General features: G+C 46.9%; 1 protein-coding gene across 1 annotated transcript; it reads right to left on the bottom strand.

Annotated features, from left to right (window-relative positions):
- Positions 1 to 39,170: 39,170 nt before the first annotated feature.
- On the bottom strand, positions 39,171 to 141,226 carry LOC144785909 (leucine-rich repeat neuronal protein 1-like). Its single transcript, XM_078664779.1, has 2 exons — positions 141,186 to 141,226; positions 39,171 to 42,224 (listed from the first exon to the last, which is right to left on the bottom strand). Exon 2 carries the CDS (start codon positions 42,023 to 42,025, stop codon positions 39,869 to 39,871), a length of 2,157 nt encoding a protein of 718 aa, XP_078520905.1. The 5' UTR covers positions 42,026 to 42,224; positions 141,186 to 141,226; the 3' UTR covers positions 39,171 to 39,868.
- Positions 141,227 to 144,179: the final 2,953 nt, after the last annotated feature.

Genomic DNA, 144,179 nt, shown 5'->3' with positions numbered 1-144,179 from the left:
TAAGCTCGATGAAGACTAGAAGGCAATAATTACACAACCCGGAGTGGTAGAAAGCTCTATGAGACTCCATAATTAAATATATGCCTGAATAAAAAGAAAAAAGGAAGCGCCGTTTTTGTCAGGTGTAGTGGAAGCAGAAAGCCACGGAATGGAAAGAATAGGAAACGCTTGGCAGGGCTCGGATCAGTATTCATGCCAGGAACCTCCATGCGCACTCGAATGAAATGCACCCTATGTGAACTCAACTTGGCTCCTGCACACAGCGCTCGCGATTCCTGCTAGGAACATGCACCACAGAGCGCTCGCGCCGTCCCAGTCATGAAATGCGTTGTACAAAAGTGCAGCTACGAGTGCTTACCCCGGTTAAACGCCTTGGAAATGCTTTATGAATCCACACATGAGCCTACTCGCCCCCAGGGGTGGAATATCATATCTAGAGGGGGGGAGTTCGCAAAGAGAAATTCGCCCTCAACACGGTGCGTGGGACCGGCACCACATATAACAATGAACTCGATATGTGTGTGTATAAAAGGTTTCCGCATGGAGGGAGGGGTGTGACAGCTGGCACGAGCGCGCTGTGCATTCCGTTTCCGCTCCGTGCCGGGTGGAGCCCCCGGTGTAAACAGCGCCACACGCGCCCCGTGTCATCGATGCCTGTGCAGGGGCGCCGGTGGGCGGCAGGCCTTTGCGTGGAGCCGCGGCGAGCTGGGCCGGCTGCCATTGGTTAAGAGCCGAGCTCAACCTCTTCCTGGTACGCGCGGGTGCATGTTATTCATGAGGCAGTCCTCGGTGGGAGGGGCCTGCCGCCTCTCCGGGAAGGAGGCTCCGCCGGGCGATTGCCATGTCTGTCAGCGCCGATGACGAGAAGTACGATTAGGAGCAGGTGAGAGGCTGCCTCTTTGTCCCCGAGCTGTGCAGGAGGGTGAGAGACCGCGCTGCCGGCGGGTGTTACTAGAAAGCTCCCGGGACGTGCGGGGGGGGGGGGGGTGCCGGCGGGTGTTACTAGAAAGCTCCCGGGACGTGCGAGCGTGTGGAGGGGGGGGGATCGTAGGGACGCACAAGGGACCGTTGCAGGTCTCCATTACCTGTCCGTGCGGGATACTACCAGAGAACCAGCTGCCCGCATGGGCGAGGCGGCGTTCAACCAGCAGCTCTGGTAACCATGTGGGCGGAGCCTCGCTGGGCACGGCGCCGTGCGCGCCCACGAGGTACAATCTCGGCCAGAAAAAGCTCGTGACAGTCTGCTGTCCACATTCCCCCAAAAGTAACTACATAAGTTGTCTCGCATAGACAGCAAAAGCTTTGCTTTTGCTTTCGTCTAGCGAGACCTAAAAATGATAGAGGAGTCTTGTAGGCTGTGAAGTACCCCCATCAGTGCAATAATGCACTTTGAGTATTTGTATAAATAGCCACTTATAAGGTGGGTTGTGCGGGCACGACCTCATTTTCATGCTTTCATTGATGTAACCCAACATCCTACTGAATACAAATCGAATCACTCTGCCCCACAGGCCAACTCACACGTAGACCCAACGTGGGCTTGCCTGTGACAAGCTACTTTAAAAACGTTATTTCATATCGTATACCGAGAGAAGTCCCAGTCAAGCCGGATATTTACAACTGTTGCTGGAGACCGTGAATCCGATGGTTGGGAGTGGCGGAGAGGCAAAAGGCCACAGCTATCTCTGGTGCGAAGAATCCTATCGTGGCATGCCGCGGTCGGGGTGGGCGCGGCCTGCATCCGGCGCCCAGATGCTCTGCTAAGCCAGGCACGCGCGCTCCCTGCCCATTGTTCTCCCCGTGGTCCATGGGCGGCGGCGGGGATGGAAGATGCGCACTGCTCACAAGGCACGAGCCGAGCAAACCTCGGCACACGGGCACGGCAGCAGATTCCCGCACCGCGGGGAACCGCACCCTGGAAGGCGCGCAGACGGACACAAAAGCAGCGCGGAATGTAGACGACCGGCGAGAACCCATTAATGAACTATAGTGCACATGAATCGCAGGCTGCCCAAGAACGAATTGTTGAGTTTCCGGATTCCAATGCAAGGTCACCGGACCAATAATGTTACTCCAAACTATTGTCAAAAGCTAGCACGTCATTTCCTACGTTTAGGGTGGACTCCCCACTGGCGCTAGCCATCCCCCGCGCCTCTCCATGAAAGGCAATGTGTGCATGAAGGAACAGGCCTGTATCTACATCTGCTCGGAGTGCAGCGCCGTTAACTTTAAAGAGCCACGCCCTTTACCCATGTGCACATAATCGGATCTACTCCTTAATAAAAGAAGCACCCTCCCTTCCCCCAAACTCAACACCCACCATCCCATCCAAAAACCGCTCCATCCCTGGGAATCTGGCGACGCCTAGTCAGAGGTGATCCTTTGGCGGCAGTGCTCACAGGAGCCTCTGGCTGCGGCACGCAAAAGCCATACATAGACGCCCAGACCATGCAACAATTACCGCCGAGTTATGGCTCCCACCAATATTTTACAACCCAGCTGGAACGCGAGGCCTCGGGAAAGAGCGCGCGGCTCTTGACGTGAGAAACTCTCGACCAAAGAAGCAAGAGGTTTGGTCACGTGCTGATACCAGGCCTTCGCGTGCCCCGCAGAGTAACGCGCATCAAGGTACACGGGGCAGTAAGAACAAACATTGTGCACACCCAATAACCGGAAACCAACAACTATTGCCCCTGACCGGTGAGGTGCTGTATTGTGGCAGCAGACCAGACGGTCACCTGTGGATGAACAGTGAGCAATGAATGACCTGAGCCACTGATGGGGGACCAACATGGCCGAAGCCGGTCTGGGTCTGCTGCTTTCCCCCCTGTGGGCATATATGGCCTGCGCTTCCGGTGCACTGTTCCCACCGGCACTAGAACAAGGCTTATTTGCATGCGGTGGGGTCCGGCCTGTGGCTCACACTGAGAACAAGCTGCGAGCGTGCGCAGCCCGAAAACGGAAGTTCGGGAGCGTCACGCCTGTCGTGGGGCGGGACTTCCGTTTTTCGCGAAGCCCGCGCCCACGGAGTTGATGACCCGCAATGGCTGCAGAAGACAGGACGGAGTGGCGGCGATGCGGTGAGTAAGGCTTAATTTTAAGGGGGACGGTGTGGGGGGGGAAGAGGGGGCAGCGGGGGCGGAAGAGGGGGCGGCGGGGGCGGCAGGGGGGGTTGGAGGGCGCCGGCGTGTGTATGCGTGCAGAGGGGTGGGGGCTGGCTGTGTCTGTGTTGCATGCGAGGGGCTGGGACTTCGTCTGCGCAAGCGCGGCTCAGACACGCGCTCACGCGGTAAAAACTGCAAAGGGAAAGCGCGTGTCAGATTGGTGTCCCAAAACTACATACGGGCAGCATTAGGTCTGAAGCAGACACCTCAATGCTCACGCATTGAGCGTAGGTCTGCTCGACCTAAAAATGAGGAGTGTCCATCAAACTGAGCAAAGGTCAGTCTGGTAGACACTCTTCATGTTCAGGTCAGGCAGCCAGGGCGCTTCACATGCACTAAATGCACGGGAACCTGGCTGCATGAGCTGAACTTTATCGGGCAGAAGATTTCACAGTCTTGTGGACATGACCTCCTCAGCCCAGCAAAGCACTTGGAGGTCCTCCCATGCACGATGAGGGGGCACATCACTAATAGAATCGCCCCTGAGTGCTTCAGTTTTATGCCCTGATGTGCCGAGGCTGAGTGCCAATCAGTGGCGCTCATCACAGAGTGGGGGTCAACAGTTTCACTGAGCCCTCCCCACTCTGTGACGAGCGAGGGGCTGCTGACTCCTCTTCTTGGCTGACGAGGTCAGTCAGTGAGAGGAGGCAGCAGTCCCAATCCTCCAGGAACCACCAAGTCTTCCTTCCCACCTGAGAACACCGCGGACGCCTTTTAAGTTTTGTTTTTTCCAATGTTTGCTGCATGTTTGTGTATGAGTGAGTATGAATGTATGTGTATTTGTTTGTGTGTGTGTGCATGTGTATGTACTTGCAAATGGTGGGAATATGTGTGCGTGCTTGCGAAATGCATGGGTGTGTGTGCATTTATATGTGTGAGTATTTATGTGTGTGCAAGTGTGGCCCAAACGCCTCCCTGTCTGCTCAAATTACAGGCCGCCACTGTCACCTCCTTCAATCTACCTTTCACTTCTCTATAGATGCTCCTTTCATCTCCCCCTGATATCTTCCATTTCAGACTTCCTGGCTTCTCCAAGAACTTTCCTTTCATAGCCATATTTGCTTCCTTAATTTTGTTTTGAAATTTATCTAAGGTCTTGCTCCTCTCTTGTTTACTTGTAAGTTCTCTCCAACAAAACCTTTCTATTCCACTTCTTAGACCTCTTGCCCACGTTGCCCATGGTCCTGTCCCCATTTGTTCGCCCTCCAGTCCTACTAGCATTGGAATGCCTTGCTTCTTCCGATCCATTGTGCCTCAAACTCGTGCTCCGTCCTTCAACTTCTTAAGAATCATCTGCTTTGTTGCAGCTGTATTAGTTATCCTACTTACGATACTTATACCAGTTGTTAAAGGCCCTCTTCCAGAGTTATAGGCACAACCAGTGCCTGAAGCAGAAGGGCTATAATGCTATTAGAACATTCCACCAACTGAGGGTAGAATTCTAAAATATAGGGAGAAACAAAAAGACAGGCATCAAAACGCTGGAGCACAAGGTCCATACCAGCCATTATTGGCTCTTTGGTACAAGCATTGTCTTCAAAGGAGCTTGCAATATTCAAATACTTTACTACCTATTTTTGTTTCTGCATTTTACTATCTTCTTGTACCTGTTGTCTAATGTTTTTTTTTCTGCGACTCGGAAAAACTAAATCTAAATAAAACAAGCATTTGCAATGCAATAGGTCTCGCATTAGGAAAGTTTGAGCTATTGGTCTTGTAAATGACATTTTTTTTAATTTATGTGTTGGTTTTGAAAATAGCTAAATTAATAGCTTTGTCATTTACAATGCCAATAGTTATAACTTTCGCAAATGTGACACCTATAGCATTTGTAATGCAACATGTTTTGTATTTACATGACTTAGATGTATTGATATTACAAATTACAATGGCTTTTAATTTTTTTAAAATAATTAATACTTAAATAAAAGTGATTGTAATTTATAATGGCAATAGCTTAAACTTTTATAAATAACGTTTGTGAAGATTATGTTCAGTGTATTTTATTGTGACGAAAATCCAAGAACAGAAGTGAAATATTAACATCTTTTTGTGACATTTGCAATAAAGCTTGAAACATTGAGAGAACATATTTGAACAAGTTGTTGTTGAATGGTTGCGCAGATTGATGCTGGGGTGGCGCTGAGTGATGCTGTGGTGGTGCTGTAGTGGTGCTGAGTGGTGATGCTGAGTGATACTGGGGTGGTGCTGAGTGATGCTGGGGTGGTGCTGAGTGGTGCTGTGGTGGTGCTGAGTGGTGCTGTGGTGGTGCTGAGTGATGCTGTGGTGGTGGGGAGTGATGCTGTGGTGGTGCTGAGTGATGCTGTGGTGGTGCTGAGTGATAATGTGGTGGTGCTGAGTGATATTGTGGTGGTGGTGAGTGTTGCTGTGGTGGTGCTGAGTGATGCTGTGGTGGTGCTGAGTGATGCTGTGGTGGTGCTGAGTGATAATGTGGTGGTGCTGAGTGATAATGTGGTGGTGCTGAGTGATAATGTGGTGGTGCTGAGTGATGCTGGGGTAGTGCTGAGTGATGATGTGGTGATGCTGAGTGGTGCCGTGGTGGTGCTGAGTGATGCTGTGGTGGTGCTGAGTGATAATGTGGTGGTGCAGAGTGATAATGTGGTGGTGTTGAGTGATGCTGGGATAGCGCTGAGTGATGATGTGGTGATGCAGAGGGTAGAAAGGCACAATAAATATTGCAACACCAATTGCAACAAAAGTCTATAAATTGTAGGACAAAAATGTGTATTTATTTTTGTAGCAATGGTGGCATTCTGCACTTTAAATGTAAATGAATATATTTAAAAGTAAAGTGCACCATACTGCGATTGCTGTGTGGATGCGTTAACAATTGATGTGTGCACTGATGGCTGGTGGTGTGTGTGCCTGTGGAAATTGTGCACTGCCGGCTGGTGGTGTATGTGCCTGGTGGAAGCGTGCACTGACGGTTGGTGGTGTGTGTGCCTGGTGGAAGCATGCACTGACGGCTGGTGGTGAGTGTGTGCCTGGTGAAAGCGTGCACTGACGGCTGGTGGTGTGTGTGTGCCTGGTGAAAGCGTGCACTGACGTCTGGTGGTGTGTGCCTGGTGGAATCGTACACTGACGGATGGTGGTGTTTGAGCCTGGTGAAAGAGTGCACTGACGTATGGTGGTGTGTGCTGGTGAAAGAGTGCACTGACGTCTGGTGGTGTGTGCTGGTGAAAGCGTGCACTGACGACTGATGCTGCCTGTGCCTGGTGAAAGTGTGCACTGACGGTGTGGTTGTGTGTGTGTGGTTGTGTGTATGGGTGTGGTTAGGTGTGTGTGGTTGTGTGTGTGGTTGTGTGTATGGGTGTGGTTAGGTGTGTGTGGGTGTGTGTGTGGTTGCGTGTGTGGTTGTGTATGGGTGTGGTTGTGTGGTTGTGTGTGTGTGGCTTTGTTCGTGTGGTTGTGTGTGTGTGGTTTTGTGTGGCTGTGTGTGTGGTTGTGTGTGTTGTGCGTGTAGGGTTGTGTGTGTGTGGTTGTGTGGGGGTTGTGTGTGTGTGGTTGTGTGTAGGGTTGTGTGTGTGTGGGGTTGTGTGTGTGGAGGGTTGTGTGTGTGTGGGGTTGTGTGTGTGGTTGTGTGTGTGGTTGTTGTGTGTGGTTGGCTGTGGCTGTGTGTGTGGTTGTATGTGTGGTTGTGTATATGTGGGGTTGTATGTGTGGTGGTGTGTGTGTGTGGTTGGTTGTGTGTGTGGTTGTATGTGTGGTTGTGGTTTTGTGTGTGGTTTTGTGTGTGGTTGTGTGTGTGTGTGATTGTGTGTGTGTGTGGTTGTGGTTGTGTGTGGTTGTGGATGTGTGTGTGGCTGTGGGTGTGGTGTGGAGCAAGCAGCGCATGCACTGCCCTAGGCTCGACCTAAAAAGGGGAGCTTACTCATCCACACAGGTTATCTTAGAGAATGGCTCTGATTTTCTGATAATCAGACCAACTTGTAAAGCATATTATAATTATACGACCATGAGTAAAACCAACAAGACCTATTGGCTATGCCAATGCTTGTTTTAAATTGCTGGCCCTCTGGGTATGTTTGCAGAGGATGTCACAGACCCGTGCCTTTAGCCACAGTGTATTCTGCACATATGTCAATGCACCACTAAAAAGTGAAAGTTGTAGACTCGTGTAAGTCAGTGAATAAGTGTGAGTGACTAAACACACGTACAGTTTAAGAGCTCTTTAGCATCCTCGGAAGCTTCCATTGTGTAAGTGGGTCCCTCCCTCAGCACACTTAAGTTACAGGAGGTGCAGTCTTAACTCGGAAGAAGCCCCGATGTTATCATTCCCAGGGGTGGGGGGTCAGAGGAGTCTATGTGGTAACAAATGGCCAGGATGGGGGCAGGCTCACAGCGCACGTCACTACCCCAAGGTACCAGCTGATGTTTATTGCACACTGCTTTGTGACAATTGAGACAAGCATTGGCCGTGCGCACGCGAGCGGCCGCGATATGTGGTGGGGGAGGGCATACTACATAAAAAGAATTCGAAGATAATGAATGTTATTGTCATGCTCTATTTAGCTTAGTTTGTAGATTATTATATATTTAGGAATGATGTGGATGGTTACGTGATCTGCAGTCAAGTACTGACCGGCGCGAAAGTGAAGATCTGTGGTGGGGGAGGGGGAGGGAATTGAAGAGTGTATTTACACTGCCCGGCAAGAAGTAAACAAGCACCTCTCCGCATGATAGCGGCTTGAGGCACAATCCAGGCTCCAGAAGAGTTGTATCCAGTGGAGGTGAATGCACATCAGTTCGTAAAGCAAAACTGCAATTTCATTCTCCCGCGGGTAAGCGGAAGAGGCACCTCTTGCTCCACCTCGGCCTAGAGGCTCCGGGACAAGTTGGACAGACATTTTCAGTATTTGTTAACTTAAAATGCCATTTTTACGATTGAAATTGGCCACCTTTTGTGTGTGTGTGTGAAGTCGCAAACCGCGTGCTTTGCAGAACTGTCTATTTCATGAAAACTGTCAGCTTTGTAAATGTGGGCAGTTAGCAAAATACTTTGTCAGGCGTGGAGAAGCCAGAACACTTGGCAGGGCCAAGTTTGGAAAATTTGTGGATGCAACTGTTGTGTTACAGATACTGTGGCAATGGCTAGGGGAGGGAGAGGAGAACGTTGAAACGTAATAAGCACTTCCTCAATAAAAAGGCGAGACCTATTGGCTGTGCCAATGCTTGTTTCCTGTTTATATTCTGCTCGTTTCACTGAGATCGTATATTCCAACTTGGTCGGTTTCTTGTATAACTTGGTGAACTGTGTGTACAGTTACATTTAAAGCCATTCCCCATCACTGCGATTTTAAGGTGTTTGCTGCGCTCGCTCATTAATGTAAAATCCCACGGTTGCCCTGAGCAACGGCTAACAAAGGCGGACAGCTCCCTTCCACAGCGTGACGACGGCCCGCAAGACAAAGACGTGACAATTAGGCTGCAGAATGAGTAATGGGGGCTGTGGGGTGAAACGGGGTGAATGCGTGAGAACTTTTGAGACAATGTGGAAGGAGTTTGTGGTTCCTGGTTTGCGTGCTGTAACTCTGTAGAGTATAAGAATGCCCCCCGTGATTTAAAAATAACCCCTCATAATTTAGCCCTATATAAGCGCTCAGGAACATTGTGGACGGAAGAAGCAACGTCGTTAAGTGAAAGCATCCCCCCTCACTACCACACACACACACATCCTCGTGGTGAGATGATAACCAGATATGAAGGGGGTAGGGCCGCTTACCGTTGCCACGGGATTTGTACAAAGAATCGAGGCCATGAATATTTATCAGGTACATTCCTCTATCCTCATTACATGTGACAATCATCCGTCCAAAGATTTGACACAAAAAATGTAAACTTGAACACCATTCAGCATGTTTTACCACTGGAGATTTCCAACTTTAGGCCAGTGATAATGAAAATGATGTTTAAGAGGCATGCCGCATGGGTTGGTGTGATTGTGGTTGGAAAGTGGCCACACTGCACAAACCACCACATTTGGCTTTCACACTGGCGATCCCAGTGATGAAGCAACCTCTAGCCACCAGTGACTGCAGGAGTGCGGTTGCCAAGATACTCTTACTCTGGAAATGTGGGTTTTCAGAAAAGCAGCATAGGCAGTTTAGAAGCATAGTCTAGGTGGAATTGGATGTGGCGTGTATAAGAGTTCTTCCTTCTTTTTAAGTGTGTCAAATTTGCACTTTTCTCCCTATTCTACCGCTTCAGCTCTATCATGAGAAATAAACCGTGTTTGAATCGCTTTGCAGTGATATAGCACATTGTAAGTCTGAGGTCACTCGCTGCCCCCTTTATTTAGTGTGCTGGCTGGGGAGGGGGGGGAGAGAAATGTGAGACACGGTCTGGCAGCCGTGAAGTGTGAAGCAGTGGGCGGGGGAGCGGAGCCCTTTGAAGTGAAGCTGTGAAAGAAGTGTGAAGCGCGTTCACGAGACCACATGCACTTCTGGAAATCCGCATTTTTTTCAGAGCTTAGTTTAGCTCTTAGTTTAGCCCCAATAGTCTCGTTCTATTAATTCCTTGCAGAATGGAATAGGACGAGACCTAAAAAAAATAATTAAAGGAAATGAAAGAGTGACTGGAGAGGTTGAGGAACTCTAGGATCGTTTGCTGGAAACGTGGGGGGGGGGGGCAGATTTACAAGCCCCATGCGCCACATTTACGCCGCGTTTGAGTCACTTCTGTGATGCTGGTTAAGGTTGCCTGAATGATCTAGGACTTATAATTAAAGGCAACAAAGATTGAAACATCACATTACAAATGAATACATACTTTTTTATTTATGTAAAATGTAAGGAATAGGCAGAGTAGGGTCACAGGGAATACTGGAACCAGAAAACAACCAGCCTCTGTAATCAGTTTACAAAAGGTATGTAAATATGCACATGGTTTTTAACAGAAAAACAATATGGGCTCAAAGGGATTCAGCCCCCTCCCAGTTGTGTGTGTCAGCCAGGGCTGAGACAACTTCCCGGGCACACACGCAGACAGTTTTTGAGCTGCCAGCAGCACCCCGAGTACTTTACAGTTCTTTAAAAGACCATTTACGCGTTAACGAGGCTTTGCTGTTATGCCACCCCTTCTTAGAGCCCCTGCAGCTCCACTCTGCCTATTGCTGGAGGAATTAGCCCCACCCCCCCCAGGAAATTGTTGCACCTCTGACCTTTAAAGACCTGTGATTCCAGACACTCAGCCGAGCCCCCAGCTGCCGGAGTTACAGCAGCCCGGGCTGACATACATGACTCGCGCCTGGAAGCCACAATAGAAGGTGAAGTGCGTGCCCCCCCTTGAAGGGATGCTGCAGCCCCCCCAGGGGGGCGCGCCCCACAGTTTGAAGACCTAAGATATAGGATATGTAAGTGCCCTAAATTAGTGAAGGGCGAGAGAGAGATGGGATGCGAGGAGACATACTTCTTGAAGGCACAGATGTGTTTAAAGAGGCGCTATGTTGAAGATGGTAAGTTCTGTAGCAAGTACCCAGAGGGGTGGTCCGTGTTTCTGCTGCAAAACTTGGGGGCCATAGTTACATAAAAATGTTGAAGCGCGATACTACACCAAATTTTGCAATGCGCTACAACTTTTTTAAAACGCAGGGATGCTCTGTATTCACAAGAATACAGTGCACCCCTGTGTCTCCTCCAGTGCTGGCTCAAAAAGCTGCCTAGCGCAAGTGCAGCCCCCCTGCCGCCATGTTGCAAGGGTGTCTGCACTGCAGGGGCAAATGTTTAAATGCAGGAAGGGACACCTTCCTGCACATGAATAATCAATAATAGTGATTTGCTCTTTCTATCTGTGCTGCAGAATGCATCACACCTAGCGAGCAAAAAAATGAGGAGAAATTAATACATTCTCCTCGTATTGCCATCCTAAGACCAGGCATTCCATGGCATTCATTTTTGCCACTGCCTCAATCTTGTACATCTGGGGCAGCATCAAAAAGCAAAGGGTGCTGTGGTGGAACACCCACAGCAACACCCATTGCACGGCCCTTTGCCTTAGACGACATCGGAGGAAAGGGGCATATTTACACGTTAAGTGGCTTAGTACCACCTTGTATATATGGGGAATGCCGCTAAGCTACCGGATCGTCAACAAAAGTGATGCTTTGGTGGCGAATGGTGCTTGTAAATATGCCCCTCAGTTTGATGTTATAAGTGCTTTTGTCTTCAGGAGCTAAGAAAATCAAAAAATACTTAAATGTAATTGAATGTGAATGAACAGAATGATTCTTTGTCATGATTTTGTTTAAATGTCACTACTAAAAAAAAAATCTTGTTTTTATTACAGACACAGTTTTCAAAGCTGCAGGTATTTCAATAACATCCGGAGAGTGGGAGAACAAATATCTTGTACTTCGTAGAAGGTTCCGTGTCTTGAATACTAAAGTGCCTCATAGTTGAACATTTATATAATACTAGCTTACCTGTCGTGCGTTGCTGCGATTTCCGAAGAAAGGAAATTCAAGGAAACTAGTCATGATAACATTCAATTTACATTGTGTCATTTTTATTGAAACTTATTCATTTTAATATGGAAAACATTTCAAAGTGTTGTTTTAATTCTATTTATTTATGCGAGTGCTTGTGGATACACAATTTTTTGTTTTTCCGTCTGGTGCATACATCAGTATTCGAAAGATTATGAGGGCCCTGGGGGGCCGATATTTAAAAGAAATTTATGCCAGAAACCTTTGCGGGAGTGTAGTCAACAACTTCCCAAAGTTTCACGGCGATCGGATGAATGGTGTAGTAATGCATATGCCAGAAACCTTCGCGGGAGTGTAATCAACAACTTCCCAAAGTTTCACGGCGATCGGAAGAATGGTGTAGTAATGCGTAAAGGACAAACAGACAGACATACATTCGTTTTTATATATATATATATATATAGATGAAATGTGCTTTACAGTTCGGTAGATTTGTTTTTGAAACAAATAGCTGCCACATCATTTGGCTTTCCATGCCAAATAATTTAGTCAACGCTGTTGAAGATTTCGGTCTACACTGGCACATAATCCCAGGGGCCCAACCATTCCCCGTTAAAATGATGTCGACTTGCTAAAATAAAAAAAATAAAAAATGTGTTCAGACTACTCCAGTCAAAGTGTAAGTATAAATGTATTCCGTGTCACATGTAAATACAATAAATCCTACAATGTCATAAAAGTTGTTCGTGCCACATAAAAAATAGCAGGTAATACTTAGAAATTCCGTGACTTTTTAAATTGCCATGTTTCAAATTGCCACAAAAAGTCCCCTGTAGGCCCACTGTTACATAAATTAAATTCAAGGTCAGCCACCATCAAGTCATCAGGCCGCATTTAAGAGCAAGTTCAATGTGTCAGTAAGCCTTATTCCGCAGATTACATAATATACAATTGTTTTCTATTGTAGCTCTTGCGGCTATTTCCTCTTCAACCACGCGGTGACGCTGTTGTATTCTCTTTAGTCCCGAGGGCGTGCTGTGACCTGTTAGACAAAAACATGAAAGGTCACTCAGAGGCTAGGTCATAGCACACCGAGTAGACCCGGGCATAAACTTTAATCACGTTTGTGTAATTGATGTCATTTTGCGCTGCGCGATTTGCGTGTAACGCCCAAAGTAATTCCATTCCGCCACATCGCTTATTGAGATGACAATTTGCTTCAGGGGAAAATCTTAGGACGAGACGCATGGAAACAACGAGAGCTGCCCGGTTCAGGACCGTTCTCTGCCCAGTGTCACCAGATTGTGGGCAGCTTCCGCTCTGACGCCACTGCAGTGAAGGGCGCCCCCATTGTGACGTCACAGGAATGAACAGCCTCTCACTTTAGTGTGATTGCAGCGAGGAGAACTGTGGAGTGATGTCACAGCACCAGGGCCAGCTACCACTGTGATGTCATTGCAATGAAGTGACCTCCCATTGTGATGTTACAGCAATAAACACTGCTTCATTGAAGTGAAGAGGCTCGCTACGTGATGTCACAGAACTGTGGGCAGCCTCCAGTGTGATGTCACTACATCGAGGGGAAGTTCCATTGTGATGTCAGAGCGATGAGCACAGCTCCAATAGTGCCATTGAAGTGAAGGCGGCTCGCGGTGTGATGTCACAGCACTGTGGGCAGTCTCCTCTGTGATGTCACTTCAGAGCATCTCACAGTAGCTGCTGTGTGTGTACCAGGGCCGGTTCTATGATTTGCGAGGCCCTGGGCCTAAAGGGAATGTGCAAGGCCCCTCTAATTTACTTAATGGAATGCGCGAGGCCCTTCTAATGTACTTAAGTGACCCCTTGCAAGGGAACCATTCAGAGACACCGCGGGAGGCCCATTGTACAGGATTTTAGCGCACCCACAGTTTTAACTTTCAGCCCACAAGCAATTCTCGCACCTCCAGCCTGATAGGTTTAAGAATTGTTTGTGGGCTGAAAGTTAACACTGTGGGGGGCGCTAAAATCCTGTACAATGGGCCTCCTGCAGTGTCTGTGAATGGGTCTCCTTGCAATTGGGACAAGGGGAAGCGTCGCCCTCCCCAAGGCCTCCAGACACCATCCCTGAGAGGCCCAGGGAGGGGACCGCTCCCATAGACTGTAATTGCAAGTAGACAGGGAAACAACAGGGCACAGGATCGGTTTGGGGCCCCATCCATGCTGGTGGGCTGAGAGCGAGGCCCTGGGCAGCTGCCCATGCTGCCCATGCCTAGCGCCGGCCCTGGTGTGTACATATCATGTACCATCTCTTTGAACTGAGTCAGCAGATCCATGAATGGTGCTTTTACGCTTGGCTGCACCACCGTGCATCTATGTCAGCCCATACATGCATGGCTCAGTGCCCACTGTGCATCTATGCCAGTCTGTACATGCACGGCTCGGTGCCCATTCCCCAGTTATGCCAGTCCATACATCAATCGCTCGGTGCCCACTGTCCATCTATGCCAGTCCATACATTCATGGCTTGGTGCCTACTGTGCATTCATGCTAGTCCGCACATGGACAGCTCAGTACCCACTGTGCATCTATGCCAGTCTACATGGCTTAGTGCCCACTGTGCATCTATGCCAGTCCATACATGCATGGCTCGGTGCCCACTGCCAATTTATGCCAGTCCATACATCAATGGCTCAGTGCCCACTGTGCATCTATGCCAGTCCGTACATGCATGGCTCAGTGCCCACTGTGCATCTATGCCAGTCTGTACATGCACGGCTCGGTGCCCACTGCCCATTTATGCCAGTCCATACATCAATGGCTCAGTACCCACTGTCCATCTATGCCAGTCCTTACATGCATGGCTTGGTGCCTACTGTGCATTCCTGCTAGTCCGCACATGCACAGCTCAGTGCCCACTGTGCATCTATGCCAGTCTACATGGCTTCGTGCCCACTGTGCATCTATGCCAGTCCATACATGCATGGCTCGGTGCCCATTGTCCATCTATGCCAATCCATACATCCATGGCTCAGTGCCCACTGTGCATCTATGCCAGTCTGTACATGCATGTCTCAGTGCCGACTGTGCATTCATGCCAGTCCACACACACATGGCCGATGCCCACTGTCCATCTATGCCAGTCCGTACATGCATTGCTTGGTGCCCACTGTCCATCTATGCCAGTCCGTACATGCATTGCTTGGTGCCCATTGTCCATCTATGCCAGTCCATACATCCATGGCTCAGTGCCCACTGTGCATCTATGCCAGTCTGTACATGCATGTCTCGGTGCCGACTGTGCATTCATGCCAGTCCACACACACATGGCCGATGCCCACTGTCCATCTATGCCAGTCCATACATGCATGGATCACTGCCCATTGTCCATCTATGCCAGTCCGTACATGCATGGCTCGGTGCCCACTGTCCATCTATGCCAGTTCATACATTCTTGGCTCTGTGCCCGCTGTGAATCTATGCCAGTCCGTACATGCATTGCTTGGTGCCCACTGTCCATCTATGCCAGTCTGTACATGCATGTCTCGGAGCCGACTGTGCATTCATGCCAGTCCACACACGCATGGCTGATGCCCACTGTCCATCTATGCCAGTCCATACATGCATGGATCACTGCCCACTATCCATCTATGCCAGTCCATACATGCATGGCTCGGTGCCCACTGTCCATCTATGCCAGTTCATATATTCTTGGCTCTGTGCCCGCTGTGCATCTATGCCAGTCCGCAAATGCACAGTTCCGTGGCCACTGTCCATCTATGCCAGTCCGTACATGCATAGCTCGGTGCTCACTGTCCATCTATGCCAGTCCATACATGCATTGTTCGGTGCCCACTGCCCATCTATGCCAGACCGTACTCTACATATGAAGACGTTGACCTGAACGTTCTGTTTCCAAAATCTATTCACGTTCAGCCGGGGGCTGAAGTAACAGAAGCCCGAGCAGGACAGTGGGGGCTTCCCCAGTGCGATCTGTTATGAGCCGTCGGCTGTGTGGATTGGGAAGGGGGAATGCAGGGTGCAGCTGCTCTGTGTGTCATCGCCGCACCCTGTGGAGCTCCTCTGTAAGCATGCTTTTAGTGCTGCTTCGTGTCTGTGCATATACTGTGCACATCATTTTTGTGATTTGTGGCACTCAATGTAGGTTGAACTGAAATGATTGCTGGAGGTCGGTGAGCACTGGTGTGTGGTGGTGCAAGGGTTTCCGGAGTCCTAGAAAAGATGTTATTTTGCCACCCTTTACTAGCCACATTTGACACTTCTGGGCAGGGCCTCCCTTAGGTATGGAGGAGCTGGGCCCACGGGAGGGGCACCAACATTCAGAGAGGCACACGGAGCTGTCTGCATTAGGATCATGTAGGTAGTTATAGTTAGGACCTAGTTTCCATTGTAAAAGCATTTTTTGACTTGCCTGTAACTTTGGCGTAGTTTGACCAATCTTCATGAAAGTTTCCAAAAACAGTGTCAAGGTAGGATCTGGTTGTCATGGAAAGTTTGGGGGTGATCCGTGCAGTGGGGACTGAGAATTTGGGGCACGAAATAAGGGTACGTTTGTAATCTTAATTCTCATAGGAACCTTTAGCCACACCCACAGCCCAAACTGCTGAATGGACTTACACCAAAATTGGCACGGAGGTAGATGTTGGTTCAAGGAAGTGCCTTTTGCCTAGTTGGTCTAAATCTGTTCAGTAGTTTTTGAGAAATTGAAGCTGAAAATGATAGTGAAATCTCTGGTCACAGATATTTTGCGACGATTCTGCGATTTGTCGCGGATGCACGTGCTAACCGGAATGCTCTGATTGGCTGGATGAAACGTGAACAGAAAGTTGCGGCTGCCATTTTATTGATGTGGAAAGGGTTCCAGGGGCTGAAAATTTCTGAAAAAGCTAACATAAGGGGTCAGAGTACAGGGTCTCTTACCCCACGTTTGAGAAATGAGGGTGTCAGTGACAAAAGTTATGTGCCCTAAATGTATTTTTTTTTAATCGCGCACAATATTCTAGATGACGTTGTGACCACCAGCGTTGCCCCCGTGTACCATTGTGGGGATGTCGCGACTACCAACATCTTCATGAATCTTGGTGAAAATATTAAAATATATATATTTTTGTACGAACTAGCCGGTGACTGTCACACTTATGTACCTACTCATATATTCACTCAGACACTTGTACACCCATTCCCATTCCCACTCACATACCCACTCAGATACTGATGTACCCACGGTCATACCCATTCAGGTACTCATGCACGCACTTACAGACTCACTTGGAGAGTGATGCAGCCATGTACAGACCCACTCAGACACTCATACACTAACTTACAGACCCAATGTGAGCCTTTTGCTTCCACTGACACACTCACTGATAGACAGACCCACTCGGATACTTATGCACCAACTCATAGATCCAGTCACAGGCTAGTGTACCCATTCACATATGCAGTCAGAGACTCATACACCCACTCACAGACATACTCAGATGCTCTCACACCCAGTCAGAGACTCACTCAGACATTCATGCATCGACTCAGAGACCCACTCAGAGACTTAGAATTCCACTCACACACCCGCTGAGGCATGGATTGACTCAGTCACAGATCCAGTCTGACAACCACGTACTGACTCACAGAGCCACTGCGAGACTTCTACTTCCACTCATACATTCACTGATAATGAGATGCACTCAGAGACTTATGCAGCCAGTGGCACACTTCCTGAAAGACTCATGAGTCTACTCTAATATCCACTCGTAGACTTATATATGCAGTGACAGACACACTCAGGGACGTATGCATGCGAGTGAATCTTTAATACATACTGTTATAGAGATTTTGATAAATGTTTTTATAGAGTTAATTAGATAGTGATTTTTCTACTCTGAAGGTTAGAATTGGTAAGATAGTTATAATTGTTGAATGTGATGTTGGCTAGTGCTTTTGCTTTGTATTTTGCGAAGTAGGATCACGGGTAGCGACATCATCGCGATCTCCGGCATCAGTGCGAACACATACAATAGGTTTTAGGGATTGTTTTATAGAAACGGTGTAGAAAAACATGATTTTAGAGAATACTGTAACAAACCTCTAATGTGTATAATACTGTAATATGTGTGGATATATGTGTTTTAGACTTTATGGCAATTGCGTGATCGTTTTGAATGAGCATTTAAAAAGCCTTATAAATTCACAGAAAAAGTCGAAGGTTACAGGGACGTTATATTTAAGAATTAGCATTTAAAAAAATGTAGAAATTCACTGTAAAAACTAAAGGTCACAGGGACTTTATAGTTAGGCTGACATTTCACTCATACAAAACCAGAGAAATTTAGCAATTATAGTTAGCTGAGCTAACTATAACTTGCGCCCACGCAATGCACTGCTTATGACCTCACATGTTACATCACTCATGACATGGTCAGTGACAGTGACAGTGATTGGGACAGTGAGGCGCATGTAAGAGATAGCGAGAGTGGAGGTGAGAGGGAGGTCTGTGCATGTAAAAGCGAAGGGTGGTGTGCAGCCGCTGCAGGTAAGATCAGTGGGGCCGTCTGGGGAGAGGGGGATTTCAAGAGACGACCACAAGGGAAAATTAAATAAATAATTAATTTCCCCTTGTGGTCGTCTCTCGATATTCCCCCCGCCGGCCCCACCACTTTTACCTGCAGCGGCCATATCTGATGGTGTGTGCATTTGCATACTTGCCAACTCACAAGGTGAGTTGGCAAGTCTGGACCGTCTGGACCTGTTCCAAAGCGGTCGCTCCCCCACGCTCCCTGACCGGACCTCCATCTAGCGCCCACAGCTGAAGCGCATTGCTGTTCTCGCTGCTGTGACTGGTATCGTAGCCTCTCATAGCGCTTTCACCCGGATATAGCGCCTAGCAACCTAGAATCGCTCTTTCTGCTCTCCTAGTAGCGCGATTTTGCTGAGTCATTGAATTTGCGTGCTGGTACATTTGGTGATTTCTCTGTATTTATTGTACTGTTATTGCCTGTGCCCCTGTATCGCTTTCTCTTTTGACCTCCATTTTGGCGTTGTGCATTCCCCTGACCCGCCTCTCCTCCCCGCTACCGCCTCCCAGCTGACCCTCCCACGCCCCTACCTTCCACTATCCACATATGAGAGATGTCTTTGCGCGCAGCGTTCACGCGCAGCAATCGCGCCCTATGCGCGCCGAAGGTGCGCCAAAGGTAAGCCCGTCTACGCCAGTCCGCGCCTGGACCGCGCCCAGCGCCAGACCCCCTGGTCCCCACAAGACCCACCCCTCCCGCATTACATACGACGCCTCCACCCTCGTAGCACTTAACCACGGCCTACTCCCTACCTGCGCCCAAGCTGCACCAGGACACACCCATGGACCCTTCACCTGCCACTCCTGCAAATTCACCTGCGTCAAATCCCAAACCAAATCCACAAACACCAAACAGAGAGCCAACACCAACCACCTCAAATGCATCCTTCTCAACACCCGCTCGGTTCACACACACGCCATCGACCTTTGGAATCTACTCGACACCATTTCTCCGGACATCGCCTTCCTAACAGAAACCTGGATGAATGCCTCTTCAGCTCCAGACATCACCATAGCCATCCCGGACGGCTACAAGATCATCCGTAAGGACCGCCCCATCCAAACAGGAGGAGGCATCGCCATCGTCCACAAGAACACCATCCGCGTCTCAACCAGCTCAGATGACAACCTCGCTATCGCCGAACACCTTCACTTCCAGATCCACACCGACCCCAAGACAACACTTAGGGGCACCCTCCTCTACAGGCCACCAGGACCCCGCACTAGATTCAGCGAAGACATCACTGACTTCATCTCCCCACACGACCTCCCCTCGCAAGAATACATTCTACTGGGAGACCTCAATTTCCACCTGGAAAAGAGCAACGACAGTAACACTACCTCCCTTCTGGACAACCTCGCCAACCTCGGACTCAAACAACTTGTTAACACCCCCACACACTATGCAGGACACACACTCGACCCTATCTTCACTTCCAGCAAGCATATCTCCTTCACGCACACCACACCCCTCCACTGGACAGACCACAGTTGCATCCACTTCATTTACAATAAGACCACGACCCACAACCACCCTCAACCAACCCTGCGAAGAAATTGGAACAAAATCACTGTCGACCAAATCTCCACATCACTGCTTCAAAAAACCCCGGCCTACTCAACGAACCCTAACCAAGCCGCCATCAACCTCACACAATGGTTAACCCATACCGCCGACAAACTAGCTCCCTTGAAAAAACATCAAATGAAAGAAGGCAGCAAGAACGCCCCCTGATTCAACGATGACCTCAAAAAATCCAAGAAGCTCTGTCGTTCCCTTGAGAAAACGTGGAAAAAAGACCCAAATGCTACCACCCAAGCCGCCTTCAAAAACGCCACCCGCAAACACCACCAACTAATCCGATCAGCCAAGAAATCAGCACTCAAAGACCGACTAGACAACAACGCCCACAACAGCAAGGAACTTTTCAACATCATCAAAGAATTCACCAACCCCACCGCCAGCTCCAACGACATCACCCCCTCTCAAGTCCTCTGCGACTCTCTCGCCTCATTCTTCCATAACAAAATCGCCGACATTCATAACAGCTTCGACAACCAACCCGTAAACCAGTCAACCTCACCCACCTCCGAACCTGTAACTCCTCTGATTAACCTTTTCAACTGGAACCCTATCACCACAGAAGACACCATTCGCCTAATGAACTCCATCCACTCAGGATCCCCTACAGACCCATGCCCCCATCACATCTTCAAAAAAGCAAACTCCATTATCGCACCCCATCTCCGAGACGTCAGCAACTGCTCCCTCAACTCCGCCACATTCCCAGAAAGCTGGAAACACGCCGAACTTAGCGCCCTTCTGAAGAAACCCACAGCTGACCCCACCGAACTCAAAAATTACCGCCCCATCTCGCTCCTCCCATTCCCTGCCAAAGTCATTGAGAAAGCCGTCAACAATCAGCTCGCCGCCTTCCTCGAAACCAACAAATCACTCGACTCCTCACAGTCAGGATTCCGCGCCAAACACAGCACCGAGACCGCCCTCATCGCAGCAACAGATGACATTCGAACACTACTGGACAATGGAGACACAGTCGCCCTCATCCTCCTTGACCTCTCCGCAGCTTTCGACACAGTCTGCCATAGCACCCTGATACAACGCCTCAGAAACATCGGAATTCAAGGAAAAGCATTAGACTGGATCACCTCGTTCCTCGCTGGAAGAACTCAGAGAGTGCGCCTCCCCCCTTTTAAGTCAGAGCCCACTGAAGTCATCTGCGGCGTCCCGCAAGGATCATCACTCAGCCCCACCCTCTTCAACGTCTACATGAGCCCCCTCGCAGCCATCGCACGCCAACACAACCTCAACATCATCTAATACGCTGATGACACTCAGCTGATCCTCTCACTCACCAAAGACCCAATCTCCGCCAAAACCAACCTACATGATGGGATGAAAAAAGTAGCCGAATGGATGAAGCAAAGCCGTCTGAAACTGAACTCGGACAAAACGGAAGTCCTTATCTTAGGCTCACCCCCCTCCGCCTGGGACGACTCCTGGTGGCCAACGGCACTAGGAAAAGCCCCCATCCCGACGGACCACGCACGGAACCTGGGTATCATCTTGGACTCCTCACTCTCGATGACCAGACAAGTCAACGCCGTCTCTTCTTCATGCTTCAACATCCTACGCATGCCCAAAAAAACATTTCGCTGGATCCCCACCGAAACAAGAAAAACGGCCACCCACGCACTGGTTACTAGCCGTCTGGACTACGGAAACACCCTCTATGCCGGTACCACCGCGAAACTGCAGAAAAAACTCCAACGCATCCAAAATGCTTCTGCCAGACTCATTCTTGACATCCCCCGCACAGACCACATTTCCACTCACCTGAAAGACCTTCACTGGCTCCCTGTCAACAAGAGGATAACGTTCCGTCTCCTCACCCACGCACACAAAGCCCTATACGAACTTGGACCTGATTGTCTCAACACGCGCCTTTCCTTTTACACCCCCACCCGCCAGTTGCGTTCGTCCAACCAAGCCCTCGCCGCTGTACCGCGCATTCACAAAGCCACCATGGGGGGAAGATCCTTCTCTTACTTAGCGGCCAAAACCTGGAATTCCCTTCCCACCCACCTCCGCCTCACTCAAAACCACCTAGCCTTCAGAAAACAGCTCAAAACCTGGATATTCGATAAGTAAACCTCCCCCTTCCTCAAGCGCCTTGAGACCCTCTGGGTATGTAGTGCGCTATATAAATCTTGACTTGACTTGACTTGACAAGGTGCCACAGTGCGACGCAGGATATCGACTCCTTTCACAGGGTCACCGGGTGAGGAGCTGATATCACACGGTAGAAGGGAAAATGAGCTGGAAATCCACTGCCAGCTGGTCTTCGGAGGCTTTGAACTGCTGACATTCATTAAGCGGTGTGAATACACCCCATGACATCGGCACCAGCCTCAATAAGCTTTTTCTCGGGTTTCTTGGAGCGGGGGCAAAAGTGCATCTCAGGTGCTTTGGCGGCATGAGGCCATGCCCCTCCAAGGCCGCCCCCCTCCTTACACGGGGACATTTCTGTCTAAGTTGGCAGCTATGCATGTGGCAGTGAGGTGTATGTGTGTGGCAGTGATTGGGAGATTTGTTTGAGTAATAGTGAGGAGGAGCGTAGGTCTGTGGGGCAGTGGAGGAGGTTGGAGGTAACAGTGAGAGGATAGGTGTGTACATGTGAGAGGGAAGTCTGTGGATGCAGAAGGGAATGGTGGTGCATGCATGTGACAGTGAAGGATACGAGTGTGACAGTGAGAGTGAAATCTGTTCAGTTAACAGTGGGAAGGAACCAGCGTCAGATTGGTAACGCGGGCATTCGGGCAATGCCCGAGGGACCGGTGTCCGAGTTCTGCTGTGGGCTGCTTTTTTGAGCAATCTGGGGGGCCAGTTGGGCGCTGTCTCTATTGTTCGAACAGCCATCGGCCCAGTGGGTGTCTGAGTGGCCTTTCTAGAGGCAGATGGGCGCTCCTTACCTCCGTTTAGCAACAGGCAGAGGTGTCACCCCCTTTTGTCTCGCGAGCCGGCCCATTAATGTGTGCACATACTGAGTGGGGGGCGGGGGCCCGAGTAGAAGTGGCCTAACTTGTTTCACCACTGTAAACTAACGTGTGCATTTTTTTTACCCCTCCCTATAGTTTTTTTCTAAGATTACGCCAAAGCAGTGATTTGAGGAGTGATTATGCAAATGTCGGCCGATTTTTTTTTTTGCGTGCCCGGGCTGAATTTCAATCCCAATCCAACCCTGGAAGGAACATGTGAGTGGGACAGTGGGCGAGGTTGGAGGTGCGAGGAGAGGTGTCTACATGTGCGGGAGGTCTGTGGATGCTGCAGTGAAGAGTAGTGCCTGTATGTGACAGTGAGGAGCATGCAGGTGGCGGGGAGTGTGAGATTTGCACGAATAATATTAAGGTGCGGTGTACCTGTGTGGGACAGTGGGTGAGGGTGAAAGTGACGTGAGGGAGATCTGTGGATGCTGCAGTGAAGGGTGGTGCATGCATGTGACCGTGAGGAGAATGCATGCGCCGGTGAGAGGGAGATTTGTTCGATTAAAAGTGAGATGAGGTGTGTACATGTGAGAGGGGGGCCTGTGCATGCGAATGCAAAGGGGATTATATACAGAAAAGCCAAAAGCCAACTCAAAATCCTTTTCCTCGACCGCTCCCTATCGAACAGATAGGAACCGCTTGGAGTGTTCAAAGCGCCTTTATTCTCTTCTCGATGCGGATGGCCATCTCTACTCTGACTCATATCCTGAACGTCTCTCTGACTGTACTATATTTGCTATACAGCATCATAAATAAGCCCTCAAAAGACCATTCGCTTATCTCCTCCTACACTAATTGAGTGGATATACGTTGTCTGAAGCATATCAAATGCTCTCCAAACTACTGAAGTAGGACATCTTTTATAAAAATATCTTAATCTATCATGTAACCTCGTATCCCACTTTTTTCAATTCCCAAGTTAAGACAGATGTCTTTTTGGACTCAGAGAGAACATGTAAGGAAATGACAAGAATAAAACTGAACAATGGAAATTACTGTTGCTTCATAAATCTGTTAAACAGAAACTGGACTGAATGGCTGTATAGATTAAAATTGAAGATATTAATAAACTTGTCTAAATTGCATAAATTGTGTCATTATGTATATATAATCTATGTATATTTTCACTCTCTAGAAATTGTGTGGCTACTCCATGAAGAAGGCGCTGGCCGCCGAAACGCGCGTAGAGACTCATTTCTCGCCACTGATTTATCACTGATGAATATATATTTTTTACTTATGTCTTCATTTGTTTTTAGAATCTTGTATGAAATTTTAACTTTTATGATTGCGTTATAATAATGATTTATTAACTGTGTAACTGTTAAATAAAAACACTCAAGTCTTACAGTCAGTCTCAGCCAATTGTTTATTTAATTCACCATTAATGTGTTTGAGAAATTAGTTGCCTAGGTTGTTGCCTTTCAATTGTACTATATTTGCTGTCTTTTGCACTGCTCTATACTTGTTGTAAAGCGCTCCGATACCTTCCGGTCTGGCTAGCGCTATGTAAAACTTCTTAAATAAAAAATAGAATATACAGGTGACAGTGAGTGATATTTATGCAAGTTATAGAGCAAGGACGTATCTGTGTGGAACAGTGGGCCAGGTATATGTAAGGGACAGCGAGGGTGCACTATGATCAGAGAGGAGTTTATTTAGGGCAATGAGTGAGACGTGTGTTTCTCATGGTTTTCAGCGCCGGGACACCTTTTTGGGTAGTGAGACAAAATATCGAAATTAAAATATCGATATACATTAATATAGAAGTTTTAATATCGATGGTATAGAATATCGATGTATAAAATATCGACAGACAGAATATCGTTTTTTAAGGTATGTATGGTATAGAATATCGATGTGTAAAATATCGACAGACAGAATATCGTTTTTTAAGGTATGTGTGTTAATAATATCGAAATTTACTAATATCTAATTTTTGTTTAGTGTTATGTTTTATATTATGTTGTTTATATGTTAGTTAAATATGTTTTGTAATGTATGTTAGAAAATTAGTAATTTTGTTTACATTTTGCGTTTTAGTATCAGAGCGGGTTGTGGGTTTATAGGGGAATAGGGTGGGAAGTAATTTAATAATAATCAATTAATTAATATATTTTTTTAAATATTTTTAATTAATAATTAATTGGTGATTAATTAATATTAATTAGTTAATTAAATTAATTAGAGTGAATGTGCTAATATATTTAATTTAGTGTTATTGTTAATTTATAATAATCAGTAATTAAATAATATTATTTAGTTAATTAAATTAATTAGAGTTAATGTGCTAAAATATATAATTTTTTGTTACCAATTAATTAATTTGGTAATTAATTAATATTAATTAGTTAATTACATTAATTAGAGTTAATGTGTTAATATATTTAATTTTGTGTTATTGGTAATTAATAATTAATTGGTAATTAATAATTAATAAGTGATTAAATGATGTGATTTATTTATGTGTAGTGTGTTGTGTGTTTATAGGGGAATAGGGTGTGATATAATTAATTGTAATTAATTATAGAGATTGTATTTATTTATTGGTATTTATTGTTAATTGGTAATTAATATGTGTTAATTAGTTAATTTATAATTATATCAATTTAATAATATTAATTGATTAATTGAAATGAATATTAATTGGGTATTGTTTGTATGTGTAGCGTGTTGTGTGTTAAAGGGGGAGTAGTGTGGGAAGTAATTTTTACCCCCATGCTATCCAACGCTTTCCCTACTGTTGCACCATCTGGAGTGGGAATAGTAATTTAAACCCCTACGCTATCCAACGCTTTCCCTACTGTTGCACTCTCTGGAGTGGGAATAGTAATTTTTACCCCTATGCTATCCAATGCTTTCCCTACTGTTGCACCCTCTGGAGTGGGAATAGTAATTTTTACTCCTACGCTATCCAACGCTTTCCCTACTGTTGCACCATCTGGAGTGGGAATAGTAATTTAAACCCCTACGCTATCCAACGCTTTCCCTACTGTTGCACACTCTGGAGTGGGAATAGTAATTTAAACCCCTACGCTATCCAACGCTTTCCCACCTGTTGCACCCTCTGGAGTGGGAATAGTAATTTTTACCCCTACGCTATCCAACGCTTTTCATACTGTTGCACCCTCTGGAGTGTGAATAGTAATTTTTACTCCTACGCTATCCAACGCTTTCCCTACTGTTGCACCCTCCGGAGTGGGAATAGTCATTTTTACCCCTACGCTAGCCAACGCTTTCCCTACTGTTGCACCCTCTGGAGTGGGAATAGTAATTCTTACCCTTGCGCTATCCAACGCTTTCCCTACTGTTGCACCCTTTGGAGTGGGAATAGTAATTTTTACCCCTACGCTATCCAACGCTTTCCCTACTGTTGCACCCTCTGGAGTGGGAATAGTAATTTTTACCCCCACGCTATCCAACGCTTTCCCTACTGTTGCACCCTTTGGAGTGGGAATAGTAATTGTTACCCCTACGCTATCCAATGCTTTCACTACTGTTGTACCCTCTGGAGTGGGAATAGTAATTTTAAACCCCTACGCTATCCAACGCTTTCCCTAATGTTGCACCCTCTGGAGTGGGAATAGTAATTTTAACCCTACGCTATCTAACGCTTTCCCTACTGTTGCAATATGTGGAGTAAGTATATATAATAATTTATATGTAGAGTTATTAATTTGTTTTAAATGTATATGTATTAGTTATAATTTTTAAAATATGTTTTAATGTTTTTATTTAATATTTGTAAAATTATATGTATTTATAAATTATTTTTACATTATTATTAATACATTTAAAAAAACGATATTTTTAATTTCGATATTTTTGTACTACGATATTATATTTGATATTTTTGTACTTACCATTATGAAGATATAACTCCGATAATTTTGATGTCGATATTTGTGTGTCGATATTTTTGTATGTCAATTTTCTGTCTGTCGATATTATGGCATAGATTCGCCTTTTTGCTGAAGCAGCCGTCGCGCTTTACAAAATGTTATAACATAACATAAGAACGTGTGAATATGGGCAGTGAAGAGAGACCGGTGCATTAGCCGGGTAGTATGGTCTATTGGCAAGAGCAAATTATATAGAGACAATGAGGGTAGAGGTGTATGTAGGTTCCCTGTGGAGACTCAATGTGACACGTTTTAGTATTTAGGGCTACTTTCGGGGAAAGTGTAGGATGGGTGTTTTTAGTGCTTAGGCATGGCTAAAGATATAGGGCGGAAAGGATATTTTTAGGGTTTAGGACTGGGTAGAGTAATTTAAAAAAAACATTGGCAAAGCCAATAGGTCTTGGCATTCCGAGATGTATTGGCCTGGTCAGTGGCATGGTCTTTTAGCCATGTGTTATGGAGTGGCTATTTAGTCGTAGTTTAATAACAATCTCACGAGACACAACATACTACTTTTCTGAACATAAGTCAGAGGACTTAGTAGGACAGTTTGAGCTTTAAACTACACAGAAAGTAGCACTGGATATAAGAGTACAGCTAATGCGTGGAAATTTATCAAACTTTAAGTGCAGCATCCAGGGAAGGTAGATATTCTTGGAAAAACAGATACAGCTGAAGACATCATTGAAATGGTGAAACCAAACAATCTGTCGAAACAGCACATTTAAACCTTACTCGCACTTGAGAATTATATCTGGTTATGAATATAATTCCTTCCCATCAACTCTGAAAGGTATGTGTATTTTGAAGCAGATACTTGGGGGCATATTTACAAGCCCCTATCGCCATCATAACTTCACTTTTCACAACGTTGTGGTGGCAACAGGGGTTCGCATTATTCACAAGGCAGCATTAAGCCACTTAACGTGGCTTTACGCTGCCTTGTAAATAAGACACTATTTTATGCTTTACTAAGCGTGAAAGGGGAGGGCAATGGGTGTTGCGGTGGTCGTTTCACTGCAACACCCATTGATTTTGACGCCATATTCACAAGGGTGGCATAAACATGGGGCAGCTCCAAAATTAAGACCAGGGAAAACCTGGTCTTACCCTGGGTCAATGAGGATCAATGTTTAGTTTCTCCTCATTGATGCTCGTTCCAGGTGTGCTGCGTTGTGCAGCACACATGGAAAAAGCAAAACACCATTGATTGTTTATGTGCAGGGAGATGACCCTTCCTGCACATGAACAATCTTTAAAAAAAAAGATTGATTTTTTGCAATTTCTATGTGTGCTGCATTAAGCAGCACACATAGAAGTTGCAAAATGCCATTTAAAGATTGTTCATATGCAGGAAGGGGCACCTTCTTGCCAGGCGCGCAACACCCATTGGGCTCACGGGGCTTCAGTCCCCCCCCGTCGTGTGTGTCAGCCCGGGCTGACACAGCTTTGGGAGCTGGCGACCGTCTGATTGCAGCAGCACCCGAGTAGTTAACAGGTCTTTAATAGACCATTTACCTGTAAATTAGGCTTTTGTTATGTTTTTACCCCTTCTTACAGCCACTCTGTCTATGGTTGTTAGAATTAACCCCCCCCCCAAATATTTTTCAGCCCCCCCCCCCCCCGAAATTTGGCTCTAGTTACCCGCCTGCTTCTTGCACATAAACAATCTACCCCTGCAACGCAGACACCCTTGCACCATGACAGCACGGTCACCCATTTAAAAAAGTAGTCTGAAATAGATGTAATTGGGGCAGCCCGCTTGGGGAGGCCTAAACACTGGAAGAGGCATGACCCATGAATGCCCCGGACAAATGGGGGACATAACATGGAGTGATGATGTTGCCAGCCTATGGGAAGCCTAGGAGCGAGGCTCTAAGCCGAACAGTAGATACAGATTGTCTTGGTTCGAGACAGTGCATGTGTGCCATCTAGAGCCAAGACCTAAAAAGGGGGGCTTTAAGAAAAAAAATGTAAAGTTATAATAATTTTTTTTATTTTTAAAAGGTAGCAGGGTTTTCCCACGCAATAAAAAAAAAAATTAAAGTTATATTTATCTTTTTTAAAAAGGGGAGTTCCTCCCTAAATTAAAAAAAATGTAAAGTATATGTATTTTTTTCTTTTAAAAGGTGGTGGGCTTTGACGAGTGGAAGTTCCCCCCGCCCCCCAACAAAAAAAAGAATATATATATATATATATATATATGTATATATATATATATATATATATATATATATATTTAGTCCACCATGCACTCTGTTCTGCGAAATCATCTCATTTGAGATATCATAAGTGTTGTTATGAAAGCTATGATTTGACATGGTATAAGTGATGTTGTATACCCTGGTATATCTAGTGCATCAGAGGGCACGCGTTATTATAAATGTAGAATAGCGAGTTAGGTAAGAACACTGTATGGAGGTGCATAACTTATAGTAATTTGAAGGTGGTGTGTAAATTGTCGAATTTGAAGGTGGTGTGTTAATTCTAAATTTATGATATAACCATACATTTAGAATTTCTAATGTTTGTGTAGTTTAAGTATGGTTTGTTTGGAAAGAATACATAAAGTTTTCCCAACTAGAACTTGTACAAATCCAGTTTTCTTGTAATTTAATTTTTGTTAATATTTTTAGTGAAAATGTGTTTTGAAAACAGTATTGAGTGTTATTTATTAAGGTATCATTCATTGGAGTGTCGTACAGTAAAATGAAGGACTGGTGTCGTACAGTCAAGTGTCGTAGAGTGGAGTATTGTATAGTGGAATTGAGTGCAGGGTAGTAGTGTAGTAGATTGTGGACAGTGTCATAGAGCGAGGTCAAGTCTCATACAGTGGAGTGGAGTTATGTAATGTAATGTGGCGTAGAGTATAATATATTGAATTACTGTGTCATAGAGTAGCATGGAGTGGATTATAGTGTAGTTGCATAGTGTATAGTCGAGTAAAGTCCTATAAATTGGAGTGGTGTCTCGTAGAGTGGAGTACTGTATCGTAGAGTATTGAAAAGTGTTGTTTAGTGGAATAGTGTTTTGTACAATGGTTTGTATGGGCATAGATTGGACTGTAAAGTTAGACATTGAGAGAGTGAGAATAGAGTTAAGTATGGTCTCTTAGAGTGCCATAAAGTGCAGTATAGTTTTAAAGAGTGCAGATATAGAGATTAGAGGATAATGTTGTACAGTTTGAGCTGTGTAGAGTGCAGTGGCATACACTGTAGTGGCACGATGTGAAATACCATACGGTGGAGTAGTGTATAGTGGAATAACACACAGAGGAATCCCGTACAGTCTAATAGCATAAAGTGCAGTGTAGAAGAGTGAATTGCCATAAATGGATTATTATACACTTGGAGTGTCGTAGAGTGGAGTTCCATACAGTGTAATAGCATACTGTGTAGTGGGGTACAGTTGAATAGCGTAGACTGGAGTGATGTACAGTGCAGTGTGATAAACTGGAATACCATACTGTGGAGTGGCATAGAGTTGAGTGGTGTCCAATGGATTAGTATAGAATGGAGTGTCAGAGTGGTTTGGCGTAGATTTGAGTGGCGTACAGTGGAATACCAAAGAGTTGTCTAGGGTAGAGTGGTGGGCATACAACGGAGTGGCATACTGTGGAACAGTGCATAGTTGAGTAGTGTACAGTGGAGTTGCGTACAGTGGAGTGATGAAGACTGGACTGGTGTACAGTCTAGTGCGTACAGTGACGCTGCATACATTGGCGTGACAAATACTGCAGTGGCGTACAGTTCCATGAAGTAGAATGGAATACCATATAGGGGAGTGGTGCAACATGGTGTCATCCAAGGGAACAGAGTCAAATGGAATGACGTACAGTGGAGTAGCATACATTGGAATAGCATGCATTTGAGTGCCATACAGTGGAATAGCGTAGAGTGGAGAGGTATATGGTGAAATAGTGTATAGTGGAGTCGCGTGCAGTGTAGTGGTGTTCACTGGAGTGGCATACAGTGGATTAGCATGGAGTGGAATAGTTTATAGTGTAGTGCCATACAGTGTAGTGCGGTATGGATGTACTTGAAATTTTGGAGAACTGTAGATTGTGGTGTGCAGAGTGCGTCTTTGTAGATGTACTAAGCAAAGCTGGGGGACACATGGTGGCTATGCATTGTTAGGTAAATTTTATGTAAGTAGTGTGTTGCCCTTGCAACACGATGTGTAACGCAAGGAAAATTCAATAGGATCCAAAATGGATCCCATAGTGATATATTGTGCCACGGTATACCACAGTAAGTTAGCGGTATACCGTGGTACGTGGCGATGACAAGCCAGTGTATAATTGGCTAATGTCTGCCATTATAAATTAAAAAAGGCAGCCATAATCTTTTTACTAGGGGTGGGCGGCAAATTCTGTTCCCTCCGCGGAATTAGCAACATTTTGGCAATTCCGCGCGGATTTGCCAAACATTCTGCGATCCGGAACTCATGGGCAAATATGCAGGGCAGGATTCATTCTGGCACGATGCTCCTGTCCCAAAAATTAAACTTCAACAGGAAGCGCTTACAGATAGAAATAAAGCAGGTTCCCGAGTTGCAGCTCAAATTCAGTAACATTAAACTTCAACAGGAAGCACTTACAGATATAAATAAAGCAGGTTCCCGAGTTGCAGCTCAAATTCAGTAACGCATTAATCAGCCCAAAAAATTTGTGAGCTCGGTCGAGGCTGGCCAGGTGTGCTTTCTCCCCATATCTACCGTCAAACATTAGCTGTGATGCATGATGGAGGTCTTTGCATCCATGACTTTCTCGAGTGCAATTCCTGTGTAGTTCCTGTGACCAGGAGGTTCTTTCTCCTCATCTGCTGCTCTGATCGGTCTCTGACCTTTTATTAACAAAAGGCATGGAAGCCCTGCACGTTTGGCCCCGCCCCACACACACTAGTGGTATGCAAGTCTTCCCGCCCTTCACCCACTATGATGGATAGCTCACTCAAAGGACCCCGGCGCCTTTCGGCGCGGTGGCAAAGTTACAAGGGTACTAGGCAGAAGACAAGAAATAAATCTCTGCAAGCACGCGGAATTACGCGGGCTCGCAGAGACTTTTTTTTGTTTCGCAGAACTTTGCGTAGCGCGGCTACCCACCCCTGCTTTTTACAACACTTTTGGTTTGTTGTGGCTTACGACCTTAAACAGAGGTATATAGTAGATTTTGTTCCGAACCTATTATCATTTTGTTAAAGTGATAAATAGGTATGGGAACTTTAAAATAATTTTCTATATATTTATTTAACCAGTTTACGCAGTACCGCTGTAGTATCTGACACAAACCCTAGTTTGTTCAAAATGTACCTTCTTTGGAAATGTTTTCAAGTAATGTGGTAGTTAGTAGGTATTACCATGGTAATGCTTAGACTTTTTTGGACATAATAAAATATGTAGAAAATTGTCAAGACATTGTAGTACACAATATTTGTGAAATGTTGTGTTTGACACTGGTTTTTCAAATTTTTTACATTTTTTAAGGAATTTCCGAAATCCCAAATATATATTTTTAAAATAAATAGAAACTTATCATTAGATTTCCCTACCTATTATCAATTAAATTAAGTGGTAATAGGTAGGGAAACCATTTAAACCCTAATACTTACTTACCTATATTTAAAAAACTAAGCCAGAACACTATTAAAGTGGTCTTAAAACAACATGGTGGCCTTGAATGTTTGTTAAGGCAGTCATTATCCAATGAGATAATGACTTGTCATCGTTATGTCCCCGCAGTAATTTCCCAAAATTTTGAAAAAAATATGGTGACAACAGCTATCACCTAGCTAAAAATGCTAATAATTAAAAAAATACGTACCTTTTTTAGTCACAATCACATAATGCATCATCTGCACACCATATTCTCCAATCCTGCCAAAATTCATCATAATCCGACTGACCGATTTTGCGCTACGTCCAATAAAAAAAAGTCTTATGCAAAATGCATTTAGGTATACATCTGTTTTTAGACCCCCAATGTTTTCTTTGCACCCTCTTGATCAAAGACCTCAAAACGTTCACTCCTCTGACAATGTAAAGTGGGTGACTGGTCTGCAAAGTTTCACTGAGATTCGTCAAATGGGTGCAAAGTTATTAAGGAACAAAAATCAGAGGAGTTCCTATCTCTGGAAATCCTAACTATGACTACTGAGTGGCTACTGCAGAAGGCTGCTATCAGGAGGAGCATTGACACTGCACCACCTTTTAAATGGCGCACTGTCAGTGCGCTTCCTGAGAGCTTCTTTGACTCTGCGCTTGCGTCTGTAATATGGCGCAGACTCAAAGGAATTCCCTCATTTGCAAAGGGCACGCCCCTATGCAAATGAGAGAACACCCTCTGTTGATAGTGCTGGCGCTTGAAGTGTATTAAGAAGCAAAAGGAGAGGGAGGAAAGGTACTGGAGCCAGTTCACTTCCCCTGTTATATTTGTTTTATCAAAGAAAACTAGCTCTGGAGTGGGTGCTCCTAGCTTATGTTTGTTTTGGAAAGAAAACACATTAGGTTTATAATAAAGCCCTCACTCACCAACCTAGTTGGTGAAATGCTTCATCATCGGGCCCCACCCAAGGCACCGAGTGCACCTTGGGTGTGCTACAACGCCTGGATATAGCAGAGCTGTTATTGTGCCGTGAGAGTGCAGAAGGAAGGAGTGAGTGAATGTTAAAAAAGCTGTCCTAAGGGTCCCTGGGATGAAAAAGACTATTTGAATCAATAGGCCCTTGGCAGTTGATAAAAGCGAGAGGCGGATATTTAAGGAGATGTTCGGTAACTCCATGGCGGCTGAAGCAGGTATCGAGAAGGGTCCTAGACCTTGACAAATCACAAAGAGTGCTACTTCCCTCCAGACCCCCGCATTGATCTCATGGGACATTTTCCGGATATTGTCTGAGAAAGTGCCATTAGAGGAGATCCTCCTCTACCACATACCCCACCCTAGCGCTCGTGTCACATTTATGGTTTTCCAATAACACGTTTTTAGGCCATTCACTCTGCACTATACATAGGTCCTGAAGAAAGCCATACTACTAAGAGAGCATGGCTGAAACATGTTGACCGACTAGGATTTTGGATTGGAGTTACCTAACATCACCTTAAATATCCGCCTCTCGTTTTTATCAAATGCTATGGGCCCATTGATTAAGTGAGGGCTTTATTATAAACTTAATGTGTTTTCTTTCCAAAACAAACCTACACTAGTCGCTTTAGCTGTGCCAGTGCTATCGGTATTATAGAAGGGTACGCACAAGCATCTGCATCCCCTTCTATAATACCAAAGTGCCCCGGGGGCGCGCAAATGGGGCGCAAACGCCTGTTGTGCCCCCGGGGTACTTATTGTAATACGGCCCCTGGTAGGCATGCCGCAGGCATCTCACTATTCTGGAAGTGGTGGGCTTGTCATCATTCCAAATCCAATGTAAATAGTATGATTCTGTGTCTGGTAGGAATTTGGAGGATATGTCATCATTCTATATCAGGAGGGCATCTCATGATTATGGAGCTTGGGGATAAGCTGTGATTCTGACACGGGGAAGGGGCAGTCCCATTACCTGATCCTGGAGGACAGGCCATAGTTCCAAACCAAGAGGGCAATGCTACGACCTTGAAAGTGAGGAGGACATATCATCACTTTGATGCCGACGTAGTCATGCCATGATGATGAAACCAGTGGACGTACTACTATTCAGAGCTCTGGTTACGTTCTAATCAAATTGGCTCTGCAGCTGTAGGATGATGTTGTGATGTGAAATAGGATGACTGCAGTGCCAAATTTGTTAAAGAATAAGTTGCTGGCCCCAAACATTTGCTCAAATGCCCATGGCCGGTGCTATCAAAGACCTGGTGTTGAGTGCCAAGGAGGCGGTTTTGATTCGACCTCATGAAGGCACCCCCTAGACATAACATGCATATTTGTAAAGTGCATGTCCACGCAATGGGGCATCTTGGCACTGAATAGAAGATGCTTATTGTTACCCAACTTAATGGTATTCATTTTATTGACCTCAGAAGGTTGAAAGGCTTATTAGAACATTGGAATGTTGGGAGCTCCATTGCAGACAATGGAGTGCTCCCTGCTTCTACGGGCAGGTAAAGGCCCGCAGAGCAATATTCCAATGTTCTACAAAGGCTTCTCGAAGCTCGAGGGGATTTATATCCTCTCGAGCTTCGAGAACCCTTTGTTTAATTTATTAGAACATTCTGCCCTCTAGTGGCAGAATGTTCTAATAGTCTTGTAGCCCTTCGTAGCAGGGCTATACCGGCTATTAACCCCTTCCATGCTCATGACAAGGTCAGCTCGTCATGCAGTACACTGGAGCTGTGCTAATGACGAGCTGACCTTGTCATGAACAATGCATATCTGAAGAGTTCAGCACCCAGCGGGAATTGCCTTAGCACCAATGTGGTTAAAGTCCCATTGTCTCGTTAAAGTCCCTCGCCTTCGGCTCGGGCCTTTAACGATTCAGCGGGCCTTTAATAGCCGGTATAGCCCGCTACGGCGGGCAATAAGGCTATAGTGGACCTGCCGGGATTTGAACTCGTGACAGTGAGATCAAGCAAAGGCCTCTACCGGTGATGCTTTAGTCCACTGGGCCACCAGCCCGGCTGCGACACTCGCTGCCTCTTCACCTTGCTTTTGCAAGTTTCCTTTTCACCCCTGCCTTCTTTTTTCACCGTTTTACCTCTTTCTCTCCTCCCTTTTGTGTTCCTCTCTCTTACTCTGGATCAACGTCTGTTGGTGAAAAATAAGCCCCGGTCCCCAAAAATCAGTAGTGGCCCCCACCTGCACTGGCACTCATAAGTAAGCACTGGATGAGTGATAGGAAGGGTGTTTGTAGTAAAACAAAGTAATTTAACAATATTACACCAATTGTAAGAATTTGTGAAAAGGTTGCTGATTAGGCGATAGCGATTCATTATTTTATCAAGAAAAAATATAAATGCTAATTATTAAAAAAGATACTTTTTTAATATAAATCCCCTATTCCGGTAAAATGGTTAAAGGGCTAACTCAATCGTTTTGTCTGTGGGAACAATTTCAGTGGGACTTAGTGTGATTTTCTTGTGAGTCTTTGTCTGTTTATGTGAGATTTCGAAGTAGTTTTGTTAATTTTGAACTGGGTGTGGCTCTTATGAACTTCATGTGGTTTAACTTTACAAAATGAACTTCCGGAGATGTTGTGGGTTAAAAGGTTATGTGAGGACTCTTCTGCACTTTCTATGATTTTGGTGAATCACCTTCACTGGATGGCAAACCTTATGTAAACACCCGAGACTAGGTACCACGAAACTGAATATGCTGCATATTGTAATTACAGCAGGATGAATGTGCAGTGCTTAATTTGTAAAACAATAAATGACGGGGCCCTCATCAGGAGGCCTCTGCAGTTTGCACCACACATTGCCACTGTACTTACACAAATACTAACCATCACACTGCTACAAGGCCGCCAAAGCTTTAAGAATGGCTTGGGCCGGCTGGAATTTGTGGTTTTAATGTATATTGAATTAACAAACAACTGTTTTCCTGCTCATCTTTACATTACACAAAAAGTGCCATCATGTGGCAGCTGTGTGCAAAGAAGGTACGACGTTCCTCTGAAGAAAAAGACAAGGAGAGGAGATACTGCAAGGTGAGGGTGATCAAAGATAACCACACACCTGATCAAGTGAAAAGGGGAGGAATACCCTTTACGGAACTAGGACTCTCACACACCCAGCAAGATAGGTGTCATGCTTCATCATATGAGCCTGCCCCTCGTCAGGTCAGCGCTGCAATACCTGACGGGCTCCCAAACCGGGGCTCTTTAGCGGGGATCTTTTGTTCCTGCCGGTGGGTGCAGTGGGGGTGAGGGGCCTAGTGTGTGTAGATATCAGGAAAGGTGAATTAAAACAGGTCAGTTAGTCCTAACCATCATTTATTCATAAGGTAAACCACCTGATTAAAAAGGTAGAGAGTGGCAGTGCACTAGATGCAATGTGTCTAGTTATATGTGCCCTACTCTCAGTTTGATCGACATGTTTCGTGCCTCTAATGTCAGGGGGATCTGGGCACTTCCTCAGGATCAAAGTGAACACTATCTACACTACGCAGTCAAGTGAAATCTACATACCACGTTCTCAGGTCAATGACATGAAATACAAAGAATAGATGAAAACCATATGGTGAGAAGAATGTATGATTACCATTGTATCATTCATTTATGCCCGTGGTGGTGAAAGCAATGCATGACTACCGGGGTACCCTACATAATTGCTCTTGCTTTTTTTATTAGGGTTGATGAGATACGGTGCTAGTGCATTGGAGACACTTGTGGTTAACTTATTTTCATCTTTTGTTTGTATTTCAGGTGAGACCTGAGAACGTGGTATGTAGATTTCACTTGACCGCGTAGTGTAGATAGTGTTCACTTTGATCCTTTTCTTTTTCTTCAGAGGAACGTCGTACCTTCTCTGCACACAGTACTTCTGGGGCTAGTACGTTGGACCTCGTTAAACTAGTCCCCGTCCCTCTTTTTGGGAATCATCAAATGGCAGCTGTCATAATCATCATGCGGAAACTACCAGAACCCCCACTGATTCTAGTTTCCTCGACCAGACTAGCCCTCCTCCCTGCCCTAGTAGTCAGCTGTCCAAATTCCCTAGTCTTGACTCAGCTACTTTGGTATCACTAGCAAATCGTACCAAATCTGGCTCTCGAGCGGATCCCTGCTCTCTGAGGATTTTCCAAATGACCCTGCCTGGGCTGGAGAAGCAGGTCTTGGGACTGCCCAATAACTCTCTACATTTGGGTTATCTACCAACAAATCTGAAAGAAGCTAGGGTCACCCCACTGCTGAAAAAGCCTGGTGCGGACACCCTGAACTATAGGCCCATCTCTCAGCTCCCCTTTCTAGCTAAGATCTTGGAACAGCACGTACTAATGATACTCTCAAGGTATCTGGAAGATCATCAACTGCTCCATGCTAGACAGGCGGGCTTTAGAGCTCATCATAGCACAGAGCTAGTGATGGTGTCCGTCTTGAACGAGCTTAGAGTTAGGGCCGATAGTAAACAGCCGAGTGCCCAGATTTTATTAGATCTGTCAGCGGCATTCGATACAATCAGCCATAACATACTGTTGAACCGTCTCACGAACCTGGGTATAAACGGGCAAGTACATCAATGGCTAAAGTCTTTTCTGTCAGACCGCACTCTGAGAGTTCAGCTGGGTGAGCAGTTATCGGATCTGGGCTCCCTGTCCTGCGGAGTACACCAGGGCTCTGCATTATCTCCTCTCCTTTTTAACATCTATTTGCAACCCTTGGTGGAGACCCTGTCCCATATGGATTGTCAGGTCTTTAATTATGCCGATGACACTCAACTTCTTGTCCAGCTTAATAACTTCTGCCAGGCTCAGGAGTCGGCAAAAAACCTGCTCAGGTTCACTGTAAATTGGATGACAGCCAATACATTGAAAATAAATCTGGATAAAACCGAAGTGCTTGTCATTCCAACAAGTAATAGCCCATGGTGTGATCTTTTCTGGCCTCCAGAACTGGGAGTAGTCCCGGCACCTGTCCCGGTGGTAAAAAGCCTGGAGCTGAAAATTGATTCTGAACTGTCTATGTCTTGTCAGGTTTCCACTGTTGTGGGAACCTGTACGGGCTTACTTAGGCAGCGACGGAAACTTGCTCCTCTCTATCAACATCCTCTCCGCAGTCAATCGTCTCCGCCACTGTCCTCTCTATGCTGGATTATGGGAATGCCATTCATCTTGGCCTCTCCCAGAAGCTCCTCAGGAGACTGCAGGTCATACAGAACAATACGTCTAGGCTCATTTTTAGACTCCCTAGGAAGACACGAGCCACCCCTCTGTTACATAAATTGCATTGGCTACCTATTAAACAGAGAGCGCAGTTTAAGGGCCTCTGTATCGCCCACAAAGCAATTTATGGTGAGGCACCCAAATATATAAAAGATCGCTTGATGAAGTATGTTCCCGTCCGGGTTCTACGATCATCTGAGGCTTGCAGGTTAGCTCCCCCCAGGTACATTTATAAATCTAAAGGGGGTAGAGCGTTCTCCGTCTTCCTCCCGCAGGTCTGGAATGATCTGCCGGAGTACCTGCGCAAGGAACCGGCTTTGCTTATCTTTAGGAAGCTCTTAAAAACGTATCTATTCAGAGAGGCGCTAACAATTGCGTAACCCCTGCCTCCGTTGCTGTCTGACATTTCTGCTCCAGTGACTTGCTCACTTTTCTCTAGAAAGGCTTAGAGACTGGTTGATGATTTGCGCTATATAAAAATCATATAACAGAACATAACAATTGCAGGTTCTGGCAATTAAGCACCAGTGCCGAGCACCGGCAGCCACTAGCTCAAATTAAGCACTGGAATGTGGTGTATTTTATGGAAATATAGCTTGACTTCCATGTGACAGTCATGAGTTTTTACACAAGTGGTGCAAGCATTAACATTCCTAAGAATGATTTACATGTACATGTGGGTTGTGTGAGTCAGAACCATAGATGCCCAGGCACTTTTTTTTTCAACTTGACATTTTTATTAAAACAACGCCAACAACAAACTCTGCTAGTCTGCCAGTTCACAGTACATCAGCCACACCGTGGCAACGTGTCCAAAAATCCCTGTATAAACACACACACACACTTTCTATGCTACTAAATCCAACTGTTGTGTGCACATAAAAGCAAGGCCTAAATTGCAAGTTCCAAAGATGGCTTTTTTGGGTGTGGGTGTCACATTGCAAATATTGCGGACAGCCATCTCTTCCGCGCCTCCATTTTATACTCCTGGTCCCAAACAGTCTCTTCTAGGCACCTCAAAATGTCCTGTGAAGTCTTTGATTTTCTCTAGGAACAAGGGCAACTGGAGAACATGTTACAAGTCTACTCACTAATGGACAGCTGCGTGCTGTCTAGTGACCCTAAGACACTGCTGCCATCTGATCAGATGTGACGTAACTACCCTATAGAAACGTGCATGCCCCATCGAAGGAGCAGCCAACTGTGTTTTCAACTTCTGATCAACACACCACTTTTTTCTGGAAGAGCTTGGCACTGCTCAAAATGGCCGCCGCATGAGCGATTGGCCTTGATCAAGATGGCGGCCAGCTAGACAACGACTGGAAAGTCTTGTCCCTCATGCGCCTTCTGGGATACATTTAGAGAGACGTTTCTGTTTCTCTACAGGGAAGGGTATCAGAAGGAGGAACAAAAGTATGTTCATGGTTGCCACATGTATGTTTTGGAAGTGTCGATTTGCAGGTCTGCTGGCACAGTGGGGGGCGGTTGCTCTAGGGTTGTGTCCTTCTCCTTTTCGTTCTCGTTTTCCCAGAGATTGATGAGCGGGGGGTACAATTCATTGAGTGGTATGGAGGAGGCCCTCTGCATATACTTCTTTAATGAGTGATGGCAGCTCTTTTGCTTGAGCCGACGACCGGTGTACAATACGAGCAGTACCATGCTAAGGATAGCAAAAAGGGATCCCAACACAGCAGCCAAGGCCACATTGCCTGGCTGCCCAACCATCTCCACAGCAAAAGAGGCATCCTTGGTTGTGACGTTCAGGCATGACCGCTGGGACTGGTGAGAGAGCGAGTCTACAGTTAGGCAAATCTCATATCTTGTTGCTGGCTGAAGGTGGGTGAGGTTGTACTCCTTGATATCCAGAGGTACCTTCGCTGTGTAGCTGATGTGCGGGTTGTGGATACGCATAGTTGCCGACGACCATTCAGGTATGACAATGGGGGCAGTGGCCTCTGGGATTGGGAAGACCTTCCACTCCACCACCACAAAATGTGACTGCACCTTCTTTGCCACCACGAGCAGAGCCACGCTTTTGGACCCTTGGGTGCCGTTGATGTGGAGGGTGGTTGTTCTTGTGTCTGACCCATCTGTATTCCACGCCACACAGGTATAGAGGCCTGAATCGTCAGCATTCACACTATGGATTTCCAGGGTTCCTCCAGCCCGGACCTTAAATTTCTCCGAGTTTACCTCCGGGGATAGCTTCATCCCTGTTGGACTCATCCAGTAGTATTCAGGTTCAGGGTCACATGTGGCTCTGCAGTCTAGCGAAACCATATCACTGCCGGACACGTTGATATAGGACGGGAGGATGTGGGTGGAGATTATGGGCAAGCACCCGCCCAGCATTCCTTGCTCAAGGATCTCCTTGAATTGGTGGCCATCAAGCTGGGTCGGCGAAGCACACAGCGTGGACTGGGGCTCGATTAGCCGCATACTTTGGTTGTTGAGGATCCTCCAGTTGGCAGAGCAGTCACATCGAAGTGGGTTCCCATACAGACTTATTTCATTGAGGGCGGGCAGAGACTGGAAGATTCCCCTTTGCACAAGCCGCAGGTCATTGTTGCTGAGCAGCAGAGTCCTCAGAGAGGGAGCATCCCGAAAGGCAGACCGGTCGATGAAGGAGAGCCTGGGATTGTTACAGAGCTCCAACTTGGCCAACTCTGGAAGAAGCCGGAAGGCATGGCGCTCTACGCTAACTAAATATTCCATATTGTTGAGGCTCAACTCTTCCAGGTGTGGCATATCCCAGAAGTCACCTCCAGAAATCTTCTGGATTGGGTTCTTGTTAAGATCCAGGAATTTGAGAAGTGGGAGACTCTTCAGTGCCTCCTTGGGAACCTTTGAGAGACGATTGTCAAAGAAGGAGAGGCTCTCCAGATAGTCGAGTCCGACGAAGGCATCTTCAGGGATTTCTTTCAACTCCATCCCTGCAAGGACAAGGCTGTGCAGCTTCCCCAGTGGCTGGAAATTCATGCTTTGTAGTTCCATAATTGGGTTTTCTCCGATCATAAGAATTTCCAGGTTGGGCAGAGAATGGAACCAGTGGCTGTCAATGGCCTGCAGTTTGTTGGCGTTGAGGTGGAGCCTCAAGAGGTTGGTTAAGCCAGAGAAGGCCATGGGGCCGATATTGCTGATTTGGTTGTGGTTAATGTAAAGTTCCTCCAAGCTTCCGAGGTCCTTCAGGCAGTAGTCAGGCAACTCACTCACCTGGTTCTCCTCCAGATAGAGGGTGATCAGCCGGGAGAGGTTGGACAGGCTTACGTCCCCAATACTGGTGAAGTGGTTTTGGGACAGGTCCAACTCCGTCAGGTTGGATAGGCTCTGCAGCTCGGCCGATACCTGAGAAATCTTATTGCTCTGCAACAGGAGCACCTGAGTGTCCACGGAAAGGTTCACAGGAATGCTGGTGAGGAGGAGATCATTGCAATCGACGGTCTTGGCTTCGTGATAAATGGACTGGGGTGTGAACCATGGTCTTGTCTCGCAAACGCACTGAGGGGGGCAGTATCCAAAGACTCTTGAGAAGCCGGGGAGGGAGACCACCAGCATAGACAGCTGCATGAAGGACATGGCTACTCTTATATGATGAACACGGGCAACCAGTGTCACAGGTCTCGTCTTCCGCTTGGAGGGTGCGAAGTCTTCTCGATGTGAGGCGGGAGGGTTGCAGTAAGAAAGATGTCAATTATTGCAAGTTTTCGGACGGTGATGATCAGTCAAGGAGGAAAGACGAGGCTCCCAGTGACGATTCAAAGCCAGGAGGACATGTCTAAATGAAAAGGAAAAGAATACGTCAGATAAATGAACTGCTTTTTTGGTAGATTTCCATAAACAACTTATAAGTTCAACCTTGTAATCACCAATTTACACAGTGCACACATCAAACCAATATTGGAGGTAAGTGTTTAATAGTATTATTACTCAATGTTACTCATTCTAATGACCTCACAGCGATTAAAGGCTACATTATCAATATTTTTTAATGTGTAACTTACAAGATAGAAACAAATATTGGAATTATGTTTTTATTACAATGATGCCCAGATTTACTTAGATTTCACACCATGAAAATTTTCTGTGCTGCATTGCATGAAGGAAAATCAGTGTAGAGCCATATCTACAAAGACTGACCTGCTGTTGTGATCACATGTGCTGGTGCACATAAGGGCGGACGGTGAACAACCGTTACAACGAAACTATTACAACGCAGTACCATTACAACGCGGTCATTACAACGCGGTCATTACAACGCAAACCATTACAACGCATTGCGCTGGGGGGCGCTCTAGGATAGGGAATAAGTTTAATTTTCTATCCAACACCTTCCCTAGTGTCCACGGGGACTGGAGTTGGAATAGAAAATTATACTTACCACTATCCAGCACCTCTAAGCGCTATGCGTTGTAAATGTTTGCGATGTAAAAACCGCGTTGTAAAGGCAGGCGTTGTAATAGCCTGCGTTGTAACGTCATACATCCGGAAGCATACACTTTGAGTAAAAATTCCGATGCATTGACAACGGCAGTAGGGTCAGATACATTGGGTGTGTGGTGTGTTTGCAGCACACGTGCGATGCAGTTGTTCCTGGGGGTAAATGAACGCACTTCCCCTGGTTTGTGCCGACAAGCATTACCAAGGGGAGGGGGAGGAAGCAGCAACACAAGGCACATGGGAGGACAGAGAGACGAGCAACACAAGGGAGGGGTGGGAGACGGACTGCAGCCCTGCACTCCTTGAGAGAGCATGTCCAAAAAAAAATAATATAAAAAGAAAAAAAGCACCTACAGGAGATATGTTCAGTGAGCCAAAAATATAACCTGGATATTCATTGGATTGAAAATACTTTTCAGAGTTGAGTGCGGGAGGGGGAGTTAGTAGGGAGCTTGTGGAGTAGCAACATCATTCTGATGTCACAGACTTAGCAGTATCTTGATAGTATACCTTACTTATAAACTTTCGTTCTTTCCACAGAGGACGGCTGTGGTTAGAAAACCAAGGGTCCTCTTCCAGGGCTCCATTTTATTATTCTCTTATGCAGGATGCACATTATTAAAGACCCATTGGACTCTGCAGTCTATTTCAACTCTTTGGAAGGCTGGGTCGCCACTGGCCTCCAACTCAGTCATCTCAATAATGGGCCAAAAACTGGTACTCAAGAAAACAGTAAGATAGATAAGCCACTGCTCTTTACTCTGACCAGATGACCTGCTTCTTAGCAGTCTTCTTCTAAAGCGTATCCTTGTTACTAAACTACTGATACCCTACCCATTAGCTCTTGCTCACTTAACACCTCTATCACCACTACATTTCCCGACGCGTGGAAACACGCCAAAGTCAGACCACTGCTCAAAAATCCCTCCACCGACCCCAGTCAACTCAAAAACTACTGCCCAATCTTCCTTCCCACGAAGGTACTGGAAATGATCATCAATAATCAACTCCTGACACACCTGGAACAGAACCAGCTACTCGACGCCTTCCAATCCGGCTTCAGCAGCACTCACAGCACTGAAACTGCCCTGAGCGCAGCCACCTATGACCTACAAACCCTCCTTGACTGAGGAGAAACAGCAGCTTTGATCGTCCTTGACCTCTTGGCAGCCTTTGACACTCTATCCCACCACACACTGATCGTAAGACTCTACCACATCGGCCTCTATGGGTATCCGCTCAGATGAATCACCTCTTTCCTCACTGGAAGAACCCAGAGGATCCACCTTTCACCTCTGAACCCACGGAGATCACCTGCGGTGTCCCCAGGGGCTCATCCATCAGCCCCAAGCTCTTCAGCGAATATATGACCCCGCTGGCCAACATCGTCAGATTCCACAGACTCAATATAATGTACTACACAGACGACACCAAACTCATCCTCGCACTCACCGATGACCCCACCACCACCGGAAGCAACTTCCACAGATGCATGACAAACGCTGCCGACTGGATGAAGAACACCTGCCTGCAGCTGAACACAGACAAGATGGAAGTATTGATCTTTGTCAACAGCACCAACACATGTAATGATTCCTGGTGGTCATCAGACCTAGGCACTCACTCCCGCCAACCACCTGGCCATAAAAGCCCACAAGAACCTACTTTTGGGGTGACTAGTATGTAAAAAAATGGAGTTTTAAACCCGACAAGGGGTTTATTTTACCATGATAAATTGGCAGTTTAAAACTGCACACAGTCTCCAATGGCAGATCAGAGACATGTTTTAAGGGGCTACTTAAGAGAGCAGCACAATATGTGCCGAAGGCCCACTGGTAGCATTGAATTTACCAGCCCTGGATATATGTATACCACTTTACTAGGGACTTATAAGTATGTTAAATATGCCAATTAGGTGTAAGCCAATTAACCATGTTTTAGGGAGTGAGCCCAAGCAGTTTAGCACTGGTTAGCAGTGGTAAAGTTCACAGAGTCCTTTGAGTGAAAAGCACGCTGCCAACGTTTAAAGGGGGACAAAAATGATTCTAAAGCCAAAAACCAGTTTGTATAAACGATGAATTGCGCGTCAATTAACATGTATAGCACTAAGATTTGATACATTGTATATATTTTTTGTTCATTTGTAGACGTTCCCTGAAGAAGGTGTATGTAAACACCGAAATGCATTGGAACTAAAAGGACTGTTGCTACATGTTATGAACATAAGAAAAGTGACTGAAATATAATTTTTTTGAACACCAGAAATTTTCGTTTTGAAGTCTTCTTTGTTATAACTTTAGCTGTAAGAGTACAGCACATTCATACTGGTGCCATGGGAGACACACTTATGGGTCTATAGGTGTGCGACTTGTTAGTCAAAGCGGGTAGTTGTCAAGGGCCCCCACTCTTCAATGGGCCCCCTGGTAAAGTGATCTTTCTACCTCTATGTCACACCTTTGTCGGTTTCTCCATCAGAACCTTGCTCAAGGCCCTGAAAATCCTCACGATGACACTGGAAATTCCCTGGTGTTGGTGAGTTTGTCACTAGTAGGTGATTCTCTGGTGGGAGTAAGTATGTCACTGTAGGGAATCCCTGGCTGTGACCTTGTCACTACAGAGAACCCTCTGATTTAAGTGAGTTTGTCACTGAAGGGGGTCGATGACTGAGTCTGTCGCTGTAAGTGGCTCCCCCAATCCCCTCTTACTAGAGATGAATGCCTTGCTCGCCGCCAGTGTTTAATCAGTAAAAGAATAAGTGCCGGGGCTCTCATCTGGAGCTCACTGCAGCTTGCACCACACATTACCCCTGCCATGCTGCCAACAATACTTACAACACAACTACTTACCGTCACACTCATACAAGTCTAACAATTAGGACCATTTCAAGCCCCCAAATCTATAAGAATGACTTGGTCGGCAGATAATAATAATTTTTAATGTGTATTGAATGAACAATTACCTGTTGTTGTGCTCATCTCCAAATTAGCCAGACAGCGCCACCTTGTGGCAGCTGTCACAAGTGCCGGTGTTGAGAATTAAGTGCCAGTGCCGAGCACGGGAAATCACCGGCGCAAATTAGGCACGGAGTCGCTGTTCTGATTCCGAGGCTACCTCTGATCGCCCCCCCATGCCAGAGAAGCGCGGCCTCTGCGGCTCCTCAGCGCTAGCTCTACACCCGAGGGGGACAGTATGAATTGTCCATCTAAATACCCGGGTTCAACGAGTCTCGCGCCTGTAATCCACTTGCTCTCGTTTGATGGATGGCGCAGTTGTACGCCTCTGCGCACTTTTTATGCTTCTCGTGGGCTTTGTGTTTTGAAAAGCTTGCTGGTTGAGGCAGTCAAACAGTGAAGCTTAGGAACAATAACAATAGTATTTTATACATATTTTATATAGCTGTCAAGCACTGCTTGCTGCTGAGACAACATGTCATAATTTCCCAGCACTCGTGTTATAGGTCTCAAAGGGATGAAATGCTGAGCAGTGTTCAACGCTGGCTGTGCCATCCAGGTTATGTGTATGCACAACGCAGTGGCATAGAAATGGTGCAACAGACACTTATACACCAAGATATATGCCGCGATCACCCCCTAGCTGGGTGTTTGTATTTGTATATATAGGTATTTGTATAGCGTGACATTCATCCCAAGGGACATCACGGCGCTAAGACTGAGAGGAGTGCGGTGCATATAATTGCAGGAGTACCATTTGAAGTATCAGTATCTAGCGAACAAAAAGGTGTTCAGCTTGTTCCTGAAAATTAGGTAGTCTTCTGTCAGGCGTAGGTCGAGTGGAAGTTTGTTCCAGAGGACCGCTGCTGATTTTAAGAAAGATCGGTCACCCATCCTGACTTTAGTCATACGTTTGACTGTTGCCAATGCCTGATGGCACGATCTCAGATTGCGCGAGGGTACAAAAAAATCTAATTTGCCTTGCAAAATATGTGGGCCTTTCTTATGTAAGGTTCTATGTGCGTAGCGCATGAGCTTAAAGTTGGCTCTTTGGCGTACTGGCAGCCAGTGTAACTCCTTCATGCAGAGGGATGCTGAGCTATATCTACTTTTATTGCAAATCAGTTTAGCAGCAGCGTTTTGAACCACCTGGAGTCTGGGGAAAAGATAGTCGGCCATGCCCACATAAAGTGCATTGCCATAGTCCAGTCTGCTCATAAGAAGGGCCTGTGGTAGGGTAGTAAAAAAATAAAAAAAACACAGCGTTACTTTGGGTACACAGGCCCATTTTGTGGTGCCAGAACGCACGCATTGCATGCATGCATTATAACACTAGCACCACCCTGCATCATTCAGTAGGCACGTGCATTTGTCAATTCAGGTGCCACCAAATATCCGCCTTCATACTGAATGACGTGTGCGCCATTTTACTTTTTTTACATGCTTATCTAAGATGGCGTATGCCACTTGGAGCAGTAAATACAATATAGATTTTAAGTTCCGCTAAAGCACCTTTCTGCAAGTGTAAAGACCCAGCAGCAAGTGGGAGCTGAGGGGCCTGGCACAAAATGTAAAAAAAAAAAAAAAACTTTTAAAAAAGGACGGTGACAGATAGGTGAGCAACGGAGGAACATGTGAGGGGAAGCACAGGAGCAGGGGGTGCGAGGATAATAAGGGAAAAAGCAGCACATGTGGAGAGAGCAACACAGAATGTGGAAGGTATTTGCCGAAAGGAAGACATACACAAGAAAAAACAGCACACAAGAGAGAGAGAGCAACATGGTACACAGGGGGTGGGCATTTGCAAGAGGGGAGACGCACGAGTGGGAGAAAACTGGAAAACAAGCGCACTCAATGAGTGCTTAAATAAAAAGAAAAAAGTAGTTCCAGAAAAGTGAGCAGTGGAAGGATACAGGTCAACCAATCAAAAGTATGGTAAAGAGGATCGGCACATGGGAGGGGCACACTCAAGAAGAGAAAAGAAAGCGAGTCAATAAAAAACACGGAAATAAGAGGAACAATAAAGCCGGACAATGGATGCAGTTGGTGGGCTCCAAGCCTCACTGTGGGCTAGATGTTGGCAAATAGGATTTACCGATTCTAAAATGACGAATTTTACCGATTCTGTATTTTAGAATCGGTAAATCCTATGTAGCTAATAATTGGGTAAAAATTACCGAATCGTTAAAATTCGGTATTTACCGATTCGGTAATTGCCATTCATTCCTATGAATGTAATTTACCGAATCGGTAGTTACCGTTTCGGTAAAATAGGGAAAGAGTCAAGGGTGGCAGGGTGTCACTTTGACACCCTGTTGCACCCCTGAATAGTGCTTGTGTGCACATGTGGCACACATACATGCCCTAAGGGCATGTATGTCTGTCACATGGCACAGGTGTAAATGCACAGATTTGCATATACAGAGTTATTCGTTATTTAAAATAACGAATCCTTAAAGCACAGAAGCACTCTTCAAAGTGCTTCCTACATGTCATTTACCGATTCGCTAAATACCGAATCGGGAAATGATGATACGGTAAATACTGATTCGTTATTTACCGAATCCTCCCCTACATCCCAAATGCCCAATACCGGTCAGTAACGGCTGAAATTTTGTAATTTCGGCTGTTACCGACCGGTAATGGGCCACCTACATCTGGCCCTGTATCTTTTGGGGATATTCCTCAACAGGTCTTTCACAGCCAAACAACTGAAGCCATCTGTGTGGTAGGTGAACCTAAACCTAAAAGGGAGGGGGCACAGCAAACAATTTTCGAAAGCTAACCTGATTATGGAGAATGTCTCAGTCTCTGCAGCGTACAAGGGGATTGTGTAGAGCTCGTCAGGAAATGAGGGATTTGCCGACAATCAAAATCTGCTTTTATCCGGGTTAGATAAAGTTCAGCAATATTCCTAGACAGCGGACAGGCAAAGGTTGCACCTGTCCTTCTAGAAATATAAAAGACACAAACTGACAAGGAGGGGCCCAGGGAGTAATTCTAGAATTCTAGAATTTTCTATGAAGCATTTTCTACTCTAGCAACCCACTCTGACTCACTGACATTCAACCTCACTCATTCTCTGTACCTGTCACTGAATCTCACTCACCACCAAACTGACACGACCACAAATACACATATATTCTCTCACACACAAACACACTCGCCCACAAGCTCGTGAACAACATACATGTATTTATATTTTATTTAAATTATCTGCCACTGGAGGTCTTGTTCCAGCTCCTGGTGCTCCATTTTTTTATTACACTAATAGTGAATAATAAAGTATTATTCACTAAAAGTGTCATATAAAATGGTCAGAAAACCAAAGTGGAGCATCGGTGCCCATTAGGGAAAGCTGCCCTGGGCTAAAGAACGGTGATGGATAAAACCCAGATCTCTTGACTGGGTGTGAGTGTTTGATTGGTTCAGATGCTCCGTCCATCACCACCCCCTTTTGTACCGCTTTGTTCGCCATAAGTTGGCAGGGTATGCTCAGATGTGAGTCCCTTGCTCACTTTGCCACTGGATTCAAGCAAGCCCGGCTGAAGATGGCTGAAATGCCAGAAACCAGTCCTAGGAAGCTTGTTTCTGGTCCAGGGAAGGCATGGCTTGGCAGTTCGGGCTGGACTGTTCCCATGAGGCACAGGGTTAGGCTGATTTGCATATGGCCATGTCTGAACTGGGGTGGCAGAGTGGGATAAAGAACGGTGATGGATTAAACCCAGATCTGTTGACTGGGTGTGAGTGTTTGATTAGTTCAGATGCTCCGTCCCTCACCACCCCCTTTTGTACCACCTTGTCTTTTTGGCACTGATTTTGCCACCTCTGGGTCCAGGGGTTGCAAAGGGCAAGCCGGTGGTCGCAGCTGCGACCTCTGCTGACCCATAAATGATGTCCATGTCTGCCCCCGGCATATGTAAAGTTCAGGAACACCCCTTGTCGAAATGTGTGCGCTCTATAAAAACAAATCTAAATAACTACTTAGGTTATTATAACTACCCACAAAGAATGTCCCCTCGCTACAGCAGTGTGTCAGCGTGTCAAGGGTTTGTAGGAGTTTCACATTCCATGATCACAGCTTGATGTTTTCCTTCTGTGGAAAATTGTTAGGGGGTCTCTGTTCTCCTAGGCCTGTTGGATTCCCTGGTTCTCTTCTTAGAGAACGCGCTGTCGATGTTCTCCTTGGAGTATCTGAATCCAAGAAAATTCCCTTCAGAAAGACCTCTCTCTATGGCATTGTGTCTTGGCGGGCTAAGGGGTGATGGTTTCATTTCTCCTGGGAGGGTAGAGTTCCCTGAATCACTTCCTAGGGCGCGTCCTTACTCTATGGCAGTGCGTCAGGAGGACGCGGCTCTCCTGGGATTGTGGGAATCCCTGGATCTCTGCCTTGGGAGTGTCCTCTGCCATTACTGTGGTGTGTCAGGCGCTCACGGTTCTCCTGGGAGGGTCAGATCCCCCGGGTTACTTCCTAGAGAATGGGGCATATGTAGGTAATTCACATTTTGCAATTCTCAAAATAGGGATTTTTAAGGAATCGCTATTTGAGAATTGCAAAATGGAATGTAGGTAAAAATTTGCAATATTTTTGCGAATCTCTAAAATTCCTTATTTGCGATTAGCAAATTGTGAATCGCAATTAAGGAGAGTGTTCCATTTATTCCTATGGGCCTCATAGGAATGAATGAGGATACATTCTCCAATTGCGATTTTCTATGAGAAAATCGCAATTTGAGAATCGCAATTCCAAGGGGTGCCAGGGTGTCCAAAGGACATCTGTTGCACGCCTGGAATGTGCCTGTAAGTACATGTGGTGCACATACATGCCCTAAGGGCATGTCTGTGCGCCACATGGCACTTTGAATTTTTTTTTTAAATGCATTTTGACAGGAAATCGCAAAGTACCATCTACTTGAAGTAGGTGGTATTTTGTGATTCCTTAAGCCAAAAATCGCAATTTTAAAGGCACCCCTACATAGCGTTTAAGGAATCGCAAAATTGCGATTCCTTAAATGCTTGAGTAAAATAAGGAATCGCAATTTTTGCGATTCCTAATTTTGCTAAGTGGCACCTACATACCAAAAGGCCGTTTGCGATTCGCAAACGCCTACCTACATATGCCCCAATGTCTTCTCTCTATGGCAGTGGGTCAGGGTTTGCTGTTCTCCTGAGATGGTGGTCTCTGCGGCACTCCCTGCTGAATGTCCCCTCACTCTATGGCAGTGTGTCCACAGTGGGGCGGGGGAGGGGCGGCTACGCTGTTCTACTGGGAGGTTCAGATCCACAGGAACATGTCCTAGTAAAGACCCTCACTCTACGGCAGTGCGAGGAACAACCGCTGTGCGTAACTTGTAAAAACATAAGCGTAAATGCCTAAAATGTCCTTAATACCCTGAATCTGGTGCTGCTCCATACTATGGTTGCAGAGTATGAAGGCTGCCTTAGTCTTGATTCCACAGCATACCTCTTTCTTCTACAACTCAACACTTACTATGTTTGTCTGAGTCATGCCATTTTTTTTCAACCCCGCTCTCTCCCTTTATCACAGTTCCCCCATTTTTCCCTTCTTCCTTCTTTCTCCCTTTATCTTTCTTGCTCTGGTTCTGATGATAAACTCGCCTTGGAAAAGCAACAAAGCTAAACCGTGTCAAACGTGGACTTTATTTGCTGCAAACATATGTAATCTGCAGAAAACAATTGCCAAAAACATAAAATGTATAAAAGCAAATGATCCGCTCAGCAGCACGGGCTCTCCCTGTGGCTAAGCCTTGAAATGGCGTCGCTTCCGTTTAGGGACGAGCGTCGTGACCTTGACGTCCGCGTCGCTGCGGTTTTGATCTATGCGAGGAGCGGAGTCTAAATCTCAAGGTCAGCCGGCTGCAGCGGGGCAGGCTGGGTGCCAAGTGCGAGGGCGGGCGAGCACACGTCCCTCCTCGGGCAGTGCAGCCCACCGCCTCCTTCACCCCCCCACCCCCCTCACAGCGCAATCAAGAGGGTCACTGGAGTGTGGCAAGAGAAGACAGACGGCGCGCCGCGGGCAGGAGGGTAATCCGTCCAAAGCTGGGGGAAATATGGCGGGAGAGAGGGGAGAAGGAGGAGAGAGAAAGAGAACAAGACGGAGAGCAAGAGAACAGGGCAGAGGGTGACTGAAAGAGGACAGAGGGCGAGAGGAGAGGGAAAGATCAAGAGTGGTCAAAGAAAGAGGGAGTGGAAGGCGAGAGGGAAAGAGAGAGAGTGAGACAGACCAAGAGTAAGGAGCAGAGGAGGAAAGAAGAACAGCAAGAGCGCGAGAAAGAGGTGGAAAGAGAGAGACAGAGGATATAAACCGAGAGAGAGAGAGAGAGAGAGAGAAAGAGAGAAAGAGAGAAAGAGAGAAAGAGAGAAAGAGAGAAAGAGAGAAAGAGAGAAAGAGAGAAAGAGAGAAAGAGAGAGAGAGAGAGAGAGAGAAAGAGAGAAAGAGAGAGAGAGAGAGAGAGAGAGAGAGAGAGAGAGAGAATGAGAGACAAAGGATAAAATCCAAGAAAGATGGAGAGACAAACAGGAGTGAAAAAGAGAGCAATTTAGAGGAACGCGATAAACGAAAAAGAGAAATAAAAGGGAGACAAAGTAAGGTAAGAACGAGGAAGAAGAGAGAAAAAGAGCTATAGATGGAGTGAAAGAAAGAATGGAAAGAAGGAAGAGGATTTAGGAAAGAGGGGGCGGGAGGTGTGAGAGATATGCAGAGAGCTAGAGAGGCAGAGAAAGAGAGATTGGAAGAGACTGTGTGCAGTAAAAATGAATGGACTAGACACCCAACACCAATAAAATTATGAGTGGCGTGTGCAGTAAAGTCTCTCAGGTGTCACCTCAGAAGAACATTCATCTATGTGCAGTATGGACATTCTCTGCCGCCTACTCAGTACAGGGTGAGTACACCTGTACAATGTAATATATACTATGTCTCATCCTATTCCTCTATCAATATATCCTCTGCTTCCACTCTCTGACTCATCTAAACCCGGATTCTACTACGATGATCTCCTTAAGATCCTTTCTCGGCTCTTCCTTCCTCTATCCCTGCTTTGACCCACCCCAAACCTAATTTTACTACTAAGATCTCCCATATAACACTTTTTAGACTCTTCCCTACAGAATCCCTACTTGACCCAAGCCAAACCTCATTTTACTACTGTGATCTCCAGAATAATACGTCATGGACTCTTCCCTCCTGCATCCCTCCTTTGACCCATCCCAAACCTCATTCTACTTCTCTGATCTCCCAAATAATACTTTCTAGACTCTTTCCTCCTCTATCTCTCCTAAATCCTATTCATTCTAACAGACTCACATGTCCACTGCTCAAATTAGGGGAGAGGGGTTGGCCTAACGGCTAAGGCGCTCGACCTCGGATCTTGGTTCGAGTCTCGGTAACGACGCCAAAAACCCCCTGTGATTCTGGGCAAATCACTTAATCGCCCCGTGCCTAAAAGGAAAGTGTGTCCTCATGTAACGTAACTGGTGCTATGTAAAGCGCTCTGATAACTGATTCGGTTCGGTTCTAGTTCGCGCTATATAAAACTGCAATAAAAAAAAATAAAAAAAAACAACGACTTATATTTCCCTATACTAATCCACCACTAATCATTCGGGTTCCAGACTAGCGTACTTCTCGCTGAAAAGCGCCTAAATACCCTATCAGGGGTAGTAAGTGCTATGTAATACAGTTACACACTCGCCTGGAACCGGAGATCAAGCAGATAAATCTACCTGTTCAAGCCCAGCTCAACTGCAAGGAGGGAGGTAACTCGGGTGTTGGGTGCACAAATCTGGAATTCCCTGTGCCATGACCTCACAAAGCTTCCTAGCCTTGAGGTGGTCAAGGAAACAGTTCAACCAATGCCTAGATTTACTTTGGGCTCCACAGGCACTTGTGTGGCACTTGCACTTTTGTGTTGCGCCTGCAAGCTGTTAAAATCAAGGTCGAAGTGGATAGAATCTGAGGGGGCATGATGGGGCTATTCTTTCTTAAATTGACAAGAATTGTTCCCCTACTTTTCCTTAAAAGAGAGCCATCCTGGGACAATTAATTCCCAAAGTTGAGATGCCTCAGCTGAAGTGGATGGTAAGCAGTCTCCAGTGCCGTGAGGGCCAGAGATGGACAAGTGGCTAAACAAGGAACAACCTTTCTTTCTACAGGGGCTGCAGCCTGCAAGAAATGTAAGTGTGTGCAAATGGGTAATGTGCACATAGTAAAGAATCCCTAGGCCTGTTCATAGAGGCTCTCCTGTCCTATCCTTCTAGGACCCCAGAGATGCAAAAATCAGCCTTTGTAAACCCATAACTGAGTAACCTCCTGGTTACAGCTCTGGATCCTCACAGAAGAGGAGGCAGCTATTTAGAGCTTTCGTTCTGTCCTCAACAGTACTATGAAGTGGTCCCCATTACACAAATCCCAAGCTATAGAAAATGAAAATAAAGAAATGAAGATAAACAAATTCACACACAGATTCATTTTTCAAAAACTTCTCTAAAGTGGTATTGGAAAGCAGGTGTTTGGTGTGATTAAAATGTGCTTGCAAACACAATGCAGTGTGAAAATAACCAAGCAGGGGGAAAGAAGCTATCAAGCAGGTGCAAGGGGGGGGGGAAGGGGGAGGAGGAGGAAAGATGCTAACTGAGCCCAAGGCTAATCAACATGTTTATGATTTGGTAGCGCAAACAAGGAAGAAGGGTGAAAAGATGGATGGAGGGAGGGGTGAAAGGAAGAGTGGATGGATGGATGGATGAACTTGTGATTGGATGGATGAGAGAAAGGGTGGCTGTGTGAGTGGGTGGATAGATGGAACAGTACAGTGAAAGGATAGATGGATGTATGGAGAGATGAATAGATGCATGGAAGGGTGACCTGAACATTTTTGGGGAGGTCTAGCTCACACAGTTGCAGAACGCCAAGACTCGCAGTGAAGTTAGCAACGGCTGAAGTAGGCTGTCCCACTGCCCCATTCTCTACATTGTAATAGTCATGAGACAAATGTGAATGACACAGTAACAGATCAATTGATTTAGACGACTGGCTCAAAGCCCATGTAAGCATATCATACATATACTTTCAGTGAAATAAAAAGGTCTTGGCTAACGTCAGACCTAAAAATTACGATAGGCACCATGTCACGCTCCTCCTGTGAAGTATTCTTCTAAAATGTACATTGAATAGTGTTGGCAGAGAGCTCATTAAAAGCCAATCAATATGTGTTGGCTTAAATCCGAGACCACAGAATAATCATGGTCATCACAGGTGCATGCCCTCTCCTCTCCAGCACAAATAGCCGCGTCACCGAGAGCTCCCCGTCCACACACTGCATAAGAAACTTACCGGTAAGAGCACTGCAAGCTTCTCTAACACGTGGGTCTTGGGCTCACTGTGCCACTGGAATCAAGCTATCCTGGCTGAAGAGGGGTGAAACCCCGAAACCGGTCCCGGGATGCTTGTTTCCGGTCCAGGGAGGGCTTGGCTTGGCAGTTCGGGTTGAACTGTTCCCATGAGGCACAGGGTCAAGACTGATTTGCATATGGCAAGGTCTAAACTGGGGTGGCATGGTGAGCAAAAGAATGATGGATTTGACCCAGATCTCTTGACTGGGGGTGAATGTTTTGATTTATTCTGCATTCCGTCCATCAATTGTGTGTCTTTTGCTTTCCCTAACACGCCAGGAATAGATGCAGCATGGGCAGGAGTTGTGCCAGCGTTCCCTCAAACACACCATTACTCCAGCAGGGGAAGTAGCAGGACTCGCTTTTATTGCACACAAACCCGGGATAGGATGGACAGCAGAAAAGCAAGCCTTAGGATGAGGCCTAGGGTACCATCCTTCAGACCCCAGTATCATATGCAGGAGGGTGTATGGGGACAGGACCCTGCCATGGAGCCCTTGTATCCCCGAGACGGTGTGCTGGAGGGGGGGTTGGAGGTCTGGTCTGGACCCAGGTCCTCTGGCTCAAACAGTACATGCTTGAGCACCTCTTGAAGAGGTGGGACTTCTCAAGACTTGTGTACGAGGTTCCTGCTGCTGATGCTCATCTCACAGAACTTATCCATCATCCTCAGGGCTTTTCTTTAGACCATTCATCCCTTGAGACATCTTCTCTTGGCCCCTGGAGGTTCCTCCGCCAGCTGATAGAAGGGCCCCTAGCTTGCCGCTACATTATTCTGGCTCTCTTATTCAGCCCTTGGCTGGCAATTGCTTTAGCTCAAACAACTCTCATGGTGATTCCTGGAGTAACATACATTATCTAAATTTGTTTACTTCAGGTGCACAGCTTTCTTTCAAAATAAAGTATTGTAAAGTTCTAAACAAAGTAAACAACCAACTATTTTAGGTGCTCCACGAGTGGCGTTCTCCGCCCAGTGATGTCTTAAAGTAACATGAAACGTGCTTCTAATGATTCATTAGTCGCATCCCCATGGGCACACAGAATTATCTCCTTCATTAGAAAAATGAGCATTCCACTCAATTTTAACTTTGATTAATCCTTCTTTTATTTGTTCAATTTTTGAATTTCTTTCATTCAATAAATCATTCGTATGGTGTAGGCATCACGTTTTATAATACGACATCATTGCTGTAATAAATCCTATGCATTTCGGGCATACTGAAGGCCCTTCCTCCGGAAGTAGCACTAAAAAATAGGAAATAAAGTACATTACAACTGGAAAAGTACATTACAACTGGAAAAGTACATTACAACTGGAAAATAACTGGAAAATAGATATACAAAATTCTTGCTACAAACATAATGCCCTGGTGCTTATCACACGTGTGTTGAGTGTAAAAGACCAAAAAAGTAGACAAAATGTGATTAAGTGTACGGTGAAACCATGCTTAGAAAACCCGAAAAAACACTACCCAAACACTTAAATGAAATCCCTTGGTGTCGTCAAAAAAACGCCAATCTGTAATGAACGAAATGATACAGTAAACAAAGGTATTCCCCAATTATGACAACTCTTTCTAGTAACCAAGTATTCAAAACTAATCTAACTGACCTGCATATTTCAAATAGTCCTCTCGTTCAAGAAACGTAGTCAAAACTTAATCGTAAAGTTTCCGAAACCGGGACGCGGACCGCGCTTCCGTGTTTCTTAACCCGATAGCAGTCATTGGTTAAATACATGATCACATGCTCGGTAGGTCATCAAGAGCATAAAAGAAAGACTACATGCCGGTAACACGACCGGTGCCGCTCAGATACAAGTTTATACTCATAGCTACACAAAATAATAAGGCAGTGCGAAAAGCACTCAAAAACCACAAATCACAGAAATCTAAACGGGAAAAAACTAAAGGAGCATTTCAAAGACATCCCGAATAGTGAATGAGGGTGATCGGTTACAAAAAATAGGTGTGTGTGCTGTAAACAAAAAATTAGCACCATGTTCAATCATGTACAACAAAAATAAACAAACAATAACAGAATTCACAAATCTATCCAAGGATACAGAAATCAATTCATTGTAATTCATTAAAGATAACATGCCAGTTCGATTCGGTCATTAAGACCATTTGGTTTGCTTGAACACAGTCTTTGGATCCAAACATTTTCTCGTTGTAATAAATACTTGTTGTTATCCCTTCCTTCTTTCTTTTCAGCGCATTCCAGTATTAGGAATTTTAATTGAGATATGTTATGATGTTCTTCACAAAAGTGAGAAGCAATCGCTGATATCAAATTGTGTGTACGGATATTCGACTTGTGTTCCTTCACTCTGGTTTTTATTTTCCTTTCTGTCTTACCGACATATACTTTCCCACAGGGACATTTAAGTAGATATATCACATTTGATGTATCACAAGTTGCGGTGACTTTTAGTTTGATTTTATGTCCCTTCATGGGATGATTGATGGTGTTACCTTTCATGATGTTATTACAGTTTCCACAGTTTAAGCATGGTCTTGTTCCTTTATACGATTTCATTGTCATAGGCTTTTGTTTCAATATTTCTCCCATGTTCCTTCCTCTCGTGTACGCAAAGAGCGGAGGTTTAGTGAAAATGGTATTAAAATCCGGTTCTAGATTTAAGATTGACCAATGTCATGTAATGATCCTTTTGAATTTCACACTGAGTGTTGAGTATTTGGACACTGCCACTATCCTGGTGTCGTCAGATTTCTTTCTTTCTTTCAATAAGTCTGTTCTGCTAATGTTCTCAACACGTTTTTTAGATTCTTCAACAATTTCCTGTGGATATCCTCTGTTCAAAAATCTTGTTCTCATTTCATTAATCCTTATGACTGCTTTGGTATCATCAGAAGTTATTCTTTTTACTCTGGTCATTTGAGAAAATGGAAGATGCTGTTTTAGACTGGTTTGATGAAAACTTGAAAAGTGCAACATATTGTTTCTATCAGTCAGTTTTCTATATATGTCGGTTTCTATTCCACTTTCAGTCAATGTGACTTCTACATCCAAAAATGTGACTTTCTCTTTAGAGATCTCCCATGTTAATTGTATTCGTTCATCAATATGGTTCAGTTCAGTTAAGGCCGCCTCCAATCTTTCCTTCGAATTCTTCCAAATTATAAAGATATCATCAATGTATCTGATGATCAATTTTAAGTTGTTACGCTAGTTATTTTCCAGTTGTAATGTACTTTATTTTCGATTTTTTAGTGCTACTCCCTGAGGAAGGGCCTTCAGTATGCCCGAAATGCATAGGAGTTATTACAGCAATGATGTTGTATTATAAAACGTGATGCCTACACCATACGAATGATTTATTGAATGAAAGAAATTCAAAAATTGAACAAATAAAAGAAGGATTAATCAAAGTTAAAATTGAGTGGAATCCTAATTTTTCTAATGAAGGTGATAACTCTGTGTCTGGGGATGCGACTAATGAATCATTAGAAGCACGTTTCATGTAACATACATATATACATTGCTGATGTATTACCTAGTAAAGAAAGAATAAAGAATGCATTAGCTCTGCACTGCCTTGCGCATCTGGTATGGCTCATTAGGTCGAGCCGATCAGACAGCGCAAGCTATCTGGTTGGAAAAAAAACGATTGTGGGCGTACTGAGAACTTCCAGCGAGATTTTAGCCCACCCATGCTAACCATCATCTTCACTCTTATTTGCTTGCTTCTTATTTGATGGCTTTCCTTGTCCTTCTTGTGTTTGTCCCTCCCCTGGAGCATGGCCTCTTTACCATTCTCTTACTTGGCTGACTTGTATTCTTCCACTTCTCACATTTTGTGAGCATTTGTGTTTGCTTTTGCTTTCAACACTTCTTGGCGAGTGCATGTTTTCTGGCCCTCGCCCCTGTGTGTTGCCTTCCCCTTCACACCCCTGCCGCTTCCATGCTCTCTGTGTTACCCTCCAAACCCCATCCTGCTCAGCTTTGTTTATACCTTCCCCCTCACCCACACCCTTCCCTGTTCACTGCCAGAGTATTGACTTGCTCCCCTCACACTCTTCCCCTTCCTCCCAGGTGAGCCTGTAACATGCCTTGACAGTCAGAACACAACCAGCATTAAGTAATTGCTCATGATTACACCCAACTCTGACAACAAAGGTGGGAGCACAGCAGAGTCCTGCTCCGCCAGGCAGCCTAGCAGTGTGCGCTGTCACTCTGTAGGCACCCTAGAAGTGTGCTCTGTCGGCATCCTAACAGTGTGCGCTGTCGCTCTTTCGGCACCCTAACAGCATGCGCTGTCCCTCCGTCTGCACCCTAGCTGTGTGTGCTATCACTCCCTCGGCACCTTAGCAGTGTGTGCTGTTACTCCATCGGCACCCTAGCAGAGTGTGCTGTCACTCCCTTGGTACCAGGGCTCGAGTCGGGGTACCACGCGGGTGGACAGCGTCCCTCCACTTATTTTACCGGGTGGACGCCGTTCCCCCTGCCAAACAGCTGGACTTTACTCTTTGCCCTCTCTGGGACGAGATCGGAGCTCACAGGACGATGCACACGCGCTGGCTTCGCAGATGCAATTTCATCTAAGGGGTAAGCGAGGGGAGGCAATAAGCCCGAAGGTGCAAGACACCTTTCGTGATGTCACTTCCTGTTGTGACGTCACTTCCGGTGACAGTGCCCCCCCACTTCTTTCTTTAGGACTTGTGCTGTGCTCGGTACCCTAGCAGTGTGCTCTGTTAGCACCCTAGCAGCGTGCACTGTCACTCCGCCAGCTCCCTAGCAGTGTGCGCTGTCACTGTCAGGTGCAACGCATAGATATTTTGCAAGTTATCAGTACCAATCGCTCCCACTACTCTCCCCTTCTCAGGAAGTACCCCTGACCCACAAGACACAACAGTGCTTTAAGTAATGCAGTGACCTAGCCAATGTGCAAATCTCTTTCTTTCACCGAGGGCTTTTTTCAAGCCGAGAAACAAAGTGGTGCTAAAGTGCCTTTGTTCACTTTAAGATATCAAGGCACTTTATGTGCAATGAAAATCTACATTCACACTGATCAAAGCTCTCCAGGGACCACCATTGTAGCAGATAGTGGCTCGTACCTAAAGGCCAAGTCTGGAGAGACCCTCACATCCCTGCTCACCCCAATCACCACACCATTCGCGTGGCCTTTTTTGTGTGTTTTTGGTGAATTGCCTAGTTTTTCTAACTTCTCTCTCTGCTAAAAATAGTTTCTCGCCAGTGCACTCCGATGCAACAGCTCCAGAATATTCCCTCCAAATCTGATCTGGTGTCCAGCCTCATCCATAAATGAAATCACTATCAAGGTTTGGCCTTTTATGAGACACTCAGAAAAGCAGTGACAGCTTTCATTGAAGATGCAAAGAGGTGGGTGTAAAATAAGGCTTTGTTGACGTTTTACAGACAGCAAGTGAGAAAAACAACACACATCTGTTATAACAGTGCCTGGATATCTGGGAGAACGCCTGCTTTGCAAATAAAGACATTGGGCCATATGTAGGTAAAACGTTTTTTTGCGATTCATAAATTGCGATTTTTAGGGAATCGCAATTAGAGAATCGCAAAACGCAATGTAGGTAGGATTTGCAAAATATTTAGCAAATCCTACATATTCCTTATTTGGGAATCACAAATTGAGATTCGCCAATAATAAATACATTCCCATTCACTCCTATGGGCTAGAAGGCCCATAGTAATGAATGGGAAGACTTTCTCAATTTGCGATTCCCAATTAGAGAATCACAAATTGAGAATGCAATTTCAAGGTTGCAAGGGTGTCAATAGGACACCCTGTTGCACCACTGAAATAAGCATGAGTGCACATGTGGCGCACATACATGCGCTAAGGACATGTAGGTGCGCCATATGGCACTTAGAAAAATGCAAAAAAGTGCATTTTTCAAGGAAATCGCAAATTACCACCAATCGGAAGTTGGTGGTAATTTGCGATTCCGTAAGCCAAAATCGCACAACTTGGGTGCTTCCTACATTGCATTTATGGAATCTGCGAATTTCAGCGTTTGTGATCACAATTTGGCTTACTACATATGGCCCATTGTTATGTTATATGTATCGGTAAGGTGCACTATCACCAGCAGGGGTATCCTGGCACTGGGCAGGGGTGTGTGCCAGCCTGCCTATGGTAATTGAAAAGCCGGGTCTTCAGCTCTCTTGCAGAATTCAAGAAGAGAGGAGCAGGCTCTGATGCAGGATGGGATGTTGGACCATGTTGTGTTATGTCCTCGCCCGCCAGATCCATAAACCCCACTCCTTTTGTATTCCTGGGCGGATTTCTGCTGAGCTCAGCTTATCAGCAGAATTTATATGAAAGCTTTCTGCTTTTTCACCATCCCGACATCTCCTAATGCCTTTACTTTAAAGTCAGGTGACTCGCTAATCCCTTATTTCTTCAAATCTTGACTCCTGTCACGAGGAAGGCCTTCAGATAGCTTTAGGCAAGCATCTGTACTTTATACAAAAATTATTAGGATTCCATGTACTTACCTTAGGATTTGCACCATTAAGACTCTGCTTTATGACTTCCCTCAGTGTACACAGTAGACAGGGCAGACATTCGAGCTATGTTGAAAATGTGGTTTTGCATTTCTTACTTGCTGCCCTATGGCATTGGCTGCACCAAGAATTAACGGATTGCAAACAGTAAACATTCTTGTTCTGCTGTTTTTGCTGACCACAGAAATGCTGCCACCAGGGGCGGCTCGTCCATTAGGGCGTTGGGTCGGTGACCTACTACTGCGAGCCACTACACCTCAGACAGGCTCTCTACACCCATGTGTTTGTTCCTTTAGAGTGGGGGCGCAGGGTCGGCTCTAGGCTCATGGCGGCCCTGGGCAGGGAGCGTAGGTAGGGTGCCCCGGAAGAGGGGGTCCGGGCGGGGCGGAGCGCGGAGGCCAGTGAAGAAGGGGGGGGGGGGCGAAGTTTTTGGAAGTGTAGCAGAGCCGGAGGCCGCCAAATCCCTGCCAGGGGCCGCCACGCAAATATGTATCCATCCTCAGAGGATTATTATATTAAGGATATATATTGGCGTGGCGGCCCCTGGGGTTTGGTGGCCCTGTGCAGGTGCACAGCTTGTACATGCCTAGGGCCGCCCCTGGGGGGCGGGGCTGAGATGCTCTCTCTCCTGGCGACGATTGATTAGAAGGCTGTGTTGAGTGAACTGCGCATGCGACATTGGCTGGTGTTTTTCACATGACCAATTTCACATGCGTAGTTAAGGTTTCCCTAATGAACACTAAGGAAGCCGGAAGTGCAGAGGCTCAGCCCCATTGGTCTCCGATGCAGCGTTGTGCCTCCCTGACCCAGCCAATCCTGGCACTGCTTTTATGTTGTTTGGAATTACAAGCAGCATGACAGCAGTGCTTGGATAGGCTGGGATGCCATTTCTCAGCATGCACATCTTTTCCAGGCTGTGCGAGGTGGAAGAATCACGTTTACTGAAAGTAACAATATGTTTATTTACTTTACAGCAGTATGCAATATTACGTTTGTATTGCACAGGGGACCTCTGCACATTCTACTTTAATAGAATGCACCTTTAAATAGAGTGTGCCCCATCACATCTGCCATATAAATGTAAGCACAGTTCATAAAATAGTATTACATAGCCTCACCAATTTGGAAGGTCGCCAGCCGCCGCTGATCTTTGCATAGCTATGACAGTTCCCTATTATTTAATAGTCAGAAAAAGTGTCACATACTTGTGGGCCCAGCTTAGAAATAAGCAGTCACACATTTAACAGATGTTACCAGTCATATGGGGTGTAGGCCTATTGACTTTACCCTTTCTCCCCCGCTGCCTGCCCCAAGTGACTGCTTTGTATAGCAGCCATCTTGGAATGCTTTGTCTTAAGCTTAATGAAAAAGCATTTCAAGATGGCCACCACTCATGCGCATGGAAAGTCAGTCATCTTGGAATGGTAAAGAGGCCATTTAAACATTGGCTGCTACATTAGCAGCATGTGGTGGCAGACGGAGAAGATAGAGAACGAGATAAAATAGCCCCTCATGCACTGCATGGTCTGACGTTAGCAGCGTAAGGATACAACTGGTCCAATTAAATAAAAAGAAAAATCAGCGAGTCCAAATGCTCTTTGGGTGGGACTAACACAAGAAGAGGGAGGAACGCCATCAAATAAGCGAAGATACTTCGATGGACAAGAAAGCAATTGAACTATGAGCAACTCCTCTGTCTTTGGCAAACTACTGGCGCTAGAGAGTGAGGCGCTACAGTCCCAGAAAAGGCACAAAGTCAGCAACACACCACATGAATCTTCTGTTTAAATAGGTTACACCAGTAAATAAAACCATTGTAAGTCCCAAACACAGATGCAAAGCCGACTGAAATGCCACAGACTGAAGTCACACAAGCACAAATGCAGAACACAGGTAACAAAACTCTTTATATACATCCAACCCAGAACACAAGCCAAAAAGAAGCATATGACTGTGACACCAACATCATAAGTCTCTGATTCCCCCATGCATAATAGCCAACAGTACCCAGTGGACAGAACACCCACACACCCCCAATACAGCACGGATTTGTCATGTAGTTGGAAACCACCATGACCACAACAGCAGACAACCCCAATCTATCTCTCTCCTGTCCCTCTTTACCTACTGGGCAACAGGCATGCCAAAAATCCTACAAGAAACACATTTGATTGGAAACAGTCCTTTGGTGTCACCCATCACACATCAAGAACATACAACCCCAGCTTCCTGAAGTGGACGTTAGTAACAAAACAGAAGAATGTGCACATGCACACTACAGACAGCACATCTTCACAAGCCCAGCCATAGGCTGGTCTGTGACGGAGACCTCAGAATAGTTTGAACTTCACCATTGGACAACTGAAAGCGCCGTGAAGCCATACAACATGGCCAACTAATGCAAACATACGGGGTCCGTGGCCACTGATTGGAGCAGACGCTTGTCTGGAGCTCATACCGAGAACAAACTGATCGGCAATGAAAGCCTGGCAATTTGAAGAAGCATTGGCAAAGCCAAGATGTCTCACATATGAGAGAGCTAATAGCTTTGTCAATTGTTTTTAGCCATGTTGTAGTGCTAAAAGTTAGAAAATAAAATTGGTATGATGCAGCAATTGCTGACCGCGAAGGGCGGCGATACATTTTCTTTTATGGGTTCATTCTCTGCCTTCACAAAAACCCATTTCATCATCTTATGCCGGAGCTGAAGTTTGACGTTTTGCTTCCGCATTGAGACAGCACCAAACAGGCCATGCAAAGCAAAGAGTGAAGTGACATCTGCATCTTTGTAGCATCTTGACACCAGTTGGCATGACTTTTGGGTGCTTTTTTTTACTGGCTGGACAGGAGGTGGCAAGCAACGAATATGGAGAAGATCTGGGGAGAACGAGGTAAGAAACAACAGGGGTGGGACGGACAAGCAACAATGCAAGAGGGGAGTAGCGGGCAGGGCAAGCATTAATGCAGGAAGGTGAAGAGAGGGAGAGTGCAAGTAGATGTAAAATAAGTACCTTTGAAAGTGGCCAACAGTGTAAGGATGCTGGGCAAGAGACGCAGTACTTGGGCAATGCTCAAGGGTGGGGACAAACACACGAAGAGGAAGTAAAGACAGCACTTGCTGACCAAAGAGAAACAAGGAAATGAGAATAACGATAAAGCCAAACAATCGTAAGAAATGGGCAGGCTCTAAGCCTCCGAACTAAGGACAATGTTCTGCAAGCGACAGTGCATGGGCTGTCTCAGGCGAGACCTAAAGTATAGGGTTGGATGGGGAGGAGGGGAGGGAATGGGAAAACTCAAGAAGGTGAATGTATCCTCCAAACATACTGAAAGGCATAAAACAACCAATAGTACCCCCGAAACATCTACGCCCTACTTTAGGGGAAACAGGTTTTATCTCGTAACCTTTACCAGACAAGACCTTCACCATGCAGTCTTTATCACCATGGTAAGTACCACACAGATAAGTATTTCTACTTTTCACACACAGTACTTTAGCACACAGTTAAGTCATTTTTTTAAAAACCCATACTTTTCAAATTATGTTTTTTTAAGTGATTTTAGTGTTTATAGTAGAAGTAAAGAGAGTTGAGTGAGGGTTCAGGGGTGGATAGAGGTAAATGAAGGTGAGGATGACTGGAAGGTTGGGGGGGTAGGAGAGGTAAATGGAGGTTAACGTTACTTGGGCTCAGAGTTAGTTAGATATAAAGGGAGGTGAGAGTGACTTTGGGACTCAGGGGTGGATAGAGGGGAGGGTGACTTGAGGGTTCAGGGGTAGGTAGAGGTAAAGCAAGTTGAGGATAACTGGAGTGTTCAAGGGTGGGTAGAGTAAAAGGGGGGCAGGGGTGATTTGACTGGATAGTATGATATGGTAAGACTCATTGTACAGTATGGTATAGTACAGTATGTCATTTCATAGTATGATAAGGTATGGGCTGTTATTGTATGGGATGTTATTGTTTAATATGGTTTCATATGGTATGGACTGTCATTGTATTGTATGGTATGGCCTGTTACTGTATAGTACGGTTTGTTCCTGTCTAACATGGTATGTTATGGTCTACCATTGTATTGTATGGTATGGTACGTCATAGCCTGTTACTGTATAGTATATTAATGCATGGCATGTTATGGAGGCATACAACCTAGGAACCGCTAACTGCATGCATACATGTGCATATAGGGAAGCACTGATATCACCAGTTGGTACAATTTACAAGCATGTAACTTACGTTGGCTTTCCCAAATTGGGAAGGATGGCGGCATTAGACAGAATGAGCCCAAAACATGGATGAGTCACAAAAAACGCATCCTTAGTAAATGCTGCAACATCTACATTTATTAAAATGTAATAAATTGTGTTGTTAAGCGTATTAAACAAGACTGGCTGGAGAAAAGTGGCTTACTGGAAAGGGAAAAGTTTTTTTTAATTTGGAAAGAAACAATGAGTGAGGGGAGCTGTGGGCCCAAGATGAAAGCAAAAACTAAGGGGCATAAAAGCAGCTAAAAACAAGATAGAGTGGCACAGCAGTGTGAAAAAGAACATAGAAATAAACAATACACACTCGCAAAACCTAAAAGTACCACAATCTAAGCGTAAGCAGCATGGAAAAACACTAATCAAAAAAATCAATCAGTACTTGGTCCATGCTCCAGGGAAGAAAACAAAAAGTACAGGTAGGAAGTGAAGCCGGCATTCGCAGACATGCGCTCACCAACAAAAAAAGAAGATGGTTGACAATGAAACCAAACAATGGTACGTAATGGCTGGGCTAAAAGCCCCTTTTTAGATTATTTTTTTTTTAGACACAATAAATCATCGCAAGCAGGAGCGCATTTGTGCGGTCTCAGCCGAGACATAAAAATGAGTTTCTCATACACAGACTCAAGCCAGAGAAAACAATGCCCTGTTACAAGAGTGAAATCTCCAAGCATTCAGCAAGGGACATATATACCACATCACCGTTCTTCTGCTGGGAGAAATGAGGAGCTGCACCTGCGCTACGCGCATGACGAGCTGGCTTTGTCACGTTACGCGCGATTTTCAATTTTCAGCGCACAGCGGGAAAACCCGCTAGCGAGGTAGAGGTTAAGAAGCAATAGAACAGGTGCCAATATATGACACTGGCAGAAGCACGTGGTCCAACTCACAGAATGTTGCACAGGTAAGCATGCTCGCCAGAAGGGAAGTGTGAGGCGGGGTCCTTATTCCCAGTGGCCTTTGGTTTTTCTGCGACTCAGGCTCATGCTGCAACATTTATTTATAGATTTTAAAGCAAGCTTGCTCTAATAATGTTGTAGTTTGCCCCACCTACTGGAATAGTCGCATCTCGTTCCACCAACCATCCAGACAGCTCTGCTTCGCAGGACTGCTGCTAACACACATCCCACGCATACACAGAACCAGATCAGTAGGACGTGCATTCTCTTACATTGCTCGTAAGGCGTGGAATGGCCTCCCACTCCTCATCTCTTCTTGAATTTTGCAAGAAGCTGAAGACCTGGATTTTCAATTAACCAACCTACCATAGGCGGGGCAAGGTACACACCCTTACTCAGCGCTAGGGTACCCTCATGGGTGATAGTGCTCTTTATAAATATGCATAACATGATGAGGCATCGACTGTGGCCAGTAGCACACGATGGAGTCAGATGCTGCATGTTTAATGACCAAGCCCCATAAAAAAAATTTGACGTGCCTGCACGTACGTGAAACTGTGCAAAAGTTGAGCCTGCTCCTGCAAATGACATGGGGCTGTGTTATACATAGGGCACGCTGCCCGGGTCTACGCTGCGGTGCACCTTTAAGTGGGTCCCCCGGGCAAAGATCTGGTCAGTGTGCCCTATTACAGATCATGCCCTTCCCCTGCCGGCAGTCGTGAAAATGTGCCTTTCTGGCCTGGCAGTGCGTTAGTGAAAGGCGGATCACGACACTGCCTGAGCAGCTTTGTGATTGGTCTGAGCGGCCTGTTTGGCCTGGAGAGGCTGGGCATGTTCTCCATGGGGCTGTGCAACATGCCAAGTGCGCATGACGGTTTGTCCGCCCCTAGAGGGCCAGTGAATCCATCATACACATGTGGGGAGGGAGTGCAAACAACTCCTGCTCCCTACGTGTTTTTTGTGGCATTCACACAGTAAAAAAATAAAATAAAAGCAAATGTTGTGGTTCCATTTAAATGTGCATATTTTATCAAAGACATATGACAGCGAGTTGCTGATCGAAGAAATGTTTAGGGTTGTGATCCAGGCAATGGAAAGATGCCGAGCCGGTGACACGCTGCGGCTGCACACCATAGGTTGTTTTTTCCATAAATGTGTGACAGGTTATTTCATTGATCACAACCTCTCCTTCTTTAAAACTCCATACCTCAACCTAACACTGTCTAATCTCCGCCAGACTTCTATCTCACCAACCATTCACCCAAGACCACTTAGCCGCCCTCACTAACGATCCCACCTTCAATCTATCAAAAAGTAAGTGGAGTAACTGGCCATTTTTTTCAGAACGCACCTGAGTAATCACAATAGTTACCAATAACCACTGGATTAGCCACTAACCTTGGATTCTGGAGTAGTGTGCTACTCACCGTACAGCACTTCAACGCCTCAGCAAGGGTAGGAAGCGCTATATAAATGCAATTACATTTACAATCATGCTAAACCTGTTCTTTGTGTCATGTTTGAATTTTCTACACGCCCTCTGACTTCAGTGTTGTTACATTGATGGCAGATCCCCCCAGCACCACTGTGGAATGATGGGTGGGGGGAGAGAGACACACAATGAAGGTTCAAAGGAGGGGAGTGGGAGGGAAGTGGTAGGGGAGTGGAGTAGGAGTAGGAGTAGGAGGGGAGGGGAGGGGAGGGGAGGGGAGGGGAGTAGGAGTAGAAGGGGAGGGGAGGGGAGAGGAGAGAGAAAGGGAGAGAGAGACGTAGATGGTCATTTTATGTGGCTAAGATTACCCTCTCTTTCTAAAGACAGAGGTCCTTAGACAAAAAAAATAGCTGAGACAATAAATATAGACCCAATCAGTACTACATTGTAGAAATCTGTCCTGCTGGACAGATATTTAATGTGAAATTAATTCAATAGTTACAAAGAATAAACAAGAAGCAGTTTTAAGTGGGACACAAGCCTGTATCCAACTTTAGCAAGAAAGACTTACAACATAAAGTGAAGGGTTCAGGCAAGGGAAAATGTTTGTTTTCAGCACATTTATCATAGAACAAACAGAATATACAGTAGACACCATTACACAAAAATTAGGACATTTTAAACAAGCGTATATGGTGTACAAGGTGTCGACGGCGTTTCGATCCCGTAAGAAAATACTGGGATCATCTTCAGGACATTTTAATAAGCATGCCTGTTTACATATGACTTAATTGGCTGGGTCAATGGCCAGGCTACCTTTGGAGGCAAGACAGAGATTGACCAGCGTGGGACCATTTAAATAAAGGTCTGGGTGCAGGTACGAGGGATGAGAGATGACGTACCGGAAGGCTGAGACCGGGTAGCAGGGTTCCAAGGTGACGATAGTTCAAGTTGGAGCGAGCGGGTTGTGCGGACTCGAGTTAGATTCTTGTGCCAGTGCGGTCCATGAATGTATATTTAGCAATGTAAACCAAGCCACAGATGCAGTGTCAAGTAGGGTTCCAGAACCAGGGAGGAGGAGAAAGAATGGAGGGGAGAGAAAGAGAGAAAGAGAGACACACACACAGGGTGGAAGAGAGACATAAAAGAGTGACAGAGTGGAGGGCAAGAGTTAGAAAGAGAGAGGGAATTGGGCGGGACCGAATGGAAAGAGGGAGGAGAGACGGTGTAAGTGATGGAAGGGATAGCGAAGCATTCTGAGGGAGGGAGTGGAGGAGGAGAGAGGGGGGGAGGGGCTGCACAGCGGGAGGTCCAGGGGGCGCTGGGAAGCAGCGCCCTCGCGCTCTGATGGTATGTCATTTACTGCCGCGCAGCAGCCGACCCTCGCACTGCCTCTCCGCAGACTGTCATTTCATGTGGCTAATATTACCCTCTCGGCGCATCTCCCCGGCTCGCAGCAGCACGCGGTGGGGGCGGGGAGGGCCGCGGCGGCGGGGGGGCGCGGAGGAAGCATTTTACAAATGCGCATTTGCCGGAGTCTCCTTGAAGCCGCCTGGCTGCACTGACCCACTTCTGGAGGCAGTCATTCCTGCACTCCATCATCAGCTCAGCGTGCGCCTACCCCTGAACCAGCACACGCAGCTCCGTCAGTGCACCTCAACCCTGACCAGCACACGCGGCTCCGTCAATGCACCTCAGGCCGGACCATCTCACGCGGCTCCGTCAGTGCACCTCAGGCCGGACCATCACACGCGGCTCCGTCAATGCACCTCAGGCCGGACCATCACACGCGGCTCTGTCAATGCACCTCAGGCCGGACCATCTCACGCGGCTCTGTCAATGCACCTCAGGCCGGACCATCTCACGCGGCTCTGTCAATGCACCTCAGGCTGGACCATCACACGCGGCTCTGTCAATGCACCTCAGGCTGGACCATCACACGCGGCTCTGTCAATGCACCTCAGCCTGGACCAGCACATGCGGCTCTGTCAATGCACCTCAGGCCGGACCATCTCACGCGGCTCTGTCAATGCACCTCAGGCTGGACCATCACACGCGGCTCTGTCAATGCACCTCAGCCTGGACCAGCACATGCGGCTCTGTCAATGCACCTCAGGCCGGACCATCTCACGCGGCTCTGTCAATGCACCTCAGGCTGGACCATCACACGCGGCTCTGTCAATGCACCTCAGCCTGGACCAGCACATGCGGCTCTGTCAATGCAACTCAATCTTGAGCAGCGCACACAGCTCTATTAATGCACCTCAGGCCTGACCACCACACGCGGCTCTGACAAGTGCCTCAGCCCTGACCAGTACACGTGGCTCAGTCAATGCACTTCAGCCAGGACCAGCACATGCAGCTCTGCCAATGCACCTCAGGCCCTGTAACAAAAACGGCCCCCAGTGGCCCAAAACCGGCCCCCACCTGTACGGCGCACCGGGGAAATGCCGGGTGCCCGCTATGGCCAGTCCGGCCCTGCATGCACCTCAGCCATGACCACCACACACGGCTCTGTCAGTGCACCTCAGGCCGGACCAGCACAAGCTCTTTGTCAATGCACCTGAACCTGGACCAGCACATGCGGCTCTGTCACTGCACCTCAACCTGGACCAGCACATGCGGCTCTGTCAATGCACCTCAGGCCGGACAAGCACACTCAGCCCTGTCAAAGCACCACAGTCCGGACCACCACATGCAGCTCTGTCGATGCGCCTCAATCTTGAGCAGCACACACAGCTCTATTAATACACCTCAGCCCTGACCACCACACGTGGCTCTGACAAGCGCCTCAGCCTGGACCAGCACACGCAGCTCTATTAATGCACCTCAGCCCTGACCAGTACACGTGGCTCTGACGAGCGCCTCAGCCTGGACCAGCACACGCAGCTCTATTAATGCATCTGTGCCCTCACCAGCACACACAGCTCTGTCAATGCACCTCAGTCCTGTCCTGCAGCGCCTCTTGCTGTCCCAGGGCCGTGATCCCAATAGAGCTTTGCCATTGCACCTTAGTCCTAATCTGCAGCTCCCCATGCTGCGTAAACACGGGTATCTCCTGCCTGAACTCTGCCTGTACACATCGGTTCCACCCTGCACTACCGTCGCTTCCAGGCTGGTGATGTGTTCAACCACTCTAGCCATGCAGGGTGCGGCCACGCCCCCACACACAGCAGTCACGCTGGGCGGGGGAGGGGCGGGTCCTAGTGGCCCTCTGGGGGGGGGGCAGGAGACTTTAATTTCCTGATATGTGTCCCTCTTGTGATGTATTCGTCCATCGTGTCCCCTTCACGCTCCATGCACACGCGTCGCCGCAGCTCTGCAGCTGGCCAGCTGTTGCCACAGCAACCCCTGGGCCACGGTCTCTTGGGGAAGAGGAAGGGAGGCAGCCCATTGGTCCACGTTTGGGGACTTCCCCTCATTGGCTCACACGGGCCTCTACGGCGAGCCTGGTGCCTGTGAGGCCTCGGCCTGCTGCTCAGGGGATGGGGGAGACTGGCTGAAACTGTCCCGAGGTGATGGGCAGGCAGGGGCCACAGAGATGGCCATTAACTAATTGTGGCCTACAATGACCCTACTCTCTCTCGCAACACTCTAAAATGGAGGCTACTTTTAAGTGCTAATATGGGAGAGCAGTCCAGAGTCGACACCTTCGATCTGCGACTTCAGAAATGGGGCCATTGCTCCACAGCTTTCAGTCCACACATTTTGATTTTATTTATTTATGTATTTATTTATGCGTTTTTATATAGCGCGGACTTTACTCGAAGGCGTCAGAGCGCTTCACAATAGGAACAGAAAATTACAAATGAACCAAAATTACAAAAGCAGACGATAAGTTACATGAGGTAAAAGTGACAATTGTGAGCAAACAAAATACATGAGGTAGCAAACAGTGCATTACAGGAGGAAAAAGTGACAAGTGTGCAGGTTACAAAAGAAAACAAAGTACAATTAGAGGTAAAATACTGCAATATAAGCTAGACACTCAGGCACAAGAACAAACGTTACGTAGGCAATGGTGGCACTTGTGCAAGTATCAAAGGCAAACAACATGTGAGAGGTAGCAAACAGTGTGTTACAAGAGAAAAGTGGCGTGTGCATGTTACAAAAGAGTACTAAACACAGGTACAAGGATAATACTGCAATAAATGGCAGACTCTCACACCACAAGAACACACTGGGAAGGCACTTTCATAGTCATGGAAGTGCTCCAATTGTGTGACCATGTGCAAACCAGCTTATCTTCCGGGGCCTCCGTTGCTTTATGTCACACTCATGGGCGGTAGTATTTATACAGCGTGGACGTGACCCCTTGGGGAGACGGAGAGGTTTGCATAGCAACGAGAGCACGTGTCCCACGTGCACGGTTGCATCATGGTGCAACAAGGGACGGCTACACAGCTCCGGGAAGGTGGTGCGAGCACGAGGTGGGGGGAGAAAACAAGAAGAAGGTAGGGGGTGGAAGGCAGACACGGGAAGTCAGCAGGACAGAAACGATATGGCTTTTTAGATTACTTTCTGAAGCAGCGTAGTGGGTGACGACAGTCTCGGGTGTAAGGGAGGCCAACCCATGACCTAGCAGCACATGTAAAAAATGTTGACAATGCAACAATAAGCAGACAGTCTTACCCAGGTGCTACTATCCGGCACCACACACCCTTGTCCAGGCTCGGTTTTAGGGCGGTGTGAACGGCGCGGCCGCACTGGGCGTTGACCTCAGGGGAGAGGCGCTGTTTAAATGTGTCACATATATTTATATTTTTATTTGTACATCCTGTGCTTGCTGCGTTTGATTTTGTGTTCCGCTTGCCTGAGTTGTTTTGATTCTATGGCCTGCTATTTTTCGCCAGCAAGTTCTTTATTCATTGTAAAATTTGTCATTTATATTCATATTTTTGCTTGTACAGTCTGTGCTTGCTGTGCTTGAGATTGTGTGCCTTATGCTTACGTCGCTTTGATTCTATGGCCTGCTATTTTTATTTGTTCCATTCCTGTACCAGTTCTCTCATGTAACGTAACTGGTTCTATTGTACAGTGCTCTGACACCTTCGGGTAAAGTCCGCGCTTTATAAAAATGCATTAAATAAATAAACTTATGATTGGAGAGATGAGGAGCACTTTTGCCCGGTGGTAGTGAGAGAATCCGAGGAGGTGGTCATGGGGTGTGGGGGTGCCAAAAATGGTTGTCGCACAGGGCGCCACTAGCGCTAAAGCCGGTCCTGCCAGGCTTCCTGAGGAGCTGGTCGGTGCTTTGCTGGTATGTAGCAGTTTGTGTTCTTCCTCACAGACCACCTTGTACAAGAGGCAAAGAAGCTTTTGCGCCTGTTGCGCCGAAGACCTGTCTAGATTAGTGTGCGAGAAGACCTACACGGCCCACAACTCGGACCAGGATCTCTCTGCCTGGCAGGGCCGGCCTGTAGCACGGGCGAGCTGGGCCCGGGCCCAGAGTGGCAATATTCTGAGGGGCGCACAGAGCTGTGTGCATCAAGGTTATGCCAACAGCAGCACCCCTGCCGTCTTGCTCCAGCCTTGTCCTTGTCCTGCCGGTTCGTTTCGGTCTGATTTGCCAGTTAGCGGTTTTATTCCTTCATTATCATACCGTGGTAGTGGTTCATTTGTAAAAACAAAATAAGTGCCGGGTTTCTCTTCAGGAGGCAGTTCGCACCAGGCCATTACTTCTGTTAGCACCACCTTAAACAAAACCACTCCTAATCATGAAATTGGTTTGGAGAATGTGGTGCAATAGCCAGAGCTGCTGGCTTCGGAGCTGCGGAACCAGGAGTCTCAGCGTTGACTTAACATCCTGTGATTCAGGGCAAATCACTTAATCTCCCCGGGCCTACCATAAATAAATGTGTCCTTAACTGGTGCTCATCAGAAGTGCCAGTGTTGATGATCAAGTGCCCGTGCTGAGCAACATAAACCACCGGCTCAAATTAAGCACTGTACAGTGGGTAGTGTTTTAACACCCCATTGCCCTGATCCTTGCCCTCCCTTCACCATCTCACACCTGCTGACATACACAAACAAAACCATCATCAGCGAGAGGTAGCTATGCTATTGGTGATTTAGGTGAGCTCGGGAAGATCTGGAGATGTTTGTTTTTCTGGGGCCAGTCACTACTCAACCAGGCACCGACCAGTGAACTCAAAAGGGGCCCCTGCTGCCTCATTAAGGGCCGCATGTATGACACATTTTAGCAGTCACAAATGAAAAACCAGGCGTTTGCGACTGCTAATGAGTTGTTTGGCATGTACTAACCCTATTTTGTGAGTTGGTAACTTGTTGCTGACTCGCGAAATAGGGTTTACGAGTTGCTATTAGGAAGGGGCGTTTCAAGGGCGTCCCTTCTTAATAGCGAGTCGCAGAGGCATGTACGAATGTTTGCAACCTGAATGCGGTCGCAAAACATTCAGATTTTACTGACTACATAAAGTAGGTGGAAACCCATTTGCAAATGAGAAGGTGCCCCCAAGGGACCCCTCCCCCTTTGTGAATGTGGCCACCGACATTTTTTAAAAGCAGGCAGTGGTTCCGCGTACCACTGGCTGCAATTAAAACACGAAAAGGCAGCTTCTCATTTTTATTTTTGAAATGCATCCCATTTTCCTTGAAGGAAAATGTGCTTCATTTCAATAAAAAAAAAAAAAAATGCCTTATTTAAAAATTAATCACAGACATAGTAGTCTGCTGACCCCAGCAGGCCACCATCCCTGTGATTACAGGCCATACCGAAAGGGTAGCAAATTGCAACCTGCCTCATGAATATTGATGACGCAGGTCAATTGCAACCCCATTGGGAATCGCAAACAGTGTCTCAGACGCTGTTGTACATTGCATTTCGCAAGTTCCTGATTGCAAGTCACAAAAACTCGCAATTAGGAAATCGCAAAATGTTTCTGTCGTTCGTGCAACCCTTTATTCGCTAGCATCAGCAAGGTTGCCACGTTTCTCGCCACCCCGACTGGCTCTGCTGCCGGGCATGTTAACCACTTCCGTGCTGGTGACGTAACCGCTCCGTCATCAGCCGCGGGAGCGCTGTGCTGATGACGGAGCGGTTCCGTCTTGGCCCCGCCCGCTCAATAGAACGCACCTGCGCGGCGCTGATTTCACACCTGCGCGGCGCGTTCTATTGAGTGGGCGGGGCCATGACGGAACCGCTCCGTCCTGAGCACAGCTCAACCAAGGCTGGTGACGGAGCGGTTCCGTCTCCAGAATGGGCGCGCCGCGCGGCCCCCCCGCCCCCTTAGCGCTGCGGCAGAATAGTCGCCGCAGCGAAGGTGTTAAGGGGGCCCATCCCACTTAGTACAACGCTACACCCGTGTTCTCTTGTGAACACACCTGTAGAGGTGGAATAGTCTAGATGGATTGACCCACGCTGCACCAAACACATCAACGCTGCAGGTACTTTTGATGCATCCCTGCACCTTTTCTTCAGAAGCACCCAGCACTTTATCTCTGCCGCTGTCGAACCACACGTGAAAAACACAGCCGCGCTCCCCACCCCTCTAAACTCAGTGCTTGAAATGTTAACATAAAGGCGCGGGCGCTCCTTGACCCAGCTACTTCGAGAGGCTTCGCCTCTCTATGGATAGCCAGCCCTCTCATTGAGAACGGCCCTGACACACCATCTCCCATAGTGCATTGCGTCAGCTCTCAAGCAGGACAAAGCGGTAAATACACACAAAGAAAAAAACAAATAAAATGAAGGAAGAGAGGGGAGCAAGAATTGAAAGAGGAGAAAGCTAGAACACTTGCTGCTAGGATACAAGCATTGTAGAGAGAAGGTACTTAAATCACTGAACAAGCACTGATACACTCAATAGATCTGCCCGTATACATTTTTTATGAGCACAATTTGTAGCTTGTCCTTAGGGCACCTAGAAAGTTAGCCTACCTCCACTATCTGTATCAGCTGCTCAGCGCACGGGATAGACAGACACACACACACACACACACCCTGGGAGGGGCGGTGCCTCGGGCCGAGAGCTACCTCAGAGGCACTCTGTCCTCCATCAATGTACCCAGCCCCTCCCAAAAAACGGATTTCGAACTGCCATGGCAGACCTGAGCTGCCTGTAGCTGACACAGGTAGAGTCCAATTCTCGCCTCTTTGGAAGAGTGTTCTGTTCGGATCTGGGGTGCTCTGCTCTGATACTGGAGTGTTCTGCTCTGATCCTGGAGCGTTCTGCTCTCATGATGGAGTGTGCTGCTCTCATCCTGGAGTGTGCTGCTCTCATCCTGGAGTGTGCTGCTCTCATCCTGGAGTGTTCAAGATCAGAGCAGAACACTCCAGGATCAGAGCAGAACACTCCAGGATCAGAGCAGAACACTCCAGGATCAGAGCAGGAGTGTTTTGCTCTGATCCTGGAGCGTTCTGCTCTGATCCTGGAGCGTTCTGCTCTGATCCTGGAGCGTTCTGCTCTGATCCTGGAGCGTTCTGCTCTGATCCTGGAGTGTTGCTCTGATCCTGGAGTGTTCTGTTTGTGCTGAGGGGCCTGGTTGTTCTTCAATTTCATCTCTGGATGAGCCAGGAATTGCTGCCTTCCTGAACTCCTGATGGTCTGTTATATATTTAGCATCTTGGTTGACAATGAGTTCTAAAGTTTTGCCTCCTACCCTGAGAATGAAATTCCACCAATCATATTTTTCCTATAGGAGTTGGGTGGTGGGTGAAGGTGCTACTCTTCAGGTAGAGTTATCTTCTGGGACCATCGCTGGAATTTCACTTGTTGGTATGGCAGCCTTTCTTACTGTGCTGTTCGACTGTACGTGAGGGCCTGTTCTTTATGGGGGGTTAGTAGACCTTTAAAAGGGTCTATGTGCCAATCTGAGAGCGATCAATGCCAAGTGGGACTCAATGACGTGGTCTTCACGCTTCTCGTGCACTAGAAGGCATGACTCTTGTTCGGCAACGCCAACGGGGGTCTGGAATCGTGCCTCGCGCTCAGCGCCCACGATGCCTACCGGTTTGTCATGCTAATGAATGCAATTAGACATGTAAATGCGGGCTTCTGACGCCTGTCAGAAAGTACTAGCATTAAAAAGAGATTTACAAAAAGCACCCGCTGAATGTCGGAAAAGGCCTGTCTGTGCTCTGCTGTATACCAACCCCCCATCTTATTGGGTCTTGTTAATACCCCTTTGACAGGAGGTCAGCTGTGGCATAATCAATTATCTACTGTTCACCAAGGGGATAGACGTGATCTATGGATCCTCGTCGCCACTGCCATTTTTATGGATCTTATTACTCCTGGGGTGCAAAGATAATCTGTGAGAGGTAATACAGGGCATGAACAGGCTTGATTGGAGTGTGAAGCCAACTAAGGAATATAGCTTTAGCACTATGGACCCTCTCGACAGCAGAACAACACAAAAGATACAGCATGAAGGAAACAGAGGTGGATTATAACAGTGATGTAAATCTCACCTAATGGTATAAACGAGGTACAAGAGATACACAATTTGATTACAAGAGAGACGCTAGGCTATGAGAATATATAGATATATTCATGGTATGGTGCTGAAGGGGAGGGAGAAAGAGAGAGAAGAGGAGGGAGAAAGAGAGGGGAACGCTAGAGAGAGCGAGAGAGGGAGAGAGAGGGACAGGAGAGAGAGTGTGAGAGGGAAGGAAAGCAAGAGAGAGGGAGAGGGAGAGAGAGAGAGAGAGAGAGAGAAAGAGAGAGATAGAGCTAGATAAACCATCTGAAGTGTTTCTTTATTTTCCAGGGCTATGAGCTTTACGTTTTAATGATTCAATTTAATTTTGAGCTAGTTATATATGACTTTTACAAAATGTATTACATGACACAAGCAGCATAGTGGCATCTTATGAATTTTAGTGTCTGCCTAGTTGATGGAGAGCACATGGGCATAGCAGAACAGAATGTGAGGCGATCAGAGACAGCCACAGGAATTACCAAACGAGGCAGAGAGGAAAGCCAAATCCCATAGCGTTCCCGTTATGGCAGTAGGTAGGAAAAAAGAGCACGCACCATCGACCAGGCACTTTTCGAAACATCTGGTGTATCATCATGATTTACTGTACTAGGACAGAATCTGGTACACTCAACATGTCCTCCCATTCCCCTCCAATTCAGGACAGTTACAGAGGGGCCAGGTCACCCACGTAAGCTCACAGGACCTCCAAGATGCCCACCACCGGTGGCATAACTGAGTGCCCAACCTTACATGTGCAATTCTGCTTCTCACCCACAAAGGCATCCCAGTGATAACTTCTTGCTATTTGTTTTCTATTATTGTGAATGGTGAATTTGTGAATAAAATGTAAGGAAGTGCTCGTGACAGGATGTAGAACTTCAGGTGTTGCGCAAAAGGAACGGCTTGAATTAATGGGAAAGGTTGCGTTTTAAAACACATTGGGGTCAGTGGCATTGACCAAAACCTGATATTATTTAAATGCCATTGGAAATGGGAGACAGAAGGATCTCTGCAGTGACCAATAAAGCAGCTATTCCCAGTGTGCATTCAGCTCTGGTTTTAGCGGCTTTATTCCAGCTTGCTAGTGTGTCCGCATTACAGCTGTATGGCGGATCAGCCGGGTTCCTGGGATAGCTGCCTTGCCCATCTGAGTGGGTGCCATGTGCTACTCTGCTGCAGAGTGACTGGATTAAAAAAATGATCAATTCCAGGGGCCCTGTAATTCCAGTTTCAACTAGAAATGTGGGGAGTGTGGCTCAATGGTTAGAGCGGCAGACCCTGATGCAGAGTTCTGGCCCGGGACCAGGGTTGGTCCCGGACTTGGGCTCAATTTCCTCGGACCGGACAATTCTCGCCTCGGTGCCTATTCTAATCATGGGCCCCATGCTGCAACTCTGGGCAATAGCTTGCTTAACCTCCACACCGGCCCCAACAGCGCTAGGATGCCTGGCTTCACCCTGGGGGTGCCCAGGAGTGGACACTTCACAGGGAAAGCCAGGAAGGGTTCCACAGCGGTATGAGTAATAGCGCCAGGCAACCGCTTGGTGGCAGTGCGCTCTACAAATACCTTGACATTTACATTTACATTTAGAAATCTTGGGAAAAAATGAGATATTGCCATGGGAATCATCTGTGGTAACCTCTATTCCAGTGGAATTCCGCATTTTGTAGGGCTGCCTCCGGGTCAATGTTGGAATACAGCAGTATTCATCTTTGGCCATGTGTAATTTTGAAACTGGTAATACTACACAGGTACTAATTACCCTTTGTAATGGGCCCATAATGTAGGTGGTCTCCACATGTCCATACTAAATAGCATCCAGGTGCATTTATTGGCTTTAATACCACGTTATATCTTTCAGCACTCCCATTCCATTGCGGATGCTGTTTTATCTTTTGCTTTTAGCCTACTCACATCCTCTTGAATTCTGTATTTGCCACTCAAGTTACAATGCATTTTAACCATTATAGTTATTCATGTGGCAATAGGTTTCTTCATATTTGGTTTCCATATAACACCTTATGGAGGACTGGAGTGACAGTCGCTGTAGGCACCATGTGATTCGGAGCAGGTCACTGGCGTCTTTGCGTCACCCTGCGCGCTGGGACCACAGGAGAAATTAATTTTACTCCCAAGTGTAAATCAAGGGTGCATAGAAGAAGCTTACAGGCACCGCCAAAATGTGTGTCTTAGCAGTCCTTTCCAGCTGGTGCCATGCCTTATGTTCTGCATTGATTTCTGTGGCACAGGCGAGGCTCTAACCTCTGGGGACCCAATAAGAAGCTATTTATAAAGTGCCAGCAAATCACAACAAACAAGGATGCCTTCACCGGGCCAACAAGGTGTTGCGTCACACACTAGATCCTAGCAATGGCCTTGCTTACTTGTTTCACGAAATATAAAGGACAGGAGACCCCCACTGGTCATCAATGCGATAAAATATTGACGTATCTACACATAGCTTTCAGCCAATGTGCACATAGGTATTTTACTTATCTTATATATGGGCAGTTTCACACTCTGCACATAAACATCTAGTGATGACATTTGGAAGAAAATACTTTCATAACTGAAAAATCAAATGACTTTACTAAAAATGAGAATCAAAGAAAATCCATGGACATGGTAATCCAGTGCTTAATTTGAGCCTGTGGTTGACAGTGGGGGACACTGGCAGTGATGTTTGGGGCACCGGCTGTTGTTTTTCTTCATCAGACATTTACAAAGAGCAAGAGAGAGAAAAATAAACATAGCTGAATTAAAGGAGAAGAGGAAGATGAGAAACCCATCACAAAGGGAGGAAGGAGGAACCTGCAAGAGTGAGATAAAGAGGCAGGGAGTTTGTGGTAGTGAATTAAGGAGGCATGAGGTGGAACACAACACAGAGTGCTCACATTTAATAGTACCGGCCAAGGGCCACGGGCTTCTGAGCAGAGCTTTGGCCCCTGCAGCCATTATTTTACAAATTAACCACTGGGTAATACAACAATTATATGTGGACATTACCATGTAATACCTTCATTTTTTTTATTTTTAGTAATGTCATGTGTTTTGTAGTTATGAAAGTATGGCCTTTTAAATGTCATCACTAGATGTTCATGTGAAATAGAGATGCAGGTGAGCATGCTCACCGAAAGGAATACAGGTGTGTTTGAGCGGTCTTACCCGAAGGAGCAGAGGAGTAGTAGAGTGGTCTCGCCAAAAGGAATAGAGGTGTGGTTGAGTGGTCTCACTCAAAGGAGTAGAGGGGTGGTTGAGCGGTCCCACCCAGAGAAGCAGAGGTGTGGTTGAGCGGTCTTGTCCAAAGGAATATAGATTTGGTTGAGCGGGTTTGTTCAAAGGATTGGAGGTTTGGTTGGGTTAAATGGTCTTGCCTGTAGGAGAAAAGGTGTAGTTGAGCGGTCTTGCCCAAAGGAGTAGGTGTGGTTGAGCGGTCTTGTCCAAAAGGAGCAGAGGTGTGGTTGAATGGTCTTACCCATAGAAGAGGTGTGGTTGAGTGGTCTTGCCCATAGAAGAGGTGTGGTTGAGTGGTCTTACCCCTAGAAGAAGTGTGGTTGAATGGTCTTACCCATAGAAGAGGTGTGGTTGAGTGGTCTTGCCCATAGAAGAGGTGTGGTTGAGTGGTCTTACCCATAGAAGAGGTGTGGTTGAGTGGTCTTGCCCATAGAAGAGGTGTGGTTGAGTGGTCTTACCCATAGAAGAGGTGTGGTTGAGTGGTCTTGCCCATAGAAGAGGTGTGGTTGAGTGGTCTTGCCCATAGAAGATGTGTGGTTGAGTGGTCTTGCCCATAGAAGAGGTGTGGTTGAGTGGTCTTACCCATAGAAGAGGTGTGGTTGAGAGGTCTAACCCATAGAAGAGGTGTGGTTGAGTGGTATTACCCATAGAAGATGTGTGGTTGAGTGGTCTTGCCCATAGAAGAGGTGTGGTTGAGTGGTCTTACCCATAGAAGAGGTGTGGTTGAGAGGTCTAACCCATAGAAGAGGTGTGGTTGAGTGGTCTTACCCATAGAAGAGGTGTGGTTGAGCGGTCTTGTCCAAAGGAGCAGAGGTGTGGTTGAATGGTCTTACCCATAGAAGAGGTGTGGTTGAGTGGTCTTGCCCATAGAAGAGGTGTGGTTGAGTGGTCTTACCCATAGAAGAGGTGTGGTTGAGTGGTCTTGCCCATAGAAGAGGTGTGGTTGAGTGGTCTTACCCATAGAAGAGGTGTGGTTGAGTGGTCCTACCCATAGAAGAGGTGTGCTTGAGCGGTCTTGTCCAAAGGAGCAGAGGTGTGGTTGAATGGTCTTACCCATAGAAGAGGTGTGGTTGAGTGGTCTTGCCCATAGAAGAGGTGTGGTTGAGTGGTCTTACCCCTAGAAGAGGTGTGGTTGAATGGTCTTACCCATAGAAGAGGTGTGGTTGAATGGTCTTACCCATAGAAGAGGTGTGGTTGAGTGGTCTTGCCCATAGAAGAGGTGTGGTTGAGTGGTCTTACCCATAGCAGAGGTGTGGTTGAGTGGTCTTGCCCATAGAAGAGGTGTGGTTGAGTGGTCTTACCCATAGAAGATGTGTGGTTGAGTGGTCTTACCCATAGAAGAGGTGTGGTCGAGTAGTCTTACCCATAGAGGAGGTGTGGTTGAGAGGTCTAACCCATAGAAGAGGTGTGGTTGAGTGGTCTTACCCATAGAAGAGGTGTGGTTGAGTGGTCTTACCCATAGAAGAGGTGTGGTTGAGTGGTCTTACCCATAGAAGAGGTGTGGTTGAATGGTCTTACCCATAGAAGAGGTGTGGTTGAGTGGTCTTACCCATAGAAGAGATGTGGTTGAGTGGTCTTACCCATAGAAGAGGTGTGGTTGAGTGGTATTACCCATAGAAGAGGTGTGGTTGAGTGGTATTACCCATAGAAGAGATGTGGTTGAGTGGTCTTACCCATAGAAGAGATGTGGTTGAGTGGTCTTACCCATAGAAGAGGTGTGGTTGAGTGGTCTTACCCATAGAAGAGGTGTGGTTGAGTGGTCTTACCCATAGAAGAGGTGTGGTTGAGTGGTATTACCCATAGAAGAGGTGTGGTTGAGTGGTATTACCCATAGAAGAGATGTGGTTGAGTGGTCTTACCCATAGAAGAGATGTGGTTGAGTGGTCTTACCCATAGAAGAGGTGTGGTTGAGTGGTCTTACCCATAGAAGAGGTGTGGTTGAGTGGTCTTACCCATAGAAGAGGTGTGGTTGAGTGGTCTTACCCATAGAAGAGGTGTGGTTGAGTAGTCTTACCTAAAGGAGTAGAGTTTTAGTTGTGCAGTCTTATTCCAGAGGTGAGATGCTCCTGTGAGTTACTTCCCTACAGGCGTAGACAACTTGATGAGCAGCCTCACTCAAAGGAGTACAGGTTTGATGGAGCGGTCTTGTCCAAAGCAGTAGAAGTATGGTTGAGCGATCTCATTCCAGAGAAGAGACGTACCAGTAATTCTGGCCAGGAGTAGACCTGTGGTCGAGCAGCCTCACCCAAAGTAGTAGATAAATGCATAAGCGGCCTCATCCCGCAGTCCCTGCCATTAAGTCACAGTGTGACAAAGCAGTCTCTTACCTGAGTTTATTTGCTTATTTGGTGGCCTCTCTCGTGCAGTAGCAAAGTGGTGAGCTGTACACTCCCTAGGGTAATGGCTTACAGCCAGATTCATCAAAGAAAATCCGGCTCGCAAAGGGCCAGATTCTGAGAATCTGGCCCTTTGCAAGCGCAATTTTTGCATTTGGGATTCATCATCCCAAATGCAAAAATCGCAAATTGCGAAATCGCTAAATTGCGAGGAATTGCATTTAAGGAATCTCTATTTGAGATTCCTTAACTGCAATTCATGAACCATTTCAGAATTGCGAAATCGCAATTTTTGGCCGCTATTTACCGCGAAGTCTGACTTCGTGGTAAATAGCGAAAACTTAGAAAAATGCACTTTAGTGCATTTTTCTAAGTTGTATGTTACACACACACATGTCCTTTGGACATGTGTGTGCGCAACACCAGTGTCAATCACCATTTCAGGGGTGCTACAGGGTGTCCTTTGGACACCCTGGCACCCTTGAAATCGCATCCTTCTTTGCGATTAGCAAATTGGTAATCGCAAATAAGGAATTACTCCCAATTCATTTCTGTGGGCCTTTGGCCCATAGGAATGAATGGGGAGTAATTCCTTATTTGCGATTAGCAATTTGCTAATCGCAAATAAGGAAGCTGTAGAAATTGCAATTATTTTTGCGATTTCTACATGCATCCCGTTTTGCGAGTCTTTAATAGCGATTCCTTAATAATCGCTATTAAGGACTCGCAAAACGGGACATTGATGAATCTGGCCGTTGGTTGCATGGCCACTCTCAGCCAGCTGGCATGTTGTTGTGAAGTCTTGCCTGTGGGGTGTAACAATTCACTGAGTGGCCACTCTTAGACGGAAGGTGTGTGGGGTGTAACGCTTCCCCAAGTGGCCTTTTCTAGAGAGTAGAAGTGTAATTGAGAGATCGCATCCCTAAAGTGAGACGTATCAGGGAGAGACCGCGCCCCAGGGGCAGTGTCTTTAAACAGTCTCATCCTTGGATTGTAATGCTCCATTTACTGGCCTCCCCCAAGGATTAGAAATGCTGTTGTTTGAAAGTATTATTACACTGGTGTGTTGTGTTACTCTCAAGGAGCAGTCGTATGATTGAGTGGTCGCATTTGCGAAGTGAGACGTATCTTACGTAGCTTTTCCAAGAGGAAGAGATGCGAGCGAGCAATCTCATCCTTCGGATGTCATACTTTGTTGAATGGTCGCTTGCTCACTCAGAGTAGACGTATGGTTAGGTGGTCTTGTTTGTGACGTGAAACAAATCATTGAGTGGCTTTTCCAATGAGTAGAGTTGCAGTTGAGCAGTCTCATCCATGGTGTGGTCTCATCCTTTGTGCGGTCATTGGCGCAGTCTCATCCTTGGCGCAGTCTCATCCTGGGCGCGGTCTCATCCTGGGCGCGGTCTCATCCTGGGCGCGGTCTCATCCTGGGCGCGATCTCACCCTGGGCGCGATCTCACCCTGGGCGCGGTCTCACCCTGGGCGCGGTCTCACCCTGGGCGCGGTCTCACCCTGGGCGCGGTCTCACCCTTGGCGCGGCTGTCAAGTGATCTTCCTCTCCAGGAGTAGAGGCGTGATGGAGTAGTCTAGTCACCCGTGCAGTGTACTGTTTAGTGTGCAGCCTCTCCCAAGGAGTACGAGTGTAATTATGCGTCCTCGTCCCTCCGGTGAGATGCATCAGTCAATGGTCCCTCCCTGGTTGAGAGATACCAATCCTGGAGTGCAGTTGAGTGGCTTCTCATAAGGAGTAGAAATGTTGTGTGGCGGTGCCGTCCCTCGGGTGTATTCCATCACTAAGTGTCCTCTCTCAAGGCGTAGAGTGGGGGTTCGCAGTGTCGCCCTTGGGCTGTAGTACTTTGTGGAGTGGCCTTTTACTGGAGCAGTACAATGTAGCAGATGTGCAGGAGTACTGGTGTTGTTAGTGTCCTCCTCCAACGGGCAGAGTTGTGTCTCAGCAGTGTCATTGCTAGCGTGTAGTGCTTCTGTGAGTGGACTCTCCCAAGGGTTAAGAGTGTGGTTGAACGGAAGCACCCTCCCGGAGCTTTAATGCTTCATTGAGTGGTCCCTCCTACGGAGTACAGTTATATTTGAGTCAACTCTTCCAACGGGTAGAGTTGTGTCTCAGCAGTGTCATTGCTAGCGTGTAGTGCTTCAGTGAGTGGACTCTCACAAAGATGAAGTGTGGTTGAGCGGGAGCACCCTCGCGGAGATGTAATACTTCATTGATCAGCGGTCCCTCCCATGGAGTACAGTTATAGTTGAGTTAACTCTTCCAACGGGCGGAGTTGGGTCTCAGCAGTGTCATTGCTAGCGTGTAGTGTTTCAGTGAGTGGACTCTCCCAAGGGTTAAGAGTGTGGTTGAGTGGAAACAGCCTCCCGGAGCTGTAATACTTCATTGATCAGCGGTCCCGCCAATGGAGTACAGTAATAGTTGAGTCAACTCTTCCAACGGGTAGAGTTGTGTCTGAGCAGTATCACTGCTAGCGTGTAGTGCTTCTGTGAGTGGACTCTCCCAAGGGTTAAGAGTGTGGTTGAACGGAAGCACCCTCCCGGAGCTTTAATGCTTCATTGAGTGGTCCCTCCTACGGAGTACAGTTATATTTGAGTCAACTCTTCCAACGGGTAGAGTTGTGTCTCAGCAGTGTCATTGCTAGCGTGTAGTGCTTCAGTGAGTGGACTCTCACAAAGATGAAGTGTGGTTGAGCGGGAGCACCCTCGCGGAGATGTAATACTTCATTGATCAGCGGTCCCTCCCATGGAGTACAGTTATAGTTGAGTTAACTCTTCCAACGGGCGGAGTTGGGTCTCAGCAGTGTCATTGCTAGCGTGTAGTGTTTCAGTGAGTGGACTCTCCCAAGGGTTAAGAGTGTGGTTGAGTGGAAACAGCCTCCCGGAGCTGTAATACTTCATTGATCAGCGGTCCCGCCAATGGAGTACAGTAATAGTTGAGTCAACTCTTCCAACGGGTAGAGTTGTGTCTGAGCAGTATCACTGCTAGCGTGTAGTGCTTCTGTGAGTGGACTCTCCCAAGGGTTAAGAGTGTGGTTGAACGGAAGCACCCTCCCGGAGCTTTAATGCTTCATTGAGTGGTCCCTCCTACGGAGTACAGTTATATTTGAGTCAACTCTTCCAACGGGTAGAGTTGTGTCTCAGCAGTGTCATTGCTAGCGTGTAGTGCTTCAGTGAGTGGACTCTCACAAAGATGAAGTGTGGTTGAGCGGGAGCACCCTCGCGGAGATGTAATACTTCATTGATCAGCGGTCCCTCCCATGGAGTACAGTTATAGTTGAGTTAACTCTTCCAACGGGCGGAGTTGGGTCTCAGCAGTGTCATTGCTAGCGTGTAGTGTTTCAGTGAGTGGACTCTCCCAAGGGTTAAGAGTGTGGTTGAGTGGAAACAGCCTCCCGGAGCTGTAATACTTCATTGATCAGCGGTCCCGCCAATGGAGTACAGTAATAGTTGAGTCAACTCTTCCAACGGGTAGAGTTGTGTCTGAGCAGTATCACTGCTAGCGTGTAGTGCTTCTGTGAGTGGACTCTCCCAAGGGTTAAGAGTGTGGTTGAACGGAAGCACCCTCCCGGAGCTTTAATGCTTCATTGAGTGGTCCCTCCTACGGAGTACAGTTATATTTGAGTCAACTCTTCCAACGGGTAGAGTTGTGTCTCAGCAGTGTCATTGCTAGCGTGTAGTGCTTCAGTGAGTGGACTCTCACAAAGATGAAGTGTGGTTGAGCGGGAGCACCCTCGCGGAGATGTAATACTTCATTGATCAGCGGTCCCTCCCATGGAGTACAGTTATAGTTGAGTTAACTCTTCCAACGGGCGGAGTTGGGTCTCAGCAGTGTCATTGCTAGCGTGTAGTGTTTCAGTGAGTGGACTCTCCCAAGGGTTAAGAGTGTGGTTGAGTGGAAACAGCCTCCCGGAGCTGTAATACTTCATTGATCAGCGGTCCCGCCAATGGAGTACAGTAATAGTTGAGTCAACTCTTCCAACGGGTAGAGTTGTGTCTGAGCAGTATCACTGCTAGCGTGTAGTGCTTCTGTGAGTGGACTCTCCCAAGGGTTAAGAGTGTGGTTGAACGGAAGCACCCTCCCGGAGCTTTAATGCTTCATTGAGTGGTCCCTCCTACGGAGTACAGTTATATTTGAGTCAACTCTTCCAACGGGTAGAGTTGTGTCTCAGCAGTGTCATTGCTAGCGTGTAGTGCTTCAGTGAGTGGACTCTCACAAAGATGAAGTGTGGTTGAGCGGGAGCACCCTCGCGGAGATGTAATACTTCATTGATCAGCGGTCCCTCCCATGGAGTACAGTTATAGTTGAGTTAACTCTTCCAACGGGCGGAGTTGGGTCTCAGCAGTGTCATTGCTAGCGTGTAGTGTTTCAGTGAGTGGACTCTCCCAAGGGTTAAGAGTGTGGTTGAGTGGAAACAGCCTCCCGGAGCTGTAATACTTCATTGATCAGCGGTCCCGCCAATGGAGTACAGTAATAGTTGAGTCAACTCTTCCAACGGGTAGAGTTGTGTCTGAGCAGTATCACTGCTAGCGTGTAGTGCTTCAGTGAGTGGACTCTCCCAAGGATTAAGAGTGTTGTTGAGTGGAAGCACCCTCCCGGATCTGTAATACTTCATTGAGTGGTTCCTCCTATGGAGTACAGGTTCAGTTGAGTGGTCTCATCCGTCAGGGTAACACTTCACTGAGTGGCTTCTCATAACGAGCCATCATTGAGTAACCTGTATTATGAAGTAGTTGAACCACTTCCACTCCACTGTGGGTGTACAGAAAGTCCCCCACTACTTATGCTCCTGGTGGTATCTTCCAGCTCTGCAGACTCTGCTCCCCTATTCTGTGTCCATTCACCCAGAGTCAACAGGTAGTCATAGTTTGTTCTCAAAGAAGTTGTTGATTACTGGGCACTTCGACTTTTGAGCGGATGAATGAGGGGTTCACTGAGTGAGGGGAAGCATGAATACATGGCCTTGAAGACTTTTCGCTTCCATATTTGTTATTTTACGGAGTTTTATATAGCGCAAACTTGACCCGAAGGTATAAGGTATCAGAGCGCTTTACATGAGCACCAGTTGTGTTACATGAACACATTCATTTTTGTTAGGCACTGGGGGGGGGGGGGGTATTAAGTTATTTGCCCAGAATTACAGGATGTTGCGCGTCCTTGCCAAGACTCGAACCTGGTTCCCCAGATTCGAGGTCGACCGCCCTACCCGTTCGGCCAACTCGTCTCCCCATTGGAGGCCTTACTGGTGATGGACCTGGCCTCTATGAGCGGTCTAGGGAAGAGCAGGGGCTGGTTAGGGTATCTAGTCTTTCTTCAGCTGTGGGCCTCCTCCACCCTTTCACTTGGAGAAGCGTGGCTCAGTGGTTAGAGGCGGCAGACCCGGAAGCTGAGATCGACCGTGAACCAGGGTTCGATTCCCCGCCTCAGCGGGTCTCGGGCTCAAAAATTCCACGGACTCGATAATTCTCGCTCCGGTGCCTACTCGACTCACGGGGTCACACGCTGCGACTCTGGGCAATAGCTTGCTTAATCTCCACTACGGCCCCTCGCGGCGGGATGCCTGGCTTTCACCTTGTGGACACCCTGCCGGGGTTTCTCACAGGGGAATACCAGGACGGGTTCCCTAAGCAAGCGCTTAGATACCGTGTCGGTGATTTGCGCTATATAAATACATGTACATTTACATTTACATTTACACTTGGTGTCTGCTTGGGCATCTTGTGGCAACAAGGTCCTGGCTGGGCAAGGTGCAGAGGGCATGACCTCCATGAGGGTGACACGTGTGGGGCACAGGAATCTAGAGTCACGTGGAGAGTGTGGTGAAAATCGAGGAGGGTGGAACTGCTAATGTGGAGACCTCTTTTAGCCCCAAATAAACGGATGTATGACGTTACAACGCATGCTATTAAAACGCATGCCTTTACGACGCAAGTTTTACAATGCAAGTCGTTACAACGACTTGCGTTGGGGGGTGCTGGATAGTGAATAGTTTAATTTACTATTCCAACTCCAGTCCCCGTGGATAGTAGGGAAGGTGTTGGATAGTAAATTAAAACTATTCCCTATCCTAGAGCGCCCCCCAGCGCAAGTCGTTGTAATGACTTGCGTTGTAATGGTTGCGTCGTAATGGTAGTGCGTTGTAACAGTTGCGTTGTAATGGTTGTTCACCCAAATAAACCCCAAGGAATAAAAGGCAGCGAGGTCTGTGCAAGGTGAGGGATGCGCCTTTCTGCCATGGATTGAAAGATGGGGCAAGGATGGCACAGTGAGCTACACACTCGCCTCTGACATCCACATGGCACAAGTACAAATCACCTCTCGTCTTTCCGAGACTGGGGACGAGAACTATTAGGAAGGAGTAAAGCAGGTGAAATGTAAATTCTAATGTTTACAACTCTTAGAAATGTCAGAATTGGACAATTAACTGCTATTTAAAACCAAGTTGTTAGAATTAAAGGGGAAGGGGGGATAGGCAGAGAGCAGGAACAAAGGGGGGGGGAGAGAGAGTAGGAAGGAGAGAGCGCATTGCAAGGAAGAGAGAGCGAGAGAGACAGCGGGGTGAGTGCAGTGGAGAGAGGGTGAGTTATGGCAACTCTTGCATAACTCATCAAGTCAAAGTTAATTTGAGAGAGAGAGAGAGAAGCCAGCAGCTGACAGGAGGGAGACAGCCCTGACTGAGAGGCTCATTAGTGAGCGAGGGAGCCGGGAATGAGTCACTGTTGCGGGGAGAGACAGAAGAAACACTGTGATAAGAGCCGCGAATTGAGGCAGGGGAGGGGAGGCAATTAGGGCAAAAGAAAGGAACAGAGGGAAAGATGTATGTATGCTAATTAGGCACTTTTAGATTGGGTGAAGGAGGGGGAGAGGGAGGGCGAGGGGGTGGGATGGAGAGAGAGAGAGAGAGAGAGAGAGGCAGCTTCATGTGCTAGAAAATGAAAAGAGTTGTATGCCTCCTGCCCCAAGGAAGAGGGTAAAAGCTACAAGGATCACATCATAGCAAACTTGCAGCCCCTGTCCCCCACTCCCCTCCACGTTTGAATATGATAAGTATATGGAGGGCTCGAGTCGGGGTACCACGCGGGTGGACGGCGTCCCCCCCCCCCCCCAACTGATTTTACCAGGAGTGCGATTACTGGAGCAAATGGAGCCACACATTCACTCTTTGGCCTCTCTGGGGCGAGATCAGAGCTCATTCAGAACGCTGCTCACGCGCTGGCTTCTCTGATGCAATCGCATCTAAGGGGTGAGCGAGGGGAGGCAATGAGTCTGATGGTGCAACCACCTTCCGTGAGTCACTTCCTGTTGTGACGTCAGCGTCCCCCACTTCTTTTTTTAGGACTTGTGCCCTGAGTATAAGCAAAATGAGAGTATCTTTTGCTCCTCTGAGCCTCACACCATGCATAAGTGCAGCTACAAGCTCACCACAGTACATTTGGAGCAGCCCTCTGACCCCCAGTCACGACCCTACAAATCGTCCTATACAAGCCAGCCAATGCTCCCACACTCTACCAACCAAGCACAGCCAATGGGGTAGCCTCTCACTTGTCTACCCAGAAGCGCCTCGGAGACTCACCAGGGGTGTGCAAAGTTACAATACAACTAAATAATTGCTTTCTCTAGGTTACTGGGGTGTCCTACACATATAAGATTGGACTACTGAACATATACATTTAGAGATCTCAAAGCATAACTAAATGCACAGATTTAGAAACTTGGATTTGTTTTTGTTTTTTTACAATTTTGTTTATTTAGTTTGTTCTTTGGTTTATCCAACCATGAGCCATATTCATTCATAGAAGACACAAATTGTGATGGAAGGAGGCTTGAAATAAGTCTAACCACTGGCAATCCCTCGGGGTAGCATTTTAACCCACCATTCATTTGCACACCATGTCACCTCAGTTTGTACCCAGCCATATGCAAATCAGTCCTGACCCAGCTCCAATAGGAGCAGTCCAGCCTGACGGACAGGCCAGGTCCTCCCTGAACCACAACACAAGAAATATTCTTTAATACCAATATTTCGGTAATTTATCTTAACAGCTTGTATAAAATGGCACTCATAGAAAATAAAATACAAATAGATTGACCTTTTAAAACAGGAGGGAGCACCTCACTTAAGGGCCAGTAAAAATGGTTACTAGCCCATCGGGCTTATGAGGTTCACAGTAAGCCAACATTTCTGAGTCAAAGTCAGGTAAAAAAAAAAAAACCCAAGGAATTATCCCAGAGAATCGGACCTGGAATTACTATTAGCCCTATTCCTTATTTCTCAGTAGATCCTCAGGGTCCAATAAAAACTAAAAATGGGCTGGATTTTGCCCACCCCGGGATTTACTGGTACCCCCAATATCGGTAACTATGCAGGAGGGAAAGGAAGGAAATATTAGACGATTTTGTGGGTCCCTACTAAGGAGGGCCACGTGCGTTGTCCACAGATTTGCAGAGATTCAACCAAGCGGTCATAGGACTCAGTCAATTTGATACTCCTCCATTTTATTTGAAAAGCGTGGGGAGAAGTGCAGGCGTGGAGGATTTACTGAGCCGAGATACACCTGCACTTTTCCTCACACTTTTGGGATGAAAAGGTAGTACAATATTGATTGATTCCTATGACGGCCTGTTTGTTTAGATTCAATATTCAACGATTCTTTAATGACCTACGCATTGTGAGCTATATGGTCTGGATCTATTGACTCCCCTTTGGATACTCATTGTTTCATTACTTGACATGGGTCTACATATTCATAATAAAATTCAGTACTTCATCCTGAGGATGGCCCCATATACTCTCCAGAGAATTGGGGGCCGAAACGTCGACCCAGCGATTGCCACAATTACTTAATCATAAGGAATTGGAAATCTCTTGCCTTAAAGAAATTTTCTTTGAACTATAAATTTGACTATATTAATGAGTGATTTCTGTGGCGCCTCGGATCATCATTTTGGACTTTCAATTATGATCTACCATGGGATACTGTGATTTATTCATTTCAGTTTTTCGACCCTGTTTAAGTAAACAATTTTTCTTGTGCGGTTAATATCCTTAGGTGATTAATAAATTGTACTGGATATTTTTATACTCACAGAAGTATGCCTCACATCAGATACAACCTTTTGTTGATTTGCTATTCATTGCATGTAACAAGGAGAGCAAATATTTTCTTCACGGATATTACTTCCGCAAAATACTAGGTGGAAATCTCCTCCAAGGGATTCTTTTGGGTGTTTATGTTAATTCCAGAATAAAATACATCAGGGTGATGAAGACTTCAGGAGAGATGTAGTAAAACTACGCGAAATAATTTTTAAATGTTTTTATTTTTTTAAACGCAAGCGAAACAATGCAAGTCTTACACAGACATGCGAATGTTGCAGACCCTATGACACACTGTATGCCCTTCGGGCTCGTTTTCATACATGAACATGTAGAACAGTCCTGCTGAAATGAAATGAAAAGTTTCTGTGTTAGAAGTGTTTGTCTTGTGTTGTGTAATGCAGATCCTCAGCCATGCCTTGCATGGTTGTAACTATACTGAGGTCACACTCAGTCAATCTAGAATAGCAACTGTTCTAAATGAAAGTTCTTTTCTATTATAGGGTCTTGAAGTGGGACATTTACAGGGGCTAAGCATCAGTATAAGCGGAGTATGCCCTTCTGTCCCTCACCCTTGGCTACGGGTCTTTTTCCGGGTGGGACAGAATTTTCGGGTGCAGAAATTACCAATGGAAAATACCATTACCTCAAGGTCAAGGTATTAACCCGGGCACCTTCTGCACTTGGTGACAAGATTTCTTATTGGAAAAGAGGACGTAAGAGTGAAAAACGACCACAAGAAGTAACTTATGCCTAGTCTTGTAACCATATCCTCTCATCCAGAACAGCTGGTTTGTCAAGCATTAACATGTCAACGCAAAGTAGGGCGCCATCGCTGAAAAAACAGCAGGCATAGCCAGCCATATTCCAGAGTACAGCAGTTGCACTACATCCCACATCCAAGGCACACTGCTTACAAAAAAGTAGGGTGACTGGAAATGTCTGCTTTGCTAGTAGGATCAGCGTCATCTGCTAGGACCCCAGCAGAAGGGGGCACAAGATTGCTCCTAGAAGCCACTAGAACGGGACAGTGGCAGCAAAATGTCTCTGGACACGGGCACGGACACGGGCTTTTAAAAGAGCCCTGTTGGAAAATCACACTTTGTGGTGCACGATGGGCAAAGAAAAGAAAAATAGTCCAAGTCCTGAATGCAGCGAAGCGAGAGATGGTCGCTTTGGAAAGATGCTAGCGCGGGTTTGGATCACAAGACCTGGGTTCAATGTCCTGCTAGAATTGGACTGATCTGCAGGTAAACCACCCAGGCCCTGGGTGCCGTCTGCACATGTGAAGAGGGAATGGTAGAGTATGCTGAATGTAAGACCTTCAAGTTCATGTGGACATCCTATTAGGTGAGTTGGTTTGGAGAACGGACACAGTGACCTTGCTGCGTGCGGTTATCAGTGGTACAAAAGGGGGTGGTAATGGATGGAGCATCTGAACCAATCAAACACTCACACCCAGTCAAAAGATCTGGGTTTAATCCATCACCGTTCTTTAGCCCACTCTGCCACCCCAGTTCAGACATGGCTATATGCAAATCAGTCTGAGCCTGTGCCTCATGGGAACAGTCCAGCCCGAACCGCCAAGCCATGCCTTCCCTGGACCGGAAACAAGCATCCTGGGACCGGTTTCTGGCATTCCAGCTGACTTCAGCCCGGCTTGCTTGAATAGGCCGATTCTCTATCCTCTGAACATTATAAAGTACTTTATCTTTACTGGTTTTGAAACACTGCGATCATTTGAAGAATACACTGTATGCCATACATTGAAAGCCCGGAAGAAGTCTCTCAGGAGACGAAACGCGTTGGCTATGATCAATGGAATTGTGAAGAGAGAATCTGTTTATGAAAAATAAAGTGAACACTGCATCAAGAAATACATACCCTGGACTTGGATACTCTTTCTTTATGTGCTATTTTTGTGGACTGTGATATAAAACATCAATAATATTGTATAGAGTGCTGAAACCCCTTTGTATTGCATGTTTTGGAGAACCACTTTGGCCCAATGGAAGAGTTTCTAGGGGTTGTCAGAAGAAAGGTGCTGCAGTTTGCTTGTAAAGGTTCTTCATGCCACTAGATTAATGCCCTGGATGCCATGGGTTCAAAAAGCACAGCAAAGGAGGTGGGATTAGTGGCTGGGGGTAGGAAACCTTCCATCAGAGGGGATACCTGTATCATAGTCTTGTGCCTCCAGCTCAGACATGAGGAGCACAGCGATGCGGTTCTTCCCAAGGAAGGCTGCCGCAGTCCCGCCTGCCACCGCACCAGGCCACGCCTCCACCTGTTCCGCTCAGATGATCACATGTCGCTCTAGCATATGTAGGACAGTCGGTCTGGCACTGCCTGTCTTCCAGAGTATTCTCTCTGCAGCAGCTGGGAGGCATTCACAGAGTTTCTCCATCTCCTTCAACATTTGAAGGTTACAGTCGCATCCGCGTTGGCCTGTCATGTCAGATTAAGCCGACATCGAGAACCTGCGGAAGAGCCTCCCGGCTGCGGTGGAGACGGGCTTTAACAGCAGCTTCTGATCTGACTGCACTGTACAACTGGAACACATCTATTCACCGGCTTGTGACCCCCTCAACTCAGTACAAGGTCAACCAAGGCGAGCCTCCTTGGTGATGGTTCTCCACGCAAGCCTCCTATCGCGCTCTGGTCGAAGCACCCGCATGGAGTGTTGTATGTAGGACCAATTTGCTGGTCCATAAATTCTCTGTAGAGGTTATCCACCAGATGCATCAAGAACCCATTTTGCTATTCCTTAATAGCGAAAAATAACGATTCGCTATTAAGGAATAGCAAAATGCAATGCATGAATAAATCACAAAAAAAATAGCGATTTCTTAAAATTCCTTAATTGCGACTCGCAAATTGCGAGTCGCAATTAAGGAATACCTCCCCATTCATTCCTATGGGCCTAGAGGCCCATAGGAATGAATGGGAAGTCATTCTCAATTTGCGAATCGCAATTAGCGAATCGCAAATTGAGAATGCGATTTCAAGGGTGCAGGGTTGTCCAAAGGACACCCTGTTGCACCCCTGAAATTGATCTGTGCACATATGTTGCGCACACACATGCCCTTAGGGCATGTGTGTGCGCAACATGAAACTTTGAAAAATGCACTTTAGTGCATTTTTCAAAGTTTTTGCAAATTACCATGAAGTTCAACTTCATGGTAATTTGCGAGCCATATTAGCGAAATCGCTATTTTTAAACTTTAATGCATTGCATTTAAGGAATTTCAATTTGAGATTCTTTAAATGCAAGTAATCGCAATTTTGCGATTTCTTAATTTGCGATTTTTGCATTTGGGATGATGCATCCCAAATGCAAAAATACCGGTCGCAAAGGGGCAGATTCTGAGAATCTGCCTCTTTGCGAGCGGATTTTACCTTGATGCATCTATGCCTTGGTGAGCTTAATATTATGTTTTGCCCCATTGAACCATTTTACAGAATCTCTCCCTCCCACACCCATTCAGAAATGTCTTCCAGCCAGCAATTTTTAAGAGAAAAAAAACCTCTGGAATTCCCCTTACAATAATAGCAGACACCTTTGTGAGCAAATCAGTCAACTGATAGATAACTGGATTACAGGCATGATACTATTTTCTGTAGTGACTAGAAAAAATATTTTTTTTCCAAACACTTGGATTTAGGGCCTGCTTACGAGCTTGTGCTCTTACCGCCATACTTCAACGGAGGTCTCCTGCCCAGGATATTATGATGCTACCACTAGGCCAGAAGCAGTGTTTCTGATGACTGGGAATATTTTCTCATATGTGGCGATGCATGTGTGCATATTTTGACTGCACATGTGCTAAATGTACACATATGCATGACATGTGAAAAAATACCTACTACAAGTACTTTTCCATTGCTAGAATCTGGACCATATGTGACCAGTTCAGTCAAGGGGTAAAAATTGCAAAACAGACTTACCTGGATTTTGGCGCCAACAGGGTAGTTTTCTTCGGTGGTCAAGATGTGCTGCTGTGAAGGGGGGGCCTGGAGGAAGGGATCCACGTGGAAGACGAAAGGTAAGAAAATGAAATTGGTGAGTATGCACCTCAATTGCTGTGAAGCAGGCTGTCTTCCTGCCAAAGTTGGCTTGACAGAAGCCAACTCATCATTCAGACGGAGGTGAACTTATCTGTACCACCCTCTGACAGCTGCTTTGCCCATGCCGCCGTCGAGGCAGTCGGCTACTGGTTGCTGGTGGCGGTGGCGGTGGCAGTGGCAGTGGCAGTGGCAGTGCTCCGGGGTTCTTTCATCCTGCAAACCACCAATGTTGTAATACAGCGGGTGGACAGCCAACTAGGCAGTGGGGTTTACGACGCTATTACGACGGCTGTTCCCTTACCCCCAAACTCGTAATCAAGCCCTTAATTGGCAATAGTTTAATTAATTATTTGATTATATTGGAAGATGTTTACCTCTTTGGTTGTTATGGGTTGTGTCAATTGATTTATCTACATTTTATTTTAAAAACGGGTTTATTAAAATAATATTGTTCATCAAAGCAGCAGAATGTTCAATAAATTCTATAGAAGTTATAAAAAAAACTTAGAAATTCAAGAGTTGCTTACGCAACAACACAGCGTTAATGCAATAGATTAACAATTCACTTAGGACAATAATTGAAACGCTTCTCTCGCAGTTTATATTTCGCTCTCCTATAGCACCGGTTGAAGATAAAAACAACATTGAGTCATGAATCAGGACAAAGACGAAGGACATGGCCAAGTGCATTACGATGCTTACGGGGCTTGAAAAAGCCTCAAATATTGGGCTTAGCGTATCTTTGTTGATATAAAATATTATCAATATCTGTCCCAGTAGTAGTGGTAGCATTACATGTTTTATACCAGGATCTGGTAGAAACCCAAGTAGCCAGAAAGATCCAGAGCGAGCTTCGAGTGAGAGAGTTGGCCAAATGGCTCGCTTCCAGCATACTCCAAGTCACACTTGATTGAAGTTCAAACTTGGATATCTTTTGGTTTGGGGCTTCCCACAAAACCACCAGGAACTCTCTCACCTAGGGACCGGAGCAACAGAGGAGTTTCCCATTACAGGGGCCTCCTGGTGAATGATGTCACCATAGGTCTCAAAGCCCAAGCTGACGTCATCAAACAAAGAAACCTTCTAGAATGCTGATTGTTCGCAATTGTTAGTGATCCAGGATTGGGTAGGGAAACATCATTAACAACGAAGGCATTACTACGCGTAAAATTTACAATGGGGCACTTAAGACGTAAACGTCTTTTCAACGCGTATGCCTTCAACGATCGTCTTTACCACGCATAAAAAAAACCCGTAGGATTAAAAAGGGGGGTTAGGGGGGGGGTCTCCCCCCATAAAAAAACGAACCCGCCGTGCTGAAGTAATCAGCGTCGTTAGAGAGGAAGCGGAATAAACTTCCGCTTCCTCTTTACGACGTAAGAGCGACGTGGTAAAGGTGATGCGGGGAAAACGAAATCCGTGGTAACGCATGCGTGGAAAAGGCATGCGTTGCAACGGAATTCGTAGTAACGACATATAACCGATTGGGTAAGGAGGACAGTTTCTTCTCATGCAATGGACGGCCCCTTTAAAAAAACAATCTCCGACTAATGGAAACCCTTGGAACCACTCAATCAGTCCCACCGTGTTAATGATCTATAACACACAAAGACGAAAGAGAAGAGGTGCGGTCTATCCAAAGGCCAATTAGAAATGTAATGCCGGAAGCCTCCGCTTCTATGTTCGTCTCAGAGCCTGGCAGTGAAAAGGGCCTTTTATACGCTCCCGGCTCATAAAATTGATGACTTTATCCAGGATCAACTGGTACAGCCCCATCCAGATATAGATTTAATGCAGATAGGCATTTGGCAAAAGGGCCATTGACAAAGTACCATAAATATATTAAAAGGAACCAATCTGTTCATGGAAACCTAGTGATATAGGATGGACTATTGCTAAATCACTTGCATGTCTCGGAAAGCCCATGCCAGTCTATGGGAGTCCCTGTATCGAGAGGTGAGGAAAACCGTGTACTTCGCTTGCCCTATAATACTGGCCATTAAAAACGATCTGCTTAGGCTGAAATGCAGTTAATTCCACTAAAAGGCTATAAACTTGGGTGGTTAATCGGGTCTATGAAACAGCACTGCCGCTTATGTAATCATAAGAGGGAAAGTCTTTCCTACATAATATGTCTGTGCCCAGATTTGTAAAGTTTAAGATGTTATGGGCTGAAACAGGGCCGGACTGGGCATAGCGGGCACTGGGCGTTTCCCCGGTGGGCTGCCTGCTTGGGGGCCAGCAATATCGGCCCCCTGTAACAAAATCGTCCGAAACCGGCCCTGCAAACAGCTCGGACGCACCCCCAGGGCCGGATGGAAACCAAAACTGGCCCTGGCAAAGAGCTTGTCCGCCCCCCTAGGAGTGGCTGAGCTGTTTGCCAGGGCCGATTTTGGCTGATTTTGTTACAGGGGCCAATTTTGCGGCTATTCTGCAAAAATTGCCCTGTAACAAAAACGACCCCAGGGGCCCACAATCAGCCACCACCCTAGCGGCCCACGGGGGAAATGCCTGGTGCCCACTATGGCCCTGCACACCCCCTACATCCCCCTAGGGGGGCCGGCCGAGCAGTTTGCCAGGGCTGGTTTCGGTTCCCAGTCCGGCCCTGGGCTGAAACCCCGGTTTCGTAAACTTGGCATGAGACACTGCAATATGGATATTGCCGCAAGTCTGAGTGATGTGAACCCGGAGCCATCAGCTTGATATGTATAATTCCTCGGAGAAGCACTGAATATACTGAACTTACCGCTGGAGAGTTTGTAACTGTCCTACCTATCGGACAGTGCCTATCACTTTTATTCATTTTAGCTGGACCATACTTGGTGCCTTGATATTTTAATTCTCAAATAAATGTACAGACTAAAATTAAAATGGATTGTCATATGAAGTTGCACTTGTATTCGATCCTATCTAAATGATCGACTTTTACTGCCGTTTTTTTTAAAGTTTGAAGTTTATTGAAGAAAAGATAGACAGTACAAGAGAAAAAATGCAATAAAATATGTATGTTACATCGAAAGTCAATAATAATCATAATATGAAGAAAAGAAAAGGGGATGGTGGAAAGGAAGGGAGGAGAGAAGAGAAAGAGGGGAGGAATGAAGGAAAAAGGGGGATGAAATATCACCCAAACTACAAGTCTAGCAAAAGTATTATTTGGAACAATAAAATTGAATATGAACATCTAGAATAGAATAATCACAATGAGGAAAAAAGAGTTATAATGAAAAGCATATACTAAAAACATATGTAAGCATAGCAAATTTAGAGGTCATGGAGGTTTCCTAATTTCCTCTGAGGTGAATAAAGAAGTGGATGCTAAAGCTGAGGGGGATAAATAGGATGATAAAGGGAGCCACAAAAGAGCTCTCTTAATACCTAAAGAAACAGGGGAAACGCTAATGGTGTCTAATCTGTGATGAAAACAGACAGCATTCCACCAGGCCTTGAGGGTAAGCTTCTCAGCTTGTTTCCTATTAGAAGTGATTAAATGTACGGCTATTGCAATAAGTAAATCTAATAATGTGGGAGAGGAGGAAGGGAGTGGCCATAAGGGGGAAAGGGAGCCCAGGAAAATGGTAGAAACTGAAAAAGGAATTTGGGTGTGAAAGAGTTTGTTAATTTGGGACCAAATCAAGAGCCAAAAGTGGGAAATAAAAGGGCTTTACTGCAGTTTTAAATCGACTCCAGCGTCACTTCCTAGTCCTCACTGCACCGGTCTTTGAATAAAATGTAACCGGCTGGGGTGGCCGGGATTCCTCCAGCAGCCAATTGGATTAGCCGACCCCATCCTAAGCGAATCTTCCTTAGTAGGCTGCTGCGGCACTCCGTTTAATTGAAGATGGTAATCGTGTTCCCGTCATAGGATACGCCGCGGATGTGATTTTTGATGATTCTGCACGCTGCACTTTATCAATAACAATTTATTTATTATGGCCAGGTATTGCTGAGTCCCCTCCCCAGTACTGACATTTATTTATTGACCATCTGCTCTCCACAGAACCTTTGGAAGTGCACAAACCTTATGTGTTAGGAGTAGGTTGGTATTTTTGCTAAATTTGAGGGGACTTTAGGGGATCAGGTTTGCAGGGGAGTTCAGTGCTGCTCCATGTTCTGACTGATTGAGCTATGCTATGCTATGCTATGCTATGTCTTTTTGTCTTACGTGCTTTATCCAGATTGCTGTTTTTATATTGTGATGGTTTTAAATAACTTGATATAATGAAGCTGTATCTATCTCACATTCAAACATATACAGGAAAATCATAAGTATTAAGCCAGTGGGCCCGATACACAGAACTAACTTAAGAAAAAATCCTAAACTTACTACCATTTTGGTATTCACAGAAGGCACTTACTCATTTCGGTATTCACGGAAGTAAGGAGTCCTAACTTTAGGACTACTAAATGCCTTCTGTGAATACCGAAAGTCTTAAAAATATGATTTTTCTCAGTTTAGGAGTAGTAAAGTTAGGAGTCCTAAATGTACTACTCCTAAACTGCGAACAATCTTAACTTTGAGCATTAAAGTTAGGATTTTTCTCAGTGTAGGAGTCCTCAAGTTAGGAGTCCTAACTTTACTACTCCTAAACTGAGAAAAATCCTATTTTTAAGACGTTTGGTATTCACAGAAGGCATTTAGGAGTCCGAAAGTTAGGAGTCCTAACTTTACTACTCCTAAACTGAGAAAAATCCTATTTTTAAGACGTTTGGTATTCACAGAAGGCATTTAGGAGTCGGAAAGTTAGGACTGCTAACTTCTGTGAATATCGAAATGAGTAAGTACCTTCTGTGAATACCAAAATGAGTAAGTACCTTCTGTGAATACCAAAATGGTACTAAGTTTAGGATTTTGTCTTAAGTTAGTTCTGTGAATCAGGCCCAAAATTCAGAGTTACCTAACGCACCCCTGCTTGAGGCCACTGAAGATATCAATCCAGGCTGGTAATCCCCCCTCAACTCCAAGCTGGACTTTAGTCCACGTTCCTCAATCGATTGGTTTAAATACCCCAACCGCGCGGCGGGAACGCCCAATCCCTCCATTTGCACTCAAAACAACATTAGTCTCCTGCGTTGAAAGTTAGTTTTATCTTGTTTAATTCATGCCTACATTTGCATTATAGAGAAGTTTGATGGTATTCATCCTCTGTCGCAATTTGGAAAAAAAATTCTTATGGTGCAGGGAGAATGATTTTATGTGACTTTTGAAAAATTGTGTAAATGGACTTTTACAAAATTTATTCTCTTTTTACTGCCAATTCATTACTTGTATCAAGAGGTTTTCAGTTATATTATGAACACTGTATATATGTTGTAATCTCCAAGAAGATATTTTTTATAAAACAGACACATCAACAGAACACGTTCACGGTTATGGCACCATGAGAGAATTAAAAAGCCATGCGACAAAGTCCTGTAATATATGTGGCCTGTAATATCCGACAGGCCATAAATCATAGCAATATAGCATTAGTGAATTGAATTTCATTGGATTGATGGGGTGGGGTTGAGAGAGAGATGAACTTGGCTTGTGAGAGGCTGGGATAGAGAACGATCTGGAAAGATGGGACGAGAGCTCGGACGGGGGGGCGGGAGGGGGAGTGAAGAGTGGGGACAGAATCGCCTCTGACCACATCACGCTTAGAGGAGGGAGCCTGGCCACAGAAGAGCACAGGGTATAGCAACCTGGCAGCTCTGTGCCCACAGAGGACATCACACGGCCTTTCACCCTGCTCCAAGTAACCAAAAGAAGTGGGCAAGGGTAAAGAACAGGGCAGAAGTCCTAAAAAAAGAAGTGGGGGGACTAACCTAGTTAGGCAGTATGCAAGTGACATCGCGACGCATGACATCACAGCACATGACATCACGGCGCATGACATCATGGCGCATGACATCACATGTGGTATCACATGAATTGACATCGTAGGAAGTGGCATCACAAGCCACGACTTTAACCAGTTGGCTGCTTCCGCTTTTTTGCGGCAGTGCGGCCGTTTTAAAAAAACGGGCACGGTCGCCTCTGCCATTGGCCGACGGCAGCACCAGCGAGGTAGTGCTAATATGCACATGTGTTGTAAAGTGCTCGGACACTCTGCTTTGGGATGAGTAGCACTATACAAGAAAAAATAATGGTACTTAAATTCTTTCAACGCCTCCTATGGGGTAGTAAGCGCTACATAAATTACATTTAGTATAATGCAAATATTGGGAGAGACCAACACATTTGACATTCTTACAGTGCATGTATATCTCGTAAACAGAGCCTGAACAAAGTGAAAAGCTGCCTCTCTTCAGTATGGTCAAGTGCTAACCTTTGTTTCCCCTCTGCTGCATTTGCTTTAGGTGTGAGGTTCCTGACTGCTCCCAGCCAGGAGACTCGAACAAAAGAAGGCCTGATGACTCCTCAAATTCGGTCTTTGTAAGGGCCCAGCAGGAGTCTTAAATAGGAAAGCCCCGTCCCCGCCTGCACGTTGTTGCTTGTTGCAGATGGAAAGCAGACAACGTGCAGGCGCTGCTGAAAGTGTCCCCGTGATTGGAAATTACACCGGGACGAGTTCAGTAAATTATTTAGTGGGGCCCAATTCTTGGCAGGGTGGACGGCATTCACCCTGTGAAAATAGTGGGTGGACGCCATATACTTGTGTGAACCCCCAACTCGTGGGGAACATCGTTTACAACAAAACTTTTAGCCCGCACTACCATTACAACGCAGGAATTACAACGAAAGTCGTTACAACGACTTTCGCTGGAGGGCGCTGTTGGATAGGAAATAGTAGGGAAGGTGTTGGATAGAAAATTAAACTATCCACGGGGACTGGACTTGGAATAGAAAATTAAACTATTCCACTAGCCAGCGCCCCCCAACGCAAGTCGTTGTAACGACTTGCGTTGTAATCCCCGCGTTGTAAAGGCATGCGTGGTAAAAGCATGCGTTGAAACAACATACATCCCAACTCGTGCCCTGGTCAAGAATGATTAAGAGAGCAGAGCCGAAGGCCAGACTTAGCAAGCCGGAGCCCAGCCAGAGCAAGCCGGAGCCCAGCCAGAGCAAGCCGGAGCCCAGCCAGAGCAGGCCGGAGCCCAGCCAGAGCAGGCCGGAGCCCAGCCAGAGCAGGCCGGAGCCCAGCCAGAGCAGGCCGGAGCCCAGCCAGAGCAGGCCGGAGCCCAGCCAGAGCAGGCCGGAGCCCAGCCAGAGCAGGCCAGAGCCCAGCCAGAGCAAGCCAGAGCAAGCCAGAGCCCAGCCAGAGCAAGCCAGAGCCCAGCCAGAGCAAGCCAGAGCCCAGCCAGAGCAAGCCAGAGCCCAGCCAGAGCCCAGCCAGAGCAAGCCAGAGCAAGCCAGAGCAAGCCAGAGCAGGCCAGAGCAGGCCAGAGCAAGCCAGAGCCCAGCCAGAGCAAGCCAGAGCCCAGCCAGAGCAAGCCAGAGCCCAGCCAGAGCAGGCCAGAGCCCAGCCAGAGCAAGCCAGAGCCCAGCCAGAGCAAGCCAGAGCCCAGCCAGAGCAAGCCAGAGCCCAGCCAGAGCAAGCCAGAGCCCAGCCAGAGCAAGCCAGAGCAGGCCAGAGCCCAGCCAGAGCAGGCCAGAGCCCAGCCAGAGCAGGCCAGGAGCAGGCCAGAGCCCAGCCAGAGCAGACCAGAACCCAACCAGAACCCAACCAGAACCCAACCAGAACCCAACCAGAACCCAGCCAGAGCCCAGCCAGAGCCCAGCCAGAGCCCAGCCAGAGCCCAGCCAGAGCAAACCAGAGCCCAGCCAGAGCAAACCAGAGCCCAGCCAGAAGCCAGCCAGAGCCCAGCCAGAAGCCAGCCAGAGCCCAGCCAGAAGCCAGCCAGAGCCCAGCCAGAAGCCAGCCAGAGCCCAGCCAGAAGCCAGCCAGAGCCCAGCCAGAAGCCAGCCAGAGCAAAACAGAGCCCAAACAGAGCCCAAACAGAGCCCAAACAGAGCCCAAACAGAGCAAAACAGAGCCCAAACAGAGCAAAACAGAGCCCAGCAGAGCCCAGCCAGAGCCCAGCCAGAGCCCAAACAGAGCCCAAACAGAGCCCAGCCAGAGCCCAGCCAGAGCCCAGCCAGAGCCCAGCCAGAGCCCAAACAGAGCCCAAACAGAGCCCAAACAGAGCCCAGCCAGAGCCCAAACAGAGCCCAAACAGAGCCCAGCCAGAGCCCAAACAGAGCCCAGACAGAGCAAACCAGAGCAAACCAGAGCCCAGCCAGAGCAAACCAGACCCCAGCCAGAAGCCAGCCAGAGCCGAGCTTGGTCCAAAGGCCAAAAAACAACCCAAGCCATTGGAAGTCCTTTCCTGTATTTCACCCAGGGGATGACATGTAAAAAACATAAAAATAAATAAAAGCACGTCTGATTAAAACTGAAAAATCAACAACAAATCTTTGCACACTTGAGTGTCATGTTAGATTTCTGCATCGAGGGATGGTTATTAAAGTTTGTAATCTCTCAAACATGTAGAAAAGTTTGAGAAAAAGTCTACGACGTTGTCAAGGTTGGGACATTTTCGGTCAATAACATTTTAGAGGGAACAACATTATTTTCAAATAAAACTATACACGAATAAGGTTATTGTACAAGGCTAAATCTGGACTGATTTATTTGTTAGTGCTCCCAAAATGTTGATGTTAAAGACAATGAGGCGCAGTCACACAAACCTGTTTGCCAAGGATCACACAACTTGGCCTCATATGGAAGCTGGGGTCTCAGCCCGTGTTTTTTTGGCCAAGCAATCAACAATGAATCCACAGGTGTTCCTTCTTCTTTCGGCCCAGGTGCATCCTCCCAAGAAGAGGCCATAGAGAAAAAGGCCGCTTTATGCGGGCTCTCTGCTCATTCCTTCAAATAATTAATACGGTGGAGGGGTGTGTGGGGGTGTAATAGGTAGAACGGGAAGGGCATCCACACAGATAACCAAAGTAGACACCCTCCTGCCCCACGAAACAAGTCAAGCTCTCCGTGGATCCAACTCATAGCTATATTACAAAATAACACCTGTCAACAGAGAGGCCAAAGTTTGAATGAGCATGTGGACAGGTTCAAACACCACACGTCATTCCTCTAGAAAGAGGGACAGGACTGAAAGGGCACTGAGATAACCCACTCACACCAAGACAACAATCATCTCTAGCAGAAACCAGGGTCGGATCACAAAACATTTGTGACTGTTGCTATTCCATGTCTTAGTGCTATTTTGGGAACCCCAGAAGCCTGACACCCTCTTCCGCGGGAAAACATTTGGCCTACTGTGGTTGCCCATTGCGATGCTTTCTGAATAAAGAATGTGGCCCACCGGGGAAATGCCCGGTGCCCGCTACGGCCAGTCCGGCCCTGGTGGAGAGCACGTGCTGGCGGCTCAAACACAGGAACCACGTCCACCTCGGGTAACCCATCCCCACCAAGAGTGTCTAGGGTTTCAATCCCTCCTTTGGGGCTGGTGGGAGTATGGTTTACTTCAGGAGACAACCACAAGCCTCCTGGGTCGCGCTGGCTGCAGACTCTCTGGCGGGAAATTTACCGCCCCACTCTCACGGGTAGCGTCTTTAGAACCTCCAGCCAACTAGCAGCCACCCTCAGACCATGGCTCACTTCCTGTAACACGGGGCACGTGCAGAGGCCGGGCTACCACCCCCACTTCGGCCTCCCAGGAAAAAGAAAGGCATTTGTTTCCGTAGAGGTATTCCGGAATCAGGATCGAAGTGCGGACTTTTAAAGAATTCCAGGCCCCAGGTGGCATATTTCCACGATTGTTCGCATGTGTGACCATTTTTACGTGCAAAAAGAGTATAGGTGTAATATTCACGTGCAAACATATCACGCTAAAGTACATTTGCATTTCTAAACTTTTTTTACGCTTCCTTCACGAGGGGAAATAGTTTTCCGGTTGTAGAAACCCGTCCTGCTACACCGCATCCATTCTCGGGGGGGCGCCTCCCCATTCCAACTCTGAAACCGAATGTAATCACGTCGCAGACAGGACTACATCTGTAAGTGTCTTCAGGGCAGGGACGCACAAATGTCGCAGTTTGTGTCTGTTCACCAACTTTAGCAGTGGGCCACTCAGAAATGCACAAAACGTTCCTCTGCAGATAGATTTGCGCACATGGAAAGCGCATCACACTGACGGAATGTTCAGATTTGCGCACATGGAAAGCGCATCACACTGACGGAATGTTCAGATTTGCGCACATGGAAAGCGCATCACACTGACGGAATGTTCAGATATGGACACATGGAAAGCGCATCACACTGACGGAATGTTCAGATTTGCGCACATGTAAAGCGCATCCCACTGCCGGAATGTTCAGATTTGCGCACATGGAAAGCGCATCCCACTGCCAAAATGTTCTGATTTACACGCATGGAAAGCACTTCACACTATCGGAATGTTCAGATTTACGCACATGGAAAGCACCTCACACTGTCGGAATGTTCAGATTTGCGCACATGGAAAGCGCATCACATTGCCGGAATGTTCTGATATGGACACATGGAAAGAGCATCACACTGCCGGAATGTTCAGATTTGCGCACATGGAAAGCGCATCACACTGCCGGAATGTTCTGATATGGACACATGGAAAGCGCATCACACTGCCAAAATGTTCAGATATGGACACATGGAAAGCGCATCACACTGCCGGAATGTTCTGATATGGACACATGGAAAGTGCATCACACTGCTGGTATGTTCTGATATGGACACATGGAAAGCACATCACACTGCCAGAATGTTCAGATATGGACACGTGGAAAGCGCATCACACTGCCGGGATGTTCAGATTTGCGCACATGGAAAGCGCATCACACACTGTCGGAATGTTCTGATATGGACACATGGAAAGCGCATCACACTGCCGGAATGTTCAGATTTGCACACATGGAAAGTGCATCACACACTGTCGGAATGTTCTGATATGGACACATGGAAAGCGCATCACACTGTCGGAATGTTCTGATATGGACATATGGAAAGCGCATCACACTGCCGGAATGTTCAGATTTGCGCACATGGAAAGCGCATCACACTGCCGGAATGTTCAGATATGGACACATGGAAAGCGCCTCACACTGCCGGGATGTTCAGATATGGACACATGGAAATCGCATAACACTGGCGGAATGTTCAGATATGGACACATGGAAAGCGCATCACATCACACTGCAGGAATGTTCAGATTTGCGCACATGGAAAGCGCCTCACACTGTCGGAATGTTCAGATATGGACACATGGAAAGCGCCTCACACTGCCGGGATGTTCAGATATGGACACATGGAAAGCGCATCACACTGCCGGGATGTTCAGATATGGACACATGGAAAGCGCATCACACTGCCGGGATGTTCAGATATGGACACATGGAAATCGCATAACACTGCTGGAATGTTCAGATATGGACACATGGAAAGCGCATCACACTTGCGGAATGTACAGATATGGACACATGGAAAGCGCATCACACTGCCGGGATGTTCAGATATGGACACATGGAAAGTGCATCACACTGCCGGGATGTTCAGATATGGACACATGGAAAGCGCATAACACTGCCGGAATGTTCAGATATGGACACATGGAAATCGCATAACACTGGCGGAATGTTCAGATATGGACACATGGAAAGCGCATCACATCACACTGCAGGAATGTTCAGATTTGCGCACATGGAAAGCGCCTCACACTGTCGGAATGTTCAGATATGGACACATGGAAAGCGCCTCACACTGCCGGGATGTTCAGATATGGACACATGGAAAGCGCATCACACTGCCGGGATGTTCAGATATGGACACATGGAAAGCGCATCACACTGCCGGGATGTTCAGATATGGACACATGGAAATCGCATAACACTGCTGGAATGTTCAGATATGGACACATGGAAAGCGCATCACACTTGCGGAATGTACAGATATGGACACATGGAAAGCGCATCACACTGCCGGGATGTTCAGATATGGACACATGGAAAGCGCATCACACTGCCGGGATGTTCAGATATGGACACATGGAAAGCGCATAACACTGCCGGAATGTTCAGATATGGACACATGGAAAGCGCATCACACTGCCGGAATGTTCAGATTTGCGCACATGGAAAGCGCCTCACACTGCCGGAATGTTCAGATATGGACACATGGAAAGCGCATCACACTGCCGGGATGTTCTGATATGGACACATGGAAAGCGCATCACACTGCCGGGATGTTCTGATATGGACACATGGAAAGCGCATAACACTCCCGGAATGTTCAGATATGGACACATGGAAAGCGCATCACACTGCCGGAATGTTCAGATTTGCGCACATGGAAAGCGCCTCACACTGCCGGAATGTTCAGATATGGACACATGGAAAGCGCATCACACTGCCGGGATGTTCTGATATGGACACATGGAAAGCGCATCACACTGCCGGGATGTTCTGATATGGACACATGGAAAGCACATCACACTGCCGGAATGTTCAGATATGGACACATGGAAAGCACATCACACTGCCGGAATGTTCAGATATGGGCACATGGAAAGCACATCACACTGCCGGGATGTTCAGATATGGGCACATGGAAAACGCCTCACACTGCCTGAATGTTCAGATATGGACACATGGAAAGCGCATCACACTGCCGGGATGTTCTGATATGGACACATGGAAAGCGCATCACACTGCCGGGATGTTCAGATATGGGCACATGGAAAGCACATCACACTGCCGGAATGTTCAGATATGGACACATGGAAAGCACATCACACTGCCGGAATGTTCAGATATGGACACATGGAAAACGCCTCACACTGCCTGAATGTTCAGATATGGACACATGGAAAGCGCATCACACTGCCGGGATGTTCAGATATGGACACATGGAAAGCGCATCACACTGCCGGGATGTTCAGATATGGGCACATGGAAAGCACATCACACTGCCGGGATGTTCAGATATGGGCACATGGAAAACGCCTCACACTGCCTGAATGTTCTGATATGGACACATGGAAAGCGCATCACACTGCCCGAATGTTCGTGTGCACTTTTCCCACTAGCTAGGGGAAACTCACACCGTTCCCGAGTCCCAGAACCCGGAATGGGGTTTGGCCTTCGCACATTAATTTTTTTGTGCACTTTGGTTTTATTCGGGGGAAGAAACAGCTTTGTGAGCCGGTCCCTCCCGTCTTGGCAACAGTGTCTATCTTCTATATATTGATTAATTTTTCTTTTGCATTTCTGTATCTCGTACAGCGCCTGAAAACCCGCTGAAGCGCCTGAAAGGCCATATGTGGGCTGGATTACCACGGTTAAACAAACCATGAGAACGGCCCAGGTTAAAGGTGCATTTTTTGTTTGTTTGCTCTTTCTATCTCTCAATGTCTTGAGTTAAATAAACCTGACGGGGGAGTCTGCCATTGAGAGCGGGTATCAGTGCACTGAACACCAAGGGAACGAGCGAGGAATGCATCAGACTCCGCTTCCTGCCAGAGTTTGTCCCGCCATCGCTCAAACTGACAAGGATATTGCACGCCTCTTATCAGCACCAGAAGGACGCCTGCGTCTGGAAGAAGCTCTGTTTATTACTTTTGCAATATTGCAAAACGCAATGCAGTATCGGCACGGATTTTAAATGAAGGACCCCTCTCCGTGCAGCCAAGCAGAGCAGACAACCTTAGAGCATTCGTTGGAATGTTGAGAGCGAGAGGAGTGGCCAATCAGGTTGCCAGAAGAGCAGGCTGTAATTCACGTATAGCGCTCATCCGGATCCCTCGCACAGTGGTTGATTAATAAAAAAGATAATAAGTGCCGGGGCTCTCGTCAGGAGGCAGCTTGCACCAGGCCATTTCTCTTGTTAGCGCCGCCTAAAACAAAACCAACTATGAAAGTGGGGATAAGATGTGGCATAACGGCGAGAGCAGCCAACTTCTGTGCTGGGGAACCAGGTTCGAGTCTTGGGGTCGGCTCAATACCTTGTAATTCTAAGAAAATCATTTAATCTACCCATAAATGAATGTGTCCTTGACTGGAACTCATGAAAAGAGCTGGTGTTGAATTTTAAGTGCTGGTGCTGAGCACCAGAAACCACCTGCTCAAATTAAGCGCTGCCCCCGCAACAGAAGACTGGGGAGGGAATGGGAAAGAAGGAGTGATGTGGGTGGGAAGGCATCCGCATTCCCCACCAGTGAGGAGAACAAGACGGGTTTGCGTTGCTCATTACTATATTTAGGGTTCTTCTGGCTTGAGTGGCCATCCTATGGTTCCTCAGCTTGAGGGCCAATAGTTAGCATTGTGACACAGCCCTCTAACCAATAATGCTACATTAATCTACTGTTAATTTATTCCAGAATTCACCACTGTTCATCACCAAGCCGGGACTTCCATGGGGAGATTTCAACTTGCTGGTATTAATTTTATTTATTTTTTAAAAGTTTTATAGAGCTCGAACCAGACCCATGAGGGTATCAGAGCGCTTTACAGGATTGAAGGGTGGTATACAAAGGACTTAGGAGGGGAGGATATCAATGGGTACAAAGGGTAGGTACATTGTGCCGGAAAAACAAGAAGTCTCAAATTCGGGATACATTAGGAATAAAAACAGGTAGAATCATTATACAAGAAAATAAGTAGTCTCAGCTCCCGGGTGGGATGCCCAGAAGGGCCGGGAAGGTATCATCCGGAAAAAGTCAAGGATAATGTTGTAATGGTGGGTGGTAGTTGTTCCTGGTGTGTGGGTTTCCACCATTGGGTCGGTTGTACGATGGTACAACGCAGGCAATTACTTTGCAAATCTTTGACACACATTTTTTAGCGTGTATGTTTTTAAAGCAAATATGCATTTAAAACGCATTCCAATACCATGCATTGTTTTTATATTTAAAAACAATGTATTCGTGTGGGGAGATCCCGAACCCCCCCCCCCAACTCACCTTAAATGTGTGTTAATGGCATGCGCTGTAAATGCATATTTGTGGTTAAAAAAATGCACGTTAAAAAATGGGTGGTAAAGGCACAACGAGGTAAAAACCTCCTTGTAAAGGCTGTTTCCCCATTGGATCTAGCCTCGGCCTATCTAGAGGGCCGGTGATGCCCAGCAAAAGCCGCCCTGCCAGTTTCGGCTTCTTGCTGGTCTAGATTGGGAAGGGTGGGACCAGGAATGGATACATCCACCACCAGGCCCACGATCGGTGACGCGCTTGGTAAGGAGGCCAACCTCTGTTGTGTTACTTATTTCAGGCCACCGTGGTGAGATGATTCACGGCTCAATGAGTTCACAGGAAGTTGACACAATAGAGCATTGACCTACATTTTTCTACATCTCTCCGGAAGTTAGTAAGATTTGGACGTAAAGTGATGCTCTTCTTGGCCTCACCATGAGACGGGATCCTTGACTGCCCAAGCGGTCTCTGAGTGATCGCATCTAGAGTATCAAGGAGCTTGTGAGTTGCCTTGGTGTTCCTAGTGGGGGGGGGGATCACTAATGTTGGTCATTGGCTTCCCTACCTAAAATTAAGACAGCGCATTATGTTAATATGATGCAGCATTCGTACAACTAAAACGTTTCTCCACAGTGACAAGTTGCGGCTTCTGTGCTGGGTTATTTGGACTGCATCAGGTTCTATGGAGTTGATTCACCCATTGTTGTCTACAGCTGTTTGTGAGGTGGTCTTAGGATGTGGTATATAAATAAATAATACCGGGACTATTTTTGAATTACATTAACAATAATCCAATCCAATCCAAAAATTCTTTATTTCGGCCACATGGGCCATAAAAGATGCAATGAAAATACATACATTTAAAACACAATATTTACAATAAAAATCCTACTGGACCTGCAATGTTAAAAAATACAAGGTAATATAATTTAACCAGACTTTTTCTTCCTTATTATCCATGCTGCCATTAAGAATTTGGAAACCGCAAACACAATGTGGCCCAGGGTGTTGGTTTTCAAAACCCTGTAGGCCTGTAAATACTTCCTAAAGCCCAGGTTCCGACACAGAGGAGCTAGCCAGCGCTTCCTCGGGCTCCGGTAGGCGTGACAACAGAACATTATGTGCAAATCATCTTCATCATTGGCTTTACAGCATGGGCAAAGTTTATCACCCCCTAGCGACCATTTAAAGGTGAATACTTTAGTAGGGAGCGTGCCAAACCTCCATTGCAGGAACAGTTTCCTCGCCAAAAGAGGATAAATAAAATCCATAAAAGGTTCAAACACATAGGAATTTTTGGATACTATAAAACATCCCGTCAAGGTGCCACTATCATAAGCATTGACCATGTCAACAAGGTTTTTATTCTTGTACAGCTGGGCGAGGGTTTTACGCGAAATATTTCGGCAGCCCTGAGCTGGATCATCCCATAGGTCTGGCAAATTCAGGCTAAACAGTTCCGACTTGATAAATGCCAGCCAAGGGATTTTGCAGTTAACATTCAGCCTCATGACATGTATAAGGTCCTGCCTGTAATGATACAGTTCCTCGGTGGTCCATATCCGGTGCCAGAACTTCACAGGTTTCGACCGTAGGTCCTCAGCAATAGAGGGAAGGCCCAGGTCAAGTCTTAGGGGGAGGAGTGGTGTGCCTTGCGGGAGAGCAAGTAAGCGTCTCAGAAAACAATTTTCCACCCCTGCCATAACCTTCCCTGCTTTGTGTCCCCACAGCTCACTGCCGTAGGTGGCTGCTGCCTTTACTTGGGTCCTATACGTTTCCAAGGCCGGGCTGACGGGCTTGAAGGTGGACTTATTGGACACCTTCAAGAGTGCGCCCGATAGCTGGGAAAGTTTCAACCTAGATCTTGCTACCTGGGAGTCCCATGTCAAGTTTTCTTGGAGTGATACCCCCAGATGTATAAAGGTCGAGACCCTTTCGAGGCTAGTTTCCCCCAGTTTTGGATTGGGTCTAGTTTTGGTGGGGGGGTTGAAGATCATGAACTTAGTTTTTTCCGTGTTCACCTCCAACCCATGTTGACGACAGAAATGACCAAAACCGTCCACAATCCTCTGGATCCCCATAGGGGATTTGGAAAGAAGGAGGGTATCGTCGGCAAACATTATTGCCGGGACCCTCCTTCCTGCCAAAACCGGGGCATCATTGTCCCTAACAGCGTCAAGATGTTGAATGACGCTGTTAATGTACAGACAGAACAGTGTCGGAGCCAGAACACAGCCCTGTCTGACACCTCGGCGGACCGGGAATTTGCCCGAGGGCTTACCATCCCTCCCACACCTCACTTGCGCAAAGTTGTTCTCATGCAGCCTAATGATGATACTAAGGAGGTGGGGGGGTACTCCTAGCTTCTGCAGAACCTCCCATAGCTTCCCCCTGGGGACCAGGTCAAAGGCTGACCTCAGGTCCACGAAGACCATGTACAGTCGACCTCCCTCTAGCGTGACCGTCTTCCAATACAGGAGAAGGAGGCGAAAAATGTGGTCCATGGTCGACGTGTTCTTCCTGAAGCCAGCCTGGAGGGGGCTCATGATGTCATTGTCCTCGACCCAGTCTAGGAGATGATCTAAGATGAGGCGCGCAAAAAGCTTTTGGGGCACGTCTATTAGGCTTATAGGCCTGTAGTTGGCGGGGAGCAGAGTAGAACCCTTCTTGTGGATGGGTACAATCTCTGCCCCCAGCCACGACCCAGGGATCGTCATACCTCCGAGAATGGCATTAAAGAGAATGAGAAGGTATGGGCCCCAGATGTCCGGGTGATGCCTAAATAAATCCCCAGGTATCCTATCCAGACCTGGCGCCTTCCCCACTGCTAAGCGCTCTAGGGCAGACTCCACTTCCCCCAGGGATAATTCCATTCCAAAATCCTGAACACCCAAGGGCAGTTGCAACTCTACGTCCGGGCAGGAATTAGTATCTTGATAAAGAGCCCCAAAGTGGGCCTCCCAGACCGCGGGGGCTATATTGGGTTCGATTGCTTTACTGAATTCCCCTGTCCCATTGCTTACAAGGGCCCAAAATTTCCGGGAGTCCCTGGCTTTTAGGGCATCATGGAGGTTCTGCCAGTGGTTCCAGTCCCACTCGGTCCTGGCAGTCGCCAACACTGATTTATAGTGCTTCCTAAGGTCACGTACATTTGCCTTATCGGACCCCTCTTTTATTGCAGCAATAAGCTCAGATTTTGCTGCCCTACAGTCGGAGGTGTACCAGGAGGGAACATGGGTCTTTTTCTTTCGGGTTGGGACCACCGGATGGAATACCTCAGCCAAATCCCTCACTAGATCCTGGTGTATGTTTCCCAGTTTCTCGTTATAATCTGGGGTTCTCGGTTCATCCAGAAGTGCATCCACCTCCATAAAGCTTGGAAGTGCCAGCTCATATAATTTGTTAATGGCCTCTTCTGAGCTCACCAACTTTCCCCACTTAACCCGGCGCCTATTTGTTGTGAGGAGCAAATCCCCCGTATCTTCCCCTTGGCCAACTGGGGATGAGTCCGTCAGAGGCAAGGGGCACAAGATATTTAAGCAAAGGGCGTTGTGATCACTGTCTGTCCTCTTAATTACCCTGAAGTCAAGGACTTTTGGCCAGAGTGTAATGTCCACCATGATGTAATCTAGCCTCGACTCATGGCCCCTCCTGTTGAAAGTACACACTGAGGGGGTATCGGAAGGGGTACGAACATTACACGCCCTCAGTGCGCAATTCAGGGTAAGGGACATGAGTTGTATAGCTAGAGGGGACCAGGCTTTGGGGTGAGGAGAAGACGAGGGTGGTACCCCCCAGTGGTCATCCTCGGCCGTAAGGGCACCATCCAATAGACCTTCCAGAGGTTCAAAGTGGCAATTGAAGTCTCCTCCAAGCACCACCTTGAAGTCTCCCGGAAGTTGGCCCAAAAAGGAGGCCAAATCATTTAGGGTTGGTGATTCATTTGGCGAGGCCACTGGTCGCGAGTAGATGTTAACAATGGCCCACGGAGGTTTGCCAGGCCATGTGAGCCGCACACACTGGATGTCCTGTGAACACGTGTAAACCTGTTCCGCCTGGCACCCAGTGTGACTCGCAATCCAGATTGCCAAGCCACCTGATGGCCTCCCCCTCCCAGCCCATTTGGCAGGGATTTCAAATACTTCAAACCCTCTCCTAGACTGGGTGACCCTCGCCCAAGTTTCCTGGAAGAGAAGTATATCACATCCACCTACTAGGTAATCCCATTCAGGAGAACCTTCCTTGTTTGCGATTCCTGCCACATTCCAGGAGAGAATTCTCAACCCTGGATCAGGTGGCAGGTTACCCTGGCCTCCAGTAGGAGGTTGCGGAGTGACCATGGGTAGACCAGCGTCTAGGGGACCACTGCCGCAGACCGCGATGGCGAGAGGCCCGGCCAGCTCCACCGCCCCAGTTTGCAAAATATGGGCAGGCCCGATGTTAGGTGAGGGTCCCAGTTGGCACAGACTATCGTCCGTGTCAGCCACTCGCTCATTAGCGGTATGCAGCCGGGTTAGTTCCGTCATAGGGACTATACCCGATCCCACACGGCTTTGCACATCATCCACCATCTTCCCTGGACCAGACGGGATTTCCCTGGTTTGTGGTCAATCGACCTGATCCAGACAGGAAAACCTGTTATGATGTATGAAATTAGCCTGGGCAGATGGTAAAGAGTGCCTTGGTCTGTAGCGGGAGCCATCTACAGCAAAGCCCACCCTAGTCCACCCCTTCTCACTTCCTCCCACGTGTTGCTATCACTAGGATAGAAATATGAGAGGGGTACAAGTTCTATTTTGGACTTGTCAGGCCTTACAAGCCAATTGCAGATGTAATTTGCAACATGTGGGCTCTTAAAACTTAGAATGACACAATCCCCTACCCTGTTCTTTAAAGTAGGGCCAATCCATGGAATCCTCCTTACCATCAAGACCTCACCTTTCAAGTTTGGGGGCAGCGGCCTATTAATACTAAGCCAGCTTATAACCTTATTGCGTAGGGAGTCTTGGGTCTCCCTTACACCACCAGTTAGCTCAGGAACTCCCACCATGATTGCCGTATATGGAACTGCTTCTGGGGGCAAGTTAACCACCCTGCGCCTATCAGGGGGGGGAGCGAGACCATCGCTCGGGCCATTTGTGGGACCCACTATCGCCCTTGACTGCGGCGCCAATTGCGGCGCAGGGGGTAGCTTGGATCTCCTGGGAGCCGGAACAGGGGGCCTAGGCGCTGGAGGTAACAAAGTGCGCGTCTGAGAAGCAGACGCACCATTTGTACTCAGCGATACCCTATTGGAGACATGGGGCAATACAGAGGGAAGTGAACTGTTCCCAGGTGGATCCCCGGTAGCTATAGGAACATTTGTGGCTAGGCCAGGGCTTTTCCTAGTATGGTTGTTTTCCCGGGACTGGAGTAGATTCTCTATGGCCTCCAGTCTAGCTGAGATGGGGGTTAACAGATTCTTAATAATAACTGTGAGTGAATTGATGATTGTATCTGTACTATTGGAGGATACCCCACCAAAGATAAATGGACCCGCCGCTGCTGATGATGGCACAGGAACTGGAGAGACCACAAGATCCGGCCTAGACTCAGATAAAATAAGCTCCGGGGTGTCCGAAATATCTGTGCTTTCTTCGAGGGATGATTCAGTTATATCAATTTTTGCCCTTTTTGCCCTCTTTATTTCCCTGGGCCTTTTCCTTTTTAGAGGCTGTACCACCCCACTATCTACAGGGTCTATAAGCAGGACCGCCTGTCCCGCTTCAGGCGTGTCTGATCCCATATTGTCCTGAATAGCAGAGTGGTCAAAAGACCCAGGTGGCCGTGAGGAGTTTCGATCCCTCTGCGTTAAAGGAGTTCTTAGCTGCTGAAGGACCGACTCAATAGTCTGGTCAATGCTGTCCAATAATGACATATGGGTAACGTCCACAGTGATGGGTGTACTAACATCAGTTGAGACAGATTCCCCATGGTCCAGGAACACACTTTCGGGACCCATCTCAAGGTGAGAGTCCGTGGTTGGATGACATTTACTAATTTGGGAGCTCGCCTTGGGGAAAATTTTTTCCAAAGTACTTGCACCTTGTTGTGCAGACTTACTCCTTAAGGCTCTGGACGCCATACTGGGGTAGATGATAGGGCAATTTAGCGGGGGCGTTAGAGGGGGGGCCCGGTCCGGTCTATACCGGCCTCTAACGGCCTAAAACGGCCCAGTCTTTGCCCCGTCTTCGCCCACGCTGCGTCCCGCGCTGCGGGAGTGAGATAGCTTTTTGTAGGCGGAACTATAGGCGGGGTGCGGGCCAGCAGGGAGAGCGGACCGGAAGCTCTTCCTTGGTTAACAATAACAGATAGCTCAATAAATAAGAGGCAGGATCCGATGTGTCCGAGTCAGAAGGATTTATTCAGGCAAAAGGGAAGGGACTGGAACGGGACAGCCTGAAATAAAATGAAAGGGAAGGCAGCTGCACCATTTCATCGACAGTGCAGCATATATATAGTACAACATTACATTACATTACATACAGTAGGCGTAACTTGTGACAAGCGTAAGATAAGAACACATGGGCGGAAAAAGAAGGCGTGCACAGGGCGTGCACGTAGTCATGTGATGTGAAACGTCATAGAAGTGTCATGAATGGGCGGAAACATGGAGGGGGCTACCTGAGAGCAGCTGGGACCTTTAACCTAGTGGTGCGCGCAAACGGGCAATGACGTGTTACCAGGGAGAACTGGGGGCTATGACTTCTGCACTAGAAGAGGAGACTATGAGTCTGCGGTGTCAGGACGACATGTACCTATAGCATATCTGGTATTTGGTATTTGGAGTACATGTTGATAGAATCTAAAAGTTATCAGGGCAAAGGCTACTTGACACTAAGACTGGTGCATGCATTTATTCTACATGTATTGCGTGTGCTAGGAATATTCTATGAATATTAATACAGTATTTCTCTTACATGGAGACAGAAAGACTAGACCATAGCTGAAACTGTTGATGCGGTTCAGTAGCTTAGGAATGCAACGAAGGAAAGCTGGACTGATAACTAGAAGCATAACATACTCTTGGCAGACAGGCAGGCAGAGCCAGGCTGGGCACCGCGCTGCGCGAAAGGGAGTAAGTGAAGGGTCAGGGATGCAGGTGGGGGCTGTATCGCTCCTCGGAGTGGGTTCAGGAGACTGGAGCTTGAATCTGGTGTCCGGGCCCTTTTGAGGCCTAGAAACGGGGACAATGCGGTGAATTAACGTGCACACTGTAAACGTGGCAACATAGGCCTAATACTCGTTGTTTTCACGAGAACTGGATACTGACATACTGGAGTTGGACACAACTATAATTGCGTCTTTAATCGATCATAGGGGGATACATGCATATCGATCATGCACATATGGCATAGGATGGGGAACACGTAGGCACATATGGCAAGGCAAAATTTACTTTTCCACAAGGAAAGGAAGGCAAAGGGAGACTCCAGTGAATGACTCCATGCACAATGCTTGTCCCACATGCCTTTGGGAAATGGCCACGTCGCCGCAGCCCTGCTGGCCAATCCTGCTGCCCCTCCATGTCACTTCCAGCCCACTGTCCCAAGACATTGCCCTACCCTTGAGCCAGGAAGATATCCCTTCTAGATCCCTCCTCCAATCTCTTCTGTCCCAGTCTATGTCCTCCTCGCCCCTTCCTTGCACTCACCCACCCCCAAAGGATTGTACAGCCCCTCCTCTCAGGGACCACCCCCTCCTCCCACCCAGTTCCTGTTGCGGTCTTCCACCTCCCTCTCTTAGGCAGTGGGTCTCTACCTCCCTGACCATTACATGTGAGTACTTCACCATCCCTGTGTTCATCTAGTCCTTCATGGGGGCCCTCTTTTTATTTTATTTTATTTATTTGAGTTTTATATAGCGCTGGCTAGACCCTGAGGTATCAGAGCGCTTTACATGAGGACAGTTACATCAGTTACAAGTTGCACAATGTTACACAAGATACATCAGTTACAAGTTACATCAGTTGGTTAGCGAGTGTGGAAGGGTAAAGGGGGTAATGTAAAAGGGTAACGAAGAGGGAGATACGGTGGAGAGACAAAGGAGAAGTCTGCCAAATGTCCGGCTGGGTAGGTGACGGCCGAGGGGAAAGTCCACAGCCCATCTCCTCTATAGCTATCAAGGTAGCTCCACCGGGCATCGGCCAAAAAGCTAAGTCTCCACGGCTGGTGGCAAGATTCACAGGTTTAATGTCATGATGGGTGGAGGGTGGGGTAAATGAGTGAGGCCTGGTCGAAGTCCCCTAAAGGTGCTGACGTATTCATACCCTCAGTGAGGTATGGCCGTCGCCCATCGCTATTTATCTCTCCTGCTGACCTGAAACAGAGTACTCCCCGGTACCACAGCCATCCAGACATCACCACCGGGCATCGGCCGCACTGAACTGGAAGTGTTGATGGAAAGTCACCCAACTTGGGGTAAAAGATAAAGGATGACCCAATATCAGCATTACAGCAAAAACAGACGGCCATATCCCTGATTGAAATGTGATAAGATGTGAGTCACGGGCGATGCCCACACAACCTTTGGTGTGGCCGTATCAGATCAGATCACACTGGACTAGGGATGTATAATGTTACAACGCATACATTTACATTGCATTGCGGTTTTTACAACGCAAGTCGTTACAATGACTTGCCTTGGAGGGCCCTGGACTTAGGAGTAGTATAATTTACTATTCCAACTCCAGGCTACATACAGTAGGGAAGGTGTTGGATAGTAAATTATACTAGTCCTTGTCCTAGAGCGCCGTCCAGCGCAAGTCGTTGTAACGACTTGCGTTGTGAAAACCGCGATGTAATAGCATTACGATGTAAACCCCGCATTGTAAACGATGTTTCCCCTGGAATAGGGCCACTGAAACCAAGCTCTCAAGTTAGGCCAGAGCAAACCACATATGTGGCTTGGCGGTATGGACTATGTGGTGCCCACCTTCCATATAATCACAATTATCCGGCAAGTACTACCCTGATGTGCAAGAGAACAGCCTTGGGCCTTTACGGAAGAAATACCCAGGAATCTGCCAGCTACATCAAGGGTTTATTGTTTATATACCTGGATGCAAACCCCACGTACAACTAATAAATGTGTGAGAGAATAGAAAGGAGAAATTCTAGATTAACACCTTTACCCATCAGAATACACCTTTTGTATTGTGTCTGTCAGTGCCTTTGTGTTTTTAATATATTTTGGAAGCACCATAAAATGGTTTAAAATTAAGAGTAGTGAACATATCAGAGCCACCACAAGCAGGAACAAGAATTATGGAATAGTAGTTTACTCCCAGGAGCAGCAACCAGGGGACCGAAGAGACAAAATGTGCTGGAACTGGCTATGTGGCGAGAACTCTGTGCAAAGTAAAAAGGGGGAAAAGTGATGCCAAATTGGGTGTTGGAGGCCACTGAGATTCAGAGCAAAGAAATTTAGTGTCATCATCTGCTCAAGTCATGAAATGGAGCCGAGGACGGCTTAGCGCTGGTGGCGCCCTGTGCAACAATCTTTTTCGGCACCACCCTTCATGACCTCCTCCTCAGATTCTCTCACTACCAACCGGGCAAAAGTGACCCTCATCTCTCCAGATCCCTCTCACATACCTTTCATTTGTTTTAAAGCGTGTAAAGGCTGCCTTTACTAATGCACTCAGCCACCCACATAAAATGCAGATCTGTTCTTTGCAGCTGGCATAATAACCCTGTGAGCTCCTTTGTGGTGAGTCAAAACTGCCACTAGATAAAACTCTGATCTATCTCTCTCTAGCAGGAACATTAATCACAAGAGTTATCTTGACATTTTTATTGCTGGTTGAAAGCTGCATACACAAGGAACTCTGCAGCAGGTGCTTTTAAAATCGTACCTTATTGCTAAACACGGCCCCCTGAGGTTAACGCCCCCCCCTCAGGTCAGCACCCAGTGCGGCTGCACCTGTCGCACCACCCTATAGCCGGCCCTGAATAGACCAATGTCGGGAGCCATAAAATGATTAATTCAGATTAGGGACAAATGAAACTCAGTATTCATTTTTGTAAACCCAAATAAACAAGCAATAATTCCTCCCTCCTCATTTATAAGAAAAAAAAAAATTAGTCTTTTGAAAGAAATGGCAAGATAAATAATAATAGACAGTTACTTTATAATATGTGGAAAGTTATTGAGCCGCAGAAGTGCTAAAATTGTGAGTAATCAGCAGGCTTTCCACAGAAGTCTGTCACATGTGAGTACCGTCCTGAAAAAGAAGCTTTATGCTTCGAAACATGTTGACGCACACAGGAGGCTGTGTACATTAAATACACAAACAACCGCCATCACACCTTTTTAACAATACCAGCACAGAGGCATATTAAAACTTTTCTTAGTCCTCACATGCCAGGTATTTTTTAAACACCCACTCATCCATTCACTTCTGACCCTACCACTCACCAACCTCACACACCACACATAGTTATTACATCAGTGCTCCCGCGTATTTGTTGGTTAGTAGCACGCTGCGTTCCGTAGAGGGATGCGAAGACCCCTATGATGAAGCATGACACCAAGGGCCCTTTTGGTGTGTGAGAGGTATTTAAAAAACACTATGTGCTTCCCACCAATGTAGGAAACACCCGCCATTCTAGAACCTGTTCCCTTTTTCGCCTATCTTACGCGGGTGGATTCTTTGTGTTCTTTAACTGTCGATGAAAGAATGCTTATAAAAATGTATTCTAATTTTGCATTGTGCGTAGTATAGTGACTGAGCGAGGTGATAGAAATACGTGATTGATTTGCATCTAAATTAGCCCTAATGGAAATCAATTGATTACATGATTGTCCTAATGGACTAATTGAACTGAGACCTGAATATCCCTTAGAGCAACTAATCTTTATACTTAAATAACTACTTGGAAAAACCACAACCCCCGAAACAGCAGATTGAATGGGGGTATGGACAGCAGTTTTTTCAAGAAATAGGGGTCCTGAATTTAGGGACCAGGGCCGGACACCACAAGGCCGTATTTGTCCGGAAGTCACAGGAAGTACTAGAGGTCAAAATGGAAGGACAGTCAGGGTAAAGGGCATGCCACGGCTTGGCGGGCACGTCACATTTACTTGCTTTGGGGCACATTGTCAGTGTAATAATGGACGCCTTCTGAAGACAATAGTGCGTAAAATGCAGTCTTAGCCTTTCGTCCTTCTGAGGTTCTCAATATGCCTTCCTAGCAAAATCTGGCCATCTCATGGCCATCCAGTGTCAAAATAGCATCAGGGGCGTCTCTAGGTTCATGGTGGCCCTGGGCAGACAGCGTAGGTAGGGGGGACCGGAAGAGGGCCCTGGAAGAGGAGGCCCCGGAAGAGGCGTGGAGGACAGTGAAGAGGGGGGGGTCAGGGTGTTTGGAAGTGGAACGGAGCCAGAGGCCGCCAAATCCCTGCCACTGGGGCCGCCAAGCAAATATGTATCAATCCTCAGAGGATTATTATATTAAGGATATATATTGGCGTGGTGGCCCCTGGGGTTTGGAGGCCCTGTGCAGGTGCACAACTTGCACATGCCTAAGGACGGCCCTGATAGCATTGTGAAGGAAAAGGCCTTTACAACGTGGGCTGAGCCATGTGTGCGGTTTCCTCGCTAGTATAACAACGCTTGCTTGAACCACGCATATGCATATGCAGTTAGCAGTCTAGTGTACAGATGGGCGGGGAGAAAAGAAAGCGTCAGAACAGGAAGCTCCAAACACAGAGAGGTAAGTGGATTTGGGTTTGGGCGGGTAGTTTTAAGGGGTGAGAGTCGTTTTAGAGTTCAAGGCGGGGGTCAGGGTAGTTTTTGGAAGGGGCGGTTTTAGGGCTCAGGGCAGTGGGGAGGGAGTCGGGGTAGTTTTATGGGCTGGGTTTGGGGGAGAGTTTTTAGGGGTGAGGTCGGTTTTAGGGCTGTGGGCAGGGTAGTTTTTTAAAGGTGGCAGGGTTTTAGACCTCACGGGGAGGGGTAGGGGTAGTTTTAAGGGAAGGGCAGGTTTTAGGCCTCACAAAATTGCATGGTAAAGGCATGTTGTGTGAAGGGATGCTCTGTCAAGAGGCATTTGTGGTTGGGACCGCATTGTAGGGGCCCGTGTGGTTCAGCCATGCGTGTCTCTGTCTAACAACCACATTGTGGCCCCTGATTAAATGGTTCTGCTTCAATTTGTAAACACAATGAAACAAGTAAGTGGAGGGGACCAACGATTTTCTTGGGAGCCTGTACCTAGCACAGTAGAACAAGGAGTTGTCAAATACAAGGATGTCTAGTCTTGATCACCCCCTTATATAAAACACTTACTAATCTACTAACTATTAAACTCTAATCTTGGGTCCTGGAGTAGCATGCTACTCCCTGAAATGCGCTTCAACGCCTTGTCAGGGTTACTAAGTGCTATACAGCGCACAAGTCCTAAAAAAAGAAGGGTGGGTCGCTGATGTCATGACAGGAAGTGACGTCACGAAAGGTGGCTTGCACCATCAGACTCATTGCCTCCCCTCACTCACCCCTTAAATGCGATTGCATCAGAGAAGCCAGCGCGGGCTACCGGGGGATTGCCCGGAAGTGCCAGTCCGACCCTGCGTGAGCAGCGTTCTGAATGAGCTCCGATCTCGCGCCAGAGAGGCCAAAGAGTGAATGTGTGGCTCCATTTGCTCCAGTTATCGAGCTCCCGGTAAAATAAGTGGGGAGACGCCGTCCATCCGCGTGGTACCCCGACTCGAGCCCTGGTGTTATATGAATACAATTTGCAATTGTGCGTCTGTCTTCCCCCACCTTACACTTCTTGCCTCTTCACCTCACTCCTAAAGGTTCTTCTTTCTTCCTCTCTTCGACACTATTTTCCAATCTTCCTCCTCTCTTCTCTCCCTTTCTCTGCCCCCCCTCTAGTTTAAATCTGATGAAATATGAGCCCGTCCGCCCCAAAGACGAGAGCCGGCGCCACCGCCGCTGAAACCAGCGCTCCCTGCCTGACTCTGCCCAGCCTCGCCCCGCTGAAGATGTCCCCGGCTCGCCCTGTGCCCGGGGGATGCCGGCATCGCTTATCGCCCGGCACTCCAGCTGGGATTTACGAGCCCCCCGGGGCGGCGCGCTCCGATCCGCCGGAGTCATAAAAATATCAACAGAGTTCATTGGCAAAATGATATTTTACCAGCTGGCTCGAAGCTGCCACTGCGTAAACACAGGAGAGCGCGGATTTACGGCGCCATCAAACAGGCAACACAGTGCGGCCCTGACAGGACGTCCTCGCGCCATGATTACCCTGCCTGTAAGGGCTTGTGTGACTCTACAGGACGAGGTTTTATGGGATTTTAATAAACCTCGGGTGAGCGCGGGTATCAACAGCGGTGAATGCCGTCGTAAACCGAGAGGGTGTGAGGGAGGAGGGGCCAAGGCTTCCCGTTCACTGCTGCAGACCACCGAAAACCATCACAGACACTAAGGGGGTAATTTACAAGTCCCTTGCGCCACTTTTGCGTCACTTTTCCCATTTTAAAAATGACGCAAAAGTGGCGCAAGGGGCTTGTAAATCTGCCCCTAACACTCCTTCATATAGCGCCTTCCTTATAGCGCCTCGCTTATAGCACCACTCCCTATTCTAGGACCTCCTTGGTATGTCCCAATCATCATTCGTGTTAAGAGCCTAGGTGTCAACCCCGCCCACTCCCCCATTGCATTAGTTGGACTATCTCATGGCCCCCACCCTTAGAAGAACTACACGAAATGCCCTCTCGTCCAGCAGTGTGTATAAACATCTCGGCCCTGTTATAATATATATAACCAACGAGTGCCCAAGTGTAGCGCTGCTATAAATACCCCTTTCCTGGCCTTCTAAGCAGCTGTAAATGTTTCCAGTTTAGCGCCGTTATAAATACTGCACGCACATGGTTATAGCTCCACTTTGGAACGTTCCCGACGTAGCACTGGTTATAGATGTATATGTAACCATTCCCCACCCATTCATTAAAACCCTAGCTATGAATGCTCTGTATATAGAACTGGTTACACATAGTCTCAGCTGGACTACTAGTCAGAATGCCCCAGACCGTAACTGTCATCAGTACCCAGTGCTTGAAATGGAAGGTACTCACCCTCTCAAAATAAACAGGTGCCAGTACTCAGTACCGGACAGTTCCGGCCCATTTAAAGCACTGCCAGTACCCCCCTCACACAGCTCCAGTTACACGTACCAGCGGTTAGCACTTCTGGGAATATAACCATGCGCCCACCCATCCCCAGCTCCGTAATATAACTCGGGCTGTAAATGTTTCCAGCTTAGCTCCGACAGAAATACCCCTCCCCCCTGCCTTTTATTAGATGCCCGGCTACGAACGGCCTCTGCGAAGCACTGGTGAGAAATATTTCATTCATTCGCACCCCCGTTATAGTTCCAGCTACTTCCCGACCTCGGAATAGAACTGGTTAAAAATACTCTCAACTCCCCCGTCCATATACCTCCATCTGTGGGTGCCCTCTGTACAGCTGATCCCAATTCTCCCCTCTCCTGCCCCTATACAGCCCCAGTTATAAATGCCCCAGTCTAGCGCTGTGAGTAACTCGCTCTCTCCGAGCTGTGGAAGCGCTGTGTACCGCGCGTTAGTAATAGCGACTCTGCCGCTCTGCAACCCCACTCCCCCCAACCCCCTCCCCCCCCCCAATCACAAGACTAGCCGTGACACCCCCAGCGCGCCCTGCTACCACGCTACAAATAAAGGGAAATGAACACTAAGGGATGTTAAAGGCCCTGGAGGCGGACAGCGCAATCCCCAGGCCCGGGGCAGCGTTCAGCACCCTGGACAGCAGCAGCGAAGCCCAGAGGATGGATCCGGCGGAAGCCAGTTCTAGTCCATCCGCCCCCACACTTCCTCCCGGGAATAGACCCCCATTACTACTGATCGCCCCTCCCCACCCGCACCCCCGTTTTTGCACGTTCCCACTCCCCTAAAAAGACAGTAGAATGATCAAAGATGCTTAAAAGCACTCCGCTGCCAAAATGATTCAAACAGGCACTGGCAAAGTCAACACGCCTGGCTTGCATTCGGAGTCCTGAGTAACATATTTTAGAAAAGCCTGCTGCAGTGAAGAAAAAAAACAAACCACACATATTAAATTCTGTATAAGGTGGATCTAGGAGATAACTAATTTATTGTGTGATGACTCAGGACGCTTTCGAGAAGTAAAGTAGTCCCTGACTGGAGGCGGAATGATCCGCCAAACAACCAACAGCATAGAGTGAAAGGGTTATTACTCCTCTGCCTGGACCAAAGGCCCCTCTTGGTACATTTTAATGTATTGACCACAGTAGGTTGTGCTCCTTTAAGTCAGGCCAAAAAAAACACCTTTCCTCACAGTATCCTGTAGAACTTTAACTCGAGGCGTGAGGCCTAGAAAATTTGGGAACACACACATCACCAGGTTCACACTAACAAGGTGGTGCACACTGCATTTCTGTTGGGAAGTGAATATACGTGTGAATGCGCTACCTGGGCGGGGTCAGAAGTATATGTGAGACATAAACACCTGTAGGGTTTCTTCCTGACAGTAGGAAGGCATGTGCAGCTTTGTGCGTCTATTTCTATAGCGCGAATCCATCTGGAAAGCAGCTTGGCACTACTTGTCAATAGGTCCAGGAAAGTGGGGGAGTGATACAAGATCACTGGCAGTGGCAATAGGGAAAGGAGTTGAGTTAATGGGACGAAATCTGTTGCTGTCTGCGAGGAACCGAACCGCACTTCGTGTTTTCATAGGGTTTAGTTTGAGTAACACATAACATAACACAACATAGCATCTTCAAATACACAAAACGTAGCACTGATGTACAACCCATGCCTACCTTCTCCAGATCCGCATCAAAAACTTCATCTGCCCCTGAAATCTACCATACTCCCAAAACACCACCACCAGTCAGGGCAGCAGCCTTGTGCACTGGCATTAGCATCTGCTTGTTCAACCAACCAGCTCACCGTCACCCCTACAGTTATTGATGCACCACTTCACTGGTGACCTCTCATCGACAACAAAACGAGGTCCACTGCTTCCATCGTGCCCGGTGCACTTCACCTCCCATCGCCTAGACACGTCTCCCTCCTAGTTCTAACAGAAAAATACATTAATGGTGGTCTACCTCAAATCCTGAACCCAGACCTGAAACTTAGAATTATCAACCCCGGCTCAGGACCGAAACATTCCCATGACATGAATGACCTCCGGCCTGAATATCACCGCCACTTATTCAGCCTCCTGGAGACTTGGCTCAGGGGAAGCACAATAGCCACCCTCAAAGGCCTTCTCTCCTTGGGCCTCAAAAACACTCTAATGAAAGTAGGGCCTGGTGAGGGAGACAGTGCTACATATACACTGATTATCTTGCAGTATATATATCCTTCGAATATATAGAGGCTCACTGAACCATGAACCCGACAGCACCTTCATTGCAGCAGTAGTCTAACTCTCGTCCGGGGAAACAACTTATCCGTTTCAGATATATTACTTCAACGTACCCACCACCTGCAGACCAAACCAAATACATCTGTGAACAAGCAAACCTTTAACCAGGTGGATTGATAGGCCAGGCTCTGAACCTGCCAAAGAACTCCTCGCCAACATGCAAGTTGTGAGCTCAAACGAGTGGTGCAAAGACCAATGTACTCAGGATAGCACACACATTTACAAGCAATCGTGAAAGTTCTGATATGTCTCTATAAGCTCAGGTCTTGTCTGACCACTTCCTGGTCACCACCAGCCTCTTAGACCTAATCTCTCAACCAAGCTTGCAAATCAGACACCTCCTCTCCCATTGCCACAAAACAATTCAGAAACATAAATTCAGCCATCGTTGAGCCCACCTATGTTGCTGCCACTGTGTATGGACATCCCGCAGTCAGTCAGTCAAATTCCCTTTATTCGGTTAATTAAAACCATAAAAGCATACTACAAAAAACACAGTAAAAATATTGAAAAAAATAAAATAAAAAAATCCCGCAGTCAATCCTGAAACACTACTCAATAAACATTAAGTCCTCCTAACAAGGATTGAGGTATCAACTCTAGTTGTATTTTTTGTAACTGCCACACGACTAGGTCCTTTAAGAGCAACTAGCAGCAGGATTTAAAACATCTGGAATCTTCCGCGGTGGGGTATCAAACGAGCGGGGAGCCACTTCAAAGGGACACCGCGAAAGAGAGGCAGTCTTCATCAAGGCAGAGCCACCCGACACCCAACATGATGGGTCAGCAGCTAGTATGAATGGTCACATGAGAGGTGTTCCTGGTCCAAGGCAGGGCAGACTGGCATCCCATGTTGGCACCTCAGCAGCTAGATCTGCATGGGTAGACGGTAGGAAGCGCTTTCTCCAAGGAGGAACCACTGACAGCGAAGCTGGTCTCCAGGGATTCCTTGGAATTAAAAGGTTTTTTGCAGGGTGTTGTGTACCCCTACAAGATCTATGGACGCCCATTCTCAAATGGAACCTTCGAATGGCCGAGGTCTGCTGTACATTTTGAAAGAATTAGGTACCGCAGGACTATAGTCAAGGATTTATTTTATTGTTCTCCCTTGCCAAAAGGAAAAGGCCTTAAGTTGGCCCAGAGGGAACTACATTGCATCCGCCATCTTGCTTTCTTAGAAGGAAACTGTGTAAATGACTTCCTGGGGGTGGTGATGAGGCCTAGTGGCTAGAGCTGCTGACTTTGGGACCAGGTTTGAATCCCAGCTTCAATTTAACATTCTGTGATTCTGTGGGGGGAAAAAAAACACTTCTTATCCCAGTGCCTAATGCCTTATTGACCGATTGGCTTTGCCAATGTTTTTTTGCTGATTTTGTGTAGCAGCAAAATGCATGACAATGCGGCCGCTTCTGGAGGCTGTGTAATTCCCTAGAAGCACGCCAACAGAATGACGTAGGAACATGCATTAAAACATGCTTTAAAGGACTTTTAGCTCTGAAGAGCGTCTTGCAAGCAAATGACAGATACCTGACCCTCCCAGAAAACGATTATATGCACCAGCTAAATACAGAGTTCTCCTTTCGTTTTTCAGGAAATGAGCAGAAGTGCTAACAAAACAAAATATCTGAACGGGATATTGAGATTATATATATATATATATATATATATATATATATATATATATATATCAAATCAAAACAAAACCCTTTCAGGCATAGAGTGACACATAAATTATGCAAAAAAGAAGGAGAGAACTTTGGGTAGCTCTCAGTTTAGGTGGAAAGCAGCTCCTGTTAGAGCACTCTCAACACCAGCGACACTCTAGATCTGCTCACCTCAAATGTCTGTTTTTCTATCAAAGTTTTTAAGCATAGGATTAGACAGTGCTATCCACGCCGAGATAGAAAATGACAAAGTCTTTCGCCATTTAAACAGCAAAGTCTTTAAGCATAGGACTAGTACAGTGCAGTCCTTGCCGAGCTGTCAAATAACAAAAGCCATTTATCACTCCAGGCACAATATTACAGCTTTGAATTGGTAAAATACCAACTCAAGCCAACCTGAAATGAATAAAAGCAACCCCTGACACAGTGTTCGCTCTAATTAGAGCTCTTCAGAGAGGTATAGCTTTGTCCAGAATATATATATATTACTCTGGAGTCCAACACTCCACTCTAATGAAAGAATGGGTCTGACACAGCTCAGGGGGGGGGGGGGGGAGAAATCACCTGTGGAGTTTTAATACGCCATAGAGGTATTCATGCAGCGTAGTTTGTCGGTTCATGAAATGCTGCGGCAGACACGTTTAGGCTGAATAGCCTTTTTCAATGCTGGTTGCACTTTGAGGGTGGTAACACCAGGGGGTGGGGTCTTTTAACCACAATAATGTTCACTCCCATTGGAGCATCATCTTGGCCCCACCTCTTTCTTAAAGTTGTAATGTCCCGTCTGCTTATACCACAGTACGCCTTACTCCCAGCTGCTAAGTGACGATAAGCAGAGCCCTGCTGCGAACGCAGATTAAGTAATAGGCGCTCAAACATATATATATATATATAGACAGAGATGCTAAGCTCCGTCTACTGGAAACTAGATATATTATTGAATTGGACTGTAAGACCCCGCGAGGTCTTAACGCGAGTGAAGATTTATATACCTGTTTGTAATACCATCATATCAAGGGTATCAATTCAGCATCTACAATCACTCACGCATACAGCTTGTATCTAGTCTCTTGTTTGCACAATGCACTTTATTCTAAATGCACAAAGAATTGAACAACGTTTTCTATAAGAGATTTGGGTAAGGGTGTAGACTTTATGATGAAGAACTAAAATACCTCCCTCCATATCCTTCCTATAGCTACAAAAGAATTTTTAAGATGTATATCACACATTTTTGCACTATTGAAGCACTTTATTGGTAGGATTAATTATGAGGATTTGTACTTGTTGAATGTGAGCCTAGAATTTTTTGATAGTATGTGGACTTTAACCATACCCTATTATGAGTCTGAGTTTGTGTTTTTCCAATTGGTCCCTTTTTTTGCTAACAACATGATGGTTTTTAATGACAATATTTATTAAGACTTTTCACAGAATTGTACTGTTATCATGAATTTGACATACATTAGCTGTGGTTAGATGGGTAAGTTTATGAAACAATATTTTTTGAAGAATAAGCAATGTTATAACAAGTGAGACACTATGTCATTTATATTTCTGTTAAAAAATTTGCAAATGTCTACACACTGCACTTTTGTACATATACCTTGTTCTTCAAATGACTATTTGTTCAAGATTGGAGCTAACCTTACAATTTTTTAAGCCACATTTATGCGTATTTTGCACTGTATTTACATTTACGTTGCAGAAATCAAATATCCAATTGGAAACACTTGGCAATGAGCCATCTATGCAAAAGTAAGTCGTTAAACACACTGGCTATTATAAGGTTAAATGAGGGAAGGCCAGAAACAACTAGCGCCATACCTCTTTGTACATGCTCTATAAGTACCCTCATCACTTTCAAGCTATGTATCATGTGATCAAGCCTCTGGCTAGAGGCGAAACGCGTCATGCGGGCTTGCTGGGTGTTATTCTGCTTTATGGAATAAATCACTGAATTTGCACGAAATCTGGGTCTGACTTATCCGTTTTTGCAGTACAGGAGGTGTGACTGGGATGCGGCAGCGTCAAACGGAGTACAAGCAATATATATATATATATATATATATATATTTCAGTCAACGATGCCCTGATGCGAGAACAAGACAAAGGCGGGGTGGCTGTGACACCAGGAAATTTATTAAAACCAGCGTGGTAGTCCAAAGTTCAGTTCATCACACCCAACGCGTTTCAAAGCCAGGGCGGCTTCTTCATCAGGGGTAAAGTCGCAGTGAAATGGATCTGCTTGTTCGCCGTGAACTTAACCGCATGCATCAATTAATCACAGGTATACATATACATATATATTAATAAAAACTTTTAAAATATGGTCAGTGAGACGTTCATGGAGAGACAAAGAAACAGATCAGGACGGGTTGGAGAAATAACAGGAAGTGGTCAGGCTTGAAGAAGCCAAGGAGGTTTTAAAGAGGCTGGGTACTGGGAAACCTTTAAAAATATAAATAAAAAGCACAGAGGGGTGAAGAAAGCATTGGACAAGCTTGGGGAGAGAGATGAAAAAGCACAATGGAGCGTGGAGTGGGGAAGCAGTGTTTGAGGTGATGCAGCACATGAAGGAGTAGCTGCAAAACACATGCACTCTTGTGGGGTGCTGAAAGAAAAAAAACTCCTGAACTGGAGCAGCAAAGGATAGAAATCGGCCAGTCAAAAGGCAATGCTCCAGGGGAGGAGAGGGATACACAGGAGAGGAAGGAAAGCCATCGAATAATAATCAAGAAAGTGAGAGCGTCAAGGAAGCCAAGCAATGAACGGGGGGGAGGTCATACTAGGTTTTGGTGTGGTCCACAAGAGGCTGAAGCCTACCGACGTGTCGGGGTGGCGACACCTAAAAATGTGTAATGTTGATTGGTTCAATTGCAAAGCACTCTCATACCCTGGAGTCAAGTTTGCACTACCCAAAATCCTGCAAAAATTCTCCTTGAGTATCAAGGCTAGGAAAGAGTATTTTTAGGGTTTAGGTTTGGGTAGGGGTAGAGGATGATATGGGTATTTTAAGGGCTTTGAGTAGTGTAAGGGTATTGGGTTGTAAGGGTATTTTTAGGGTTTACGGGTGAGTAAGGGGATTGAGTTGTAAGGGTATTCTTATGGTTTAGGGGCGGGCAGGGGTATTAGGTGATAAAGGTATTTTAGGGTTTAGGGGTGGGTAGGGGCATAGGGTGGTAAGAGTATTTTTCTGGTTTAGGTGTGTAAGAGTATTGGGTGGAAAGAGTATTTTTAGGGGCTGGGGTGGGGAAGGGTATTGGCTGGTAAGGGTATTTTAGGGTTTTGGTGTGGGTAGGGGCATATGGCTATTTAGTAAAAGGGAGCTAAGGGTGTTTCCCCAGTACAAAAAAATAAAATTAATTTATTTAAAAACAAATGGGGAGTTTGGGGGATCGTCAATACAAAAACAATGATATGCTGTTTCTAGGGCCAGAGATGCCACACTGTGCACATTACATGTCAGGGGCGTGGTGAATACTATTTCTGAGCCCAGAGAGGCCACCCTGTGTACATGACATGTCAGGGGTCGTGGCCACTGCTGTTTCTGAGCCCAGAGAGGGCACACTGTGTACCTTACATGTCAGGGGGCGTGGCCACTGCTGTTTCTGAGCCCAGAGAGGCCACACTGTGTACATGACAGGTCAGGGGGCGTGGCCACTGCTGTTTCTGAGGCCAGTGGTGCTACAGTGTGCACGTTAGACGTCACCCGGCGCTGCGAGTGCTGTGTCATAAGTTGCCGGGTATCACACTTGCAGCTGCGCCAGGATTAGGGCCGCGGTTTAAAATATTAATAACTCAGCCGCCGGGGAGCAGCTGATTCTATTTTTTGTCTGTCGTCCAAATGGGCAGACTGAAGTCTGTTCCATTAATTACTCAGGCTGCTTTCATCAGTCTGAGACTACTTCCATTCAACACTGTCTGCCCCTCCATCCCTCCCACCTACCTCCCTCCAACACTGTCTGTCCCTCCATCCAACACTGTCTGCCCCTCCATCCCTCCCACCTACCTCCCTCCAACACTGTCTGCCCCTCCATCCCTCCCACCTACCTCCCTCCAACACTGTCTGTCCCTCCATCCAACACTGTCTGCCCCTCCATCCCTCCCACCTACCTCCCTCCAACACTGTCTGTCCCTCCATCCAACACTGTCTGCCCCTCCATCCCTCCCACCTCCCTCCCTCCAACACTGTCTGCCCACATCCCTCCCACCTACATCCCTCCATCACTTTCAATGGGTTTGCCTCCCTCCCTTCCTCCTTCACCCCCAGTCTGTCCCCCTCCATCACCTCAAATCTACCTCCCTCCATCACATCCAGTCTCCCCATCACTCCCAAGTTACCTCCCTCCATCACACCAGTCTGCCTCCCCCATCACCCCCAGTCTGTCTCCCCATCACCCCCAGTCTGCCTTCCCCATCACACCAAGTCTGTCTCCCCATCACCCCCAGTCTGCCTCCCCATCACCCCCAGTCTGCCTCCCCATCACCCCCAGTCTGTCTCCCCATCACCCCCAGTCTGTCTCCCCATCACCCCCAGTCTGCCTCCCCATCACCCCCAGTCTGCCTCCCCATCACCCCCAGTCTGCCTCCTTATCACCCCCAGTCTGCCTCCCCATCACCCCCAGTCTGCCTCCTTATCACCCCCAGTCTGTCTCCTTATCACCCCCAGTCTGTCTCCCCATCACCCCCAGTCTGCCTCCTTATCACCCCCAGTCTGTCTCCCCATCACCCCCAGTCTGCCTCCTTATCACCCCCAGTCTGTCTCCCCATCACCCCCAGTCTGTCTCCCCATCACCCCCAGTCTGCCTCCCGCCATGACTCCCAGTCTACTCCCTCCCTTATTCCCAGCATGCTCTCGTTCATCACTCCTAATTTGTCTCCATCACTCTTAGTCCTCCCCCTATCATCCCAAGAGAGCCCCTCCATCACTCCTAAATCTCATTCAAAGGGCTCCCCCTTTGTTAGAAACAGTCTGACGTCACTTCCAGACTGACCCTGCATCCCTCAGTCTCCGAGATCAGTTATTCCAGACTGACCCTGCATCCCTCAGTCTCCGAGATCAGTTAGAACGCCCCCAATGGAACCCTTGCATTCTGCCCCGACCACACATCTGGAGCTAAACAATGTATGCAAATTGTATTCATATTGTGCTTTTGTGCCCTGTCCTGTGGTACATTTGTGATCTCCCAGTGCCCTCTCCCGTGGTGTCCTTGTGATGTCACAGTGCCCTGTCCTGTGGTACATTAGCGATCTCACTGTGCCCTCTCGAGTGGCACAGTGCTCTCTCCCATGTCCCCTTATGATGTCACAGTGCCCTGTCCTGTGGTACATTTGTGATCTCACAGTGCCCTCTCCCGTGGTGCCCTGCGGATGTCACGTGCTCTCTCCTTTAATGCCCTTGTGATGTCACAGTGCTCTCTCCTTTGATCCCCTCATGATGTCATAGCGTCATCTCCCATGGTTCCCTTTTGATGTCACTGGGTCCTTTCTCATTCTGCATTTGTTGTGTCACAATTGTGCGACTGAGCCGTCAGTGGAGTGTCCTTCTGTGACCTCTCCTAAGCTATCCCTGTGCCCTCACATGGTATGTGGTGCCCACCAGCTTTGGGTGTGCCCTCTCTTATATTGCTGGCATAGAGGCACTGTACCCTCACTCATAGTGGTCCTATAGTGTGACTGCACCCTCCCCCATGGTGGTCCCTCCTGTGGTGTCCTGTCACTGTGGTTCTCCTCTGGTGTGACCTGCTGAAGGGCAGTCCATTGTGTTTTCTAGGGCCAAAACATGTCTGCAGTGCCGATGGATTAGCATTCCATCCACAGAGTCTAAGGCCATCAGCAGGGCAGGACAGCAAGGGCGCTCAACTGAGGTGTTTTATAGTATGCTTCCTGCGGGCAGCTATACCATGGGTGGCCGGGACCCCCCCAGGGACAGACTGCGGAACCAAAAGCAGTCGTGGCAAGAATGTTCTCTCTTTCCATCCTTCCATTCTTTCACTCTCCTCCCTCCCTGATCGATTTCTCTCTGCCTCCCCCTTCGCGCCATGATCCGCTCCCCTCTGTATTAAAAAATAAGTAGAATAAAGTTAATTCTGCCCTACAGACAGTGATACGAAACCTACACGAGTGCAAGGGCTAGTGACCATAGCATGTGGCGGTACATACTGAAACAACAAGCACTGGCAAACCAAAATAGCTTGCTTTGTTGACCGACTGACTTTGCCAATGTCTTTTGCCGATGCTGTGCTGCATCAGAAAATTGCTGATATTGTGCAGGGTTGGGTAGGGGGGGGGGGGGAGGGAGGAGGAGGGGGGGGGAGGGAGGAGGAGGGGGGAGAGGTGGGAGGGTGGAGGGGGGAGCAGTCGTCTAAACCGCGTGATTCTGCGGTTGTGCGAATGCAAGCTGAGATATGTGGGCTATGACACAGGGAAACTGAAAATGCTGCCCCGCAAATACAGAACGATTTAAAAACCGTGGTCAAAATAACCATTAAACCGAAACAAATATTACATTTTAAAATGGCGTGGTAAACTTAGGGGCACGCTTTAAAGTTTAAATATTAGCAAAATCAACATAGAGAAAAAACAATCAATAAAGCAAAATTAAACTGCCTATTTGGTTGAAAACAGTTTGGAATTAAACAAAAAAAATAAAGGAATCACTGTTTAGGACAAGATTACTGTGAGAAACATGGCAGCTAATGCCAATTACACCTTTCACAGCACGACAGATTTTCCGGTACTTTTCAGGTACCACGTGCAAGTAAGGAATATTTGTACTTTAAACCCTTCCTTGCGCTTTAAGGGCAGGCGCCAGTAGAGACAATCAGATAAAAGAACCCCTGGCAGTGCATCATGGGATGGGGCAGATGCGACAGCTGAGTGGGATCAAGTTTTGATACCCTTGATTGACACCTTAGGCGATCAATGGGCAGAAGACCCCTGAAGGATGGACAGACTCCTGACAGGGTGTGTGTGAAGCCCTCCTGCCCTCCTCGACTCCCTGTTATCACCAGCAAGGGTAGAGGGTGTCAACATAATTCTCGATATTAGCGGCATAGATATCATCGAACCTGATGTTATGAAACTGTTATTTAATATAGTTTTGACCCTTTTGTCACCTTAAACTTCTAATGGTAAATATTAATAGAAACTATTTGCTATATAATTACAGTCCGTTGTAAGATGTTCACAGTAAAGGGTACATTTGCTAAAGTTCTGCAAGGGCACATAAGTAACAACAAAACATAGAGTCTAGTTACTACTACACACGGCAAAGACCCACGAGTGCAGCACAAAATTGCGTTGCACGATGCAAGCACCCATGGGACCCTTATTAACTCTTCACCTGCTAGAGTAGAGTGAGTTTAAGCCCAGCTCTCCCTTAGCTGGGAAAAGCTTTTTGGGATACCCCATAAAGAACAGTGTTTCTAGAAGGTTCCGTTAAACAAACATCACTTTAAAAAGATGCATTGGCAAAGTCAATAAGAATGCCAGTCTTTAATTAATTTAAAGGTCTAAAAAGAGCACCTTGCCATCATAGTCCCGGACACTGAAGGATACTACTTTGTGTACGAATGTGATTCTTGTGAAAGACCAGGAGGCCCCCACTCACAGATAAGTCTGCCACAGGCAGAAGTGGGTTGACCCCTTGTCCCTTGCTGTAGTGGGCGGATGAAAAATGTGAGTGACACAACAACAGACACATAAATGAAACGGGCTGGTTAGAAGATGCTATAAGTATTTTATGTATATAATTTCAGTAAAATCAAAAGGTCTTGGCTAACACCAGATCTGAAGGAGGTTGTTGTGAGGTGAGTTGTTCCAACACAGAATCTGAAGTAAGTTCAAAATACTGAAATTTTTGATAAGCTATTCCACTGCATAAATTGATTTCGTGGTTAACAAATTGAATTCTCGCAGCAAGTCTTTTGCATTCTTAGAGATGTTTAATGCATCATTTCATGACATATGTATATTATAGTTGAAGAACATGCAGTGCCCAATGCTCCAAGCCATCTCTCATTTATGCTCTTGAAATTGCAAGAGCATGAATAGAAGACTACAGGGAAAATAATTGGTACACAATCCTCAGACAAGGTTTTATAGACACGGTGGATGGAGCTGCCCATGGCTTTTTGGCATGTGATGATGTTTCAACCCAACAATCAATGCCATGGTCTTCATCAGGATTGCGGAATTTGGGCAACTAGACAGGCATATGTTGTGCTAAGGCCAAATAGTCCAAGAGGCTTGGTTAATTAATTGGGACTATGTAAAATCAATACATTAGCTAATGAGACTAATGAAACACAAAGCACTGTACACAAGAGAGTTTTGTAGTGAGTGGGGCAGAAGAAGAGGAAGCGTGGATCACTGAAGGGTGATGGACTGACGAATCAGGGCCACAAAGAGGGCTATGGGGGTGAAAGTAGGGCGGAGTAGGAAATCTTCAGACGACCAGTTGATAGTCTGCCCCTACTAATCCAGTATGAAACCTTACACTCAACTCGTCCCACGAACCTCAATCGTGATCTGCGACACACTTATTTTTGAAGAAACTACCACTTGGATTACCCAAAGCACCCCTATCAAATCGACCCAACCCCAACTGATTTGGTAGTAGGACATAGAGTCAGCCCACCCAATGCACCACAACCTCATTTTCCACCGCTACTCTTCCGATTCCAAGATCTGCATCTCAGCCAATGCACCTCACCTGCTATTTCACAACTACTAACCCTCTGGTACTAAGGCCTACACCTTGCTCTTACAATGCAAGTCAATGTGCTCTACCAGTCCCGCTGTTCAGTACTAGTACCTACATCTAACACACCCAATTAACTTCAGAGTGACTGATTACTCCCTACTATACCAGTAGTGAGACAGCTGCTCGCTCTTCCCAAGCACCACAACCAGATCTACCATCACTACAACTCCAGCACCAAAGCCTGAACTCATCTCGTCATGGTGGTCAACTACGCCTCTTACTTTGGAACTATGCCCTAAGGTCACCTTGACCCATACACCTCCACCTACTGTATTACACCCTATATTCTGCTGCCAAGGCCTATGCCTAGTTAGTCAAATCAACCCCGACCTGTTCCTCCACAATGCAGGCACTAACATCTACAGTAAGATCAAAGCAATGCACCATCCCTACTACTTCAGCAGTCAGACTCACACTCAGCTTGCCTACTGCACCCTAATGCGATCTGACACTCCTACGCGGCAGCTTGAAGCTAGGGTTGGGCTCTGCTCTGTCGCGTCCAGCCCTGATGTGTGTGTGTGCTTCCCTCTCTCCCAGAGCTGCCCATCACCCATCCATCAGCCCCTCCCCCTCCTTCTGTTTCAGCCCCACTGTAGAAGCTCTGGCCTCAGACAGTGCTGTAGTCTGCATAAAATCACTGTGGTTTGAAAAATGCTGTTGAATCAATAAATCAATCCATAGCTTTGCTACCATCATTAATAATCTCGGCCCTCTTGTCGGTGAATGCAAGCAGGCCGAGAGGAACCGGTGAGTTAAAAAACAGGAACCAAGGGTGAAGAGTGGGACTGCTTCCCATGAGTGCCAGGGCATGCCAGTGGGTGCCTTGTACCCACCATTCAGCTGCAACCACTTCACATACCATAGTTTGTGGTTGATGGTAGGACCTCTCTTCAGTGGAGCTGGTTCACGTGGAATGTTTAGTTTAGTTTATTTTTATTTGCATAGCTAACTAAAACCATTGCAATAATAGCACTACACGTGGAATGTAAATGTCCGCTTTTTACACGAGTCAATACCAGTATCGGATTGTGTCTCCGATTGGAAGATACAGGAACTATCTCGCAAAGAGAGTGGGATTTGCCCAGGATCACACAATGCTGGCTAGCATTGATGAGATTTGAAATATGGTTTTCTACTTCGTTAACTGTCAAAGTAATTAGGCATGGGCGAAATTTTAATGGCACTGGAGTAATCGAAGTCATTTTCTTAATTTTGTGTCTTTTGACACAAAATGATTGAAAATTATGTGATTACGCCGGTTCGCATATTGAGAAGTAATTTGGCACAACAATTCAACTGAAGGAGCACAGGAACATTGAATTTAGCGAGTGTCAGGCAAGCGACTGCTGCTATATGTGTTCTGTTGCATTTAGTGTGATTTTCTTAGCACAAAATAAATCCCCGGGTCCATTTTGAACACGAGGGCTCATTTTCTGCTAAGAAAATAGTTTTAAATTCTGGGTTATGCTCTTCGCCTAATTCCTCGTAATCTCACATTATTTTGCTCTAATTTCGCATAATTACGCTACAGCAAATTACATGTGTTACGCCCACCACTAATTATACCATCAGAGCGGTTCCTTACTAGATACCACTGGTGAGTCGGAAATTGTGTGGCACACCCCAGAGACTATGGCATTGTGCCACAGCTGAGTGCTCGCCCGGCGTCTACTCCAGAACTACCAGCTGGATGCGTAAGTGCTGCCCTTTCAAACCATAAGGAAAGAGCTTCTATAAATAAAACAGGTCTTTACACGGTCTAAGAATGCATACATCAATAAATGAACAGACCTATATAGCTCAGCTCTGCATACTAAATAACCTCAAGGCGCTTCTGGCCTAATTTAGTGAGAGTGCAGAGAAATCACCTTGCTTCACTAGAATAAGTGAATGAGGGAAAACAAGACTACAAGCAACACTCTACAAAACTCCAAAATAAATAAATGAAGACAGTGGGTAGCATTTTTGGGGTCCACAGCGGATGGAGGGAGGACCTCGAATCAGCAGGGGGGGGGGGGGGGGCTAGTGTTGATACAGTAGGCCAGCGCTGGCCCCCTTGGAAAAGACCGTTTAGCAAGGACAGCCAGTCCCCGGAGCTTCGATTTGCTAACCAAGCCTCAACGTGAATATCGACTGCGGGGGGACAGCAATCAAGCCATGGGTGAAGGACGACAGGCCTCGATGGGCGCGCCCCGCGGGCCTAGTGGCTTATTGTGATTCCTGGATTCTGGAAGACCGACTCTGAGTCTCTGCCCCAGCCCTACTGGCCTTTCAGCAACCTCCAACCAGGCCCAAAATGTCATTCTTCACCTATAGCCCAAGGTGCATACCTTTGCAGCTGAAAAAGGACCACCAATTCTGTAAAATATAGTAAAGAAGTACAACCCTTGCTCTCGAAGATTCCTTAAAATGACAACTATTCAACCACAGTATAAACAGCGCCTTAATAACCTCAAAGTACGGTATGAAATGACTAAAAAAACAGGGAGCACCATGTTCCAATTCCTAGTGCATTCTGGGACTTGTAGTGGTGTTTCACTTGATTCGAACCAGCAAGGCGCCGGGTCACAATGACCTGTGAAAGCACAGCACGTGCCTGGAGCACTGAAGGGTCTTATTTCTAAAAGGCGCGTGCAGGGAAAGCAGATTGCTGGAAGGGGTACGGTGTCAGATTTAAATGGTTCGGAAAAGGCAGCCCAGGACTGGAAACCCGGTGCGCTCCTTTTAGGGAGTCACCTAGTGACGCCAGCTATCTGGGCAGAAGGACTGTAAACATCTCACACCAAGCGGGGGCGAAGCCAAGAATCCGCCTTACCTCTGAGCGCGATGGAGCGTCTGCAGAAGGGATGAAGGATGCTCGGTCCGCGCGCGCTGCTGTCCTCGCGCCACCGCTCCCGGGTCAGCCTCTGATCTCTGCTGCCCTGACGGCTGCCGCTGCCTGTTATGAGGCTGAGCAGAGAGGGGAGGGCGGTGTTGTCATCAGCCCCCCTCTGCGGGTGACTGGCGTCCTCTCCGCCAATCAGAGAGCGCGGAGTACCGAGAGTCCTCCAATGGCAGAGGTGGCGTGGGTCTTACCGGCAGGGATGATGTCATGGCGCTCTGGCCCGCAGGGATGGAGATTGCACGCTTGATAGGAATAGCCGCTGATGGTGCTCTGAGCTCAGCCCGAAGGATGAGCTCAGCCCTGGCCGCAGGCACAATCAGGAGTGGGAGTGTGTGTTTATGAAGGGAAGTGATCTATCTATCTATCTATCTATCTATCTATCTATCTATCTATCTATCTATCTATCTATCTATCTATCTATCTATCTATCTATCTATCTATCTATCTATCTATCTATCTATCTATCTATCTATCTATCTATCTATCTATCTATCTATCTACCCACCTACCTACCTACCTATCTATTCATTCTCAGAGCACTCTAGTGATGTCACCTATCACTTCACCTCAGCAATTGCACATCAATGTCCTCTAAACAGAATAGAACGCAAATGGGCTGACCCCTGGGCACGTCCAATCTGCAACACAATGTACTACATGAAACCTACATCAAGGGGCATTTCCAGGATAATTGATAATGGTGATGTCATCAACAGTGCTTGCAATGGAAAAATTAAAGTGCATGTACTCTGTACAAGAGTCAATACAAAAGGTGGAACCTTGATAGGACGATATTCCAGCTGTTCCGCGCCCTGACCAGGCGCTGTACGTGGGGGTAGGTGCTGACAGGTGATGTTCCCACGCCGCTCAGGTACCATATCCATATGCGTGTCGAACCCACGGGAACAGTCTGCGGGGCCCTAGTAGGTTTCACTTAGGGTCAAATCCCACAGAGTAGGACCAAAGGCCTGCCCGTTTACCGACCTACCAAGGTTGTATACTTTCTATGTTTTTAATATTTTCACTTGTGTGCACTGTGTAGTACGCTACCGATAGGTCCTGAAGAATTGCCCTAGTGGCATGAAACATGTCGACCAATAAAGAGGGTAGAGTTAGTCACCTGGACTAACTAGGCAGGTTTCAACTCCCCCTTCTCACCCTTTTACTAAGGGAGCCAGCCACGCCATTAAACTCCCCCTGTGGACTGACTCACCTTTTTTAAACACCCTTCACCACTTTTTCACGACTACACCACACGAGAACACTCACACTTCCGCTCATTTTTTCAGCCGGGACAAAAGATCTCCACCAAAAGTAGTACCCTCGGGTACTCCGTCAGTCATTGCAGCGCCGGTCTGACGTAGGAGCAAAGAGCCGATGATGAAGCACGACACCTAGCCGCTGAGTGATGAAGTATGTCACTTAGCCTGCTGGATGTGTGAGGTTCTTTAGTCCCGCCAAGGGAACCCCTTAGTTCCCTGCTGGTTCACTTTCCTCTTGGCCACACACTATCACAACAAACTCTGGGGAACTCTGTACTTCTAATTGTAGATCTCTGTACAAGAGTACCTGCTTGTTTCTGAGAAGTGCTGGTACTCTCCAATTAAAAGCATGATGCTTCTCTTTTGAAGTGCAGGTTCTTTCCCTCTCAAAATAAAGAAGTGCCGGTACTCAGTACCAGACAGTACAAGCCCATTTAAAGCACTGGTCATCAATCTATGATGTTAGCAATGTTTCAACTAGCGAGGTCACAAGATGTAATAAACAGTGTACGGGGAAGTAGTGTTGGTATAGCCAACAGCTTTAAAATTACAGTGGCTTATAGGTTCCTGATCACAACTATAATAGCCCGTAGCGGGCTATACCGGCTATTAAAGGCCCGCTGAATCGTTAAAGGCTCGAGCCGAAGGCAAGGGACTTTAACGAGACAGCGGGACTTTAATAGCCGGTATAACCCTGCTATGAAGGGCTATAAGGCTATTAGAACATTCTGCCACTAGAGAGCAGAATGTTCTAACAAATTAAACAAAGGGTTCTCGAAGCTCGAGGGGATATAAATCCCCTCGAGCTTCGAGAAGCCTTTGAAGAACATTGGAATGTTGCTCTGCGGGCCTTTACCGGCCTGTAGAAGCAGGGAACACTCCATTGTCTGCAATGGAGCTCCAACATTCCAATGTTCTAATGTCCATTGGAATTCATGATTGCTGGAAATTTTGAAGGCTTTTCTACAAAGTCGGGAAGTTTGCAATTTTAGTAGTGAATGATAATATTCTTTACTAAAAGCATTTCCTGTGATGCTGTCTTGTTTTCTAATGATATGCTTTACTCACTGCACATAGCATTATTTGGACAAGGCCTATGGCCGGGCCCTGATTGAGTGCACATAGGCCATGCACAATACACAACGCCAATAGCCACAGTCCAAAAGCACAGGAAAGCCTTGTTCATTATATTTCTGTTCCAAAAACCCCTGGCTCATGACCAGTGGAGATGTCCAGTGGTCACTGCATGAATGAACTGGCCTCCAACTGTGCCCCGTGTGCATTCCACCTGTCAGCGTCACTCCAGGGCACGACTTCCAGCCAACCCAATATGGCTCAGGGAAGAGGGGTCAGACTACACCACATGCTAATTTCTCCTATCCGCAGTGACTGCTGTGTATGACCTGTAGCCCGCACTACATAGTAGAAGTTATTCCATGAATGTAGTTCTCAGCACTTCGTACCTGCGAGATACTCATTATTTGTGCCCTTGGGTCAGACCCTGTCCACTTTTCCCCTGTATGCAATGCCCAATGTTAGCATACCAAATACAGCAAGATGTTGGACTGAGTGCTGAAAATTTGAAACACACCCCCAGTCAAGAGATCTCGGTTAAATCCAAAGTTCTTTTGCTTACCATTCCACCCCAGTTTGGATCTAGCCA

The sequence above is a fragment of the Lissotriton helveticus genome, chromosome 10, assembly GCF_964261635.1.
Source record: "Lissotriton helveticus chromosome 10, aLisHel1.1, whole genome shotgun sequence".
Taxonomy (NCBI): domain Eukaryota; kingdom Metazoa; phylum Chordata; class Amphibia; order Caudata; family Salamandridae; genus Lissotriton; species Lissotriton helveticus.
Note: the sequence above shows the minus strand (reverse complement) of the source record. Positions and strands in the feature narration are given on the sequence as shown.

Excerpts from the sequence above, each read along its gene's own strand:
- LOC144785909 (XM_078664779.1), bottom strand. The coding sequence starts at position 42,025 with ATGTCCTTCATGCAGCTGTCTATGCTGGTGGTCTCCCTCCCCGGCTTC.